This window comes from Magallana gigas, chromosome 10 (assembly GCF_963853765.1).
Source record: "Magallana gigas chromosome 10, xbMagGiga1.1, whole genome shotgun sequence".
NCBI classification, from domain to species: Eukaryota; Metazoa; Mollusca; class Bivalvia; order Ostreida; family Ostreidae; genus Magallana; species Magallana gigas.
The window spans coordinates 34,053,434-34,189,950 of record NC_088862.1 but is presented as its reverse complement, the minus strand read 5'-3'; the positions used below and the strand labels follow the sequence as shown (position 1 = coordinate 34,189,950).

General features: G+C 33.2%; 2 protein-coding genes across 2 annotated transcripts; both read right to left on the bottom strand.

Moving 5' to 3' along the window:
- Window positions 1–40,807: 40,807 nt before the first annotated feature.
- LOC105343548 (plasminogen) lies at window positions 40,808–53,670 on the bottom strand. The gene is made up of 5 exons (XM_011450945.4): window positions 53,311–53,670; window positions 44,166–44,265; window positions 43,128–43,328; window positions 42,747–42,874; window positions 40,808–41,443 (listed from the first exon to the last, which is right to left on the bottom strand). The coding sequence occupies exons 1-5, from the start codon at window positions 53,626–53,628 to the stop codon at window positions 41,345–41,347; spliced, it is 846 nt and encodes a 281-aa protein (XP_011449247.3). The 5' UTR covers window positions 53,629–53,670; the 3' UTR covers window positions 40,808–41,344.
- Window positions 53,671–71,741: 18,071 nt separating this feature from the next.
- On the bottom strand, window positions 71,742–128,412 carry LOC117683739 (uncharacterized). The gene is made up of 6 exons (XM_066073489.1): window positions 128,288–128,412; window positions 127,941–128,078; window positions 125,133–126,824; window positions 123,767–124,714; window positions 72,306–73,220; window positions 71,742–71,882 (listed from the first exon to the last, which is right to left on the bottom strand). Exons 3-6 carry the CDS (start codon window positions 126,790–126,792, stop codon window positions 71,815–71,817), a joined length of 3,591 nt encoding a protein of 1,196 aa, XP_065929561.1. The 5' UTR covers window positions 126,793–126,824; window positions 127,941–128,078; window positions 128,288–128,412; the 3' UTR covers window positions 71,742–71,814.
- Between the last annotated feature and the right edge of the window lie 8,105 nt (window positions 128,413–136,517).

The window sequence follows — 136,517 nt, the reverse complement described above, 5'->3', positions numbered from 1 at the left end:
TGATTACTCAGCAACCTGTTATCGAGTACAGCTGATTACGATTACTGATTATGATTACCCCATCCCTGCCTGGCTGATTAGTTTCTGAGAAGAAGATTTTTAAAAATTTACTCCATATACTCCTATGTTAAACTTCGACCCCCATTGTGGCCCAAACCTACCCTTGGGGGTCATGATTTTCACAACTTTGTATCTACACTACCTTAGGATGCTCCCACACAAGTGTCAGCTTTCCTGGCTGATTAGTTTCTGAGAAGAAGATTGTTAAAGATTTACTCTATATACTCCTATGTAAAATGTCGATCCCCCCCCCCCATCGTGGCCCCACCCTACCCCGGGGGTCATGATTTTCACAACATTACATCTACTCTACCTGAGGATGCTTCCACACAAGTTTCAGCTTTCCTGATGCTACGGTTCATGAGAAGAATATTTTTAAAGATTAACTTTGTATATTCCTATGTAAAAGTTCGACCCCCCCCCCCCATCGTGGCCCCGACCTACCCCCAGGGGTCTTGATTTTCACAACATTGAATTAATACTACCTGAGGATGCTTTCACACAAGTGTCAGCATTCCTGGCGGATTAGTTTCTGAGAAGAAGATTTTTAAAGATTAACTCTATATATTCATATGTTGAACTTCCACACACCCCCCCATTGTGGCCCCACCCTACCCCCGGGGGTCATGATTTTCACAACTTTAAATCTAAACTTCCTGAAAATGCTTCCACACAAGTTTCAGCTTTTCTGGCTGATTAGTTTCTGAGAAGAAGATTGTTAAAGATTTACTCTATGTATTTCTATGTTAAACTTCGACCCCCCATTGTGGCCCTACATTGTATCCTACCCCGGGAGGATATGATTTTCACAATATTGAATCTACACTACCTTCGGATGCTTCCACACAAGTTTCAGCTTTTCTGGCTGATTAGTTTCAGAGAAGAAGATTTTTAAAGATTTACTCTTTATATTCATGTGCTTAACTTCGACCCCCCCCCACCCCATTGTTGCCCCACCCTACCTCTCGGGGTCATGATTTTCATAACTTTGAATTTAAACTACGTGAGGATGCTTTCACAAAAGTTTCAGCTTTCCTAATCTTATGGTTCATGAGAAGAAGATTTTTGAAAATTTCTCGAAAATTTTCGTAAATTCCTAATTATTTCCCTTTGCAAACGGGCGTGGTCCTTAATTTTCACAACTTTGAATCCTGTTAGGCTAAGAGTGCTTTGTGCCAAGTTTGGTTGAAATTAGCCCAGTGGTTCTTGAGAGGATGTTGAAAATGTGAAAAGTTTACAAACAGACGGACAGACAGACGGACGACAGACAAATCATGAAAAGCTTAATACGGGGGTCGGGTGGAAGTGGGGGATGGGGTAGAGGATATATATAACTAAAAAAAATCCTACCAACCAAAAAGATTTATTCCTAAACCATGAAATTCCATATCGGGGGGGGGGGGGGCTAGTATACCTATGACTCAAATTTTCATTAGCACTATTAATTTTTCTATTTTTTAAGGTATGTTTAGGACTAATTATGTTTGCTGCGAGAAAAAGTGGGGGGGGGGGGGGCTGGCCCCTTCCTGATGTTATGTGCCTGACGGTTAGGTCTAACTTCTTTTACATGCACAAAACCTGTTGCATGCATTACAACATCTCAATTTAATATTAGCTTACACAAAAAAGGGGGAGTCTTCCACCCATTACATTTTTTTAAAAAATAGTCTTTTACCTTATATAAAGCTTTAAAACTGTTAATTATTTGATACTCCATTTTTATAACATTGAATTTGGTGTCCCCAAGTACTAAAAACAGCGTATATGTAAAAGAATATACATTACCTGAGAACTATTGAAAGGATGTAACATTAACATACCCGCGATCTGAAATACGTTGCAGGTTCAATAGGTCGCAGTCTATTGACCGGCGGTCCAATATATCGCAGTCTATTGACCGGCGGTCAAATAGATCGCAGTCTATTGACCGGCAGTCTAATAAATCGCAGTCTATTGACTGGCTGTTCAAAATAAACGCAAATATTTAATTTGTAATAAAACAACAAAATCCCTTTGATTAGGTAATAAATAAAAATGCCGTATGTTGGGGTGCAAGTGGGGTTTGCATAATTAAAATAAATGAAAACCACACAATTATGTCAATATCCTACTGTAATATTTAATCCTCAAAATTATATAAAAATAAGTAATACGGAATCATACTTGAATATTATGAGGTGATAATTTCTGTCAGAGCATGATCGAATCTATCATAAATATGGATTTGGCCACGCCCAGACCAAAATTGTCACTTCATAATTTAAATTTGATTGTAACTCCTCATTTGATTGGCTAAACAAATTCATGTATATCGTATAACATAACTTGCTTACGTCACAATACGACGCGCGTGCGAAATGTATTGATCCGCTTCACGTAACGTTTAAATTTTGTACAAATTCTAAACATCTTTGAACTAAGTAATGGGCTTTATTTTCTGAATTAAATTGTAAATAAGGGATCAATTTAATTTAGTATAATAACTTGGAACAGTTTACGCTTTCTTTTATAAACCGCTTTACGGTTTATAAAGCGTGAACTGCCCGAAGTTGTGTTGTATCGTATAGCATACTAATAGATAGAAATTAAATTTATTCCTTAGAAAATATTCAAATAATGATGCCTTATTTCTTGAAAATATTCCCTTAAATTCCGACTTAATTGAGCTACATGTGTATAGTGTCTGAATAAGGCCTTTTGTGTTTGCGCAAAATCGGATTCAGGTTAAAGTTAGCACAACGGGACATCGAACTAACACAATTTCGCACAACACGCCGTTGCGCTAACACACAGCGCGCCATCGCGCTAACGCAATTTTGCAAAATCCGCCGATATACTTACAGACATTGCGCTAACACAATTTTGCACTACACGCCCTTGTGCTAACACACAATACGCCATCGTTCCAACGCAACTTTGCACAGCACGCCGTCGCGCTAACACACAACACAGCGTCGCGCTAGCGCAACTTTGCGCAACACGCATGTATATTTTATATTCAGCTGAAAAACAATGAGTTTGGTTCAATGATAACTTCTATGATATTTAAAAAATATATATATATAAAATAATTTTCCTTTGAAAATAATTTTCGGTTTCCGTGGTTTTTTTTTAAGATTTTGATTTGCCCACTAATGTTTTTTTTCTGTAATTTGAAGATTGACCATAAAATCAATTTAATATTTAATATTTAATAACTTAGGAAACCCGCAATTACTTCTATATGGTTTTGAAGTTGCTAAGATTTGTCATTTTTATATGTGTTACCATGACAACAGTAGCCCTTATCAACAAATTTATTGTATCTTGCTAATTATTACATCAATATGTACCATTGAATGCAATATTATGAACATTGGTGACCATGAGTACGTCACGCTGTTGTGATGTGTAGGCGCAGCGGCATGTTTGTGTATGCGCGAGATGTGTTGTTTCTAACGTGCTGATACACTTTTGCTAGTTAGACAGGAAGTTTGCTATCAATTTGCAAACCGTAAAAAAAGTCATTAAAACAAAGTGATTGAATGACTGACAAACCGCGGTTAAGACTACAGCACACCTTAATCCCAATTTCACCAGTACGGGACCAATAATGCGCCAAATGGTGGCGAATTCGGTTCGAAATAGCTGACAAACAGCCATATAGACATGAGCACACCACCCCGCTCTCGGTTCCACCGTAAGGGACTAATAAGGCGCCAACTTGTGATGCGCGCATCGAACGAAGGGAGGTAACCCCAGCAACAATCTTGCAACACGTATGGTGTCCGCATAACAGAGTGGACTATTAGCTAAGCACTAAGTTTTGTCAAACAAAATTAACAATGAGGGGCTGGACATGCTTCGACAGATCTAAGTCAGTCCATAGGGAATGAGGATTTGACAAACATTATCTATAGTTGCGGGGGCCGGGGTTCCCTATGCTATGTTATTTTTCGAATTTGAATTCGATCGCCATGAAAGGGGGGGGGGGTCGTAACTTACACGTATCCCCTCTAGATCCACAGTTTTCTGCTTTAATCATTTTGTTGCATATTATTTTGGTAAATATTGTTTGTGTCCAAACTATTTTCATCCAATTGGGTGAAAAAATCCAGATTTTCTGTTTTGAAACGTCCCTTTACAACTTCAGATTTCAATACCTATCCAGAATTAGAAAGTCAAATGGGGATTTTACATTGCAAAAGACATTGAAAATATCCGGATGATAACGTTTAAAAGTTTTACATGTAAGAGGTGCCCCTAACCAAACACTCCTATCATATATTCATGGACCAGTGAACCTGTAAAACAAGTGTTAAAAACAAAAAAACAATCCTTTATTCTGAGCAGACAAGGATTCACATGATTAAATTTTGAACATGAAGTAAATATATCGAGGTCAAAAAATCTGGGAAAGACATGGATACCATTTGAATGATATTTTAGACTTGCAAGGAGAAAGGAAAAATCCGTAAATTATGACCTAAATTATTAGAAGATGATTTGTTAAGAAAATTTGATTGAATTCTTGTAGAGTCATAGTGCGACAATATTCCATATATTATTCAAACTAAGGAAAAGGGGTGGTATGGTTCAAGGTTCAAAGAGGATGTCTAAAGGTGATAATGGAAGTGATATATGTGACCCATAATGTGTCAAAATTAAGAAAAGGAGATACATTTAACTCTGTTAAAATTTCATTTGAGGCTTATCGGATAAGTATGTGGGTGATAAGATTTCGTGTTATAAATTTCGATTTACGTTGGAAATACACGTTTCAACATTTGTTTTCTTTTTTTTATTTGTACTGTTTGCTATTTGGACATCCAACTTTACGACGATATCTAATAATAAGGATCCAATGGTTAAGTATATTATAGAAGATATGGAGTTAAAAATTGGTACAAATCTGTATCTAGAACAACAGTTTCGTTAAAAGCAAATGCAACAAATCACTCCAGAGAAAACATGCAGACACATCAGTGTTTTGTACTACTGGCCTAGTAGTCCAATCTATATGAAATGAGTCTAGGATAATTCATAAAGTTCTTTCTACATGTGTTATTCTTTTAAAATTCTTTCTACATGTGCGATTATTCTTTTTATCCTACCGTCCCGTCCCTTTCGGATGTACTAACGTATATAATTTGCGTGTACGGTATTTGGTAGAAAAGTTGGCGTGGATTTAAATTAGCGTATTCCTGACTGTGACTATTCATATACATATATGCATTTCAGCCGCATTCTGCAAAAACGCCAAAAAGAAAACACAGCTAAATGTAATACGTTTACAGTATTCTTGTAAGTTGTGCATGAGCATGTTGACAACATGTTGACTGCAGTGTCATAAAGGATATTACTAATGTTATCAACCTCTTCAGCGAGGTTTACATTAACCCTATATATTTTAGAGTGCTAATATGTAAATGTAACTACGCTATTTTCTGATAAGAACATGTCCTTTAAAAAAAATGTTATATAAATAGTGCCTGTTTGGGAGGGTAGCAGTTGAAATTGACACTCTGAGAAAACCATTGTCAAACGACGCGAAGCGGGGGTTTACAATGGTTTTCGAGGGGTGTCAAATTCCAAACAGGCACTTTTTATTTTATTATACTGAATGCCTTAACTTTAAGGAAAACTAAGTTGCTTTAATGTAGAAATGACTTGAATTCTACGTCGAACCGTACGCGCATAATTTACGCGCATGTAACAATTCGTTGTGTAACCCGTTGCCAAGTCTGTTGCTAACGCTGAGGGTAATGAAAGGATTATCAACTGTGTCTTAACCAATCAGATTTCAGTATTTAACATGAAAGTATAACAATATGTAATACTGTGTTTTTTTCTGTATACAGACTCTTAATTAATTATACAATGTTTTATTATATACTCTTTTATTAAATATTTCAGATCAAAAGTTTGTATATTTTGTTATATCTGTATACAGACTCTCAATTAATTATATAATGTTTAATTATATACAATTATATTATAAATATATTATAACAATATATAATATTGCGTTGTATCTTTATACAGTCTCTTAAATAATTATACAATTTTTAATTATATACAATTATATTAAATATTTCAGATTAAACGTTTTTATATCGTGTTCTATCTATATACAAACTCTTAATTAATTATAAAATGTTTAATTATATACTATTATATTAAATATTTCAGATTAAAAGTTTGTATATTGTGTTTTATCTGTATACAGACTCTTAATTAATTATAACCTCTAAACTAATCAGATTTCAGTATTTAACATGAAAGTATATATAACAATATATAGTACTGTGATATATCTGTGTACAGAACTCTTTTTTTAGGAGACTGATAAAATCTAAGAAGGGCCAAAATCATCCAGCCCTCTTAAGTAACACAGAGTTGGTGTTCAACAGTAATTACAGACGTTTAGAGTTTTTGTTTGAAGATGGTAGTTTTTAAGCTAAAATATATTTTACATTTTAGCTAAAACATTTTTGAACAGAAATTATTGCATAACATTTTAACAGGTAGTGAAACTCCTCCTTAGTTGTCAACTGTAACGACCGATTCCAACTTAATACCCTTTCAAAATTAATGCGTTAAGTGTTTTGATGATAAAAAAAAATAATGTTGCATAACGCACTTTTTAAAGTACGTTTTTTTTTCAAATTCCATGGCAACCCCCACCCCCTACATTGGAATAGGAATTTGAAGATTGTTGGGTCAGCTTTGTTATTTTTTATTATCTTTATTTTTTGCTTGTCGGGATTTTGGGTAAGTTTTCCCCCTCCTCAACTTCCCAAAACTATGCTTTGTTCCTACAATTTCCGGACTGCTCAATGCATTTATACAATTATAAGAAGTAAAAGCAATAATTTAATAGAGTTTTTAAAAGACAAAACAAAATATGGACCTTATACTACATTTGCGGTGAAAAATAGGATCTTCAATGCAATACAGGGGTTTTGCATGAGGAATTTAAATCTTTTACATCAATCAAAACAGTCATTGAATTATATCAATTCAACTCTTGTCAATTACAAATAATTTGCATTGTCCTTCAATTAAACATGCACCATATATTCCGTATCATTAATGTCTTATCTTTAGCGATCACCTCCAGTACACAACACAGCTGATACTAAAATCAGTTTTTGAACAAGTTCTTATACGATCGCACAATATATGGGCCTTACACTTCATTATTTTTCCGGAATAAGCTTTGATCGTAAAGCAGAGGTTGAATTTAAATCTTTGACATCGTTCAAAACAGTCATTGTGTTCGTCAATTTAACTACCTCGGACATAACTGATTGGTATCGATAATGATTAGGACTAAGATGGTATCACATAAAAGGGGTGTCTTTTACTGAGAAGGAGTTCTGAAGCTAATTAAGAATGACGTGATAGGCATCATTTTAAACTGTCATTGTTTATTGGTTTGGTGACTTTAACTTCAGATTAGAAGTTGTTTAGATTAAGTACAAAGAATATTCAAATACATAATGAAATTCTTATTTTCTTTTATTATTAGTTTGTAACAAGCATACTCATATTGGTTTGTCCGATATTTCTGACACTGAGAAAAACATAAGTTTCAAACAGCAATATTGCATCAAATGAAACATATCGTTTGCATGTACATATAGTACAGTATAGTATTAGGTAATAAGAAAAAGAACATACCGATTTTCTAATGAAAATATTTTTGTCCATGGAACTCTGATTAAACATTAAAATAGCTGGTTATTTCTCGTTTGTACAAAGTTAGTTGACAAAATTAATGAGATATTTTATAGGGCCTTTGCACGTACAAAACCGCTGGTAGCTGGAAAAATTGAGTTGTTTGAATTATACACAAAATGATCTTCTTAATACTATTCCTTAAAAAAATTGCCGATACTATCGAGTGATTTAGATAAGGAATTGTAACTGATTCAGTCAATTAAGGATAATATCTGTAAATGTAATATATGGAAATACTTAAGGTATACGTTTACTCAGAATGAAAAAAAAATTCCACTGATGATAATGAAAAACCATTTATTGTGTGTTAAAGGCCTATCATGGTAGTGCTATTTTTCATTTTCAATAAAGTAGGTAAATGACCTACTTTTTGAGATAATGTTCATTGAATTTTTTTGAAAATATCAAAAAAGTCTCTAAATTTTTTAGAGTATGATTAAAGTTTTCTTAATTGTGAAAATAATACAAATTACTTAACTCTTTTAAAAATGAAATACAGTTAATGAATGGCAGTGACACTAAAGAGACACAAAACATTAAGTTTTCATTCACAATTTTTATGAATATTCCAGTCCGAATATCTTCTATCAGTTTTCAAATTCCTACCCTTTTTTGATTCAATTTTACAAAAAAACTGAATGATGATAATACGAAAACATTTATAGCATTAAACTAGGTATATTGACCTTACTTTGCAGGCATAAAAGTTATATGAGGTCAATGATCAAAATTTTGAGATATGGTGTCGTTTATTGTTTTTAAGCATTTTTCAATATTTTTGTAGCGTGTGCCATTCGAATATCTAAACGAAAAAGTGAGATAAAACCAACAGAAAATATGCAAAAGTATGTTGACTAACAGATACAGTCTTAACTTTGAATATTACAGTACTACCAAAAATATTTCAGTGAAAAACAAAATCTGAAAATTTTAATCCTGAATTTCCTCTGTTTTGCTTAAAGTCCGACTTTGTTTGAGCTTAATTCCATAATATAGTAAGACTATCGAAAGGTTTGTCAATAATAAATCATTTCATGAATACTTTTAGTGTTTAAAACAAATTTTACTCATGACATTGAACTTTGTAACAATCCGAATTTGAGAACTCGAACCCTGAGTAAACAACATCCTTAAGGAATTAGGAATCATTCTTTGGGTATTATGAGGTGTTAATTTTAGTCTATGAGTCGGGCTTTATAATAGATTTGACCACAGTCCGACCAAAATTATCACGTCATAGTATTAAAACAATGATTTCTTATTACCTATATTCATAATATTTCCAGTTTGTACGATTAAAAGATCATTACAAAACCACAATTTATTTTCATGTAGCACATGGTATGAATTTCTTGTCGTTTAAGAAGTTTTAAATTGGTTTTAATAGTTGATTTGGGAGAGGATTTAACATGAACCAAGCCTTATAGATTGATATGTAACGCTAATACAAAGGTCTGTGCTCAAAGCCAAGAAACTTGCTAACAGATATTTAGATAAAAAACAAATAATTTATTTTTAACCAAATTCATTATTTTTGTGTATTATTATAAGTTTGTTTGTATACTTTTTTATGTAAGACAAGATGTATGTTACTCAGGGTTATTTAATTTGAAAAGAAAACACAACTTCAATGAATACTCGACTACAGATCGAACCCCCCCCCGCCCCCCCCCTTCCGTAAAATGACTTGTATCTCCGTGTAAACCTGACATCCCTATAGATAAGTAAGAAAATAATCTACTATAGTGACATGTTTTGTCAAAAAGACTAGAGAACTTTATAAAGGTGATTTGCGTTCAATGGAGTGGGTAAGTGTTAACGCTATTGTTAACACAAGCCAATGTGGGGTGTGTGTGTGTGTGTGTGTGTGTGTGTGTGTGTGTGTGTGTGTGTGTGTGTGTGTGTGTGTGTGTGTGTGTGTGTGTGTGTGTGTGTGTGTGTGTGTGTGTGTTCTGGCTATGTTGACAATTAACAAAATATTAATTCCCTTTAGATAATTTATGCATTTTAACTTCAAACTGGTGGATAAACATCTATTAATCATTAATACTGTATATATCAAGTTTTCAAATCGTTCGCCAGGAAAGAAAAATAGTTCAGTCTGGTTAAATTTCTACCCATGGTTACACATGTAGTTACGGTACATTTTGACGACGTTTTAATCACAAAAAAATAAAATCTGTGAAAATCATATTTTTCTGTTTCTTTACGATTTTATAATCGAAACGAACTTCAACAATATACCATAACAGAAAAAAATGAAATATATATCTGATCCTGCACATTCACCGAAATGCTTAAGCTGCTTTGAACCCTTTCGCATTCAAATGTCAGCACGGGATTCACGGATATTCACTTTTGGACGTTTTTGAAGTGCAATAGAGACTGATATAAGCAAACTATAAACACATGAACATTTTTTGTTTGTTTGATGTAGTAAGAACAAAAAAAGAGGCAAAAATTATGATTTAAAAATAAAATAATGATTTGACCTATTGTAAAATAACTACATTTTAAGTCAAATCCGGTTCAATTCCTCCCCTCAACACCCTAACCCCCCCCCCCAAAAAAAATAACAACAAACGAAACAACTTGCTACCCCTGCTATGTTTTACTACGCGACGCAACCACTACTATTTTTCAGTTATCCTATAAGACCGTAATGCCATTTTTATAGCTCATCTTTTATGAATCATATATTGAGCTATAGGCTTCAAAATTTATTTACAATGTTTTCACAGACACAGAACATGGAAATATATTGTGTAATGACACCTTCACTAACTTTTCACATTGCTTATCTATTTTTTTTTACTTTGGTATATGTATTTTTTTTTAAACTTTTTTACGAATACTGCTAGTGACAAACATTATTTCTGACCGCTGATAAACTGGTAAATGTAAAGGGAATCGTTCTTACCATGCACCGTGTCTCTGGATCTGCTCTATCCCTCCAAATGATTTTTGCCTATTCATTTCTTGGATAATACTTATCTTCAACTTCCTGGGTGAAATGAACCATTTGTCTTTACACAGGTAAGTTACACATGAAACTTCGTTTAAAATCAAAACAAGTTGAACATTTATACCAGGCAGTTTATTTGCCATACAGATTTAAACTTGTATTCTATTGTTTTAATTGTACGTACCGTGGGCATGATTGACTGAATGATACCAAACTGGATTATAATGATGACGCAGTTGGTCTCTTTTGTTTGTAAGATCTGTTTTGTTAGTAAAGAATAATGAGATAGATGAGCTGATAAGGTGAGATAATGTGCACCCCCAATTCATTAGAATTGGGTCGTCCTAGCATAACAAATTCAAATATCAGAGCAACTTGATCTTCTATTTCAGGCAATTGTAGCGTAAGAATTTTAACCTTTATAAAATTGAGTTTCCAGTTTAATTAGTTTTCGTAAACTTAAATATTTGCATGACTACCTATTGACGATAATGTTCGACAATATGATTAATTTATACAAAGATATCGTTTAATTAACATAGGTTCTACAGGGACATAGTACACACTCCAAGTCTTTGCATCTAAATAAAGGAATCTTGTTATAAAAGCCAAGGAGCTGATTCTGCACCTGTTCATACATACATATATAAACATTTTTGATAGTTGTTGACGTTTCGCGTATACAAACGATAAACGTTTTATGTTAATTGTTTCCTAATTCATTATTATTGGTTTTAGTGATTATCTTGACGTTTATATTTTGTTGGTTTATTAACCTAGCCTGACGTTGACTGTTGTATGCGACATGCAACTGTCCGATTATATTATTCATATTGAGAATACCGTGCAATTGTGAGTATATTTTCATTTATTTCTCAAACATTTACAATCATTTTCACTTAACACCGAATCTAATGTTGTTATTTTACTTGTATTGATATGATATCTGATAATTACACACTGGCAGATATATATTCATGGTAACACATTTCCAAACATCATCTTTGTTATTAAAGGGGCATGGTCACCATTCTGTTAAAATTTATTTTTAGTTTCTATTATTTACAATGCTTTAGCAATGCATTTCTAACGATCAAATACAATTTGAGAGTCATTCGTTGAGATATAAGCAGGATACAGGGCTCACAATTCTTTTTCATGTAAACAAGGCTCGTGCCCTGTTTTTGTTTACATAGGCTCAATAAACCAGTAAAAATTCTTTTTCCAGCTTATTTGTCTATCTTTTTATTTATTTTAAGCATAGATAAACAGTTCCTAACGTTAAAAACATTCGATTTAGAATTAAAACTGAAATTATTACTTCAACGTTCAAAATGTAAACAAACGCTTTGTTTACATAGCGAAGAATTTCAAACTCTGTAACTCGCTTAAAACTTAACAAATAACAATCCGATTGTCTATTCAAAATGCCTTTCTGAAGCTTTGTAAATATTTAAAATCGGAAACATAATTTTTGACCGAAATTGTGACCATGCCCCTTTAAAAATATAAGTTCGGTAAAGTAACACCTCTTAATAACAGCACCGCTAAACAGCAGCGCCCCCTTAATATCGGTCGATTAAAAAAGTCACCGGCAGTTTTCTTAAAACCAATTTCACCTTAATGTTGGTTGATTTAAAATTTCCATCGAAATATGTTTGATATAAACCCTTAGAAAAACGTCGACCCCTGTTTAATGGACACCAGTCGTTTTCCAGTCGTTTAACCAACTAAAACCCGCTTTAAATGTCCAGTGAATCGGTGCTTCATAAGATGTAATATAAAGTGATTATTTATAAATCACATTTTTTTGTTCGTTAATATAAACATAATACTATACACTTAAGGACGTTGGATCCCGCTATCAAAAGTCTTTAAGTTTTTTTCTAAAGTAATTTTTTAACATCTGCACACATATCTAAACCAAAATTCAAAACAAAATTTTGGGGTATATATGCTCCTTTCGGTGCTACGGTGTATTTGATATGACCTTTCTGCACTGAAAGCGCAAATTGCACATAAATCGCTTTTTCCTCTATAATTTTTATTCGAGATGAACCATGGTATCAAATACAAATTTACATTATTTAGAATTAATAAAATTAAAATTATCAACATGAAAAAGTTTGCAATTTTTTCATCTTATTGATATGTTTACCATTTTGCACTGAAACCCCCCCCCCCCCCCCATTTTTATTCAAAAACGATTCAACATGCAATTATATTATTTGAAAGTCTCAAACTTTTTCTCAAATTATGACAGACTTGTCAAAAAAACTTAAATATTCAGAAAATAAAAGCAAAAGTATGGGTATATTATGTAAATTTTGAGATATGGCATGAAATAAGCCAATTTTAGTGGAAAATTGGAATTGATTTTTTCTTTACTTTTATAAAATATCACTTAAATATGCCAATATATGTCGATAAAAATATTGAAATATTGTTGAAATATGTTTTTTGGAACAACACAAATACATGTATATCCCAATGCATAAACTATTTAAAAATTTGGTCTGCACTGAAAAAAGAAAGCTAAAATTACGGTACTCTTAAACAACTAAATTATGAAAAATGTTTATTTTCTTCTTAAAAACCTTCCGCCACAAAATATAGTCCTTTACTACACTCTCAAAATTTGGAATTTTTCCTCCACTATTTTATTCAATATAGTTTATCTGGCATTGTAAAAAAAAAGAATTTACAAGTAAAATTCATATATGACACAGAATTTCAAGACTAGAGATGACCCAAAATGGCTACCCAAAATCAAAGGATCAAACCTCTTTAAGTGCAGTTTAATAAATATACCAGATCAATCAAGAAAAAAAGGAAAATATATATGCATAATGAAACCGTATAAAATTTCGGTTTCGGGGTTTACAATTACTAATCACACGTACATTTTATAAAAAAGAAGATATTTTTCTACTTGAGGGGTCCTATAATATAGAATTTATCATACTCATATGTTTGATTTTTCATTTTTCAATATGGTCGAAATGTAATATTTCGCATGCACTGTCCTTTCCTGTTTATACAAAATTAATTGACAAAATCAATGAGATCTTTTTTCAGGCGTAACACTTGTAATTGAATAATTACAATGTCTTACCACAATTTCACTCAGTGGAAGAAAACGTTCCTAATCTAAAATGTATATGCACGTAAACTCACCGAAAGACAAATGTTCACTTTATTTTTACTTTATTTTAAGTATATATTTATGTTTGATACGCAAAATGCTAGTTTTGAACACCGGCCCCTTCAGACCCGGGATAAAATATTAGTTATATAAAAAGGCAAGCGTTCTTATCATACACTGTATCTCTGGATCTTTTTTACCCCTCGCAATAATTTAAAAGAATAAATCTGTTTAACTCCCTGGATGAAATTAACCAATTGTCTTTACACTCGTAAGTTACGCATGGAACTCTGTTTAAATCACCAACACGAGTTAAACATTTATACCAGGCAGTTATTTTCTTGTAAGGATTTTAACTTGTTTTTATGGGCTTTAGATATTTTTTTTAAATGCACGTACCTTGGACAAGGGTGACTGAATAATACAAAACTGAATTATAATGATGCTACATGCAGACGGTCTCGTTTGATTGTAAGATTTTAAGGGAGATATTCTGATAGGGTCAGATAATGTGCACTACAACTTGTTAGAATTCGGTGGTCCTAGCATGAAAAATTCAAATTTAAGAGCATATTGATCTCAGATAGGGATTTAATTCTATCGTAAATCAGGTTCTCAATAATTTCTTTAATTTCATTTAGTGATACGTTGCTGTTGACGAGTATATGAGGCGACATAATTAATACACACAACGATATAGTTTAGTAACTATGGGTTCTGCAGGAATAGAGTACGCATTTAAAGTCTTTCCATCTAAGTAGAAGGGTCATAATCATTAAACTAAAAAGCTTATTATGCACAGTTTCATGTACACGTGTGTAAACTTTGTTCCGTATTATTGTGATATGTGTTGATGTCACGAGTATCCTGGCGGTAAAATTTTATGATAATAGTCCCTTTATTCATATTGAAAATATCCTGATTTTGTGAGTATCTTGACATTAATGTTTTTTGCATAGCTTTCCATCATTCATAGTGGAATAAATCGCGTATTTGTAGGCATCTTACTATCTATTTCTTAAACCTCTAACAAGCAGTTTACTTCAAACGTTTGGGGTTATACATACACGTCAAACACCAAATTTGATAGACGACATCGTTCACACAATGATGATATGGACATCGTAATCAACACTAATGAGTTAAATTATATCATCGAGAATGACAAATCTCAATGCTTTTATTTGTAAATATGTTTTCCCATATGAAATATGATTATTTCTGTAATGAGGTCACTATGAGTACTGCACGGGCTTATCGTTTGAAGGTTGCTCTATTGTTGACAAATTTTCACAGTATGCTTTTTTTTTTAATTTTTACTTTTCCACAACTTCTAAGCAGAGTGATTTTACGAAAGTGTTCATCTGAATGTAATTTTAATCTGCAGGTCACAAGTAAACTTAAAACCGTGACGTGGGAATTCATGTGTAATTTCTGTCTATATATAAACCCTGTTTGATCTGAATATTCGATGTAAACGGATACACCTAGACCTAGGCATTGGTATTTTTGATCTGAATATCCGATGCAAACGTATACACCTAGACCTAGGCATTGGTATCATCTGGTAGTTTGTGATACCAGTATATGTTTGTGCAGTGTAAAAACTCCCGTTTTCCAAGAAAAAAAACAACAACAACAAAAACAACAACAAAAAACAACCGTCAGGCTGATTGCTTTCATTCCAGGCCATCAAAGTGAAACAATATGTTTGGAAATGCAATCTTATGTACTGAGCATTGTGCTATACAAAGTAGACAAAGGTAGACACAAAGTATATACTGTATATCGGGTTAATTTCGGCCCTTGTATTGTTCGCTTTTTCTTCATGTGCTGCATAAAGTCTTAAATTCGCTATCTTTAAAGAGAGATAATTTGAGACGTTGGAATTCGCCCACTCTTACATTGATCTGCTGACAGCGAAGGCAAAAGAGGTTAAAATAAATCTAGGCGAATATTTCTCTGTATACAGTATATCATTAAATGACGAACTTTCAATATCGATAAAGCAGTAGCATATTATTAATGTTTTACTTCAACAGTTAACTTGTATAATAAAGAAAAGTATAACTTTTAAGTGCTATGAAATAGTGCATTTTAAATATGCATATAAAATACTAAAATGGCATTAGTTGAAATACACAAGTAAATAAAAATCTCTGCAATTTGAAACAAACAATTACAACTAATTATTTGCAAGATACTTGTACATGTTATTATTTGTAAGAACCAATGGACTCTCTAGAGGATACGTTAAATCGTTTAACTAAAATATTTGTATGGAATTGTGTATATTCTGAAAATATAAAACCCTTCAACTACAAGTCGACCAGAGCCTTGGACAAAATAAGGTAGGGATAACCTTAATTTCGGTAATCTTGATTAAATTCAAATAAAAAAAAATACTAGCATTAACTGTAATTATACCGTAACTATTTTGACCGAAGAAGGTAATAGCAAAGCCGGGGATTAGATTTATTTATCTAATTCAGTTATCTAGCGGTTTAGTCTTGATAAGGAAAAGAAAAGTCCATATCATACGATTATCACCCATTTTATAGAGTTGGGACCATACGAAATTATTTTCTTAAACCATAAAATTTCGACCCCGAGAATGTTGAGATGGGGAACCGGAAAATGTTGCACATACAGGGGCCTCCGGGTATAGCGAGCTCGGATAAAATGAGGTACCGCTTACAACGAGATGATTGTGTTGTCCAAATTATTTCTTCATTAAAGTCAGTTCAAGCATATCTTTTACGACATACACCATAGCATATCATAGCATTGAAATCGTAAAGCATAGCATTGAAATCTCATACCATAGCATATAATCTCATAGAATCTCATTCGTCATAGCATACCATAGCATAGCATACAACATGATTTTAACTCGGTTTTAAATGTTTTTATTTGGAGGAATAAATGCTCACAATGCGGATAAATGATTAACTTTCGCTTTTTATCATTTTACTTTCATATGTGTGAAACTCTTCTGTGTATGGAGGCGTTTTTGTTCAAATCTCATTGCATACCATACCATAGCATAGCATACCATAGCATTAGGCCCTTCATTTCAATTTCTCATAGCATAGCATACTTATCTCATGGGATTGATTTAAAATCTCATTATGATAGCATATCATTAAAATTGCATACCATAGCATAGCATTAAGTTGTAAAAAATATGCATGAAACGACTGTATTTCCTTTCAAAAATACAGGATACAACGAGATCGTTAATAACGAGACTCCGTATATTACGAATTAACAATATCTGCCCGTTAGTTGTACGCGTTATCGGATAAAGCGAGGTACTCTCTGCACGCTTGATTACACACGCTGGTTCCAAGTAACTAACGGTATGGCCATGTAATTTTCACAGGTATGTATACACAGGACAAACAAGAGGCCAATTGGCCTTAACGGTCACCTGAGTAGCATATATCCCATACACAAACTTGTCACGGAGTCTTATATATGCATCTAATTAATTAGGTTTCATACTTGGGTAGAAAAATTATAAATTTGTAATGACGACCACATTTCAAATAAAACCGTGCAACCTATAATTTTGGTGAAATACTAAAAGATCTGGTCTACAAAATCATGAATTCAGTTTTCCTTTCAGGTGTGTGGGCGTAAAGAAGATAATGTTTTAACATTATATGAATTACATCTATACATCCATTTTGGCTCTGCCCTATAGATTCAAAACCCATCCTTGAGGGGACATGAAAATTAAAATTTCAGTAGAGGATTCCTGGTAAACATAATTATTAGTCAGTTTTTTTTTATACAGATGTGTGAGAATAGAGAAGAAAATTTTTAAACATTTATTTATATGCATTAACAATATATTGCCATATTGCGCCCCCCCCCCCTTCATGTCCTGAACCCCTGACCAAGGGGTCATGAATTTCACAATTTAGGTAAAGGAGATTGTGGATATCATAACCATGAATTCAGTTTTCTGCCCACATGTGTGGGAGTAGAGAAGAAGATTTTTAAAGATTTAAAACAGTTTTTAAAACAGGGCCATTTTGGCCCCACCCTAGAGCATGAACACCTAATAAAGGGGTCACGAATTTCACAACTTTGGTTGAGAGCCTCATGGACATCATAATCATGCATTTAGTTTTTAACAAATAAAGATGGGAGTAGAGATGTAGATTTTCTAAGATTTAATACATTTTTACTATATGGCCATATTGGCCCCACCCTAGAGCCTGAACCCCTGACCAAGGGGCCATGGATTTCACAATTTAGGTTGAGGGCCTCATGGACATCATAATCATGCATTTAGTTTTTAAAAAATATATATGGGAGTAAAGAAGAAGATTTTGTAAGATTTAATATATTTTTACTATATGGCCATATTGGCCCCACCCTAGATCCTGAACCCCTTACCCAGGGGTCATGAATTTCACAATTTTTGTAGAGGGCTTCATGGGCATCATAATCATGCATTTAGGTTTTAAAAAACATATTTGGTAGAAAATAAGAAGATTTTCTAAGATTTAATACATTTTTACTATATGGCCATATTGGCGCCACCCTAGAGCCAGAACCCCTGACCCTGGGGCCACAAATTTCACAATTTTGGTAGACGGCTTCATGGACATCATAAACATGCAACCAGTCTTTTCCTTACATGCGTGGGAAAAGAGAAGATGATTTTTGAAAATTTGGCTTTTTTGGCATTTTTTTACCCCGCCTGTAGCACCCCAGGGGTGGTAGAGCCATGAATTTCACAATTTAGATTCTCCTTACCATAGACATGCTTCACACCAAAAATGGTAACAATTAGTTTGGTAGTTTTCAAGAAGAAGTTAAAAATGTAAAATTGTTAACGCACGACGCACGACGCACGACGACGGACGAAGACCAATTGCAATAGGTCACCTGAGTGACTCAGGTGACCTAAAAATAAAAAGTATTCAGTAATAATGATGAGTTGTTTTTATTGCAATGTTCACAGTCATGGCTTCGAAGTAAAAGAAAAGAAAAGTAATTTCGCTAGAAACAATAGGACTTTTTTAGATATAATTTGTGCTCATTAGTTGTAAACGCTATTGGATATAATAAGGTACCCCGGCAAAGGAAAGTAATTTCGCTAGAAACAATAAGACTTAGTTAACAATGAAATAAAAATTAAAGGTGAAATTGCAAAGAACTATGGATTAACTTCGAGTACATTTAGTACGATTTAAAAAAAACAAGATTCAGAAAGCTAGGAAGAGTTAGCGGACTTGTTGGGAAAAGCGCGCGACTCTAAAAATAGTGATACAGACATTAGGCCTTCCCATATTATGTAAGTTTTGATTCACTGGTTACGGTATTAAATTTCGACAGCGATACTAAGTTAGTGAAATTCGGAGTGAAATTAAAGAATTTGACACAAAAAAAGGTGGTGATGATTTCGGTGTGTCGGCAAAAACTTGAGAAAAATGCATTAAATGCGGTAACGATTTTTAAACCTTCTTCATGCAGAAAAAAGACATCGAAGATTCCACATTAACTGATTTTCAAAATTAAAACTGATTGACGTTATTGAATCTTACCAAAGAATTAATGAAAAAAAGCAACCAACAATCACATGGTTTTTGTCTCTCGTGAAGTGAAAGTATCTCGTTAAGATTGTACACCTAATTATTCCATGGTCATTTACATGAATACGCTGTAAGTATGCTACTCTTCAACAAAGTTTGAATAAATTATACGTATTTGTTTTATTATCACTTGTATATAAACGTTATTTGAAATGTAAAGAACAACGATCACGTGTCACCTGGGAAATTCCAACCTCAAATATAACGAGTAGATCGTTATATCGAGTATATACAGGAAATAAATCTATGTCCCCAGCATCTCGTTATACCCGACGGCCACTGTACTTAAAACTTTGGTACCACCCTTTCCTCTAAATCTAAAATGTAACACATATTATTTTCTGTGTTCTTTAATTTAGAATAAGAGGGCAAAATTGGCTTTTAAATTTGATGTTTTTGATAGCACCTAAACAAATTTATTCATTTATTTTCTTTTAGAGAATATATTTATACTACAAAAAATAAATAACCGATATTTACATATCAATACAAACAGGGGTACATCAGAGGTTGTTACCCTCCATCCCTTATAATAATTCCGAATTCATAATTCAAAAATGCCTTTTTAATTTCTTTCGAATTTTCATATTCTTCAAAATTGCTTTTTTAGAAATGCAATTTTCTAGTTTTAGCTTAAGCAGTCTTGATCTGTTTTTCGGTTATTTTACGTGTTTAAAACATCTGACATTTTACTCATGACGTCAAATACGGAAATATGGCAATTTTTGGTAAAATAATAACAACTAAAGAAAAAAAAGTAAAATATCTAGCAAGTGCACATATATTTTTTTACATATATATTTTTTAATCACTTTTTTTCTTTACGCACATAAACAATCTAAATTATATGAAAGATCATTGCAATTTCACAAAATAACTCCATCTCGAAAAATGCATTTTTCTATATATTTCATTAGAAAATGTAAAAACAGGACCATCAACAATAGCAAGTTCAAGGCGGTATTGCATAAAATAGCTTAAGCAAATTTGATAAAATAAATTATATTTTAAACTGTAGATTTTAAAAAAAAATTGACAAATTATGCTTTCATGTGAGAATTTTTATGGAATAAACCAGTGACCCACCTTAAATCTAAATACCAACAAAATACCTTGCTAGAAAAGCAAACGATAGCATAAAACGCTGAGTGTTAACATGAGCAGTTTTTGACATGAAGCTTTAGTCTCCTTTGTTGTCGCGTGCATCAGTCTTCGAAGATCATCTTTTCCGACCCCAAACCCAAGTCACATTTCCTAAATAAACAATATCAAAGACAAAATTAAATAGATACACTGCTAAGTTCTGAAAGCTTTAATTGTCGATTGAACCATTCTTCTAGGTTGCTTACTTTTTATTTAATATAACATGTATATTTTGATGATTTTTTAAACTAATTAATCAATTATACTTTGGCTTAATACTATGATTAACATTAACCATTGTTTCATAGAGACTTAACCGGACTTAAACACGCTTTGCAGCAAACATGTTTTAATAATACATTTCCATTTGGAGTATTTATACTCTTATGATAATTATATGTATTTTGAATGATTCCTGAAAATTGAAAAGTAAAATATTGAGATACAAGCAAGATAAGGAGTCCATTTTTCGTAAAAATTACATTTTTTAGTGTCCTTCCTTATGATAACTTAACGTATCGATTGTATACCATACAGTCCATTAAATTAAATATAAATGACGCATTATTTATATTTAAATATTAAATCGTAGAATTGCTGAATATATGAATATAAGTACTTATAGTAGTAGTTTCGGTCAAGGCTAATCAAATCTTAATCATGTCCGGGCCAAAAGTATTATTACCTCATGATACTCAAAGCAAAGATTGATTCCTTCTTCCTCAAATATATATTTGCAACCTCTTTATAGATGTACAATTAAAAATTTGAATAAAAATAGTATACGGATTGATACTTATTAAAAGAAAATTAATAATAGTACTAGTGACTAATGGTGAGTGTTTATAGTCAGTAAGTAAGGATATCGTTGAATGTTAACGTGATAGACGTCATAGCAATGAATTTGTAATCCAAGTACATTTTGTAACAGCGGACTTCATGATGTGTAACCTTATTGTTAAAGTTGATTTATACTCCACGAAAAAGGCTGGCATTAACACAAGAGGAGATATGTTTAAGAATCGGACATGAATCATTTGGATATTACTATACATTGTGTAAGTGTGTATTTGTGTTATCGAATATTTAGTGTGACCAGAGGTCACGTGTGAGTTTTTGACTGGTTCTTGGAACTGCTGAGAAAAAGCCGCATGTGAGTCCGCGTGTGATAAACGTTAGTCGTTGGAGCCAAGTGTGTCCGTCTGTCGGATATATCATCTTTGTCATACTCTGTATTTTCATCATTCTTTTCATTTAATACATATTTTGATATATATCTGGAGTTATTCTTGGATCCCAAGTCTTACAATTGTATATTGCCAAATATCACAAATTGATGGGAAAAGTAGCGGTCAGAAAATATTCGTTCAAAAGACTTATAAATAATGGACGTCACTGGTATATACAGGAAAGATAGAGACGCTGGTCGAAACATGAGTGGTACAGAAAGATAAACCGAGTTCCTCATCATCAGTTTGTCATCAGGAATTTGAAGTTAAGCAGATTTTGAAAAAAATACATATTAAAGCGCAAGTGAGGACCGTCATTCATTGACGTATAGAAATATATTGATAAACCATTTTGGCCAGCTAAAGATGAAAAATATGCAGTACCTTACTGTGCTAGGCTAGGGTATCTTAATTATTCAATATTCGGGCGGAAAGAATCTATTGAGATTAAATGTTAACATTTTGTGTACACAAACGATAAATAATGATATATAACTGCCTTTTGATTGTTTTCTTTCTTTTTGTTTTATTGAAACTATATTATAAGGGTACAATAATAACAAATATGTACATGCAAAATAAGATTGGAAGCTGACTATATGTTATCCCAGTTTATTCATAACATGATTTTCTGTTTATATTTTTTGTTGTTGATAAGATAGTTTTAGTACCAAATGGTGCACAATAGGAATAATCTCTCCCTTGAAAATACTGATATTTTATGAAAGTTTTTAAACAAAAAAAACCCAAGATAAAAACTAAAAGAAATAACCAAATTTATACCCAGCAGGAAAGTCGTTGGTTTGTTTGATTTATATAACAAACTTTGATAAGCAAAGGTCGATTAAATTATGTTTGTAACAAGGAATCAAGTTTAAAATTATTTTCACCTCAAAACACAAATACATTTACTTTAGGAATATATTTGTCCTTTTCCCCAGTTCAAAGCAGATTAAAAATATGCTACAGTAGCGATTTCCCTCAAATTGAAATATGGATAAGTAATATAATTGATTCTTTATAAGTAAAAAAAATACTAGTATTATAATTATAAACTTGTTCGAATCTTATTCAATATTTCGAATGTTACACTATGGAGAGCATTGTTTTGTGTGTAAAGATTTTAATGACTTTTTACTTTTTTTTTTCTTTTATATTACTTTATAAGTCATATTCCTACAAAGCTTTATGTTACCCCAAAATCATTAAAGCACATTGGTATACTGACCTACCTAATAACAGAATTATTCGTTATAAAGACAAGAGGTCCATGGGCCACATCGCTCACCTGAACAGCAGTTCCTTGTGACATTCTATTTCGTAGAGTATGGTTTTTGTATTTTAAACATTGAACCCCTTTCTGGGGCCCCAGTATTGGTCCAAGCTTTATAGTTGGCTTTAACAACATAAATAGTAACATAGGAATGAAAATGTGTAGCACTGCGGCGGGACCGCTTGTACAAAGCCTGAAAAACTGAACGTAGAAGAGTTCCACATCAAGAGGAATAACTCTAAGACTGTACAGAACAACATCAAAAGAGATAACTCTTGGTTCCACTACATAAGAGTTTACAGAATTTGAGGATCTTTGCATAGTAATCTCACAAACTGTAGCATTATAGTTCTCGAGAAAAAACATTTTCAATATATCTTTCTATGTTAATCTTTGAACCCCTCTTGGGGCCCCAGTATTAGTCCAGTGCCAAAGCTTTATTTATTTGGAATTTACATTATTTAAGGATGCTTGCATAGTAATCTCACAGGCTGAAGCATTATAGTTCCCTAGAAAAAGATTGTTTAACATTTTCCTCTATATTTCTATGCTAAACTTTGAACACCTCTTGGGACCCAGTATTAGATCAAGGGTCATGGCTTTTAAAATTTCAAATCTACACTATTTGAGAATGCTTACGTAGTTATCTGACAAATTGATGCATTATAGTTCTCGAGAAAAAAGATTTTTAAACATTTTCCATATATACTTCTGCTTTTAACTTTAATCCAGCTTGGGTCCCCAGTATTAGTCCAGGGGTCACTATTTTAAAACTATCAAACCTACATTATCCAAGATTGTATGCATGCTAGTAATCTAACAAATTGAAGCATTGTAATTCCAGAGAAGAAGATTTTTTAACATGTTACCTTTATATTTCTATAATAAACTTTGACCCCCTTTTGGGGCCCCAGTATCAGTCCGGGGGTCACGATTTTACCAATTAAGAATCAACATAAGCCAGGGATGCATGCATAGTAATTCCACAAACTATAACATTGGAGTTCTTGAAAAGAACAGTTTTAAACGTTTCCTTTATATTTTTTAAAATGTCAAATTTTGAACCCTTTTTGGTGCCCCATTATTTGTCCGGGAGTCACGATTTTTACAAATTAGAATCTACATTATTTAAGGGTGTACATGTATGCATAGTAATATCCCAAACTGTTGCATTATAGTTTTGAGAAGAAGATTTTAAAACAATTTCCTATATATCTTAAAATTAAAACCCCTCCTTGGGCCCCACTTTTTGTCCGGGGGTCATGACTTTTACAATTTAGAATCTTCACTATATATACAACCTTTTGTGTAATATTGGCAATTTTGGTGCAGTAGTTCTTGAGAAGAAAATTTTTCAACATTTTTCCTATGTAGTTCTATGTTAAACTTTGAACCCCGCCTGGGGTTCCAGTTTTGGTCTGAGGGTCACGATTTCTACAATTTAGAGTCCTCATTATACATACCAAAGGCATGAATGCCCACAAAGGCCTCGAGCTGACATCATTAATTTAAATTTCAGTACCAATAGTCGTATATCAAATAATATCATAATAAAAATATTTTGTTTACTATTTATTGCCATGCAGACAACATACAAATACACATAAACATGGGTTCATCAACAAGAGTTCACAATACCCTCGCCGTGCACCGGGACACATTCGTCCTCGACCAGGGTGCCCGCGGAGATCCGTGCAGGTGTCACTACAGTATTAAATTTTACTATATATTCTTACCAAAATTGCACAACTTTACATACAGATTAAAAATTCAAAACGAACTTCTAGTGGAGAAAATCCTCTTGACATCCTTTAAAACAACGCTTTATTTCCAATTTTCTAGCAAAATCCACACGTGCATTCAGTAAGGTGTTAGACTTTGTTTACCTCCAAGTTACACGTGTTTGAAAATCAAGCCTGGGCCTTTAACCCCCCCCCCCCTCCGGAAACAACACGCATCAAAAATTCAAATGACCTCGCATTATTACAAAACTGGGTTAGTTAGACCTCTTACACATTGTATTTCATCTCATCAAAAAATCAACTCCTGCCGCGTGCGGAAACTCCCCGAATTCAAAGGAAAACTCGGGAATTATTTTGCCTCAGCCATGTTTTGAATTACTGTTATGACACCTACACGCGCTGTCTGCGTTAGGTCGTACGTACAATTAGTACATAAATAATACAATATGCAACTATATTTTATATGCAATTTTAACATCACCATGTGATTGTATATTCAGTATATGTCCTTATAAAATACGTAGTAATGCATTTGTAATACAATGAATCATAACTCATCATGGTTACAAAAATCGAAGAAATTTCAAGGTTCATAAATAAATTATCTTCTTTCTGCTTTAAACACTCTTTGAACAAATCTTACGGGTTCATCATGTGTATACGAGGGTAACACAAAACAGTGTTTCCCTAATTATAATAAAACATACTTGTTTTTAAATTTAATTCCCGTGTGAAACAAGATTATCTATGGTATGGTTGTTTACAAATAAATCAACACCACGTGCGTTGATCTGTCGTATCTATCATGCTCAACCAAACTAGCTGCAATCTTGCAACAAAATCACAAGATAAATTTATCGCTTATATTTATCTTGGATACCGTGCCCGATAACAAATACATTTATATATTAATTTTTATTTTTATCGGGCACGGTATCCAAATTAAATTTAAGCGATAAACTAAAATAATGTTTAGTGAATTTTTACACCTTAGCGTATTCATCCGTAATTTCTTGAATAAACAACCTCATATACTTATGCAATGAGATGTCAATAATCAGGGAGACACAGTTAGGTTTTTGGTGCACAATTTAGTTGAATAAATGGAACAAAAATCATGTTTTTCCTATGTATTTCTATGTTAAACTTTGAACCCTGCCTAGGGCCCCAAATTTGGTCCGGGGGTCACGATTTATACAATTTAGAATCTTCACTACATATACAACCGTTTGTGTAAATAATGGCATTTCTGGTGCAGTGGTTCTTGAGAAGAAGATTTTTGAAGACACGCACCCTATACTCACTGTTTCGCAATTATCTCCCTTTTGAAAAGGGTTGTACCCTTTATTTTAACAATTTATAATCCCCTTTCCATAAGGATGCTTTGTACTAGATTTGGTTAAATTTGGCCTAGTGGGTTTTGAGAAGAAGTCAAAATGTGAACAGTTTACAGACGGACGGACGGACGGAAGGACGGACAACGGGTGATCAGAAAAGCTAACTTGAACCTTCGGTTCAGGTGAGCTAAATATGATCAACATATACGTTATTACGCTGAACCTCATTCAGTACGTAGTGTCAGGGAAGGTTACATCTCATCTAAATCAAAGTTTGAATGTCATGTATACAGATATCAGTCAATTCACCCAACTAATATCATTGTTGATAATGAGTGATTAGCTGAATAAATTACTGCTGTATCATAATAAAATAAAATTAATGTTCATACTATACCACAGTTATTAATGTTTTTCCAAAACTGGATCAGTTACTTCTACCTTGAATGAGGATGAAACACCTAAAAAGTAAACAACATATCATATGTATGTCATAAACATGAATGCATCGTTTGCTTTATATAAGTTCAAATTAGACTGTTAACTACATGTGAACTTTAAATAACACATCAGCCTTTCTATGGAACTTTAATCCTTTTTTTATTACATGTATTTGAAAACTTTGACTAATAAGTTGACAGAATTGTACAAACTACAAATGATTTGTTTGCAGCTATATTCCAGATTATCAGATCAAAACACATGTGAAACATGAATTTTAAATAAGGCCACAACATAGTATTCATTCAGGAAATGCTTAAAATGCTTTAAAAATGAATTTTACAACCAATTTAACAGTTTACATATGTTTATAAATATATGTCCATAGGGTATATTTATATAATTGTTGATTACATTAGACCCTTTCACGGTAACTGCGGTACGGCTCTTTTGCAGGGTCGATTGACATAGTGTAGTGAAATATGGCGTAATGTCAATACATCTGTTTTGAGATAGCCCCCTTTGACGTAGCTCTTCGCGCGCGGAGGTAAATTTTGTCTCGGAGTAAACCAGAAGGTGGGACATATTTGTTGATATTGTCAACTATGCCGGACTATCATTGCTGTGTGCCAGAATGCACATCTTCAACAAGAAAACTACAAGATTTGGATAAATATCCACACATGAAAGATATTACTTTTTATTCTTTGCCTAAAAAGTCAGACCAAAGGAGAAGAAACCAATGGATAAGGCTCATCAGACGATAGAAGTCTTGGGTGCCAAACAAATATACAAAAATTTGTTCTTGCCATTTTGAGCCCGGCTCAATTACTTCGACATTAAAATTTATTTCAATACAACAATTTCAAGAAATCGTCTTATACTAGGTATATCTGTTAATGAATAACTCATTATAAGATAATATGGACTGTTGAATATTGGCAAACTTATAATGAGCTAGCAGACGACAGTTCTTTCTTCCAAGCTCAGTGTTTATCCATAGAATGTGATGAGTATCATGAGTATAAATTCAGCTGTTTTCACGTCAAATGCTTAGGATTTTCTCTGACAGTTTGTTAATGTAAAAATTGTTTAACACTATCATTTAATTCTTGATTGTTAAAATATTAGCTATCCCTTTTCTAAAATGAAATTGATATAACAGGGAAACCAGCAACTTTATCCAGATGTCAGATGATATCAGTGATGAGGATGAAACTTCAACAGATAGTGGCATACATATGTACTTCTTCGTCATTATGAAGAAGACAACATCCCCTACGTTGCTGAGGAATATGAAATCAACACAAGTCATGATAGATCTGAGGGTAAACTAATTACTTATCAATCAAAAACATGCTTTCTTGCCTGTTATCATACATATTTCAACTGTTATTTAATTATTTAAATTGCAATACAAATGAGTACTAGGAAACAACTTCATATTTTTAAACCTTACTTTTGATATATTTATTAAACTCTGAATTTAAGCTTCGAGTTTCAAAGAATTAGAAAAAGTGTTACCATACCTGCTGTATTACTTTATTCATTCTCATAATAAAATTATATGTTTCCAGGTGTGAAGCATGTGAAGAGAGTGGAATGTGTTAGAATCCTCCCTTCCTCGATCATCGTTATGTTACTGGTACATCACCAGGTTCTACTGATGTGAACGTCCAGGATACAGCAGTGCAAACGGAAATGACCATGTATGATATCAACATAATGTCTGATCAAATCCACCAACTTCAAGCAAAACTTGATGACAAGACCACTCTTTTAAGAAAATGTTTTATTGAGACTGTTACCAACAAGAGGCCCATGGGGCCACATCGCTCACCTGAGCAACAATGGATTTATATGTGTGTTCATAGGATAGTGTGCCATAAGGCCCCTCGGTAGAAAAACTAAAAATAAATACCATGAAGTTTTCCAATTATTTACTCATTTTCCTACACTTAATCTTTGACAACTTAACTTAACTTAATCTTTGTACCTTTATGAAATACTATTCTTACCAAAAACAAGATCCTATGCAAGATTTAAAACTAAATTTTGGGTAGAGGTACACTGTTAACTTCAAATTCCCTTTATTTTCGGTAATATACCCTCTTCTTTTATAAACTATCAAATTGTATATGAGAGAATGCATATAGGTACATTTTCGTCTTCAACTACTACCTAGTTATTATAATTATTAAAAAAATTCCTATATGTGAAAAAAGGAAATTGTACCTCAATGTGCTCAAATTAAAAATATTCAAAAGTCTGATTGGTGTTCTTCATTATAAACGATTGTTGTTTACCAGGTGTGAACTCGTGTGACGTTTTATAACCTTACTCACTTGATCGATGAATACGCTTGAATGAAAAATCTTGTCATGTTATATGTTAAAGAACTATTATAATCCATGCATAGGCGTCGGAACCGGGTGTGCCCCCCAACCAACTTTTTTTTGCAAAGTTAGACATAGCCGTACTAAAAACCCTTTCCTTTTTTTTCGCTCGTCAAGATTTCTGATAAGGTCCAGCCCCATCTCAATTAGCTTCCAACTGCAATGTATTGACAGGCATATCACTCTATTTCACTAAGGCTCACCATTTATTTTCATCTTTATTCAAAATCAACAATAACAAATGTCTACAAATCAAGATGATTTTCTGCTGTAATATTTTTTTACGAATAGCGATAATACTTTTATTCCCGTAACAGTAATGTTTTAAACTGGTATAAAGAGGTCGTTTTTATTTATTTGTGTCTGAAAAACCATTAAATTGGCCAAGCGGTTTTAGAGAAGAAGTTCAAAATGTAAAAAAGTTTACAGACAGACGACAGACAAAATGTGATCAGAATAGCTCCCTTGAGCTTTCAGCTCACCAATGTCCTTTTAATAGTCCTGTACTTTAGGTATTAAACGTTTAGCAAGACATTTTTAGTGATCAATCAAAATTTCAGCGTCAATCGTAGAATTATAAGCAAGATACAGAGCTCACAATTCTTCTAGATTTGAGTCTATTTTTTGTTCACAATATTTTATTACATTAAACTTTTGATTTTCAAACTTGGTATTTCCTATTCAGCATTTAAAATGTAAATGAACAAAAGCATGGCCTCGGCTAATTCTGTGTGCAAAGCTCTGTATCTTGCTTTTAATTCGAAACTTGACACTCAAATATGGTTAGTAAAGAGAAAATTGTAATCAATTACAACAGAAGAAACATGCACTAAAACATAGAAAGAGCACAATGTTTTTTTTTTTCATAATATATATAAACTTATATATTTCTAGCAGCGAAAACAATCTCCGTTTATACTGAAAATGTTAACAAAACACGTTGTATTCATCAACCATTATGTAGAGATTCAGGAGTTCTTGAGAAGATTTTTTAAAAATGCACTCCCTTTTTTCTACAGTTTCAAGGTTGTCTCCGCTCGAAATAAAGATCGGTCTTTTATTTGTGCAATTTATATTTGCCTTCCCATAAGGATGCGTTGTGCCAAATTTGGTTTAAATTGGCCAAGCGGTTTAGGAGTAGACGTTCAAAATGTAAAAGAAGTTAACAGACGGACAGACAGACGGACGGACAGACGGACGACAGACAAAATGTGATCAGAATAGCTCACTTGAGCTTTCAGCTCAGGTGAGCTAAAAATAATGAGAATGTTAAGTTGTATACAGGGTTACCATCACTTGCTATGCTATTGGGTATTTTCAATATCTTAGCTGCCAAGTGTTCAGCATCAAAAAACTGGTCAGGTCCACCCAGTGCTCAGGAGAAAAATTACCAGAGGAACAGACATGGAAAACCTGGTCCATCAAGAAATTATCTTTTTATCAGAAATTTATTCTTTCACTTGTTCGCGTTTATGTGTATTTGAGTTTTGTATTGCTGATCTGTTTGGAGTATCTAAAAGTAGGGCTTCCCAGATTTTTATTACTTGGTAACTTTTATGTCGAATGCATTTGAGATTTTTTGAGATGGCCATCTCGGAGACAAGTAAAGAAGTATATGCCATTATCCTTTAGAAAGCAGTACCCTAATACATGTGCAATTATAATTTGTACTGAATTTTTTTTTACAACGACCAAGATCTCCAACTGCATGCTCAAGCAGCTACAAACATGTGTAGTACATATACGTCTAAAAACAAAGCTCGATGTTTGCTAGCTATTTTACCAGCAGGGAATTTTACTTTTGTTTCAAAACTTTATGGTGGTAATGTGTCTGATAGATTTATTACAGAAGATTCAGGGTTTTTGCATTTTGTGGAAGAGGGTGATGACATAAATAATGGTTGACAGAGGTTTTACAATAAGATATTTGCTCACTGATAAGAAAGCCACCCTAAATATTCCTCCTTTTACCAGAAAGTGTCCATGGGGGAAAAAGCAACGACTTAATGTTAAAACGAATACGCAAACAGAAAAACCAGCTTGTAATAGAACTGGTATATGGTATATTACTGGTATATTGAACCAATATAAACATAACTTTGTTTACATCACAAAAATTGTGTGCAGTGCTTATAAATACGTACTTGTACTTATAAATCTACGAAGGACACACCAATTTTGGTTAATTATTAGAAATGCATTACTAAAGCATTGTAAACAATAGAAATAGGAAAATTAGAATTGACGAAAATGATGACCATGCCCTATTAAGTATAAAACAAAAAGCACAAACAAATTTGATTTCGTTTTATGGATCATGTTCAGCTTTAGTTTGTACATTTTATTAAGAATTGATGTTTGTTAGCATGCAGGCGTGATTTGTTTGAATCGTAAATTTAAGTCAGCTGTATTGGTTGACTATTTTTGTAGAACGAATTCTTAATAATATTTGATGTTTATTTTGAATGTTTTTGGTTTCAAATTTATTTATTTTTTTTTTTATTTATTATTTTTTCATATGCATACAAACATTTTAATAATATAATTCAAAGCCATTTTTGATTCATCCACTCACACATTCATGCTCACATTCACCCAGATTTGGCAGTGGTTGCTTGTTTAATAATGATAATTAGTTAATATTAATAATAACCAAAGAAGAAACAAAAGATGAAAAATTATTGAATTGTATCAAATATATGTTTCCATACATGCCAGTTGTTGGTAAACTTTTGCATTTGAAATTTCTGACATGAAATATATTTTTCAACTTTGTATTTGTTATATAGATAAAACAACAGCCCTGATAAACTAGGCAGTATATCTTTTTTAAGACAACAAAATATATATTGTTTTGTACACAAAATTATAAAGTTTACAACTTTATTGTCTTTTGACAATGGGAGTTCACCCAGTAAAATATTAATAGCATTGAAACCAATGCGTATAGAAGTATATTGGTAAATATGCATGCTTAGGTTGCACCAAATTGTTGATATTTTTTCACAGCTTATAAAAACATGTTGGGTTGTCTCAACATCACATTCACAAAAGGAACATCAATTAGAAGATACAACATTGATTTTTTTCAAATAATAGTTTTACAGGAAGAATTTTATGAAGTAATCTGTATTGTAACCATTGAATAGATGAGTCATTGGTTGTCTTAAAACATACATTAAAAGCATCATAAACACAAATTTCTACTCCATATTGTACCAATTCTGAGTTCCACTTTGGTATTGCAGTTGGGGTTAATTTACAGGCAATAAGTTGTTTGTAGATAGGTTTTGTACATTTGTTTTGCAAAAGAAAAGGTTTGTAATATAATGGAATATATGGGGTAAAGGATCTCTTGAATAAACATTTGATATGTACCGGTAGAAAGGATTTTAGATATGTTGATATAGCACTAACTATACTGTTGTATTGCATTGTACAAATATGCAAATCAATTTTTTTTTCCAAAACTTACATGTGACAAAAAATTTCCATTATCATCTAGAAAGTCATTGATGACCTTTACACCTTTTTTGTACCAATTTTTTATAAACAATGTTTTCAAACCAACTCTAATATGACTATTATACCAAATAGGCATAAAAAAATGTTTTCTTCAGTATAATTATCATCAAAAGATTCTATAACATAGAGCATTGATTTAAATACATCTTTGCAAAAATTATTATTTTTGGGAATAACACATTCAGTAATAAATGCATCACCAAAATCAAGTAACCAGTTGACAAAGTCTTCACCATTAATGGCCTTCAATATAGAAGTCCATGAGCTATGTCAAACATCTTCTAATCCATGAACATTTTAATGACATAATAAACTTGTTAATATCCAACATTTTTAAACCTCCTTTTTGATTATCTTGAATAACTACTGCACGTTTTATTTTATCACATTTGGCATTCCAAAAAAATTCAAAAATATCTTTGTTCAATGTAGTGATTACCTCTTTAGAAGTAGGTAAAGACATAAATAAATGGTTGATTTTTGGAATAACTAGAAATTTTACTACCGTCACACGTCCAATTGGTGTAAGGTTTCTTCTTTTCCATTGTTGAAGCATGCTTTTAATTTTTGGAATCTGTGTAGAGTAATTTAACTCAGTATTTTTTTCAAGATCGACAGAAAAGTTAATACCCAATAAACTAAAAGTTGTTGAGCCCCAGTCTAGTTTCCATCTTGTGTGGTGAAAAACCTGATTTGAGATTTTTTTTGAGCCAATCCATATAATTTTTGTTTTTGAACTATTTTTTTTCAACCCAGAAATGTTTGAATAAAAGTCTAGAGTATCTAAAGATGCAAATAGTGAAGTAGGTGAACCATCCAAAATAAGAGATGTGTCATCTGCATATTGACTTATTTTATGTTCTTTGCTGCCTATTGTAATACCCTTTATTTTATGGTTTTGTTTAATAAGAATTGAAAGTTTTTTAGCACAAAGGAGGAATAAATAGGTTGCAATAGGGTCTCCCTGTCTACAACCTCTTTCGATAGAGAGGTATTTAGATAAAAAGACACTTTGCAACACTGAAGCCTTAAAATTTGTGTTTAATATTTTAACCCACTGGATTATATAATTACCAAAACCAAAAAGTTCAAGACTTTATAAGTAAATGACCAAGAAATAGAACCAAAAGCTTTTTCAAAATCAATTAGGACCAACAGTCCTGGAATTTTTTTATGTTCAGTATAGTGCATTAAGTCATAAATAATCCTTGTATTTTCTCCAATGAATCTTTCTTTTATAAAACCTGACTGGGTATCAGAGATAAGAATATCCAAAGTAGATCTTATTCTATAACTAAGACAACCTGAAATAAGTTTATAGATAACATTTAATAGTGTAATAGGCAGCCAGTGTTTTAAGTATTGTCTGGGTTTATCCCCTTTTGGTAGACATGAAATAATTCCTAAACGCTGAGATATAGGAAGTTCTTTCTTGGAGAAAATACATGTTATTGAGTTCAGTATAGTTTTTTTAGGTCTACCCAAAAGAACTTAAAAAAACTCAGCAGTATAATCATCACTACCAGGTGATTTATTATTTTTCATATTTTTTAAAACAACAAAAATTTCTTTTTCAGTTATCTCTTTGTCTAGCAACTCCGATAGACATTTGTCCAACTTTGGAACTTCATAATTTTGAATAATATCTTCAAGATCCAAATCTAAGAGTTCTGAATCTTTTTCTGTATATATACTTTGGTAAAAATTGTTTACTTCATCAAGTATAAGTGCCTGGTCATGGATCATACCAATTCTATCAATTTTCAACTTTTTAATTGTTTTATTTAAATAATTACGGTTTTCTAAATTACAGAAGTATCTAGTGGGTTTTTCCCCTTCTTCTACCCATTTATCCCTAGACCTAATCATATGTCCTTTCATCTTTTCTTTACGTATATTTTCTAATAATGACATTTTTCCTCAATTAAAGGTAAATTAATTTCTTCCTTAGATTCTAGTTTACATATTTCTTCAAGTAATGACTTTTCTCTCAAGTTTCTTTCCTTTTTCCTATGGGAGGAGTAAGAAATAGTGACACCCCTTATTTCCATTAGGAGAACTTCTAAAAATAAACTATCGTCTACTTCATCGGTATCACCTTGTAAGTGTTGTGTAGAGAAGTTCTGTGTGGTTTCTTTCACTGTTTGTACATATTTTTTATCAAGAAGTAAACTATTATTGAATTTCCAAAGCCCATGTCCCCTTTTAAAAGAGTACAATTTTAATTCTACAATGACAATGGAATGGTCTGATCTATAACCAGGTTTAATTGTGTATGACTCTACAGTGTTGGACAAACTTTCAGATATTAAAATATAATCTAAACGCCCTTGTTTTAAGGGTTTTTTTTACGCCATGTATATACATTTTTGTCAGGATTCAAAGTCCGGAAGTAGTCTAATAGACTTAGATCATCCATAATTTCAAGTAATTTTTCTCTTGCCTTGAGGTTATTTATTGTATTATAATTTTTTTGTATCAATAACAGGAGTTAACGCAAAATTTAAATCTCCAACAAGTATAAAAAATTCATTATCCAGTTCTAAAAAAATCTCACGAACATACTCGTAAAACTCAGGACTATCTGTGTTTGGACCATATATATCAATCAAAGTAACCATATTTCCCTCAATTGTTAGGTCCAATGCTATTAAATTTCCTGCTTTTTCCTTTCTTTCTTGGTGAACTTTAAATTCGAAGTTATTATTAAAAAATATAGAGACACCTCTTGCATTTGATTTGTAAGAGTTGAAGTAACATTTGTAGCCCCACATGGCTTCTATACATTGCTCAAATTCGGGAATAAAGTGTGTATCTTGCAAACATATGATAGAATAACCTTTGGTTTTATAAAAGTTTAAAACATCTTGACGTTTTGATAAAGTGGCCAACCCCTGACAATTAACTGTGGCAATCTTTATAGAATCAACCATTTTCAAACGGAGAAAGATAAACAAATGTCATATATAAATGATCAGAAAGGAAAAACTGTAAGCAACCACTTACCACTGCTATATGCATCCAGTTATATTGGAGTTTACTTGAAAAAGAAAATGAAAAGCACTCTCGCACCCAGACTCTCACCTTCCATACCAACTGTAAATAAACAAACATCAAACCCGAAGCGTGTATCGTTTTCCGATCCCGATCTCACAAAATGTTTTTGCGACTCCGCAATTGACAAAACATACACAAAATAAAAGTTAGCGCCGTTGCTTTAGTTTCTCGGTTATGTCATCCAGGATGTCGAAATTATGTCTATTTTCCTCGTTGTCCAACGCAAACACTTTGCCATTGTAATACCAGGTTGAATGTATCCTGGAATCATCCTTAAGGTCACGGATCAGCTTGGCATTCAGCGGAGTCAGATGATCATGCATGATGAAGTGTTTTTTTACTTTTTCGGCCGAGCAGTTCTTTATAATCCGGATCTTTGTATCGGTATCGCGGAATTAGCTGATTACTGGTCTGGGTGCGCCCCTACCCCCTCTATGATGCGGCACAGTATGTCCCGGAGATCTTCGTTCTGTGTTTCGTTCTATTGTAGAAATTTAATATTACTCTTCTGCGAGTATTGTTGTGTCTGGTTTGCCAAAGTTAAAGCATTACCTGCCATGTATTGAAGGGAGTTCAAGCTTTCCCTCATCTGTCTTATTGACTGTGCCTGAGCATTGAATTTTTCGCGTAAATTTTCTAGGTCAAGATTGAATACATCACACCTTTCTTTGATTTCTTTTTTGCATTCACTTGTTTCATTTCATTTTCAAAATGGTTTCAAATGTATTGATAAACGCAAATATTTGACTAGTTTTTTGGAATTTTTTAAGGTCTACCGTTTTCAACGGAAGACCTTGTACTGATTCTGTTGATAATTCTTTTTATTCTTTTTTTTCTTCTAGACGTTTTTTTAAACTCAAATATCCTGTTTGTTTGTTGTCCTATAAAGTTCAAATTTTCAGAGCTTATTGGTAGTTACTATTTCTCAATATCTACGGAAAATCGTTGAAATCAACACTTCCGGTACCGAGTTATTCCCCTTTTTCCGAAAAATATAGGAGTGGACAAGTAATCCGCGGTAGCTTCGTGTTCTTCTACATGTACTTTATCACACGTGCATGTTTATTGATATTTTGGACGATTCCAACTATTTGTTTTTTCGAGATTTTGACCGGTACATGTAAGATTGACTTCAATTTCAAGATTTTTTTATTTACCCACGAATATTTCCGCTAAATACTGCTGAGAGGTTTTATAGATATCGTAGAAAGTAGTTGACATCTTCATAAGGTTGCACATAAAATGAGAGAGAGAGAGAGAAAGAACCCAAAATTGGAAGCATTATTTAGCCGAATTTAGAAAATGAAACAGTCCCCAAGCGTTCAAGGCAGGATAAAAAAAAATCAAATATCAAATTAACACATGCGGTAGAGGCAATTGCAACTTCTCTGGCCTTTCCGGCAAGTTTGGAAAAACACCTCGATGTATTAACATCACCGGATGTTAGAATTTTATACAAAATGGAGTCGCTTCCCATTAGAATAAGTATCGGTAAGAAGTCTTGTATGTCGTTTCTGTGTTATATTTTATTGTATATTGATACCTTTAATGAAGTATAGCTTACATCTCAACAGATCATAAAATGTGTTGTAATTATATCAAGTTTTATAAAAAAGGGGGTTGTCATGGACGCCTAGGTAATACATTCGAAGTGTTTTTCCGAGCTTGCCGGAAAGGCCCGAAAAGTTGCGATGGGCGGTAGAGGCTGACACGATAAAAGAATTGTCCAGAATTGAGGGATTAAGTGATTATTTTTAGAATGTTCACATGAGTTTTTAAACACGATTTGTTTAGATTTTATCGGTTTCTTGATCACAGTGCAAGGGCTTTATTTTTTTCCAAATGTGGCGAAGACCTATTTTTGGCGACTACTTAACATGTGTACATTTTTCTCCTCAATGTATGTCACTTTCCCACCCGTGTGTTTATTCGGTCAGTCTATGCTAAGTCAATCCGCTCCACGTGCGACCGAAAATCTCGTGTCGCGTCAGCGCACATAGCTCAGAATATTGCCCCCGGGCTGCAGACCAGCAATTGATAAATAATTGAAGGATGCTTTCACTGCAGCGGTCAATTGTTAAACAATAAGTGTCTAAATATTCGATGTCAATCAACCTCACCTTAAAGGTGCGATATCGTAATCTGAGAATTAAGTTAACAGTTTTAAGTCAAAGATTAAATAAAATTTGTTCTCATGATTAGAAGTAATGATATACGACTACATTAAGCAATAAAGTCGGTCGATCGTCATTAAATCATCAGAGTACTGCAAGTGTCGACAGTTTCTTATTTCTTTGAAATAATTGGAGTAGTTCAATTGACTTGCAGACTATAATATAGCGACTTTTCTGCATTCCAAAAATGTATGCATTTAATTGCGATACATATTTGTTCTTGGGGATTTTACTTATTGTTATATGCAAATTGATAAAAAAAAATCATTGAAGTTGTGTAGTATGAGGTTGTAATGCAGATTAAGTGACCTAAAACTCAGCTGAATATTTTATTTTTAATCTAGCTTGTCAAAATGGGAGATTGTTAACTTGTAGCTTGTTAACTCTGAAAAAGTCTAGAACAAAAGAAATAAAGTCTTTATAGCTTTCGCTACATCTTCTTATTTATGGGTACGCGTACATAAAGCTATTTTAGATTTTTTTTTACTGTATAAAAAGTGTTGTTTTTCCTAACCTTAAATATAAATCTATAGAAATTCAATATCTACATGTAACATCTCAAAAGCTTTGATAGCTTACCGCTTGGAAATCATTTAGTGATGCAAATTGACAAATGCCCATGAAAAGACATTATTGGACCCCAAGGGTTTCTTATCCTTTCCGACGATGATGAGAAGAACTCAAATATGCATACAAATCATACATTTACATGTATATTTATATGTGATATGATAGAAATAATTGAAAAATATAGGTCTTTTTTTGTGCCGCACAAAACGGGCAAAAAGGATTTTTATACCCCACGAAAAAAAATTGAGGGGGGGGGGGTTAAATAAAAAACACCTTGTCCGTCCGTACGTCGTGTCCGGTCTATATCTTTCTGATGGAAAAACATTGGAAGTGTTCTTACTTCGTACAAATATTACTCATTACCTAACGAAGCATCATGAGCTAAACCCAAGGTCATTTGGACAAAGTAAAGGTTACTGGCAGGAAAAGTGCAAAATTTGTTTCCGGTCCACTTTGGAATTTCTTACTTCACACAAAGATTGCTTATGACCTGAGGGTGTGTAATGATTTGTCCCCAATTCATTTAAGGAGAAACATTGGGAGTTTCTATTTTATGTAAAGATTCCTGATGACCGATGATGTGTCATGAACTTGGCCCATGGTCAGTTGCGCAAGTTCAAAGTCATATTAAACATGTGTCATATCTTGTATTAATGAAAATGAGTAAAAGCTTAAGTTTGACATAAAGAATACTTGTGACCTGTAAATATACCCTGCCTTGTCTGACTCGCTAAAAAAAAAGAACCATCCACTATTCTCTAATAGAGAAATACGTGAGTAATGACTCCTTTCTTAGTGGGGATATCATTTGTGAGCTTGCTAACAGTACCTTTTAGATGGTCCAGTGGGAACAATGCCCCCCTTTCTCTCAACCAAAATTTCCCTTAAGTTAACGCTTAGAAAATTGATTTTTGGGTCATTTCCCCCACCGCCACATCCACACTTTTATTATACTTAAATTAATTATATACATGTACATAAATGATGTACTTTTTAAAGTTATCCTAAACTTGAAGTAAGTTAAACGAAGAACTTGCCTGGTATGAAAATAATACTTTGAAATTGAGTCTCGTTTTCGGTATCTTGAACTTACTATTATCATATTGATAATCCAGTATCATTAAAAACCATTTCCCTTCTCCTTACACTCGCAAGGTTCTGATAGACCTGTATCAATAACAGACTATCTCCACTTGACCTCCACATTTGCATACAATCTAAATAAACACCTACTTAGCAAAGATATGCCTTTATCTGTTTAAGGAGTGGTGCAATACTCAATTTAGAGGTTACATAGAAAACAGGCATGAATTTATCTTTTTTGTCTCCATTTGAAGAGTTCCAATCAATTTTCTAAAGCTCTAATTGGTAAGAAGAAATGGTCGTGTAAAGATGACCTTTTATCAATACAGGGTCTGTCAGGCTCTGACAAGTGTCAGGAGAAGGAGGTGTTTTAGTCAGACTGATGGACAATCCTTTCGCGACACGAAGTTGCGACGGAAGACCTACTCGTTGCTTTGCAACGAGCTCGGCTCTAGTTTTAGATTATTTGTTATATTTCAAATATTTGTGGACGTTCCCTGTTAATCAATATAAATGATTTTGTATTTTATCAATTTCTTTTTTTTCATTTGAAGGTTTAATCAATCCGTCAATGTATGACGCTGTTTTATATTTAAACCTCGATCGTAAACAAACCTCCCGAAATTTCTTAAGTTATTATAGCAAGAGCTCAACTAAAATATACATTTCAATATTGTTTTGTGCATTACTGGAGTCTCGTTGACGGAACTAAACATTTCCCTGTCGTGCTGATGGCGTCAATCTTCTTCATTTCCCATCCTGAAACTCTGGTTTCCTCTTACCAAGTGTCCCTGGCAAACAATTCTACGAATGATCTATTGAGTAAGTACTTCTGAGTGCCTCAATGTTCTGTTGGTTGTTAGTTTAAAGAAGTTTTTTTTCTTTGCATTTAGTTTCCAAAGTTAATTGTTTTATATGATAGATTTCATGATAAAAACAGTTTGTAAAAATGTTTTGAAAAATGACTTTATTTCAATTCAACAAGCACTCGTCAGTGCCTTTACTATGAATTAAATCATCCATCATATTGCTTTCTTTCTTTTTTTCTTTGGTGGATTATTTTTGCAATGCATACGTTTTGTAACATTCAGACTACGGTTGACTGCACGATGCAATAAATATTACAGCATAGATTTACCAAGAGAATTTTCTTGTCCGCACGATTAAGTAAATAATAACAGCATGGTTTTAGTGATTGTATTCCCCTGCCTCTACGATATATATACATATGTACATATAACAGCAGCAAATATAATGTAACAGTTTTACTGAAAGCCTTATAGAACAACATGGTTTTAGTTTTCCCTTTGTTCGTACGATGCAGTTCATATAACAACACCGTATGACTGTCTTCCCTTGTTTTTTCATATTGTAAAAATAACAGCATCGTTTTACTGATAGTCTTTCCTTTTCCACACAACACAGCATGATAATTAGTTTTATTAACAGTCTATTCCTGTATGTACGATAGAGTATATTTAAGAGCTAATGCCCCGACACAAATGTGCGTCTTTTTAAAGGTTGTTTTTGAAGAGTAACGGTGTAATTATATGATTCAAATTCTGAGAAAAAAAATTCAAACAACACAAAACATCAAAACAGGTAAAAAGTATACCCTTTCTATCTTTTTTTGAAAAATAAGGAGACGTTGGCTTATTGTCTCTAGATCTAGTCCTTAATATAAATACCGGATAATGCGAATAAAGACACGATACATTTTTAATTTGATAGTCAGAAATAACTATAAAATGTATTGAAATGAATAAATCAACTTAAAAAGTACGTCCTTATGTAAATTAAAAGCCTATGTGATGCCAAAACAAAGGTACATATTTTAAAGTACGCATTTTTGTCATTTTGTGCTGAATCAACACTTGGGGACGTCACAGTCCTCCCACCGACTGTCCGGGTCCATCGTGTAGCACCAGGTCCCGTTATGATTGCTCGGATTTCTACAGTAATTCTCCTAGAGAAAAAAATGAAATAAATTAAAGAAACAAGTCAATTGTGATTTAACTGACGTCGGCACTTTTAAAAAAAGATATGTGTATGTATATGAACTTATTAAGCGATGAATTAACTTTTTATACCTCAAAGCAAAAATCTAGGGGGAAAACTATAAGCATTTTCAGAATGATTATAGCTTGGTTTATCAAACATTTGATATACCGATTTCAAATAATCTCAATTTAGTTCTGCTGTATTCCACATTTTTTTTTAAATAGCACAGAGATATTTTGATCAATTGCCAATTGAAACAAGCAACCATTGATATTATTGTTTAATCGTTACATCTAACTCTATTCACATTTTTGTTTTAAACTGTAAATCATTAGGTAAGAATAGTATAGTGATCGGTTAAAAAAAAAGCATTTAGCCTGCTATACTAGTGGTCCCCCCCTTTTTAGAAGTATAATATCATATTAATACTGACGTACAAATGGATAATAATATACTCTTGTGTTCATGCACAGTATGAAATTATGTATGTGAACTTATGGAGAAAATCAGAAACGTCCATTTCTGTGTGAACGTTTTACGGGTCAAATGGTCATACTTTTTACATCATAAGGATCATCGCACGCCCTGATCGTTTGACGGTTGCTTTATTTTAAACATAAATACACGGTTATTCTAATAGTTCTAACAATTTACAGCTTTCAAACGTTTATATTAGTATTTAACAGCGATTTTAAAAATCCTACCGTGATAAAGATTTGGTTGGTACACAACCTAGTTCATATCTCGGTGATTTTTTTTTAAAACTACGCCGTTATTTTCTTTAAATACATTTCTATAGAACAGCAACCGATTGCTACTAGAAAAACAGTCTTAAATATCTGAAACAGCGGACCGGTAAATGGTTGAAAAAAGGAATACTATGCTTGTACGAACGTGGCCCTTTTAGACTATTTTAATAAAGTAAGATACAAAGAAACATCCACATTTTAAAGCTAAGTTATTTGGAAAGTTTTCTTCTCTATAAATGACTAAAAGTATTAAATCGAAATAATTGATGATGATCTTACTGATAATTTATTGGCCTTCCAGTCTCCTTAATTGCCATTGATAAGTCTAGGTTGGCAGGAATATTATGTATTTTCCCCACTCCATATATTTCAAAAGTTTCTGATGTTAATGTAATAACAAATCTTGGTTGCAATGAACCATTCATTCATAAAAACATAAGAAAGCTAAAACAATCTTTGAACAATACATTGGGATTTCTTCCTTTTATAAAGTGTTTATAACCATCATGTTGGACATACCGGATTGTTTGGGTAGGAATGACTATGCGGTGTCTGTAAGTCCCAGCGCTGACACGTTTTGCCGGTATACGTCACGTTTTTGCTCCCCCAGTAATTTTCTCCTTTAGGATCGGTCGACTCAATGCATACTGCAACGACATATTCGTGCAAAATCACGAACTACTTTAAGTATCATAGTATCTTAATAGAATATATAGATATATATATATATATATATATATATATATATATATATATATATATATATATATATATATATATATATATATATATATATATATATATACACTAGGGATGTAAGTACTGAATAAAAGAACTTACGCGTATTTAAGCCCCCCCCCCCCCCTTCCTAACAAAAAATCCAAACAAATTAAGATTTACCTTGGCATCTCGGCGTTTCCCACTGTCCGTTAGCGAGACACGTTATAGTCTCCTTGCCCAATGCAACTGTTCCTTGAGGGCATGTGAAGTTTCTACTCTCCCCAACGTTACCCGGTGTGTTATTTCCAGTGTAAGATGATACATCAACTGATATATTGGCACTGTATCCGATGTATGGTGGGGGTGTTGCCTCAACACATCCTGTTGATATTCGTTTAATTTATGAGATTGCAATATAATTATTGTATACAGGGAGATATTCGCCAACGTTTTATTTTCGCCTCTTTCGTCCTCGTTGTCATCGAGCAAATACAAGACCGGATGAATTGAAATTGAATAATTTTATTTTATCATTCAAGACGGGGCAAACCATTTTGCAAACATTACACGGGGTGAAAATAAGCCAGAATACAGTCATTCATTTACGTAGCGGTGATACACTACAATTGTATCTCAAAAATGGCTTGCAAATCGAATTATTTTAAAATTTCTAAATAAATGATCAATAAAGCTGGTGACTGTTTTTGTAGCCACAATGGACATCTCAACATATGAATGGTATCTACGGCGCATAGCTTAATAAAATATCATAAATAGCAGTTTATTGGAATGACCACAAAATGTCTATTGAACATGTTTTATAATAAAGACATGTAAAGTATAAGACCTTGCTGCCTCCTTTAGTGCAGAAATGGACATGGTGGATCAAGTTAGCATAACTAATGACTTTTGATTATTTTTTTAAAACCATATAACGTCTAATCTGACTTGACAAGACTTATATACCTGTAAGCCATTATAGACCAATGTTTGATACAGAAACAAGTAAAAAATTTAGATTCAATAAAAATTAATAATACCGTTGGGTATTTAAGCTTTTGGGTAAAATGGAAATTGCTGCTAAATCAAAAGTTCGAAGACACATCACGTACTTATTATAAAAATAGTCATTGAAAATGTAGAGTACTTGGCGCCAATATATTATAATACTTAAAAAATACTCAGTAGTGAGCATAAAAGGACTGTCATTCATCTCACGTGATATGAAGCAGGAAGATTTGTTAGTGGAATGCCAAACACGCATTTGTCCTCTCGGGCACGTCAAATTCCCGCCTTCTCCTTGTTGTGGTGTTAATTCCTAAACATAGGAAAGGGAATGGTATAACGTGTAATTTTATACTATTAGAGACACTGATTATTGACTGGACAGTAAATATAAAGAAATGAATGATTAAAGACAGATGCTGTGGACCGTCGTAAGAAGTTTTAACAAACTGCTCTTTGTAATAGCTAACACATAGACTATAAAGACACAATTTAATAGAAACAGTTTACATGTATATATATATACCAAATTTTAACTACAAAATCCTTTATTTTAACTAAAAGTGAGTTCTAGATCTTCCGTGTAACTCTAGAAATTTAAATCAAATTAAAGGGAATAGGAAACGGATTTTAAAAATACTGTGAGATTGACTGAATCTAAACATTTCATAAAAGACCATATTTTTGTTATATTTCTCAGCAAACACACGTTTATCCTGAGTACTGCCGGTAAAAGCAGTGGTTCCTTATATAACATTTTAATTGTGGAAAAGCCAAAAAAGTCGTTGAATTAAATTAGAAGAAAACTTTATTGGCTGGATTTCACAAAACTATCGTATGATCTATCATAAGACACATCATAAGATTGTCATAAGATCTACCATAAGACATATCTTATATTCTCCAAAGATCTGACCAATGATAATTATTAGATCTCTCACTTTCGGTCACAAAACTATTTTTAATGACTTTTTTTTGCAGTTCTATATGGTAAAAGTTTGTTTAAATTTTAATAAAATTTGATTCACTACTACATTTTTGTCTTTATACAAACAACAAATGCTCGAGTTATGAGCCAACAGCGTTAAGAACCCCTACCGTCGGATCATATAATTTAGTTTAAGCATTAAATAAATTTTAACTTTATATGACTGGTGTGGCCCGTGCTAGTTACAGAACCCCTACCCTGGTGGACATGAAATTTACAATTTTTGTAGAAAACTTCCTGGTCTTCATAATTATAAACTTTGGGGTTTTTTATGCATAATTTTCAGGGATTTCGTTGAACCCCTAACATTCACAAATTTAAATCCTATATGAAGAATGAAAAAAAAATATTCTTTCATCATACAGAAAGTACATGTATTACTGCATCATACAGGCAATTCCATGAAATTTCACCACTAAAAACCTGCAAAATATTGAAAATCACCAAAACTGGCCCTGCATAATCATTCCCGGTAAAGAAATTCAAATGTCTACAAATACATATTTCACTAATTGACAATCAATTACTTGTATCCCAACTATAACTTAGGTACGGAAGCGTATCGGGACCTTTGTGTTGTTATAACATACACTGTCATATTTTTTTATCGTCTTATCAACATATAAACTATTATGTCGTTTTATTTTTAAAAACATATTTTACATTATATTAAGGTGAGTTTACAAAATTTAGATCACCTTAATGTTATTGATCCGTTTTCCTGCTATCTTCTCTATGGATCTAACAAAATATGGGGTTAAGATAAGAATATATGAATGAGTTTTAGTTATAGCATGAAAGACATGTTGACATAAAACAAAAAGAATGTATACTTTATACATGTAGATGTATATCGGTATAAATATGTTTTTATTTCTTGGTAACATATTGCAAAATGATTGTTATCGAATGAATTTCGAGGGGCGGGAGTTCTGATGGAACGTTACCTCACTCTGAATCTAGCTCTAGGAAATACATGTAGACTGAAGTTTTGGAATCAATGACTTTCGTGTTGGCTCAATTTCAATGGATTTTGTTGATACTATCATCTATAAATTTCAATTTACAACAAATTATGAGTTATCATTATATTTACCATACATTAATTCCACGTAATGTTGTACTCATCAACCTATGCAAAATATCGATCTACGAATACTAGCCTTACGAAACTTAATCCACAATAAAAAAAAAAAAAGCTTTAAAAAATGAAACACTCGTTTTGGTCAGTTCATGCATTAAGGTGGTATGGGACACTTCCATGTTGTTACGTATTGTTTAACGAAATAAATGAAATGAAGTGTAATTATATTAGTAGTTTCTTTCCAAAAATGGTCACCTAACTCCGTAGCGCAGTGGGTTAGAGGGTGTACTACGAACCTGTAAGTCAAAAGTTCGAATCCCACTGGGGGTTTATAAATTTTACCTTTACAAATATTTTTAAAAGCTATTTTTTTTTTGGTTAAATATTGTAAAATTAGAAAATTCTAAACCGGTGAAAATATTTTCAATCATATAGTACATTAATCCACATTAATATCGACAGATGTCACCTTAAATTGTTTAAAAGCAAATACAATTAATTATTTATATAAATATTGTTTCAATGCCTTGGTGAATGTAAAAAAATGTTTTTGGAATAATATACCGGTATTACGTGTACTCAAGGATATGTGAACCTGACAAAAACAAGTTCATTGCGCAACGCGAACTGTCGTCTGGCGATGAGCTGTCGTATTTCCACAGCGACGGTTTATTTGCTTAATTTCAGGTTATACAGTTATAAAATGTGTGTAAGTTTATGAACTTGCATAACATTTCATTTATTTCAACATTTATATCAAAAGGTTTTACTTTTTTAATCATTTACAAACATAAAGTTAACGACATACTCGCTCCGATTTCCGGCCCCACCGCCACCAACATTTTTAAATCCCTCAGCTCAGTCCTCAACTCAAATCCTTAAAGGAAAAGTGCATGAATTTGAGTTAAAAACTCAGACTTGAGGCTGAGTAATGACTTAAGGAAAGTTGGTGGCGGCGGGGCCAGGTAATTCCCCAAATCTCGATGTAAACAAACAAGTTGGAATGACAAAAACTAATAGATATCATTAGTGTATGACTAATTTTGCGAATAAAAACCGATGTCGGATGTAATAAAAAGGGATTGAGAAAAAAAAGACGAGACCATACACCAGTTCCCTGTGATCTAAACCTGTCATTTGCAAGCAGTAAGCATGGTAGGGTATTACATGTATGTTAACGTTACAGATTAATATGTTTTACGGTGTAACCGTTTGGAGGGCGAAGCCAATATTAATGGGGTTATAGATCAGTAGATGCCCTTTCTCTGGCCTGTCATTTCATATATTGTTTTGTCTGGACTCTGATCTTATTAGTTGTTAAATTTGTTCAAGCCCCAATATGCTATAGACTATAGTCTGTCAAAAACTACTGTTTCCATCACATTTTGACGATTTTTATAGAAACATACACAGCTAAAAGAGATACAATTGAAATCCTTAATTAAAACGTCATCGTTTTTTTACTCAGAGATTTTCACAGGAACGAAGAACAGATTTCTTATGAAATTTATTATTTTTTTCATTTGGAAGTTTCTTGGAAAACCTAACACAATTTTCAAATGTTACCATTTAGATTATCCATAGATTCTTATTTAACAGCCGCTCTTTTTAGCCGAACAAGTCACAGAGAGAGAGAGAGAGAGAGAGAGAGAGAGAGAGAGAGAGAGAGAGAGAGAGAGAGAGAGAGAGAGAGAATATATATTATGATAATGCATATGCTATAAGAAATACAATTAATAGATATCAAAAGTAGTTTATACTGACCAAGTGCGCAGTACTGAAGTTTGTAATAGATATACTGTTCATGTGGAGAAACTGGTTTTTAAAATATATGTCTTATGTTTATAATTATGTTAAATTTTATGATTGCATAGTATATCAAATCATCATTTCTGTCTATCAGTGTCTGTCTGTCCATCCATTTATCTGTCTGAAGTCTGTTTTATTTTATAACCCTAATGAGGTTGTAGATCAAGTTGAGATCACCATTATGACACTTATATACATGTACAACAAGCCTCACAGAAAATATCAGTCCTCTTAAATGACAGAGTTTTTGACTGAGTTATGAATGTATGGTTGAGTAAAATATTTATTTTAAATATTTTTTGAAATGATTTTTGTGAATAAGAATATTTTTTTTTATATATACCGGTATAGATAACTTATCTATATTTTTATCATTTTTGCATGAAAAAACTATACATATCCTAGTTAGGCAACACCAATATGAGTTCTTGCTTGTCGGACATTAAGTGGAAAAGGGTACGAGCAGGCGAGCGATAAAATGATAAGATTATTATTTTTTGTAGCCGAAATATTTAGGCGGTCCATAATGATATGATTTGTAAAGTTTTATTTAAACACGAGCATGCAGGATCCGATGAAAAAGAAATTGAATTGGTGTGGCCTTCCACATTTTCTATTTTTTTAGTTCAATTTGAGGCTGAACCATTGTAATATATTACCCTGCATAATCATTCTGATAAAGTCTAAATCATACATTATGAATAGCATCAAGACCAATGTGGAGACCAAGGAAGGGTACACAGTTCAAAGTTCAGCATATACAGGAATTATAGGATTGCATACAATCATGTATATACATAAGGACAAATCATAAATCATTTCAGAATCTGCAGTGTTGTTTAGTCCAATCAGATGATATGATTTAAAGAATAATCATGATTAAGTATCAAATTTCATTTTATACCTGTAATCATTTGAAAGATTCTCCTATTTTCCAACACCCATTTAAATGCAACACCTTGCAAATTAGGCAAAACTTTTAAAGATTGATAGGGGAAATTCAAAATAATTACAGTCAGTATGTGATTTTTATGAAACCTGTGATTTTAAATCTTTCAACAAAGGCTTAATCAAGATTGTGTGTATTAAAGTTTTCATGCATGTTTTCTTTTTTGTGTACAGAGACCAAAGTTTCTTGATTATACCAGATGCACAACTATGGCACTCTGTTAATTACCATTAAAATAAACGTTTAATATACATTGGAAGTGAAAATAATTGTAAAATTAAAGAATCCTTTTCTCTTTATGTGATTGGTTTTTAGAAATACAATCATTCATGGCAGTATTGATTTTCATGTACCGCGCAGAGTGATATTTTTGTAAAAGTCAGATTAGAGGAAATTCGTATTTTCAGCCTTTTTTAATCAATTAATAGTAGTATTTGCAACACAACTCCATTAATTTTATTCTACAAGAACTCATGCAGGTTCACAGTATAACTGGTTGAAAGAAATTTCAATTTAAAACTGAATTATACGTCTTTTCTAACAGCATGTATGGTTTGTAGCATCTAATCCAATAGAGGTCAGAGGAAATTCAGACGTTATTATCCTCTTCTTTTCCAATTCACTAACATGCCAATTGTTTATTATAAATTTTTTGCTATTTATCATTTTTTCAAAACAACATTAAAAAAATAATAGTGTAATGATAGGAAATAGTATTTTTTTAATTTTTCTAGCTCTGGTCACGTGAAAAAAATGTCCATTTTTTAGTGATCAGAGGAAATTCAAACTAAAATAGCGGATTAAATAAAAGGAATTTTTATAATCCATTTTCAGATAAATAAGGTATTTTATTAACCTTTTTAATATTTTGGTGGGATCAGTTTTCTAGTGAATTGTAAATATGTCTTTTATGACATTTTTAATTTGCATTTAAGTTGTTTTTCTCGTTCTAATTTTTTGAACATTAGTAAGTTTGTAGGTCGTTGCCATGGAAACAAACTCATTTACATATGCTTAATATGTAAATGTGTACATATGCTTAAAATGTCTTTTGTTGACAAAAACGAATCGATTAGAGTCTGTTTAAACAATTTTTTCAATTATTCAATTTGTTTCATGTCGGGTTCAAATATCCTTAAAGCAGAAAGCAGTTGTTCTACCATTGGTCTCAAAACTCGTTTCCACGTTTACATGTTTACGGACAGTAACCCAAACATAGAATATTATTGCGAACTGTTAAAACGAAGATCATACTGCATCCATCTAGCTACGATATCAAATGCTAATATAACTTGCAATAAATATACATGTAATGTAATTACTGGGTTATTTTATTTATATCAAACTGTCAATGCCAGTCTACATGTGCCGTCTGGCTAGATTCACAGTGAGGTGACGAGAGGAACTTCTGCGAAGTTCGATCAAAAACAATATTTTTGAAAAGAAGATGTTCCCCAGAAATGAAACCATATTAATATCGACATGACCATAAATCTTTTTTTTTTTCAATTGTTCTTTGACTTTCTATTTCCGAATAATTAAATCGCATTCTTAAATCAACATTTCAAGCTTGAATTCGATAACGAAGATAGCAATTAAACTGATAAAAGTCAATAACTTAAGGTGATTTAAATTATATATAGAAATCACAAGATGCAATTCAATTAATTTGCATAAATAAGAGATCACAACACTTTATATGTTGACAGTACAATAAAAAGAAGGACAGTTTTATAGTTGAAACACAACAATAATTATTGTAGGCCCCGATAAGCGTCCGTATATATATAACAGCCTTTTGATGTTGCGTTGTCTAAAACACGATACGTTCTCATAAATAGATTGTCATATATGACTGTTTCAAAGTTTAGCAATTTAATTACGGCAAATATCTTCAGTGACTTCAATGAAGCTTTCTGACATGTTTCTGAAGACTGAAACACTTTAATCTTTCCAAGTCGAATTTCACAATGTCACAGTAAAATAATGCATGTAAACTATGCCGCTTTAAAACATAACATGAATGACGAATTCACGTAGGCGACTTGTCTATTTCAAAGAGAATTATTCACTTAGATTTGATCGAGAATTATTAGTTTTCTAGTGTTCGGTTAATCAAATATTGCAAAAGGATTCAGAATTTTATGTTTAGAAACTTTATATTTCATCTTTTTAAAAGCACTTCTAATGTAGAATCGTGATCATCAATTGTGTTCATTTAAACCTCTCCTCAAGTATACATCTAAACATGTCTGATTTTGAACTTTATTATGATCCACAAAAAAGTTCAATCAGTTTGTATCACAAATGTAATGAAAGCAATGTTGTAAATTGATTAAAATATTTACTTAATTAACCAAGAACTGTTTACGTCTTGGTTGTCTCATATATGTTTGTTTTGTTTTTGTTTTTGTTTTTTTGTTTTTTTTTTTTTTTTTTGGGGGGGGGGGGGTGACATTCGTTTATTTCCAATTTTACCAAAAAATATGCACGTCATGATGGGTCTGCATCTACGCTCCAGGCATCTGTCTTTTGAGCTCATGGAGCTTTGCAGATAGTTACTATGCGTACAGCTTTAAAATATTAGATGTATAACGACCACATTTTGTACCTAAGAAATGAATGGTCCGATATTCTTAATCATGATATCATTTTGAAGGTGTTATCAAATAAAAATACTCCACCAAAAGGAATTTTCAAAATTTTGATTATAGTCCAACCAATTACACCTTGAATTTTGCATTGAAGTCTATGGGCAACATATGTTTTATTAAAATATTGTAAAAAATAACTTATAATTTGTAAAACTCTTTTGGTTAATACATGCATAAACTGTCTCTTTATTCAAATATGAAATAAAATTAATCATTTATCGCAGATATTTTAAAGAAATTAAAATTTTCTCTTTTTCATCAAGTGGAGATAACTTTAAAAAAATTTAAGGTGCAAAATGACAAGCTCCTTATATGTTGTCTGTCACGTGAATTTGGTTCATTTTTTTTTCATAGTTATCTAGCAATACATATTTAACTACTTTAAAATTATTAAAAATCGTTCAATATCCCTTCATTATACATTGAATACCTTAATTATAATCATTTTGTCAAATAATGTAGTTACAATGTTGCTGAAACTTTAATAAGACGATAATCTTAAGTTGACATTCCATGTTAACAGACAAGAAGTCATCAAAATATGGGCGCGAAAGCCAAACAAATTGCATCGTTTTATCATAATTAATTCTCAATATATATCCCACGCATTTATTTTGCATTAATGCAAATCTATTGAAAACGCAAAACAATATAATGCGTTGATCAAAGTCACCAAACCTTGAATTGAGCGGTTGACTTATCCAAAATATTGCGGCTTGTTTATATAAAATTTTACATATCTTTGTACAAGTCGTCATACTTTTGACAAAATATAGATTTTATAGGAAGATGGCATTGATTTTGATGTGCCGTTTAGGGGTTTAACACAACATCAAGATTAACACAACATCAAGATTAACAAGATTAACACAACATTAAGATTAACACAACATCAAGATTAACACAACATCAGGTTTAACACAACATCAAGAGGCGGTTTTACGTTTCTGTACTGTACCCATAGGAAATACCTACAAAGTTCCCTGAGTGTAAAAGACAGGGACGTAGCTCATTGTTGGGTAAAAACATTCTTGAACGCTCTTATTAATTCTTAAACTTCAATTCAAAAGTAAAAAAGAAGGGTTGAATCCTAAGGTTACATTCGGAACCATTTTAACTGAGATTATTTTATGGAAACGAAACAGTAAAAAGCATCCCAAAAATATATTTTCTAAAATTTTAACAAAATAGTACTTAAAATATAAAATACATTGTATCTTTTTTGTTAAATCAAGATAATTTTAGTCGGTAAAGATGGTCATATCAATTAAGAGCTTTGATTGATCTAGGGTATACCCCACCTGTCAAAATAACGTCATTATATAGAGTTTGTTGTCCTTATTAAATTGCTAAATTTGAAACAATCATATATGACAATATATTTATATGAATACATGTATATTGTGTTCTAATGCCACAACACAGGGTGGTCATTTAACATTTCCGTAAAAAGAACATAACCCAGAACAACTGTTATCTTCTAAACAACTGCAGAATGAAAATGAAAGTCACAAGCAAAGTTCTGCGTACCTGACACACGCAACGTTCTGCGCACTCGATTCTGTACGAACTCGAAATTCTGTGTTGGAACAAAATATAAGCTGCGTCTGTGCTAAGTTTGGACTTAATGCATAAAATATCGGAATGTCCTAAGATCAAGACAAATCTAGACAACTATAGGACTTGACAGTTTTAAAATTGTAAGAGTAACACTTACCCCTTCTCCTCTCACACATACACGCAGACACGGATGTAAAAATTGAAGATTTTAAAATATGTATATATATATGTTTAAACTTGTTTTTAATAGTTTGGGTAAGTCTGTACCCTCACCCCTCCCACCCCCCCCCCCCCCAATCCAGTTAAAAACTCACGTTTGGGAAAGATGTTTTTGAGATATAAATAAAATCCTCTGTCTCTGCGATATTTTCCGTGACTTGGACAGTGTCCGCCTCGTGTTGTGAATTCAGCTCGCACTGCAGCCGATTTCTGCTGAAATTGACCGAAAGGCAATCTGCTTCACCGGTACACAGTTTCAAACACTGCTGAAGTCCTGTTGGACTCACAGTTTTGAAATTAAAACCAACCAGTCTTCTCCCAGTCTCGACGAAATTTATCACACGTAAAAGTAACAGAATTTTGAAACAGATCATTTCAGACACGTTGATTGTAAATCGTTCACTGTAGTACATGTATGATTAAATTTTAACTGCACTCAAACCCCCGAGTTATTTAACAATGAACCAAAAAGATCAATGCTTGCGCAAGCGCGAAAGTGATCGAAAATCGATTTGATTTCTCATCAAATTTGACAAGCACTTAATCTACTGAAAGGTGTAAACCGTAAAGATCTTGGGTTTATATACATACTAGATATATCAATTAATTAGTAATAGACCAAAGCGTTCGCATAGAGAGAGAGAGAGAGAGAGAGAGAGAGAGAGAGAGAGAGAGAGAGAGAGAGAGAGAGAGAGAGAGAGAGAGTGAGAGAGAGAGAGAGAGAGAGAGAGAGAGAGAGAGAGAGAGAGAGAGAGAGAGAGAGAGAGAGGGGCTTCATTTTGATTATTTTGTACTTTTATTTGAGTTAGATTCAGTTCAATGCAATCCACTAACACTGTCAATGAAACCATACTTGGGGTACATAGTTATATATGCATGAACATATGGTTTCATGCAGGCCCGTAGCTTATCGTTTTTGAAAAAAGGGGGAGGTACACGAAACATTGAAATAAAGCTGAAAAAATAAAGATAAACAAATCGTCAAAAGCATTATTTGTGTCTGTGTGTGTAATAGAGGAAATGGTTTCTCTTAGAACTCAAATATCATTTTTGTTAATTACTCTTTACTATTTTTATTGTTCCAAAAAAGGGGTAGCCCAGTTACCTCAAAATTTGACCTTCATTATAAAATGTGTAAACCTTATAATATATATAGATATGTAATTTGCGAGAAAAAAGGTATTGGGGTGCATGCCCAGCACTGTCACCCCCCCCCCCCCCCCAGCCTGGGTTTACAATTGTTGATAACACGTCAGAGGCAGGTCAAATATAACTTGAATAAATATCAAAAGTCAGACTACCGTATAATACTAACACATATAGATGGATATGCATTTCATTTTATGAAAGATGTTGCACATGTACCTATTGTAATATATATTAATCAAATATCAAATGAAGCGGTGTACATATATCGTCAATGTGTAGCCATAGACACTACAGTTCGAAGTAGAGTTTGTCCTTAAAATAGATCTAGTTGATGGCAAAGTTCTCTTCTGAAAACAGGTTTGTTCAGTTTTGGGCAGAAACAATCATATTCTTGCAATGTTTACATTTGGATCCTCAAATTTACAAGATGTCCGCAGATCCCATTTGAACATTTCATGTATACATACAGCTTATCGAAATCATTTAATTAAAATTCATAGTTTTTTGGGGTGTTTTTTTTTAGATTCGATACCGCTGCTCAAACGTTTGAGAAAATATATTGATTCATAAACTACGAATTTTAATAAAGGTCAAATCGATTGTCGACTGGTAAATACAAGACTGTACATTGCCTTATTTTGCTATTATGACCTAGATATTACTTTCTTTGTCCGCTCACATTTTTAGCTTTGTTAAATGCAAGCGTTGTATAAAACAGATATTGAATAATTCACGCCGATCCAGAGATAACTGATGGACCGTGTTTGTAATTCATTAAGGCTATTATATTCTTTAATTAATTGATGAAGGTTAACGTTGTGGTGTTGTTGTTTTTTTCTAATGGCCCTTTCGCGTCGTACCGTCTTTCTGTAAACAAAAATCATTTTCCAGTAGCACGTATTTCTACTTTTGAGTGTTTTTGCCTCAGGAAATATAAAAAAAAGGATTGTATTAATTTTTCATTGCACTCTGTCCCAAAATATCCTTGCAACACATTATGTTTAATTATTTAATATCTATAAAAAAAATTAGGTTCAAGCGTTGGTCATTTTATGCTATGACTAAACACTATATTTGTGTTACGTTTAAATTCACCGCTAAAAACAAGATAAATTTCATAAATATGCAACATTTAATTAGCCACCATTCTTTTAAAATCATTTCAAGTTTTTGCATTGTCGTAAATAGTAAAAAAAAAAAAACAAACAACAAAAACACGCGTGATTTTCATTGATAATGTTTGCTCCTAGTTAGTAGGTACATGACTTATATTTTTGATCTCTCTCTCTCTCTCTCTCTCTCTCTCTCTCTCTCTCTCTCTCTCAGCCACACACACACCACAGACAGACAGACAGACGGACGGACGGACGGACGAGCTTTTATACTCGATTAAATTAAACAGTAACAAAAACACAACACAATGGAATTTTTTTAAAGAGAAAAACTATTAATTGCCACAATTGATTATTGTACAAGTATTCAAATATATGGTACCATTTCTTGATTTTAATTACTTAATAATTGTGTGTAACTTAATGAGCAAATAATAAACCGCAATAATTAACGGTGAAATGATTAAACACTGTGCTGTTGGTTGGTAACATCCTTAAAGCATTGTATCGGTTAAACAAAATACTAGGCTCTTGTAATCTCATTACTTGCCGTTTAATCATGGCTTAAAATGTTTAGAATATCGTTTGTCTCATTTTATTTTTTTGCGCCCGGAAACTCAAATTTGTAAAGCATATATGTGCATTTATTCACTCCTTTTTTATCATTAGTAAGTTAATTAGTAAGTAATTTATTCATTAATTTATTTATAGTGACATGTGTATACATTTCCAAGTGTAATATCAACACAGTAAGCATACGGTAGATTTAACACCCGGCCCGTCGGGCCTATATGCCACTTTAAAAACATTACACAGGAAAAAAGAAAATAAAATAAGACAGCATCAAGTAGTAAACATATAATATAGGTAATAATATAGGTTGCAATATCGAGAAACTTCATACAGACTTCTGTAAACAAATTCTCGGAGTGAAGAAAAGTACAAATACTGCTTACTTATATGCTGAATTAGGCCGTGTGCCCCTTGTACATTATAGAATGTTTAACATTATTAAGTTTTGGAAAAATGTCTTAATTAGTGATAATTGTATAATTAGACATTGCTACGAAGTTATGTATATTAATTGTGAAGAACACGGTTATAAAAACTGGGTTTTCTATGTAAAGAAAATTCTCATTGACCTCGGTTTTTTTTATATATGGTCTAACCAAAAAATAAGCAATGGTATTTTACAACTTGTAAAACAAAGAATTTTTGATCAGGCAAAACAAGATATTTTTGCAAATGTTGAAAATTCAAAGAAATGTTCTTTTTACAAATATCTTATCGATGGTATACATCTTCAATACTATTTAAGAAAATCTATTCCCATTAAATTACAGAAATATATAACTAAATTACGACTATCGTCACATCGCCTGGCTATTGAAACTGGTAGATATAATAACACAAATAGAGAAAATAGATTTTGTCCACATTGCAAATCTAGTGTTGAAGATGAATTCCATTTTTTATTTGTTTGTCCTCTATACAGAACATTGCGCAGATTATACATGAAAGAATATTATTATAAGAAACCTTGTATGTTTAAATTAATTCAACTTTTTAATACTGACAATGTCAAAGATCTCTGTAATCTTGGCAAATTCATCTCAAAAAGTATGTTATTAAGGGACAACTGTATTACATAATTGTAGTCTTTTGTTTTCTCAACCTGTATATGTAACAGTAAATGTTATTATCTGTACGTGCACAAGTTCTCCTGTAAAAACACTACCACCTCATGTTATACATATGTCATACTGATAAGCTGTAAAGCTTAAAGAAATAAAGAATTGGAAGTAGTAAACAAAGACATGATTGAACATATACATGTATAAGTATAAAGCTTCCTTTAGAACCTCGAGTTTGAACAGTTCATTTGATACAGTATATGTTTATTTTCTGAACAATAAAGATTGTCTACGTGTAAAAGAGAAAATAATGATATACAAATGTAAGTACATGTAATTCGCAACCTGCCGAGGATAATTTGAAATAAGAACAATTAGTGCAACCGTATCTGACAATTCTAGTAATTGATTAAATTCAGTATTTCCGAAAAGGATTCTTTTATAATCGTTATATAAAAGACAATGTAATTAATAGTAAGTGAATTTCGATTTCTAACTTTTTGTTTTACAACAACAAGTACGAATTCGCTCCTCAACGGGTTAATTCACCGTGGTATCTACCCGTCTCAATTCTCGATGGTAAAATCCCACATCTAAACTGATCCAAAATTGATCGCAAATGTTCAGGCATGTCCAAAACAACACAATTGTCTCTACCGAACACTGTTTTAAAGAGTGCAGAGGTACGTAGGTTTGAATATTGATAATCTCACTGTTCCAGAAATTTGAATAGAAGAATTATATTTTTGATTGAACTATATTTGTGTCAACGAACATTCTAGACTCAAAATAGTAATCTTAATCTAAACAGCGAATGATTTCTTTTGAATCACTACACCAATTATTCCTACATCTGTTGTAATCAAATTCAAACACAATTCTTGTAACACGTTCATTGTCAAAGGACAAAACTCTATTCCAATATCTAATTACATTAATCCAACGTCTATATTGACTAGGTATCCGTCCAGTGTCTCCATTAATTGACAAAGTTGGCGCAAAACGATGAACTCCAAGAAAATAACGAATAGCTCTATTTTGAGCCTTATCTATCGATTGATATTTTTTGAAACCCAAGACACTGGATGCATAGTCCAAATTACTAGATTCTGTGATTAAGATTAATAATTTTTATCTCTTAAAATCACATGTACTTAACGTTACAGTGAAACGTTTTCAGATAATTATACATGTATGCATAATTTCATTCATAACATTTTCAAATGTTATAAATAAAAAATAAAAAATACAGTAAACCAACATTTATTCGCAGCGACCCTATTTCGCGATTTACTTCCAATAACTTGGTTCGCGACGACTCATGTTCGCGACCAAGCCTTACATGTATCCAGATCCGTATTTTGTTAAACCAACAATACGATAAAGACTGGTTCGCGGCGAGAAATATTTGCGACGACGAAGCTCTCGCGAACCTCGCGAAAATTTCTCGCACGCGAATAAAAGTTGGTTTACAGTATATCTGACATCGGTAGAAAAAGCATAACGTCTCATTTCCCCATATGTACATGTACATTTCATAACAACTACAAATAACTCCGCAAAATCTTTATTTGCGTTTGCAAGCCGCATGGAAGTACCCGGTTGATTATAGTATGTAAATAAATAATTCATTATAGTGACATGTGTATATTGCATAATTACAATATTCCTTTTACAAATATAACATCAATACACTCGGCTCATCGGACCTATACATGTAAGTCACTTTCAAACTGTTATAATGTGAATATTTTACATGTTTTTGGAGCAAGATGGCTTTGTCAAGTGTTTCTGTCTTAAATTGTATAATTCAGTAATAAAATAAGCGATTTGGCGGGGGTAGTTACATATTAGGGTCAACGAACAGAGTACTATCGTTTGTATTATTTTGACTTACAGTTAAATCATATCCAATTTTATAGAATAAATGACTACTCTGGTTATTAAAGAATTGACAGCGTAATAAAAAGTGCTTTTCAGTTTCGATTTCGTTAAGATCACATAGGTTACATATTCTATCCTCCACCGGTTCTCCTCTGTAGCGACCTCATCTAAACATCGCCAATTTTGATCTGATGGGTTTTGGGAGATCTAGCGTAACGTATTTTCGACTGTTTAGCCGGATCTAAAAAGGATTTATGTACGAAGTTTTGGTAAACTTTGGATATTGGTGTGTCATTCGGTTTCAAAATTTGTACGTATAACTTTTCCTCTGCATAGTGTAAATTACAGGGTGTAAAATTGATGTAAGTACTTTCTATGTTTATCATTGTATTTTTAACTTGGGAGCTCCAACTAGAACTATTGTTTTGCTCACAGTTCCAAAGAAACACACGCTTGGTGATGCGTTCATTTTCAAAGTAAATTAGTCGATTCCAGATTATAACATTTAAAATTTGTGCAAAGTGTTAGGTGACTTTCTAAGGATAAAAGATGTCAGATTTTCCCCATTATAAATCTGGGCGCCTGTAAAGTGCGAAACAAAATCGAAACGAAACGAAACCAAACCAAAAATCGAAACGAAACGAAACGGAATTTATCTCTATCTCTCTTTCTTTCTCCCTTTCTTCCAAACTTGCGTATATACTTTGCTATGTGATGTCGCTGATAGGTTTTAGGGCATCTCTCTTTCTATAAACGTCTGAATATCATTTAATGAAACAAATTAGAAACATTAATAGGTGTAGGAATGTACATCAGTTCTTTATTTAATTACATAATTATATTTTTTTTTTTCAAATTTCGGATAATCGGTTTAAAAATTTACAGCGGCAATCTGAAACATACAGGTAGTTATATTTTATGGTTCAAAAATTTATTTCAATGGATTTATTTTCACTTTTATGTAGTCAAAATTGATATTAGTTTTGTTTAAATTCCGTTTCGTTTCGATTTTTGGTTTTGTTTCGTTTCATTTTGATTGGTTTCGTTTCGTTTCGATTTCGTTTCGCACTTTACAGGCGCCCTATAAATCTTCACATATCTTTTGGTCAATTTCAATTCAATTGATATTGATAGTAGTTTTGTTTAAATTCCGTTTCGTTTCGTTTCGATTTTTGGTTTTGTTTCGTTTCATTTCGATTGGTTTTGTTTGATTCGCCGCATATTATTCACACAGTGGCACTGTGCTTGAGCCCGGTATGAAGGTAAAAAGACCATTGGCAAACATTGTACACGCATTTACAGCAAGCGCCAATGAATCTTTTAGTAGATATGCGGAGATCCTGGAAATTTTACAGGGGGGGGGGGGGGGGGTTGAAGAAAAATTTTGTTTTTCGAGAAGGGGAGCATGCGCGGATCAGAATTTTTTTCCGAGGTGGGGGTTGAGGGTCTGACGGTTATTTGAGTTTGTCAGGGGATGTCCGAGGCATATTTTTGGTAAGTTTATAATATACACGTAATTGAATTTTGCGGGGGGGGGGGGGGGGTCTGGAACCCTCCCGCTTCCCTTCTAGATCTGCGCATATAGAAGACCGATGCCGGTAATTTTACTGTAATTTTAACCATTTTTATTTGATTATTCATTTTCAAAATTATCGGAATGCCAATATTACCTTTCAAAGCAGTTAAAACTTAAGATACGAACCATTTAGTCTCAGTGAGTATTGCGTTCGCGTACGAAAGAAATGGCAATATTCAAGAAATTCGGATGGTCCTAGGTCGTCCATCCGATTCTTTTTCAGACTAAGAGCTACAGAACTGCAGTTAGAGATTGTCAAACTCTTATTGATTATGTCAATTTGTTTAGTCTCAAAGAATCGGGTTTTTTTAAATCAATAATGTTTACCTTAACAAAAGAATGAAACCGGGCCTATTTGCAATGTTAGCATTTTACAAGTTTATGGTCTAATAAGATTTCAAGAAACAACTCTTCATTGCTTTATCCGAAATATTGCACGGAAAAAAGATTTACATCGCATTTTTTTAAATTACAAAAGGATATACTAAATGAATTTAGATTAACCGCTAACAAACAGACATAAAGAGAGACTGAGAACTAATTAAGGTCTTCTTTTATCCCCAAACCGCAAATTTTTCGCTTTTTGACATTTGTACAGTTTATTTATCATTATATCATTTATTATCAAGAAATGTCCTGTTAATTTGAGTGACTTTTTCCAGGTGTTTTATTCCACCTTAATGTTTACAATGCTTCAGTAAGGCATTATTAATGAGCAACCAAAAATTTGAGTGTAATTTGTTGATTTATAAGCGAGTTTCTTTGCTACCGAAAAAGTTTTTGTTTACAATTTGAATGTTGAATTGAAAATTCCAATTTTAGACCTAGAATGAATGTGCTGAACATAAGAAATTGCTTATTTATGCATAGAATGAATACGAACATAGACATACCAGCTTGAAAAAGATTTTTACCAGTATATTGAACCCATGGAAGCAAAAACAAGGCACGCGCATTGTTTACATGACAAACAATTGTGAGCCCTGTATCTTTATTATAACTTTACGACCTACTTTCATATTTTATTTGATCATTAGAAATGCATTCCTAAAGCATTGTAAGAAATAAAAACAGAAAAAATAAATTTGACCAAAATCGTGACAATGCCCCTTTAATTGCCATGACAAACTCAGGATTGATTGTGACTGTTTGATAAACTTAACCTGACAGGAATTAATGTCATTTGCAAAGACATGGTTAGAAATAGGGCTTTAATAAAGAGAGTGTTCAAAATGAGTAGTGCAATACTATTCGTGTCTGTGTCTTTTTGTGTGTGTGTGTTTTTGTTTTTTTGTGATTTTTTTTGTACTTTCCTAATTATAGTCTAATACAATTTAATTTTCATGAAGATCAGTGGCTCTTTTATGTTGATGTATCTAACGTTTTAAGCAGTAGGTGAACAGTAAACAAAAATAAAATAATTGCAACTGTTTTTACGCATTGAAAAATTGATCCAGATTTTATGATTCAAAATAAAAAATGAATCTATAAGGTTTACGCACTTGACCTAACAATATCAAACACCTAAACAACAAAATATATGTCTATCCATATATGTATGTACTTAATAACGGAAATACGCTATATTTACGAATAAGCGTCCTTTGGAAAAAAATGTCAAAACAATTGAGAGAACTCTTGTTTATCTACAAATATATTTTACAAAAACATGCCCACATTACATCAATACTAGAACTATTTAATATCTGTTTTTATTCTACCACATCCAACTATTGACATATCCTCAACAATCGACTTTAATTTGCCATTCAGAAAAAAAAATGTTAAAGGTGGTATGAGACACCAGCATGTTTTGAAGTACAATTTATCGAAATAAACAATTTAAAATAATCAAACGTATTTATGTAAATAGTTTTTTTTTTCAAATATTGTCATTTAAGGTGGCTCTATACACCACTTTTTGATGACGCAGTACGCAAACAAGTAAATCTGAAAGCATGCAATTCCGGTACTGACTGATTTAAACTGAGGGGAATTGTGTGGGGGCTGCTCTTTAAATTTGACAAATGAATAGATTGAATTTCATAATTAGAAAATTCATTACTTACAACTAATGCGGTATGTGACACCTTCACATTGTGTCGTATAATTTATCGAAATAAACAATAAAATCAAATATAACATTTTAAATAGCTTCTTTCTTATCATCGACATATTACAGCGTAGCGCAGTTGATTAGTGGGTTCAGTACAAACCTGAAGGTCAAAGTTCGAATCCCGTTGAGGACGATAAAAATTTTAACTTTTCAAAATTTTCTAAAACGTATGTTTTTAGTTGAATACTGTGAAAGAAATAAACCGCTGAAAGTATTTCAATTATAATATACTTTAATCCAAATTATTATTGACAGATGTTTCTTACCACCTTAAAGGGATGTGAGGTGGCTCTAAAATTTCTCTCAGCTAGGTTGGTATACATAAATTAGTTAATTTTCCCCTTTATTTATTTGACTTAGTTTTGCATTAAAGCGAATATATTCACTTATATTATAGGCCTATAAAGAAATATGTATGTATTTATCATTCCAACATGATATTTTTTTTCATCTCAGAAATGAAAAGACCCCAAGGTGTTTGGGCCTTGGGACTTAGGAACGATAACTCTTACCTGAGGAACTTTCATACCAATTAAAATTTAAAACATTATTTGTGTTTATTTGCAATGATTTGCATTCAATTTTTTATGTCACATTTATTGAAATACAGTTTCTTATAACATCAAGCATCTTTTTCAAATGATTTTGGAACAGAGTAAGAAAATCTAAAAAATTATGTTTTGGGGAAATAAAAAAAAAATAGCATTAATAACATTTTTGAATGTTAAGAAGTGTTAATTTTTTTTAGATGTCCGAAGGAAGTATCCATCATCTGACAAAAAATGTCTCTCAATTTGTTAATAGTTAACTATTTAAAACTTATTTTACACAAACACAAAAAAAAATAAAAAAATTCTTTTAGAGTACTTATAGTATCCCTGTCATCATTTTAATATTTGTTAAGTATATGTTTTGTGGTCTTCTATTGAAAATTGGAATAAACTGCGGGTGTACAGAGCCACCTTAAGGTCAAAATTATTGGAAATTTAAACAATTAAGGTCAGACGACACGTTCATCGAGCATTCTTTTTGTATCTCCTCGTGGTGAAGAGTTGTAATAAAAATAATACTGATTTTACCAGAAATTGGTATCAAAAATCATATTTAATTATGCATCCCTCTGTGTTCTTAAATTCTACGATTGGAGATAAACTTGTGAAATCTAATACGATTATATAAAAATTGCATACTCTAGTATCTCGCACAAATGCCTAGTGAGGTAGCCTATTTTTTTTTTTACATGAAAGCTGGTCAAAGTAGTAGTAATTCAATAACAAATTCCTGGCAAAAGTTTTATATAAATTTGAGGAACGTGTCGTCTGACCTTAACAGCGTAGTGCATTAGGTTAGAGGTTTCTCTACAAATCCATAGATCATGCGTTCGAATCCTGCTGGGGATTTTAAAATTTTTACCATTCCAGATTTGTTGAATATTGTGATATTTGGAAATTCTTTTAGTTAAAATGTACTTTCATCCACATTAGTATAGACATATGTTTCATACTATCTTAAGCATTGAAAAGTTTTCACTGCACAAATAATAATTAAGTAGGAAAACATTGATAACTAATAGACTAATTGTTCTCGAACAATTAGATGTCTTTCTATCTTAATATTTTGAATGGCATGCTAGATTGCTCAATAAGAAAAAAAAACTATATACCTTTGATATATGCTGTACTATAAATGGAAAAACCACAAAGCCAAAAATGATTTTTATAGAGATTTTTTTTTTCATTTCAGGTCATTTCTTTAAGAATTATATGTTGTATATCGTAAACATCTATTGAATTACTTTTCTGAATTTTTTGTCAACTTACTCTGAGCAAAACTGAGCCTACTAAATATCATTTACACAAGCAACCTGACAATAGAAGAGAGTGTTCTATAGGCTAGCTGTGTACAAAATGAATGTTCCACTTAAGTAACCACAGGACTTGATGCGATACCTGGCTGACCCATTTGAATACCTTATTGCGCAATCCAGCAAACTATTGAACTTCTTACTATAATTCTGCATTTCAAAAAATATGAAAATTCATTAATTAATAGATTTCCAAATGACATTGACCTTTGACCTTTATTTATGTCATTTTGTTTGGCCAAGTAAGACGCTTCTTTTCCAAGTGGTCTGAAGTCTCTATGATAGATAGTAAAAAAGTTGGAAGTGATTTTATCGAAGTTTCAATACTTTCAGGGGCAATAACTGCTAGATGGGGACATCATATCCTTTTGGTATGAATAGATTGAAGAACCTTTTAAGTGTACTGAAGACATTGGTAAAAGTTGCAAGTCTCTATCTCTTATGGTTTCAGAGGGGTAGCGATAACAAGCAATTCTTACGATAGGAACAATAACTCTGTAGTTATTCAAAATTGTAAGCTAAGGGGCTATATTTCAAAATGTCCTAAGATGTCCTACTACATCCATGAAAAAGTTTCTCTCTAGCACCCTAAACAAAAGAGATTCAAAAACTCATTAATTAACAGATTTTCAAATTACCTTGACCTTTGACCATTATGTTCGGCCAAGGTAGATGCTTCCATCCCAATTGAATTGTTTGAACTCTTCTGGTGAGTACCGGAAGTGACGGTTGACAAAATAAAACCCGTTAAACACATCATCAACCAATTGTCTACCATTCATAAAAGTTCGTGTCTCAATCACCTACAGTGACTAAAATCTCGCGGGTATCAAATTTGTAAAAAGGATAGGTACCTAAGATATTTCATATAACTCACCGGAAGTTGAATATGTTTGCTTATTTAACATATATAAGATTGTGTAATGGTATACCGGTATTCATAACAAGAAAAAAAATATTTAAAGTGCTTCCGGTGACGACCGGAAGTGACGACCGGAAGTGACGACGCTTCAAACAAAATAATGTAAACACGGATACATACTTAGGGCTATCATCCCACAAAGTTTGGTTGTTCAAGCCATCACCGCTTTTGAGATCTCTTGGAGTCATTGTTTTTTTTTGTCTCTTGACAGGAAACGGACAAACGGAAATGCTCAGTGAAAATAAAAAGTTAGTATTTCTTGAACATTAGACACTTGTACATTATTGTATATCAATTCTTATAAAATTGTCAAAGAAAAACACTCAATTTTTTAAACAGCTTGATTTGTTTGAACCCCTCCGGTGAGGACCGGAAGTGACGGTTGACAAAATAAAAGCAGTTTAACGCATTTTGTATCAAATGTCTATATTAGTTTCGTGCATTGATCGCTTGACTTTCTGAGATCTCGTGGGTAAAACATTTATTTTAAAAACGCTTTCTGAGATATATGAAATATCTCACCGGAAGTAGAATTTTTTGTTTTTATTTAACATCGGATACATGATATATGTAAGGATTATTACTTATATTTCAATTCTATATGAAACAAATTAAAAGCACAAAAAAATTGAAGTGCTTATGGTGACGACCGGAAGTTATGACGAACAAAACGAAATAGTTTAAAGACATCAACCACTAAAGATCTATAGTCCTACAAACTCTAAATGCTCAAGTTTTTATCATTTTTAAAATCTCAATGTCCCAAGCTTTTTGTCGCGGGACAGGAAACGGACGACAGAAATGAACTTTGGAAAAAATGAAAAATGGATACTTGAGATATATAGTTTTTCTATCACTCTTGAAAATTTCAAGAAAATCCATCGAGCAATCTCTGAGAAATCGTGTGTACAAAAAAGGAGAACAAAATTCGTACCCAATTTTCGAGCCATAATGAGCTCTTAAGAATGGCACCACTGGCGTAAAACAAAAACAATAGGCACAACTTCAGACTATGGTCTACCTATCCTGAAAATTCCATATTCATATATATGATAGTTTCCGAGAAATCGCGTGCACAAAATTTGTGGAAAAAAAATAATAACTAGATACGATCTCGTTACGAGTGACGAGTAGGTCTTCCGTTCAAGTTTTAAAAGATACGATTTAAATATCAATGAAATTTCAGAATTTCCCCTCAACCACTCCCTTTCAGATAATGTATACGATTGTCAATATCCTTTAAAATGCTTAACTTAACGAAGTGTGTTTTGCTTTTTCACATATTTAAAATTTTAGTCCCCTTAAATCCCTAATTACGTCAAATTGGGTGAAGTAATGAGTTTTTCAAACTGATATTGTTATAATAAACAACTTTGTTTCTATAATGCATTACAAAATCTTGATCGTTTTCAAGGTATGTGTAAAAGACTTACTGAGTGTCTTGGGCCCCTATATTCAGGGGCCAGCCCTTTTTTGGGAGATCATTCGAAAGTTCTCACGAAAACTAACATTTTTTGTTCTTACACCTATCTTGTTGTTCTAATTTTTTTGGGGGAGGGGGAAACAAGTTAATGAATATTTTAGGGGCCAATCCTCTAGATCCTAATGGGGACATACAGTTGTGTTTTAATTAGTGGAATCAATTAGAATCAACACTACCTACATTTTCTTTTCTACAACGCTTAACAAAAAATGTCTCCTTCTTTAGATACACCCCTGCGAATGTGTTCGGAATGTTTTCTTTATCACTGCTAAGTATATAATAAATCCAGAGATGCTCGAATGAAAGTTCACGAGACTTCACCGAGATTTGTTCAGTTCCTGTGAAAAATCGAGCGGAAGTAAATGTGTTCGGATAATATTCTCAAAATACGTAAAAACTGAAAGTTTTTCACATCATATTAAACTTTGATTTTTTTAAAACATGAAACTCATTAAAAATGTATGTTTTATTTCACCATCTAGCAGTTTTTTTTATTAAACGATGATATCCAGTACAGACTTATCGTTCGTGTTCAACCACGTGTAGAGTGGTTGAAAATATAAACATTAAGTTGCTTTAAAAAATCATAACCATGTTTGATGCTTGCTGTGTGCAATACCAGGTTTTAAAAGAAATAATTGGTGTCTTTTTTGCATAAAAACTTAGTAATTCGAGCCATTTTTAAGGAACATTGTGCATTAAATAGTACAGTCTGTTTCACTATTGATGTAATTACTAGGTCAGGCGCGGATCGAAAATAAACTCCTCAGGGGGGATCTCTACTAAGCATGTTAAGGTGGCTCGATACACCAATGCATTATTTGATGGATCGATGAAGAATTCTCTTTGAGAAATGATTATTCAAAAATGACACCTATATCGCCCTCTGATTATTTTATATGAATTTTTTTGTATTTTTTTTATAGAAACCGGAAACATCGTTTTAGCTGCGAACAAGATATGTTAGAGCTAAAAATTTGTTATCAATTAAAGCACAATACAATTATCTATAAATACATATCAAAAACGGCCAGATAAACTTTGAAATATTTTTGTAAAAAAAATATTTATGAAAATGAAAAAGAAGGATTGTAGATATTTTTTAAATCTATGGATAAAAACTGCAGATAAACTGTTACTCGCATTTAACAATTGCTGTACAATCATATTTCAACAAGAAATTGAAACCAAATAGTGAAATTAAAGAATAAATGGAAAATTTTAAAATCGAACCGATCCCGATTGTAATTAAACTGATCCCGAACGAAATCACATAAAGTTAGAATAAATCAGAATTTTGCAAAAATTTCAGGTTGTTTAGCTGTAAAATGGTTTCGTCATTTACTAACTTTATAATTTATATCAATTACTTAGAAAAAAACTGCAGTTTATTTGTAAAATTTCAATTTTAAAATAATTCTGATCGGGATCAGTTTTTTTTCAATAGGGATCGGTTCAAATTTGATAAATAGCAATATTTCCAAAAATTTGCATTTTCATTTCAATTTCTTTGTAAAATATCATTGTTTAGTGAATATTTTATGTGACTATATGTTATTTTTAAAATTTTATCCATAGATTAAAAAGATATTAAAGAATTACAATTTTGATTTTCAGAAATATTTTTTTAATTAAAAAATTAAACACTTGACCAAACGATCTTTGGTATGAATTTATTTATAATTATATTACACATTAATTGACAACAAGTTTTGAGCTCTAGTATATTCTGTTTGTCTGCAAAACAGTTTTTCCTATTTCACTGAAAAAAATACAAAAAAATTCGTATAAAATAACCGAAAGCCGATATTGATCTCTGTTTTGTGGAATCATGTTTCAAAAGGATTCTCTATCGATCCATAAAATAAAGTTTTGGTGTGTCGAGGAACCTTAATTGTTGCAACAGCAGAAAAAAACCATTTTTTGGATTGTTACATTTATTTCTAGAACACATTTTATCCACCAATTCATGAAGATAAAGTTTAAAATCAATAAACGTTTAGATTTTATATTTGACTACCTGTACCTACATTCTATGAAATAAACTCCAAACACGAGGCACGATTTTAACTGCGAATCTCAAAGGGTCAACTATAACCACATAGTCTAAAATTTAAATGACACTAACATTTGCAGGGGTGAGATATATTGCGTCAAAGCTTAAGTACTTCGGCTCCTAAAAATCCCTACTTACGTACAAATGGGTGGGGGAATGATTTCACCTGATGGATATTGTTACGATCAACAACTTTGAGAAATTTTAATCATTCTTTATTATCCCCCCTTTCAAAAGGGAGTGGCCCTTCATTTGAACAAACTTTATTTCCCTTCACCCAGTGATGCCTTGTGCTAAGTTTGGTAGTGGTTCCAGAGAAGAAGATGAAAATGTAAAACGTTTACAACGACGCCAACGCCAACACCAACGACAAACAACGGACAAATTTTGATCAGAAAAGCTCACTTGAGCTTTCAGCTCAAGTGAGCTAAAAAGTATAGACATGCATGATTGAAGGAAAATTTGATATGATAGATTTAGGAGGAATTATGCCCCTTTTAATATCAAATCATTTGTTTATGAAATGCATATTGAGGGAGATACACAATGCTCAGAATTTTTTTTTGATCCATGATTGTTTTCTTGTTCTTTTGTTAACTGCCCGGAGTCTGATTAATAAACGGATATTACTAAATGGATAGTTTAATGTCTTTTATTCACTTTCATGTACATCAAATGTGAAACATAAGTGAGATTACTTGGGAAAAAAACAACATGCTGTTCTCAAATGTGTAGAGATATAAATTAACACACGGTCCGTTACATCACAGAAAAAGTTTGTGTAGAGCCTTAAACACATGGTCCGTTACATCATGAATAAGTTTGTGTAGAGCTATAAACACACGGTCCGTTACATCACTCAATAAGTTTGTGTGGAGCTATAAACACACAGTCCGTTACATCATTGAATAAGTGTGTGTAGAGCTATAAACATACGGTCCGTTACATCACTAAATAAGTCTGTGTAGAGCTATAAACACACGGTCCATTACATCATGGAATACGTTTGTGTGGAGCTATAAACACACGGTCCGTTACATCATTTAATAAGTTTGTGTAGAGCTATAAACAAACGGTCCGTTACATCACTGAATAAGTTTGTGTGGAGCTATAAACACGATCCGTTACATCACTGAATAAGTTTGTGTAGAGCTGTAAACACACGGTCCGTTACATCACTGAATAAGTCTGTGTAGAGCTATAAACACACGGTCCATTTACACACTGAGTAAGTTTGTGTAGAGCTCTGAACACACGGTCCGTTACATCACCGAATAAGTTTGTGTAGAGCTATTAACACACAGTCCGTTACATCATTGAATAAGTTTGTGTAGAGCTATAAACACACGATCCGTTACATCACTGTATAAGTTTGTATAGAGTTATAAACACATAGTCCGTTACATCACTGTATAAGTTTGTGTAGAGTTATAAAAACACGGTCCGTTACATCACTGAATAAGTTTGTGTAGAGCTATAAACACACGGTCCGTTACATCACAGAATAAGTTTGTGTAGAGCTATAAACACACGGTCCGTTACATCACTGAATAAGTTTGTGTAGAGCTATAAACACACAGTCCGTTGCATTACTCAATAAGTTTGTGTAGAGATATAAACACACGGTCCGTTACATCAGTGAATAAGTCTGTGTAGAGCTATAAACACACGGTCCGTTACATCACTGAATAAGTCTGTGTACAGCTATAAACACACGGTATGTTACATCACTGAATAAGTCTGTGTAGAGCTATAAACACACAGTCCATTACATCACTGAATAAGTTTGTGTGGAGCTATAAACACACGGTCCATTACATCATTGAATAGGTTTGTGTAGAGCTATAAACACACGGTCCGTTACATCATTCAATAAGTTTGCGTAGAGCTATAAACACACGGTCCGTTACATCACTGAATAAGTTTGTGTAGAGCTATAAACACACGGTGTGTGATATCAACGAATAATTTAATTCTGGTTGTAACGCGGCATTTTATTGGATAGAAAAATTTAGTTAAATTTGTATAACCTGGTTTGCACGTCACAAGACACGTCACAATGCACCAACGTACTAATTCACTTGACGTTACGTTTGAATTTTGAACAGATTTATATCATTTTTAAAAGTAAAACGGACTCAATTTGTACAGCAAATTCCAGAAAATTAAATTATAAGGAATGAACTCAATATCTACCCAAGTTATACTCGTATAACCTGGGTTGGAGCAGTTTACGCTTTTTTATAATCCGCTTCGCGGATTATAAAGCGTAAATTGCCCAAACCCAGGTTATACGAGAATAACTTGGGTAGACATTGAGTTCATTTCTTAAATAAGTTTGTGTAGCGCTATTAACACACAGTAAATTACATCAATGAATAAGATGCTGGTATCCGTCTCTTTAGGAAATATTTGGTCTGATTCCACCATAAACTGTGATGGAAACTTTAAAAAGAAAATCATGGACAGGAATCCACCATGTTTGTATTCAATAACATTCTTCATATTTAATGGTGAAAATAGACACAAGTATAAATCTAAACACTAAGTATTATTAATTATTATTATTAAATTTATCTCTGCAATCCATTTTCATTACATTCAATTTCATATAAAGCAACTGACAGCCATATTTTGATGATCACAAAGTGTGAAATAAACAACAGTCAGTATAACAGTCCATGTGAATTAAACACAGGTTAATTTCAGCTGCAGATGGAGAACAAAGTGACAAACAACAGGTGTGGTTATTGAGAGCAGTCTAGATTTGTACGGAAACATTTACAACCTGTCAATATCCAAGCTATCTCCATTCTACGGCTGATGTTGAGCTAAACATGGCCTCCTTATCAGGACGGGGTCTGTGCTCATCTACAACAAGTCATTAATTAGCTGTTAATTAATCTATATCATACAGAATATGTAACGATTTGTACGCAACTACAAACAGATTAAATAAAGACAGAGCTACATTTACAAATATGAATAACCTAATTACATTGACATATACTTTGATAGTTATGTAATGAATTAAATAAATTCTATCCATATGTACTTGTACCAAAACAAACCACAAATTAATTAACTAATTAGAACAACATCTGACTGTACATCTTATCATGAAATAATTTCTATTTATTTTAGATAATAAACAATTAATCCCAAAGATACAGCTAACCCTGTAACAATGATATGTTTATTTTGACAAACAATCACACAGATTAACATGTCTTACATGTATCTATACATGTTATCTATATCTAATTAATGTGAATGATAATGACTCAGACTTACCTGTCAGAGCGTGCTGTCTGGTGATATACCTGTAGACACGCACCTTGTTGTCCCCTGATCCGATCCAGAGACGGTGAGTGTTTACATCATAACTCAGGCTCCGTGGTTCATGCATCTCTTGTGATTTTGTCAGTAGATGTGACAGGAACTGACCGTCCTTATCCAACATCTGTACTGTGTCGGTTATTTCATCACACACCAGGATGTGTGACAGCGCGTCAGTACAGATTCCACGTGGACTTAGTCTTGATCCTGATGGTGGTCCTGTGTAGGAGAAACGATGTCTTCCTCCACGCGTTGTCACCACTAAAGCACTGTACAAGTCAGACACCACGACATCCCCATTGTTGTTCTCTGTTATATAGAGAGGTTGTCCATACAGTCCCCGTCCTGTGTTGTTGTGTTGTACGGTTTGTGTAAGTTGTCCACTCTGGTTGTACCGGGTTACCTTGCCTGTCGCTGTATACATATAACGCATCCCAACCAATAGATCTCCAGTGGACGGGGACCAGTACACACACCATGGTCTCCATGTAGAGTCTGTTGTCTCTATAAATGTGGTGGTTGTTTTCATATCCTTCGACAGTTTATTGATGTTATAATTCCTATCTATATAAATCAGTTCACTCTCACTGTTCACTGTGTGGAATCCTCTAAGACTACATGCATCCTTCACACGATGTAGAGGGATGCCTGTTGTGTCTGTGAAGATTAGATTGTTTCTATAATCACTGACCCAGACCCGGTCTGATGTCACACAGGAAATGTGTAAACAACGACCCACACCTGTCACTGTGAGAGAGGGAAGTAACTCGGGGGAAGACATCAGTTTCAGCAGACACTGGTTTCCTTGCTGTGGTTTTTCTGTCCCTGGGGTTGGAATTCCACTCAGTGACTCCATCACACGATTTTGATCTTCAAACATCAAGAGTTTTAATCCTGTATTGTTACATGAAGTAGATTAAGTTCATTCATTACTCTGAAGAAACAATTATCAGACTAGTTAACTACTTAAAATTAACTCCTATTGTATAACTTATTTTCATATATACCCATGATAATGTTTGCATCTTCTTGTTTAAATAAGTTTGAGGAATAAACTACATAGGTTTATTCCCACGTAGCTAAAATTCTGAAATTCTTATTCCCACCTAGCTAAAATTGTGATTTTCACACCTGAGTGAGCATTGGGTATAGTCTATTTGAGGTTTGAACTACCTGTATAAAAATCACTGGTGATACATGTATGTAGTCATATATTCTTGACAATATGGATTTTAGTGTAATAAAAATTTAGATTTAAGTTCTATCAATTATATAAAGGTTTAATATTTATAAATTGAATAAATAAAATAAAATTGAAAAATAGAAATAAATAAAATTTAAAAAAAAAAATAATAAACTAAATTTAATATAGTCTAGTCTTATTTGGTCGAAAAAAAACTTTTAACGGCAAATAATTATTATTTGGTCCAGCATGGTTTTTAAACATTATTAAAGTGTGCTGATTCCAAAAAATATGCTGGCCATCATGAAAATGGCGTTAAGAAGCTCAAAATGGCGATTCAAAATGGCGGACAACCAAATGTTATATTTTTTTCCTAAAGTCTTTTCATTATTAACAAACAATAACGAAATGATCCAGCTTAGTATGTTATTATATCTAAAGTGTTCTAAGTTTGAAAAAAATTGTTTGCCTTCCCCAAAAAGCGTTAATTAGGTTAACATGGCGATTCAAAATGGCAGATACCCAGATTTTATAATTTTTTCCTAAAAAATTTTAACTAAGGAAAACGCATAAAAACAATAATAATTCAGTCCAGCAAAGTTATTTTTGCATATTAATTAAGGCGTGCTTAGTCTGAAAAATATGCTTGCTATGACAATAATGGCGCTAATTCTATCAAAATAACGGTCAAAATGGTCGCCAGACAAATTCTATAATTTTCTTACATGTAAACATGTAAAATTGAGGTAACAAACGATTATAAATTTGTTCAGCATAGCAATTATCATAACTAAGGTGTGCTGATTTCAACAAAATATGTCGATCCCGATAAATAGTTTAAAATGGTGGACAGCCAGATTTCATAAATTTTCGTCTCACAGTCTCTTTAATGGAAAAAAATAACAATACAAAATCACAAATTGGTCTAGCAAACATATTTATCATAATTAGGTTGTGCCAAGTTTGATGAAATGTGTTGGTCTTCATGAAAATGACGTTAATTTTGTCAAAATGGCAATTCAAATTGGTGTATACTAGTAGCCAAATTTCATTAATCTCTATTTAGACTACTAAAGGCCTCTTAAATGGGGAAACAGTTTAAATATCATGATTTCAATACTAATGATGTAACTGACAATCAAATTTTAACACTTGTATTAATAGAAAAATCTCCACCAGCTTTTCATTTGGAAAAAAAATTCTGTCTTCCATTATTAAGCTACAGTATATAATTATGTTATTTATACAATCTTTTTTTTAAGATTGTGATTTGAAATTTGCAAATGTCTTTACCCCGGAAGAAGGCACTTTTACATTCACACATAAGGTTCTGCAACCTGTGGGGCAGTTGCAAGCTATCAAATCTAAGAAAGCTTTAGTTATAAGATCTTAAGGTCATTAGTTCCAGCAAACAACCATCACTTAATTTTTTTTATCAAATTTCGGCTGGGCAGGGTAATATGGGCATGCTTATATATGCCTGTCTCCCTATCATTACCTAGGTGTGGGTTTGTTTCATAAGTAACGTAAGGCAAACCCTAAGTTGGGACATATTCCAGGGCTTTGATTTTAGGAAGAAAGCAAATTAAACCGTGTCAGTGGGCAATGTGTCTTGGTTATCCATATAACTAAAGAACTTCTCGAACTCTTTGATTTTCTGGTCAGTTAATTCCCCTTTTCATGCTTGTTTCTGTTCCCTTATTATGTCGATTTTCTCGATATGCTGTAGAAATTAGAAGTTGTGTCACACCATTTCAGTGAATGAGATGAACCAAGTGCTAATTCAAAGTTCTATAAAAGGGGAACATTCTCTCTTCAACAACATTGACAGGGATGTTTATCTGCTTTAAAGAGGTTCATACATCCATCAGCAAACTTAAATGTGAGGATATGTTTACAAATTAACACTGGCATGGTCTAGCATAAAAAAGCCTCAACTTTTCCTCTGAATATGGACACACATTTCTGTACTTTCCTCAGCACATTTGGCCAAAGACATATTAACAATTTTGCAAGAGGTTCTTTTATCTTTAACGAAGACATAGACAGCTTGATTCCTTATACAATATATAAACTGTCCCTAGTAATGTTAAAAAGAGTAAATTCTTTGGGTTGCCCAAAACATATAGTGCATACTATTGCGTTTTCCTGTGTATATGATGACATATTAGTTAGATTTTTTTGCTGGAAAGGTATTAAAGGAAGAGACAGGCACACGCTATAATAGTTCTTCATGTCGTACACTGTTCCTAAGTACCTCATTGTATCTCATTGTTATCATAAGCTTATGACATCGATGTCATTGAAGCCTAAAAACACCAGTTTTATAGTGCAGATACATGTATATTTCTCCTTTCTCAAACTTTGCTTTTCAAGTATTAGTTGTATTTCACGAACTTGCAGGTCGAGGAAATCGGTACATAAAGTTTAATTTTAAAAAAACCCAGAAAGGTATAGGAACAAGACGGATATTGAAAAGCATGAACACAGAATGTTTAAATAAGGTACCGGTAAACGCCTTAATAAGACAAACAGAAAAAATCAACAATTTTTAGTAAAATATGGAACTGTTCTTTTTCTTTGTTAAGGTGTTCCAATCTAATTTTTCATTTGCATATTTGTATAATGTAATACTTACACGTTTCATCCCTGTAAACGGCTTAAAAGAGAATTATGAATTTTGGCTGTCTTCCATTTTGAAACGCCATTTTGACCCAAATAGCTGCATTTTTGTAAAAGTAAGCATATATCGTCAAACTCAGTTTAACCTTATTATGAATAAAAACTTTTTGTTGGACCGGACTATAATTGTTTTAATGCTTTGTTTCTTGTTAAAAAACTAAATAGAAAGTGATGAAATAAGGCAGTAGGCCATTTTAAATCGCCATTTTGACCAAATTTAGGAAATGTCCGTCATAGCTAGCATATTTCTTAAGACTCAGCATGCCTTAGTTATATTGATAAACTTTGCTGGACCATTTTGACATGAAAAGCATCGCTTTAGTGGAAACCAGCATGATTTCTTAGACTTAGCACGTCTCATTTATGATTTGGAAATTTATTTAAAAAATTATGATTTCACCATTTTTTCACCGCTTTTTCACCATTTAAGAAACTAAAGGGGAAAATATAAAATCTGTATGTCTACCGTTATGAATCGCCATTTTTTTTTCAGAAAATTTACGACAATTTCTTGAAAATGGCATATTATTCCTAACTACCCACACCTAAGTTATGATTAAAAGCTTAGCTGGACTGAATATTCATTGTTTGTCTCACGCTTTATCTCCATTTCAGAAATATAAGACGAATTACCAAAATTTGGTTATCCGCCATTTTAAATCGCAACTTTGACCTCATTTACGACATTTGTGGAAAGCCAGCATAATTTTTAAGACTCAGCACACAATGGATATGATGAAATACTATTTTGGATCAATTCATTAGGTTTTGTCATTATTTTTTCCAATTGAAGAGGCTATAAGAGAAAAATTTGAAGATTGGCTGTCCGCCATTTTGAATCGCCATTTTGAGCTACTTACCGCCATTTTCATGAAGGCCAGCATATTTTTTCAGACTCAGCATACTTAAATTATGATGAAAAACCATGCTGGACCAAATAATAATTATTTGCCGTTAAAACGTATTTCTAGAGCTCTTTTAAGAAATTAGGACTAGACTAATAGGCCTAGCAAGCAATTGCTTAAATAAACAACACACTGCAGAAATTGATGGCTTAATTAGATCATAGTTATTTTGTTTCACTTATAATTAAGATGATTTACCTATTAACAGATAGGAATATGAAACTTCAATCAAACTAATGCTCGATTTAATTGTCATTAATTTTCATTATATATGCTATACCATTAACTATCTTATACATGAACATCATATGTAGTTTATGTTGTGTTCTTCTGAGATGTAAAGGTTCCCAGCCCAGTCTATCATACAAACATGATCTAGATAATTTACTAGCAACTCCAAACCCAAAAGCAAAATGGATTTCTTTCTATGGCATGTTTCAGTAATCTAAGTACATCCGACATTTCAGCCTTTTCATGTATATTTGTTATATGATTAGTTCAAGTTCCATCAGCCTGAAAATGTAGTCCGAAATGTAAATGAGCATTTGATTTTTTTTATATCATCACCACCTTAGCCAAACTGTATGCTGTGATAATTCCACTGCTTTCGTAAAAATTAACGTTAATAGTTTTTCCCTCTATTAAAATCGACAGCCAAAAATTTGGACCATATAATTTTTATTTTTTTAAGATCCTCAATAAGGGACAGAGAAGGGGTAATAATGTCATTATCAACAATGGCGAACAGAGATGTATCATCAGCAAATAAACTAATGTTATCTAATATGTCATAAGCAATATTATTATTAAATATTAAAAACAAAAACTTTCATGCTAAAATATTTATGTACATGTATATGATATTCAAAATAAGTTATAATTGCTAAACAGAGTTTGTTGTTGACATTGATTGTATTTAAAATAAACTTGAATGCAACTATGTCTGATTTTTCTTCTCCTCAAAAGAATAAATAATGAGTACATAAATTAAATTTAGCTATGATCAATCATAGAAAAAACCCTTTTAAATTGTTAAAATTTACTTCTATTACAAGTATCTAATTAATTATTCTTTTCTATTTTAAACATTATCTTAAAAATTGCCTGCTATTTTTTATTTAATTAAAAATTCACTTAAGGTCAATAATTGAACAGACTATAATTCACCTGTAATTAAGTTCCTTTGTTCTTTGACACCCTTACCTGTGCACCATTCCCACTTAGCTAAAATCAGTCACCCATAAAAAATTCAGAATTTTAGCTAAGTGGGAAGACACCACTACATATTATGTTAACATGTACATACATGTAATAATTAATAACAATTACATGGATATATAACTGATAAATGAATTACAATGACAATGAAATAGATACATGTATAAACTGAATTAACAATTTAACATGACTTGTGTGATATAACAAAAATAACTAAGGTATACTTAGATCTCATTGAAACCTGTCTGATACCTAACACATATATACTACATCAATGATAATGATTCAGACTTACCTGTCAGAGCGTCCTGTCTGGTGATATACCTGTAGACACACACCATGTTGTTGTACCGTGATCCGACCCAGAGACGGTGAGTGTTGACATCATAACTCAGGCTCTGTGGTACACCCATCTCTTGTGATTTTGTCAGTAGATGTGACAGGAACTGACCGTCCTTATTCAACATCTGTACTGTTTGTGTTTCACCATTAAGCACCAGGATGTGTGATAGCACGTCAGTACAGATTCCACGTGGACTAAGTCTTGTTCCTGATAGAGGTCCTGTGTAGGAGAAACGATATCTTCCTCCACGCTCTGTCACCACTACAACACCAGACCCAAATCTATTGTCATCACTATAGTCAGACACCACCACATCCCCATTGTTGTTCTCTGTTATATAGAGAGGTACACTATACAGTATCCGTCCTGTGTTGTCGTTCTGTATGGTTTGGGTGAGTCGTCCGCTCTGGTTGTACCGGGTTACTTTGCCTATCCATGACATTGTGTTCTGTCTATTCATCCCGACCAGTAGATCCCCAGTGGACGGGGACCAGTACACACACTGTGGTCTCCATGTAGAGTATGTTCTCTCTATAAATGTGGTGGTTGTTTTCATATCCTTCGACAGTTTGTTGATGTTATAATTCCTATCTATATAAATCAGTTCACTCTCACTGTTCACTGTGTGTAATCCTCTATCATAACCACTACATGAATCCTCCACACGATGTAGAAGGACACCTCTTGTGTCTGTGAAGATGAGATTGTTTCTATCACTGACCCAGACCCGGTCTGGTGTCACACATGAAATGTGAAAACACTCAACAACACCTGTAACTGTGAGAGATTGATTGAGCTCAGGAGCAGACGTCAGTTTCAGCAAAGACTGGTTTCCTACGCGTCGGTTTCCTCTCTCTGTGATTTGGAGTGCACTCAGTGACTCCATCACATCCTCCTTGTTGAGTGACTCAGTCATGGAGAGCTGGCTGGTGTGGAGTATAGGATGTATCAGGGGGAGGGATGTCTTTATGGAGGAGAGGAATTGTAGCGGTCTGATTACTCTCCTCTGTTCATATATGTGTACATATCTCTGTAGGCTGACAATATGTATGATCATTTCTTTCTTCTGTTTTAAACATCTGTGTTTAAAATCAAAGTCACAGAACACATTACACATGAAATCGTTTTGTATATAGTCAATGAGATGCTTCAGTGTCTGGGCCTTTGTTAACATCTCTGATTGATACAGGGAGAATTCTGTGCGACAGGTTTTGAAATCAGCTTTGATTCGTGGCAGGAGAACAGGTCTGTAAAAGAGAGCCTCACTTCTGATGGTGTGAATGGTTCCTCTGTGTTGTTGTCGCTTTGTGTTATAGGATGTTGTAATAACTAATTGTCGGTGATTTCTATGCTTTCTGCAGTGGTAACAGACAGGAACTTGACAAGGTTCACAGTACCTTCTATAAACATGGCTAGGATGTCTCACACAGATCTCTTGTGTTGGGATGTAGTTGATTTTATCACGGTGTGACACAGCATCATGGTCTATTGTTTGGAGATCTTTTACATGGTTCTCTTTACACTGGGGACACAGATCACATGGACACGATACACAATAGTACTCTGTGTCCCCAGGACACTTAGAACACTGATGTACTTTACATGGAATGCTTGTTGTTTCCATTGTGTGGAGGGACTAGGTCTCCAAATCACAACCTGTTTAATAAAAAAAAAATAAAGTGTTTTAAATGAAGTCAACCACATTCTTTCCACATATAACTAGCACATTTTATATAAAATGTTTTCATTTAAAGTATGTTTCTTTAATGTAATAATATATTATTCCTACAAAGATAATAATGATTCATATATATAAAGATTCATCAATATGGCTCTGGGGCCCGTTTCACTAAAAGGCGTAAGATACGACGAAACTTAAGTTAGACCTTAGGGCGTACGCCAAAATTTAGTCCGGCGTAAACTGCGTTTTACTAAGAGGCGTACGCCTGGCCGTAAACACTAGTATCGGACTAAGTTAAGGCCAGAATTACGTCCTTGACAACGAGCTTATGCACATGCGCAGACAGATGATAAACAGTAAAAAGAAAGATAGATAGATAAATAGATATATAGATATATTTTCTATAGATAGATAAAAAGATAGAAACTTGTCAATCGTGCTTGCGTGTGTGAGAGAGAGAGAGAGAGAGAGAGAGAGAGAGAGAGAGAACTGTAAAGAATTCAAGTACATTAATCCTGTTAAGTGACAAAATCACACAGCAAAACTTGCTAAAATGTTTTATTTGAAAGATATATTTGATGAAGCATAAAGGATATTTTCATTAAAAATTAATAACTCAACAGACCGATTTTGTTATCGATATCTACGGTGATTTAACCTTGCTTCGAACATCCTTGGAATTTTTCTTTTTATCATGCGTCAGTTATTGCCCGAGTATAAATATTTTTTTATTAAAATTTCTGGTTTACTCCTGCTATATCATTGAAAAAAAAAATCAGTAAATTTGTTTTAAAATAGAAAATATAGCGAATTAATGCAGCATTGAGCTATTTAACCATGGATTGGACAATATCAAATATGCATCGAACAACCATACCACAGATACTAAAAATAACGAAATTTCAATAGGCCTATGTCATGCCAAAAAAAAAAAAAAGAAAAAAAAAACCGCAGAGGCTCGGAATGATATAAATATATACATTATTTTCATATTAAGATTTGTGTCAATGTAAAATGTGGAGCAAAAATGACAGGAAATAATTGATGAATTCCAAGTCTAATTTTTCTTTTTACACAATTTCTTTCCTTAGTTATTTTTTTTTCTTTTTATTTTAGTGAAAAGGTTACATACAAACCATAAGAACATGCACGTTTATTTGTGAATGTTTCACCAAAGATATCAGATCAAAATGTATGTGTCAGACATACATTGTATTGTGGACTCAATATTAACTACCCAAGTACATTTACATGTGTATTTAGTATATTGAACGAGGTTTCATATAACTTTGAAGTAAATAAAGAGTAGGTGTATGTAACCTACGAAATAAAATCTATTTAATCTGGAGTCAGTGATTGCATCGGTTGTATGATTAACACATTATCTAATATTAAAAAAATAGGGACTTTTGACGACTCTAAAACATAGTTGGAGCTTTCATCATATTTTGGTATTTACATTTTAACAATACTGTGAATACTTTTGTGATTAAACTACCTAGGATAACACCTTTTACTCACCACAAAATAAATTAAAAAAAAAGTAAAATGAATGTCAATAATTCACTTAAAGAGTTTTAAATTTCAACATATTCCGCTCACGCATATTTTGCGTGGAGGTTGGGGAGGGGTGATGAAATGCTTGTAATGCTAGACATTTCTTATACAAATATATCTTTGTACTACATGTGCATCATGTATGTATATTTTCTGCATTATTCATTGCCGAATTTACTCAAAAAATATGAAACGTAAATCAAATTATTGAATAAAAATAATCGAATGAAAACTATATATCGAAATATGTCATTTTAAAATGTAAACGGCAAGTGCAAAAAAAAGAATGTGCATAAAACATGGTAGGAAAGTTTCTATTCGAGAGTAGGTTCCACCTCTCAAAAGTTTTTATTTTCTTAATTTCATATGAAATTAATTAAATTTACATGACAAACTGTACAATTTACCATTACGGTCAGCACCGATATTCTCAGCAACAGAATTAGCAGTTAATTCCTGTTTACGACATAAGTTCGACTACCCTTGGCTAGGCGTATATTTTTGTCTTAACTTAAGGCGGGCGCAAAGTTACACCTTTTAGTGAAACGGACCTTAGTCCAAATATTTGACTTTAGTTCGGACTTACGACAGGCGTAAGGTTACGCCGGGCGTACTCCTTTTAGTGAAACAGGCCCCTGGTTACAGAAAGACTCAACTTGTTAAAGAAATGGCTCAAAAATAATATGATTGACATGAGAGAGAGAGAGAGAGAGAGAGAGAGAGAGAGAGAGAGAGGAGAGAGCGAGAGAGAGCAAGAGCGAGCACTCTCTCTCTCATTCTCTCTCTGATCTCTGTTAACTCTTGTTTTTTCTATCTCTCTATCTATCCTATTCTAACTCTCTAGATCATTTTCCAGACAAGAATTCTCTCTCTCTTTATATCCCTCAAAATTTTCTTGCTTAGCTTGAACTCATGTTTCTAATTCTTTCTTTCATTCTCTATCTCTTTTTCTTATATTTTATCTGCTTTTTACACAGTTGCTTTCTCTGAGAGAGAAAGAGAGTGTCATTGCTAAACTTATTCTCTCTTTCTCTTCTCTCTCTCTCCCTCTCAGTATATCTCTCAGACATTTCTTGCCTAGCTTGTTTCTAATTCCTTCTTTCATTCTTTATTCCTTTCTCAATATTTCTCTGCTTTCATACATGCTTGCTTTCTTTGCAAGAGAGAGAGAGAGAGAGAGAGAGAGAGTTAGCAGAGAACAAATGAGAAAAGGAATTGAGAGACTCTCTGCTAAACATTTACCCATTCTCTATGACTCCCAGTTTTTTTCTCTCTCTCTCACTCAGTGACTTTCTCTGATAAACATGTACTGGTTCTATTGTCTGTCCCTCTCTTCTCTCTCTCATTCTCTCTCTCTCTCACACATACATATTGCTGCTCTCTCTCCCTGAGATATAAATTCTTGCTCTATAAATCTCTCTTAAACTTCCTTTACCTCTTTCAGACTTTCTTCGCCAAACATATGTGTACTCTTGTTTCTCTCTCTCTCTCTCTCTCTCTCTCTCTCTCTCTCTCTCTCTCTCTCTCTCTCTCTCTCTCTCTCTCTCTCTCTTAAGATATATCTGTGTCTCTTTTCTTTCATTCTCTTTTTTTATCTCTCAGACTTTTCTTGCTTATATAAGGTTGTTTATCATTCCTTCTTTTATTCTATATCCCTTTCTCAATATCTCTCTGCTTTCATACATGTGAGAGAGAGAGACAGAGAGAGAGACAGAGAGAACCATTGGGAAAGGCATTGAAAAACTTTCTCTGCTTAACATGTACCCACTCTCTTTCTATGACACCGAGTTTCTCTCTCTCATGTGACAATGAATTTAAAAACAAAAGCTGCAACAAATGCTACAAATGTTCATAGTATATTTTATTTTATATTTTATTTCATTTAAGAATACCTATGAAAACCATTATTTATTATTTTCATAGGGTATGTTTTCTCCTGGAGAAAACGTACCCTATAAATTTGGTACGTTTTCTACTTGGTACGTTTTCTCCTGGGTACGTTTTCTCCAGCATTCTATACATGCATATATGTTGCTATGTACCCTAAGTATGGTTACATTGACAGTGTTAGTGAATTGAATTGAACTGAATCTAACTTAAAAAAAAAGTACATAAAGTAATGATCGAAATGAAAATATCTCTCTCTCTCTCTCTCTCTCTCTCTCTCTCTCTCTCTCATTAGGTCATTCCACCTTTCAGGTGAAATACCTTTTGTATTTCTTATTTTTAGGTCTTTCCACCTTTCAGGTGAAAGACCTTTTGTATTTCTTATGTTTTTTATTATTATTCTTATATTTTTTCTTCTCTTTTTTTCCAGGGACAGTTTTTTTTATTTCAAGAGATATTGAAACACATTTTTCTTTATGTTATTGGCCACTAAAAGTTATGGTACTAAACGACCCTTTGCTCGATAACTCCCAGAACTTACAAAGTTATTGCCCTTGTGTACAAAAAGCTTGTTATCGCTACTCCTCTGAAACTATAAGAGATAGAAATTTGGAACTTTTACCAATCTCTTCAGTACACTTAGAGGGTTTTTCAATCTATTCATACCGAAAGGATCAGAGCCCCCTTCAAGTAGTTATTGCCCCTGAAATTATTTACAAATCTTTAAAATCACTTCCAACTTTTTTATAATTTGTCATAGAAACTTCGGACCACTTGGGATAGAAGCGTCTATTTTGGCCAAACAAAATGACATAAAGGTCAAAGGTCAAGGTCATCTAAAAATCTGTCAATTATTGAGTTTTTAGATCTCTTTTGTTTAGAATGGTAGATAAAAACTTTTTCATGGATGTAATAGGACATCTTAAGTCATTTTAAAATATATCCCCTTGGCTCCCTCTTTAATAGTTACAGAGTTATTGCCCCTTTTAACTGAAAGGCTTGTTATCGCTACTCCTCTGAAACCATTAGAGATAGAAACTTAAAACTTTTACCAATGTCCTCAGTACACTTAGGTGGTTCTTCAATCTATTCATACCGAAAGGATCTGAGGCCCCCTTCTAGTAGTTATTGCCCCTGAAAGTATTTAAATTTCTATAAAATCACTTCCAACTTTTTTATTATTTATCATACAGACTTCGGACCACTTGGGATGGAAGTGTCTACCTTGGCCGAACAAAATAACATAAAGGTCAAAGGTCAAGGTCAGTTTGAAATTTCTTTATTAATGAGTTTTTGTATCTCTTTTGTTTAGGATGATAGAGAATAACTTTTTCATGGATGTAGTAGGACATCTTAAGACATTTCCAAATATAACCCTTTGACCCTTACCATGTAACAATTATAAAGTTATTGCCCCTATTGTACAAAATGTTTGTTATCACTACTCCTCATTAACCGTTAGAGATAGAGACTTGAAACTTTTATTAATGTATTCAGTAAACTTAGACGCTTCTTCAATGTATTCATACCGACAGGGTCCAAAGTCACTTTCTAGCGAACATTGAATAAAAAACATAAATAACTTTTGAATCAATAATCATAGATACATCGGACCACTTGGTATTGAAGCGTCAATGGTCAAGGTCAAGCAAAGAAAAATTGCAAACTTAATCGTTTGACACTTTTATTATGAAGTAACGCAGAAAAAAAACTCTATTCTATTGAAGCAATCTAATTTCAAACATAAAAAACAATGAGGTGGAAAGACCTCTAATTGTTCGAGAACAATTAGTCTACTAGTTTTTATTATTATTTTTTTTTTCTTCTCTTTTTTTCCAGGGACAGCTTTTTTATTTCAAGAGATATTGAACAATTTTTTTCTTTATGTTATTGGCCATTAAAAGTTATGGTAGCAAATGATCCTTTGCTCGATGACTCCCAGAACTTACAAAGTTATTGCCCTTGTGTACGAAAAGCTTGTTATCGCTACTCCTGTGAAACCATTAGAGATAGAAACTTGGAACTTTTACCAATGTCTTCAGTACACTTAGAGGGTTCTTCATTCTTTCATACTGAGAGGATCTGAGCCCCCCTTCTAGTAGTTATTGCCCCTGAAAGTATTTACATATCTATAAAATCACTTCCAACTTTTTTATTATTTGTCATAGAGACTTCGGACCACTTGGGATGGAAGCGTCTACCTTGGCCGAACAAAATGACATAAAGGTCAAAGGTCAATGTCATCTGAAAATCTCTTAATTAATGAGTTTTTAGATCTCTTTTGTGTAGTGTAGTAAAGAAAAACTTTTTCAAGGATGTAATAGGACATCTTAAAACATTTTAACAGTGCGTCTACGAGAGAGTCAGGCAGATTCCAAAAATGTCCATTTCTGGAGTTTTAATAATTGTTATCATTTGTCTCAAAAATCCAAGAGGGGTTGCCAACAATAAAGAAAATTGATATTAAAGTTTGTTTATTTGGTTTGTATTCTAAGGCCATGGTACCATAATTTCTTGATTTAAGGCGGCGTGAAATCTAATACAACTTAAATGGGTTCCATTTATGTGCCTAAGAATTTTGCCATAATTCAAAACATTACATAGATAACATATACATTTATTGATTACACTGTAATTAGGGGCCTAATTGATTGCAAAATATCAAAATTCCGATGTAATCTGTTGTCATGACAACCCAATAAATGTAACTGGCCAGAATTAATGTCTACCATTGCGAAAATAATCTCAATATAAAAAAGGGTTTTGACGCCCCATTTCAAATGTTCAATAAATATTTAGAAAAAATGATTGTTAAAAAATGTAGAATTAAAATTTTATGTTTGGGTTTTAAGGGATTATGAAATACTGCTAATTTTAGTGGAGGTGACAAGATAATTTTAAATATTTTAATACAAAAAATTATGTTAAAATTAGTTTTCTGAGATCTGAGATATTGTATTGCATAAATAGTTAAAAAAAATTAAAATAAACAATTACGTTGCTCAATGTCTTCTAAATTTCGTATCATATGGTGGAAAACAGAGTGTAGATTAATTTCCCTTTGCTTCACCTCTGGTTATCTCCCCTTTTATTGCTCTCCCCAAAGGAGGTAGACAATTTGTACCAGTGGAGGGAAATAATGGTTTCTTCTGGCAGGAGCTCAGGCAGCCCTTCTACTATCTGTGACTTTGCTAGGTCATACAGACATAGAACATGTGAAGGTTTGACAGAGAGTAGTTATTCCTTGACTGATGATGTATTTCAACACTTAAAACGATGTAAAGCATCAACACGACATCAGACAAGAATCCCAGAAGGACTTCTGATACTGTTTCGCAGTGGCATATTTGTTGTTTCAAAGGATGTTCTTCAATTGAATGTATGCAGAAGTCACAGGAATAGTCTTTGTACTCACTGGTACAAAGACTCTCGGTGCTGTATGCACCCTCTACATCCACCAAATCATAGGGAGAAGCCAGACAAAGGATTAACATGCACGATGGCTAAAGAAATATGGCTGCACGAGAGAGTTGTTGTGCCTGTTGGAGCTGGTAAGTCTTACAGTAAAATTAATAAAGTATCTTATCTTTTATTCTAAATTCATCAACAAAATGTGAATGGGAAAGGGGCGACATGTCATTAAATGTGTGACATACAGTTACCAGCTGGTTACAGGTCTATAACACGTCAAGTACAATCACTAGATTTAGCTACATAGCTTGATTTAGCTACATAGCTTTATTACTTTCCTGAAGTAAGATATTATTTAGCTACTTAATCATACTTGTCATAATTAAATGGGCATTTGTACTAAAAGTATCTGAAATCTGAAACAATTCATAAAAAACACTCTGACTTTAAAATGCAGTCAAGTTCTCAAAGTTTTGGAGCTGTATACATGTATGTACAACTCTTTATGTTTTACCAAACAGCTAGTTTTTAAATAGAATAACAACAGGTCTAGCACAATCTCCCGATTAAGCTATATAGCTTGAAAAAGCTATATAGCTTAAAAAAGCTATTCCGTATAGCTTGATTTAGCTATTTTGTCAAACAGTTTTCATAAATAAGGATTTTTTTTTAGCATGTGAACAAAATTGCACTTTAGTGCAGTGATAGTTTTCAAATTTGAACTGTTCTGTAAACAATGTATGTAAAGATAACCCATCAATTTGTGTCTCTTTTAGAGACTTTGCATTCAAAGGTCTGAAAGTTTTGGGGCAACTGATTCATGACCTGACAGTTACTTCTTGAGTGTATATATAAAGAAGGTATGGTAATCAAGATAATTGATTGGTATTAATTCAACATAATCTTACCTACGCCTCAAACACTAGAAATGCATGTTTTCCTTAAAACTGCTTAAGGTGGCTCACTACACCGTGAAATATTTTCTCAAATCAGCAGAAAATTACTTGATTATGATAAATATCATAATGGATAAGAAGATATTTAATTCAAATAGGCAAAAAGTGCAATTTTTGATGAAAAATTACATTTTCAAAAATTCAATTTAGTAAACATGAGCAAAAGCTCCAGGCGGATTTGAACTCATGATCTGCGGTTCAGAAGCCCATAACTTTAACTTCTGAGTTGAACTACCATGCTATACAACCCAATTGAATGATATAAACAGATTAACAAAACATTTAATTCGCCATCTTGTGACGTAGTGTCTTAAAAAGTACAAGTCTAGGTGTAGTGAGGTACCTTTTAAGCAGTGATGTTTTGACTATTTTTGCTCAGAGTTGCATTTATATAACTACAAAGTAAAGAAATAGGTTGACAGTTCCTTGGGACTTTTCGTCTGTTTTCTATAAAAAGCAAAATTGCATAAAGGTAGTTAAATAAACCTACTTCAGGTAGGTTAATAAAATTATGTACGTAAATCTAGCTACGTAGCTAAATCTAGTGATTGTACCGGACCTGAATAACTTTAAGAAAAAAAATCTGTATAACACTTAGAAAAAAAGAAATTATTATGTACATTAAGACAAATGACAGGATTTAATAGTTTAATTAAATGTATTTACAGTTTGAATTAAATGATTATAAGATATTTTTATTAATCTTTTAATGAAGTAATACATTGTACAGAACTAAACATCCCTTGTTTCCCTTGTACATTGGCTAAATATTTTTTTTTAATCTCAGTCTCATCTCCTCTACCATAGTACATGTATTATATATATGGACCTTTTGAATTTCTCAATAGAATATGTTCATTAATGATTTGTACACACAGTGCTTAGAAATAAATTCAATGATAAATACATCGGGATCGGCATACTTATTCTTAAAATACTTGAGCTTTGTAAATAATTAATGATGCATTAAGTATGGTATGCAGGTCTTGTTGTATTATGAGGTCTGTACAGCAGACTGAGCTCTCATGTGCACCTGCCAAATTTTGCATTGCACTTTTGCAGGTATGAGAATTTAGACGAGGGCTTGCGAGCACTTGACTTGTTCTGCTGATCATGCCACACGTTGCAATTTGTACATGTATTAAAAATTTGTTTTGAATGAAATTTAATAACGGATTAAAATTTTCAGGTATATGCAGAAGATGTTCAGAAAGGCACAAGACAACATATACTACCAAAGTAAACATTGAAAGTGATGTGGGTGAGTTCATTTTTTGAAAACTTTCCATGATAAAAAATTGGATAGCAGGTTTTATCTCCTTATATAACATTAATTTGTGCATATGTGCACCTAATATACAATGTATTAGCACTAATACTAATCATTGATTCATCTTTAGCATTGATACTGATTTGATTCATTTTAGGAGATTTTTTGAAGCTTGCTGCACATGTACAAGCTAGTGATGATGCAATTTTAAACAGTTTGCCTTGATATATGTATATCAGAAGCAGATGAAGTTACTGTTAGAGGTAAATTCTTTTGCCATAAACAGCTCTCAATAAAGTAGAATCAGCAGAATTGTCTAAATACAAAATATGATGGAACATGGTCTAGAGTCATTGTTCAAAATGTATGAGGTGGTTGAATTAAAAAGTGCTTATACATACTCTCTTATGAAGTTAGCCCTATCTTTTTAATTGCATTGCTCAATTGGGAAACTTTATAATCGCACCACATATAAAAACATCTTGTTTATTTTGTAGGTACAGGTAATGAAATACTGGATCAAGCATAACATGCTCAAGAAGACAATAGTTCTTTGCATGATATATCAGGTAATATTTGGTTTCGCATTAGCTACGTTTACAGCATTATGCATTGTCGGAATGAATTTTAACATAATTTAAGCCCCTTGAAGAATGGCAGGCATACTGTATGCAGGGTTATTTTCCACCCATTTTATTTCGCCCTTTTATACTTGTAAAAGAATTTGCCCAAATTTAGTTGTCTAAAAGAAATATATCTGAATTGTTTCAATTCACACAGTTTTGAATTTTGCTAACTGACAACAAGAGCAGAAGGGGCGAAAATAAAACGGGGGCGAATAGTTCTCTGTATACAGTATTCTTTGCTGTTGTTGGTCCATCGGTCTGTCTGTCTTTTCACTTTGCAGTTATTATCTCTGCAAAGGTTGCAAATACATGTTTTGAAATGAAATTTGATAACAAGATTTTTCAATTTTAGTTTCTGGTCATGATCTCTGCAAAGTTTGGTACAGTAAAACACGGTTATAGCGAACACGCTTATAATGAATTGACGCTTACAGTGAAGTGAATTTCATTCCCCAAGTCTCTATTTCATGTTGTAAACTTGACGGATATAACGAATTACGCTTTTAACGAAGTTAAATTGGCCGTCCCTGAGACTTCGTTATAAGCATGTTTTACTGTATACTGATTTACAATCAGACAATTTTTGACAGAGTCATGCCCATGTCCATGGACATGAGGGGAGGGGGCATAAATGTTTTATAAAGATCCCTTGTTTAAAAGTGTATGATGAATAGCATAACTTTGGGTACAAGTGTGACATGACATTATAGATGGTAAACTGTAAGATGGATTAAAAAATTACAAACTTGTAGATGAATGAAGAATATCTCTCTTTCTCTCTATCTCTCTCGTGAACTATTGTTTCTGATGTTGGCAAATTGGTATATATATATATATATATATATATATATATATATATATATATATATATATATATATATATATATATATATATATATATATATATATATAAATACTTTTCTGTTCTAAATGTATATGTGTTGACATGCATCTTCATAATGACCATTCATAACAGTAACAATATTACTTACAAGTATTTACTGATCATTTTTATTTAATTCTTACAAAACAATCTAGTCAGCTCTCAGAATTTTCGTCCACTCAGTCCTCTCATGGAACTGATAACTGGCTACCACCAACACACGATCGGGATAAGTTTAACAGAAGCATGGAAATTCTCTCTGAAGGCAAATTTATTCCAATGCGATTTATCTTAAACACACCATTGGAAGACGTTCAACAGTCTACAAAGGATTATGTGACTCGAAAAGCCAAAGAAGTAATTCACTATGCTTTAGAATGCATTGCACCACAGCAGGAGGAAGAATTAATGCAACTGGTGTGTAGAAAATACTTCAAGACGGAGTCAGATGGTATTGATATTAAACCTGATGCTTTAACAGAAGCTCTTCTCAAAGCCTACAAAGATGCTACCGGACATCTATGTCAAATCCAAATACTCTCCCTGTTTGTAAACAATTTTTCAAAGACTGAACTTTGTAAAATGGTGCATGGCCTAACAAAGTATAAAATAGACTGTGCAAATACAGCATTTTATTGAATTTTTGTACAGTCCATCACTTTGTCAAGTGGTTGGATATGGTTCCAAGACTCTTCATTTATCATCTGGATTACAAATAAAAATTCCAAAAATAATTCGAACAATGATTGCCTCAAGAAGTATCAATGCCTATGAAGTGCTCTGCACATACAATGAGATAAAAATGCCATCTATGGCAACGTTGTACAAGATCATAAAAGTATGCTCGGCCTCACAGAGGAAATCATTGAAAGGTCTTGACAGTTATACAACAGATGGAATGGAAGCGATGGATTTGCTCCACAAGATACTACACAGACTGCAAGAAAACGGACTTTCAAGAGACAAAACGAAAGACTTATCAGAAAAGCTGCTATATAAACCAGCACCTGAAATTTGATTTGAAAATGCATCTCGCACAGTCCAGTACTTGTATCGACCACCGCCTAACATATGCATTGTCTGATGAAAAGACAGCAGAATTTATATCGGATTGTGATCATCTCCACAATCAGAACTGCATAAACTGTAGAAGTATTCCCAAAATTATGGATGAAATTGCAAGTTGTTTATCAGTGGCTAATCTAGCAACTGATCTGCAGAAGGAATTTGCACATGATTTTGAACAGTCAAGAAAAAACATACATGAATGGAAGGCCCATATTGTACGAGCTGTGAACCAGGATATGAGTAAAAGCAACATCATTGAAAACTTTAAGAGTAACCAAGCACTGCTGATAATGGATTGGGCAATGAAATTCCAGCCTCAAAGTTTTCGGGAATCGCAGCAAAACTGGTTTGGGAAACAGGGTTTGAGTTGGCATGTTGCATGTGCAGTTTTTCTAGATCATAGTGCCAATATAGAGAATCAGGAGAACAAATTTCACCTCGTGTCATTTGCACACGTATTACAAGGAGGAAGTCAAGGTTGGATCTCAGTAGCTATGATTCTTCAAGATGTTCTAGAAAAACTAAAATGCCTTAATCAGCATCTTTCCGAAGTTTATTTAATATCCGACAATGCAGGATACTATCACAGCATGCCACTTATGTCCTACATTTGGAAGAATTATGACCTGCTACAGCTCAAAGTAAAAGAGTATAATTTCAGTGAAGTTCAGAGTGGCAAAGATCTGTGTGATTCAGGAACTGGTACATGTCGCATGCATATTTTAAAGTATGCAAATGAAGGTAACAATGTGGAAAATGCACATCAACTGAAAAAAGCCTTGGAGAGTTATGGGGGAGTTAAGAACACATTCATTTCACTGGTTGATATCAATACAGAAAATCCTCCTGTATGTCAGGAAACATTAAAAACTTCAAGATTAGTCAGATGAACAATTTTGTGTTTGAAGAAGAAGGCATCCGAGCGTTTAAAGCATATGGTGTGGTCATGGACACTTGATCCCCAAGAGCACTCTTGAAAAGATATGAAGAATGAAGGTATATACATGTAGTTTTAGACTGTGTATTATAACTTCTTTTGGTGCGTGTTAATTTGATGAAAGTTCAGTGATCATGAGCATTAAATTTGCCTAAATGAGAATACTAAGTAATTTAATTCTGGTTGTAATGTGACATTTTATTGGATAGAAAAATTTAGTTACATTTGTATAACCTGGCTTGCACGTCACAAGACTTTTCACAATACCCCAATTTCAAAACTGTACTAATCTGCTTGACGTAACGTTTGACTTTGAACAGATTAATATCATTTTTAAAAGTAAAAGGTACTCAATTTGTACATCAAATCACAGAAAATTGAATTACAAGGAATGAACTCAGTGTCCACCCAATTTATACTCGTATGAACTGGCATGGAGCAATTTACGCTTTTTATACCTACGCTTTTTATGTTAGTCTATGTTTCAGTGTTCCTATCAATATGCCTCTCTGACCACAATGACAAACTGAACAATAGAGCCACAATATGTTTACACCCACCAATATCTCTTAGACTCTTTATAAAAAGATTACAATTAAATTATTATAAAATTGTAGACATGTATCTCAAGGATGAATATGTTATGTTACAGTACATTATCCTGACTTTTAAATTGTCATATGAACTCAATGTTTTAAAAATGTTTCAGTATAAAAATGTTACATGTGTATCTATACTGACTGTTCAAAACTGGTGCCACATAATTTTAATTTTTTTTTAAAATTACCTCTAATGTATGTAGCCTTCAGTGGTATTTTAAATTATTTTGCATTTAAATAATTACTTTCTACCATGTTTGTAGTGCATGTGTATTAAGCAGTACGTCATTAAATTGTGGCAATTATAAATTGGTATCATGACTTCACTAATATAAACAGCAGAATAATTCAGAAATCTTTGAAAAGGATGAACGAGAGAGGAATTACAGAACACAAGCGGCGAAGTGGGGATAACAAAAAACAAACACCTCGAGATGAGCGAGTTTTATTTAGACGTGTGAAAGGCAACATACGACAAACATTAAAATATTTTAGAAGTAGGTTTAATAACATAACGGGGTGTAATATATCTGAAAGAACTGTAAGAAGAAGACTATGTGATGATGGATATAGGAGGCGTGTGGTTTCAAAGCGAATTACTATCTCGCACGTAAATTGAGAGTGACGGAAACGCTTTTGAAGACAGAAATTAATATGGACTGTCCGTGAAAATTGGTCTCGAGTCATCTTTAATAGTAAGACGAAAATTATGTTGGGTAACAACAATAAAATATAGGTCTGGAAGAAGCCTGACTAGCGTCTACGACCCGATCGCCTGGGTGAATTCGGAGACAGGGAGCGCACCTGCCGGGCATCTGTTATGTTTTGGGGGTGTATATCATACCATGGCGTAGGAACCCTTTCACCAGTTGACGGCAACATGAACACTGATAAATATATTGCTATCTTTGATGATCATTTATGACCTGTGATCGCACAACATTTCCCGAACTGACCCTGTATTTTCCAGGAAGACAACGCCCCTTGTTATGTGTCTGCTAGGGCCAATGCTTGGAAAATCACCATCAATATAAGCACATTACCATGGCCAGCCCAGAGTCCAGATCTGAACATAATTGAAAACGTTTGGAAAACCTTGAAAACTTGCATACAGCGACGGATGTCTGAAATTAAAAACACCGAAGACTTGAAACGCATAACGCTGGAAACGTGGACCGCATTGCCTCTTCACTACATTCGCAGCTTGTATGACAGCATTCCACGCAGAATAAGAAGTGTAATACGCACAAAAGGGCAGGTAACTAAATACTAAACAAGAATGTAAGTGATTTATAATTTTAAGATCAAATATCGCAGTTTGATTTTAGCAGACGAAGTTTGTTAACATCGACGCCGCCGCCATTTTGCGAACTCATCCATGGCCAACTACTGTACATGCATATGTAACTATGTATCTCAAGTATGGTTACAATGACAGTGTTAGTTAATTGAATTGAACTGAATCTAACTCAAATAAAAGTACATAAAGTAATGATCAAAATGAAGCTCTCTCTCTCTCTCTCTCTCTCTCTCTCTCTCTCTCTCTCTCTCTCTCTCTCTCTCTCCTCTGAATTCTATTAGTAGGGACAGGTCAAATTTAAGATTCGCAATAGAAACTTGTGCGTCCCGAGTTTCATTCCTGGTCAGATATTTCTTCTATTAAATATTTGCTCTAGATCCTTCTACTTCTCAACGAAGTATGCCTGTAAAATATAATATGTTTTACGGTGCTACCGTTCTGGCGAGCGCAGCAAGAATTACACATACCTTGCATCATTGTCAACTGATAGTTTTATTTAGGTATCAACGAACGTCAAAATTTTTTGAGAGTATTGCTCTACAATGAGTATGCCAAAGGTACTAATTTTAATGGTCATGATACATAGCGCAACCCCCTACCCAAAGAGAGAGAGAGAGAGAGAGAGAGAGAGAGAGAGAGAGAGAGAGAGAGAGAGAGAGAGAGAGACCGTTACCTGTTTGTAGGTGTGTAATTTCCCACTTTTAAATTTAATGGTCTGACTATATGCAATATCTACATAATTTTATTTTACCTGTTAATTGTTTCATTTTATTCCTTTTTATTTAGTTCAAAATGTCCTATTGTTTATTTCCTCCCTACTCACATACTTACCTGCCTACTATGCATGCACAATTGGCTTTTATATAAAAAATGGATCGATATGACAGTAAAGTATGGCTCTTGCTAGTATATATATATATATATGTAACAAACGAGTATGGTATAGATGTACTTCGTTTATTGTTGATATTATTATTATTATGGTGACGTTCCTACAAAACATAATACACATATAAACTTCACAATCATAAAGCATCACAATTGATTCAATTACTATAATGACACATATGTTCAATTACGAAATATTGTTTTTTCTAATTATCTTATATTTAATAAATGATGGTCATAAAAAGAAATAACCCTATTACAATATTGAATATGCAATGTTGCAGATTAAAAATATACTCTGACAATATGTAAATGCCATAGTCAATAATTTCTCAAGTACACATGTACCTACCCTAAATAAGGGTGAAAGGAACTGTATTACATGTACTGGTAGATAATATCTGAAACAAACCATTTAGACATGTAACTATGCAAAATATGCATGTTTATAATTGTATAAAAATATATGTAAAATCAATATCACTGTACCCTTTTCAAACATTAGTCTGTATTCAAATCATGAGTACAATTCACTGTGAAACCTTTAAACTTTGTAAACTTTCTTGATAATTTCAACATATACTCTCATCTGTGATACAATGATTACTTTGATATAATTACTGATAAAAAAACTAACTTTACTTCAATACAATATAGTAGCAGTACAATTATTTTACTTACAAAAGTTTTCTCAACTCACAACTGGCCTCAGCAATGGTCACAAACAAAATGGCTATTGTCCGAAATTTATAATCTCTATGATAATTGAAAATCTAACAAAATCAATTTCTTTATAAAATTGCTTTCAAGAAAAACTATTAATATCCATACACTATATGAAAAGTACCTTACATTATCATTATCAAAATAATACTAATTCACATATGTGTTCAAAATGTTCAAACCATTTTCCTATAGATTAACTAACAATATTATGATGTAATAAAAAAACACATCTTGTTACATAAGCGTCCGTGGCCTACTGGATAAGACAGTGGTCATCACTTCCAGCGGCCAGGGTTCAATCCCCAGTTGAACCTCTATTTTTTTTATTTGAATTTTTAAACTTATATATAAAATATGTATTAAAAAAATATAAGATATACAATTCTTCATCTCACATATTCCCCCACTTTGTTATTGCTGCCCTCAGCAATGGAACAATTTTTGTTATAAAACAGTCATAAAAAAATTCGTTCATATGAACAGTTTATACAGCATGAAAGTAATACACAATTAATACTGTTTCCACGCTTCATTCAACTTTGTTGCCAATGCAGTTCCTAAGTTAACAACTGCATCACTAAGTTCTTGAAAGTTTTTGTTTTGAATCACAGTCCTTTGTACAGACACAATAGATTTAGGAAGACGATTCGGATTTGAATGTTTTCCAGCGGTAGCTCGCGTGGAACGTCTTGGCAGAACAGTTGGCTGTTCTGTATCACTTGCTGTATTTACTGTTTCTTCTTCGATATCTTCATTTTGGTCGCAATGCATCACCTTGAAATAGGAATCTTCCTCATCGGAGTCATCAGAATTTGTAACTGGAATTTCCACATCTGGTTCCTCTGTAATAATTTCACCGGTGTTAAGAATTTCTCTTCTGTTCACATTTTTCACTGGTCCTGAACCATCTGCTAACTGAATAGAATATACGTTATCACTTAATGCACTAATGACTTTATAAGGAGTGGGGTCCCACACATCTTGAATCTTATTCCTTCCTTGCACACGATTTCGGATTAAAACTCGGGTTCCTACAGGAATAACACTTTCTTTTGCACTTTTGTTATAATGTTCTTGTCTTCTCTCTGCGTTTTCCTCTAAATTTTTCCGTGCGTGATTAAATGCAATTCCAAGTTTCTCTTTATGGTTGGAAAGGTACTTATCGATGCTGTCTGGGTCTGGAGTAGATATTCCTAACAAATGGTCAATGGGTAACACTGGTTCACGACCGAACATGAGAAAATATGGCGTATATCCAGTTGACGAATGAATCGTTGAATTGTAAATGTACACTAATTCTGGTAGATGTTCTGTCCATTTCCGTTTCTGTTCTGGTGATAAGGTCTTTAACAAATTATGCATAGTTCTGTTATATCTTTCAACTTGTCCGTTTCCTTCCGGATGATATGGGGTGGTTCTACTTTTGGAAACATGATACATATCACAAAGTTCTTTGACGATGGAACTCTCAAAGTTTCTCCCTTGATCACTGTGAATTCTCCTTGGTATGCCATAATGGAAAAACCACTCTTTGATAAGAACTTTTGCCACTGTCAGTGCTTTTTGGTCTTTCGTCGGAACAGCTTGTGTGAACTTACTAAAAATGTCTGTCATGACAAGCACATTCTCTCTGCCATCAGATGAAGGTTCCATTATAGTAAAATCTATCGCTAAAATGTCCTGTGGCTGATATGCTAGTAAACTAGTTATCGGTGTTCGTATAGATGGAATAGGAGCTTTGGCTACCATGCATCTTTCACAGCTTTTACAATACAGTTCTACATCTTTCACCATGGTTGGCCAGTAGCACCGTTTCTGAATTAACGATAGTGTTCTTTCACATCCCTGATGTCCTGCATGGTTATGGAGAGATTCTAACACATGATCCTTCAATATGGTTGGAAGCACAAGTTGAGTTATTAATCCAGTTTCCATTTCTATGGTTCGATACAAGATATCTTCTTCAAACTTTAATTTGTCTCTTTGTTTCAGAAGTTTCCTAACGTCTTTGTTTTCTTGCTTCAACTGTACTGTAGTCGGTTTGGTAGAGGACCTCAACCAGTAAATAACACGGCTAATCAATGAATCATTCTGTTGTAATGACGCTATTTCTGCTGTTTCATATCCTGGTAACGTTGATGTAGCATCTATTCTTGATTCTGCATGTATGGCGTTAACAGAAGTAGGCGTAACAGATATTTCCTTCGATAAATCCATCAATGGGGAACTACACACGATACTCTGAACTGCAGTTTCAGAATGACATGTCACAGTCCTAACTTTTGGAATAGGTTTTCGACTTAATGCGTCAGCATTTCGATTCGATTTTCCAGATCGGAATTTCACCTCAAAGTTGAACTGTGCTAATTGGCTAGCCCATCTCATTTCCGTAGCTCCTAACTTTGCAGTCTGAAGATAACTCAATGGATTGTTGTCCGTATAAACTATGAATCGAGATCCAAGTAAATAATCACGAAACTTCTCTGTTACGGCCCATTTCAGAGCAAGTAGCTCTAACTTCATGGAACTGTAGTTGTTCATGTTTCGTTCTTGCGGTCGAAGTGTTCTTGATGCATAGGCAATAACAACTTTGCCATTTTCCTGTTGTTGTGATAACACGGCACCAAGACCATCCATACTTGCATCAGTTTCTACGATGAATTCACGTTTAAAATCAGGATATCCAAGTACTGGCGAAGATGTAAGTTTCTGTTTTAGAGTTTCGAATGCATCATCACATTCTTTTGTCCACGACTCTGGAATGGAAATCCGTTTCACTTTCTTTTTCTTTGTCGACTTCTTTCCACCAGATGTAAGTTCATGTAAAGGTCTTGCGATTTTGGAAAAGTCTTTCACAAAGCGGCGGTAATAACCAGCCATTCCCAAGAAAGATCTCAATTCTTTTTCTGTAGTTGGTTTAGCCCACGATTTCACAGCTGCTGTTTTATCTGGGTCAGTAGAAATTCCCTCAGATGATACAATATGTCCTAAATATTTAACAGATTTTTGGAAAAACCAGCATTTTGAAGGTTTCATTTTGAGTCCATGCTGTTTAAGTTTAGAAAACACAATATCGAGTCTAGCAAAATGTTCTTCGATAGATTTTGAGAAAACTAAAATGTCATCAAGATATAATAACAGAATTTCAAAATTTTCTTCACTAAAGCAAGCCTCCATCAGTCGCTGGAAAGTGGCTGGACTGTTGCACAGGCCAAAAGGCATGCGAAGGTATTCATAGAGTCCTCCAGTTCCAACTCTGAATGCTGTCTTGGGAATTGATTCCTCATCCATCTCCACTTGATAGTATCCTTGTGCCAAATCTATGGAACTAAAGTACTTAGCACCATGTAACATTTCAAGAGTCTCTTCTATCCTCGGGAGGGGGTATGCATCTTTGATGGTCTTCTTGTTCAATTGTCTATAGTCGACACATAGCCTTATACTTCCATCCTTCTTGCGGACAATAACAATGGCTGATGCGAAAGGACTGTTACTTTTTCTAATAATTCCTTGATCCAACAGCTTACTCAAATGTTGTTTCACTTCCTCCAATTGATTGGGTGGAATTCTTCTATGTGGTACACGAATGGGTATTTCGTCAGTTAATTTGATCGAATGTTTAACAAGAGATGAATGTCCCAAATCAGAATCATTTTGACAAAATGCATTGGAATGTTTCTTTAATAGGGCGTCAAACTGTGCTTTCTGTTTTTCAGTAAAGTCTACATCACCAATGTGGAATTCTACATCAGATTTCACATTTATATTGTCTTCTGCTTTTTCATCGATATCACAATGATCCTCTGTTGACTTTACTATTTCTACTTTATGCAAAGTTCCAATTCTGCTTTTGGGTTTTAGCCAAATATCTTCGTTTCCTAAATTTAAGACACGAACAGGAATCTTTCCATTCTTTACCTCACTTAGTGTGTCTATTACAGAAATATTTCGTGGTAATGATCCAGTTGCTCCTTGAATCGCTTGAACAGCTGCTACCATTTCTTCTCCTCTCCGATTTCGACGCGTTGAACCAATGACGACTTTCATTGAACAAGCTGGAATTAAAATGTCTTCTTTTCCTGCCACTTTCACAAATGATAACCGATCACAGTTCTCTGTTAAATCAAACACTGTTGATATTCTGTTCCAGTTTTCTTCTTCTTCTCTGTTAATGTACGCAGGTGTAGTGTTATCAGTTTTCAAAACACGGTTAACATATTTCAGAATATTGCATCCCAGAATTCCTTGGACAGAACTGGAATTAGTATTTTTGGATACAAGAAATCCAACACTATGAAATACACAACCAAAAAGTTCAATGTCAAGTTCTACATAGCCTAGGTATGGAATGACAGTATTATTTGCAGCAACTAGTTTCAGGAGTCTTTGAGTATCTCTAAGTTCAACGTTTGGAAAGAATTTTCTATATACAGTTTCACTCAATGTAGAGACTTCTGATCCCGTGTCTAATAAAAATGTTACATTAACTAGTCCATTCAGTTTTACTTTTGTTGTAGGACACTTTGAAATACTGATTTCACTTTGAATGCTTTGGTGTTGTAAATCTGTTTCAGAGTCTTTCCTGAGTGGCCCCTCATCAGTTAGACTCCCCACTGAGAGGGTGTGCCTTTTGGGTGATTCATTGGTCCTTATTCTTTTCCACGATTATAATATCCTCTTCCGCTATTATAATATCCTCTTCCATGTCCTCTTCTGTTAGAATAACCTCGGTAGTTTTGGCCCCTGTATCTTGGAGAATAGTTTGGTTTCTATTTTGTCATGGACATCAGCATATCTATTTGTTTCTGTTGGTGTTCTAACATGTTTTGTTGACATTTCACAAGTTCTAACAGATCTTCGCTGATCGGAGTTTCAGTTGATACTTTGTTGACTTTAACTGATGGTGTATCATCAACCCACTGTAGCATCCTCTGTCTGAATTCAATAAACGGTAATTTAGGGTTTTCAAATGCAAATCGACGCACTTCTCTCTTGATCTGTGAATCCATGATACCATCTATGAATTTATCTGTCACAACTTTGTCCATGGTTTTCATATCACAACCCTCTTTCTTCGCAATCAATGACGCTAATTTCATGAGAGCCAGAGAATATGTTTCTAATGTTTCACCATCGTTCTGTTTTCTCTCGTAAAATTTATGACGAAGTTGAGTTACAGTATCTTGCACTTTATAAGTGTCTTCAATGATTTTAAGAATATCCTCTGGAGTTTTCTTCAGTTCTGCTGGTCTTAGACGAACTTCTGTTTTAGCAGATCCAATGAGGTGGTCATTGATGAATTCAATTTTTCCTTCTGTTGATGGAATACTCAGTATATGTTCTCTCATATCCATTAGCCAATCGTCCACATCCGGATCACTGTCATTTTCAGGTCTTCCTGCAAACTTACTCAGTTTTCGTTCAGATTTGATGTATACGGTAGGCTGTTTCTGCTTCAGTTGACTTTGGACAAGCTCCATAAGTGTAAACTTCTCTTTCATTTTCTTAAACTCGGCCTCAATTGCAGGATCCATCGCTGATTTCACATACACTATAAACTATAGTAACGAAATGTTCCTCGACGTCACCAAATCTCTATCCTGATTCGATGTCCCAGCTCTTCATAAAATGTTGTAAGTTCCTCTCCTCAACATCAGTGAAGAAGTCTGGTGAGCCATCATCGAAATCCCACTTCTGACACCATTGTAACAAACGAGTATGGTATAGATGTACTTCGTTTATTGTTGATATTATTATTATTATGGTGACGTTCCTACAAAACATAATACACATATAAACTTCACAATCATAAAGCATCACAATTGATTCAATTACTATAATGACACATATGTTCAATTACGAAATATTGTTTTTTCTAATTATCTTATATTTAATAAATGATGGTCATAAAAAGAAATAACCCTATTACAATATTGAATATGCAATGTTGCAGATTAAAAATATACTCTGACAATATGTAAATGCCATAGTCAATAATTTCTCAAGTACACATGTACCTACCCTAAATAAGGGTGAAAGGAACTGTATTACATGTACTGGTAGATAATATCTGAAACAAACCATTTAGACATGTAACTATGCAAAATATGCATGTCTATAATTGTATAAAAATATATGTAAAATCAATATCACTGTACCCTTTTCAAACATTAGTCTGTATTCAAATCATGAGTACAATTCACTGTGAAACCTTTAAACTTTGTAAACTTTCTTGATAATTTCAACATATACTCTCATCTGTGATACAATGATTACTTTGATATAATTACTGATAAAAAAACTAACTTTACTTCAATACAATATAGTAGCAGTACAATTATTTTACTTACAAAAGTTTTCTCAACTCACAACTGGCCTCAGCAATGGTCACAAACAAAATGGCTATTGTCCGAAATTTATAATCTCTATGATAATTGAAAATCTAACAAAATCAATTTCTTTATAAAATTGCTTTCAAGAAAAACTATTAATATCCATACACTATATGAAAAGTACCTTACATTATCATTATCAAAATAATACTAATTCACATATGTGTTCAAAATGTTCAAACCATTTTCCTATAGATTAACTAACAATATTATGATGTAATAAAAAAACACATCTTGTTACATAAGCGTCCGTGGCCTACTGGATAAGACAGTGGTCATCACTTCCAGCGGCCAGGGTTCAATCCCCAGTTGAACCTCTATTTTTTTTATTTGAATTTTTAAACTTATATATAAAATATGTATTAAAAAAATATAAGATATACAATTCTTCATCTCACATATATATATATATATATATATATATATATATATATATATATATATATATATATATATATATATATATATATAACATCTCTATATTTTAAAAAAGATTTAATCATATGTCAAGGAGGCAGGTATCGCAGACTATACTGAAATAGCCAGTACACTCATTACAGATGTTTGATCCACCTCTAAATTTATCGCGGGAAATATGGCGCGAGTGCACTGTGACGTCATCCATGACTTTGTTCGTCTTTGTTTACGTTTCTCGACTCAATACGAAGGTATGGAAGCATGTTACAAATCTTTTGAGTCTCGCCAAAGCATATGCGGTACTCAAAACGTGTCTTCAAACTTTAAGTCACCGTAAATTACGAGTTCAAAGTCGGTCATTTTTGGCATAGCACCACGGGTGAAAACATTAGAGAGCATTATGGGACGTAGACAAAAAATTTTGTTTGATGAACTGTAGCTTTAGCTCGTTCTTTTTCCCGCGCACACTGGTTCTTAGAGCTCGCTTCGCTAGCCGGCGCTGCGCGCCGGCGAGCTGCGCTCGCTATTATGAAAAGGAAATTCGAGACATTCCGTTCCTTGGACACTCCGACGTGGCTTAAACAGAGAAATACACCACATTGTACAATATAATAAAATATGTATCCCTGAACAATTCACAAGAAAAATGCACCACATTGTACGATATAATGTAAGAGAGAATTAAAGGATTTTTAGAATTTTGATTTAGAATTGTATTTTGGGTTTTGATTCCACTTATAGAGATTCTATGATTTGGGCTGCTTTTAATTGTTTTAACTTTAACTATACGATCACGCCTTAGTAAAATCGCTTGTGAAAGAACTACTGGACTTAGTCATTACTAAGTTTGAGCTGACCATCAAGTAGATCCATAAGACGGAAGGCTTACACAATTCAACATTTTATATTTCATAACTTACGCGGATAGGTTAAGGCAACTCCGAGTTTAATGACCGTCAAAATTATGATCAATTTAAAAACTGGTTTTTTTTTTAGAAAACAGTGCGGAATATTAATACCAAGGGAATGTGTTCACCAACATATTATTTTTCTACTTCTGAATCGACTCGATCTTTGAAGCTGCCGTGCCATGGTATCACGTGACAGTTAAAAATAGATCACTTTTTTACCTTTACAAAAAATCAAAAAGTGTAACATTACCCCGAAGTTTATTTGTATGTTTGCTACAATAATTCGATCGGCAATTAGTTTATGTTTATTAGTATTACTGCTAGAATCCTATTGTTAATAGCATAAACTTCTATAATTATATTGTAAATACTACGTATTTTTTATTTAAAACAACGAAGCACAGGATTCTAGCAGCACGTTTCAGGTAGTTTAGGTCATACACCGTTGATATTTACCAAAGTCATCTTTCATACTATCGGGTAGTGTTACACTTTTGCCATTTTTTGTACATACTGACATAGGAAAGGCTGGTCAAGCCATATAAATGTCGATCGGCTTACCTTATAACACTCGCTGATTTAACAAAATATCCATGCCTGTATTATCCTGATTATATTCTAACTGACACTCATCTAAATATTAGGTATCTGTATTAAATAAGTCTTATTTCGGCATTGTTTACACTGCATTCCGATGATTTGTCTCCCGACATGATCTTCGCTATTAGACATGCTTGTTACGTCATCAATGATAATTATACGTAATAGAGAGAAATCGAAGATATATGTAGTTAAAAGAGTTCTTAGTGTTATTTTATGCCTGTAGTTTTTATATTTTAAACCAAAGATAAAGTTAAAATCGACATGTTTCTGCGTTAAATATGACATCATGCTGCTTATTGTGATGTCATATCGATCAGAGGAATTTGATCGCTAAGAGTTGCCTTATCATACCCGCGTAGATAAGCTGCAATTTCTTTCTATATGATTTTGAAATTGCTAAGATTTGTCATTTTTATATCGTTGGTCTACGTTACCCTGGCAAACAGTAGCCCTTATCAACAAATTTGTTGCATCTTGCTACTTTTTACATCAATATCTATCATGGTATACAATATTATGAACATTATGGTGACTATGAGTACGTCACGCCGTTATGTTGTGATGTGTTGGCACAACGGCATGTTGTGTGTATGCACGACGGCGAGATGTGTCAACTCAAAGTCGTGTAAAGTTGTTAAGTGCGAAGTCGTGTCGTAAACAACGTGCAAGCGCATTGTCATTAACGCAATAGCGCGTTGTTATTTAAGAAATAAACAACGTTATTTAGTGAACATGGTGTTATGAATAGCAATTGCTCTGCTGGCATATTCCATGATGCGCGCTAGGAAGAGTTATATTTCCTTATACGTTGAATTTTGTACATGAAAATATAAAAACCAAACACTTTCGTTTTAATTAGGCACATTTTTATTATACAATAATAAATAACCTTTGTAATTGATTAAAATGATATATGAATAAAACTGAAATACCTTGTATTTTATTTTAAACTTTAGATAATTTATATTAAACACCACATATTTTTTTTATTAGAAATAATTATATGATTAAGAATCATAACATATTTGAGAATTTGATGCCTGGAAGTCTATGGGGGCTATTTGCATACAGACAGAGCAATTGCGATTATAGAGTAACGAATGCAGCTCCTCCGTATGGGCTTACAGTGGAAAAGAACAATGGATATGCAAATATTAACGCGCAAAGTGCATCTTCACTTCGTCCTAGCGCGTTTTTACTTAACGTCAAACTATTGCGTTGTTATAAACGCATTACTTAAGAAATGAAGATAATAATTTTTCTATTGATCGACGTATCAAAGAAAAAATTGACCGGAAAACTTCATCAATGCGCGTAGCGCATTGATGAAAAAGTTTTCCGGTCAATTTTTTCTTTGATACGTCGATCAATAGAAAAATTATTATCTTCATTTCTTATCATTTAATAAAACATTTTCAAATAAAAAAATGTGAAGTGTCATTGATCAAAAATATAAATAATGTAAATGAAGCGGCGCGTATGAATACAAAACAACAACAGCAACAATATTCAAAATGGATGCGCCTTCAGCTGATGCAGAGCTATTGAGCTGAATGAAAGGATTAAACACAAATAGTGAGTTAAAATCTGAACTGGCTGAATTGAAAACGAAAGGAAAATACATGCGATAGCTTGTGATATTATTCACTGTGCAGAAAAACTCGTAATAAAACTAGTTTTCATGTGAGATCGCTGGAGCTGGAATATGCAACTGGACATAACCATCAAAGGAAAGGCGATCGTGGATGAAAATAACTGATATGTCGACAGAGAATAGTATGTATAAGCGACTTTTGTAAACGTTGTGGTAACTAGATAGCCAGTGATGTACTTGAATGGTATATCAGCCGCTTGGAATGCGCAGAAGGAGTTGATGCATCACTCATAGCTTTTCTTTACGACGCTTATTCTGATGACCGATCATGCATGTACGTGTGTAAATTTAAAAATTATCGTTACCAAACTTGAACAGCAGTGTTTACCGTGAAAGTTTATAGGCCTATATGTTCGTTATAATATTCCTGGAAAAGGAACAGCCAGCCTCGCCGCGCTGTAAATGTTGATTGATCTCAAGCAGACGAAATCGTGAGAAGACGCTTAATTTTCTATTTCGTGATCAAATAATCAAATAATGTGTTTTGTTTATTTTTGAAGGTTAAACTTTCAATTTTTTATATTCACAAGGTTGCATTTTGTTTGCTGACAATAAAACAGACACAACTTTACATTTTCTTGGCAGTGTTTATCTTGGAAATTCCCGTTCTATAAATAGTGTTAGATCAGAACAGTTGAGAAAAGTAGATCCGGCAAAAATGTTATTGATGCAGGTATCAAAGAAATTTTTCGACCAATCAGAAGCGCCGATATCTCATCAAATGAATAAATATTAAATGATTGCGTAATCACTCTGCGTTAGCGCATTGTTTCTAACGTTGCACTTGCGCGTTGTTATAAATGCGTTAGAGTTGTCACTTCGCTAGCACGTTGTCTCTAACGTGCTGATACACATTTACAAATGGTCCTATCGGGAAACCATGTTTCTTGCCCATCAAGTTCAGCGGTTTACATTTGAAAGCTCAATAAACCTTCAGATTTGTATGTAAAACCATGTTTCTTGCCCATCGAGTTCGGCGGTATACATTTGAAAGCGGTAGCTACCAAAAACTTAGCTCAATCAACCTTCAGATTTGTATGTAAACAGATAACCCTTCACGGTAACTGTGGTACTGCTCTTGTGCAGGGCAAAGTGACATAGTTTGTTGAAATATGACGTAACGTCAATTGTTTCACTTACATCATTTAATTATCTACATACTAAAACTTTTGCAAAGTATATCAATTTGCACTACAAGAGCGTAGTACCGCATTTATCAAGGGGTCTATATATGATCAATTCAAACTATTATTGGAAGAATAGAGTGGGATCAAGTAAATAAAATGCGATTAGAAATGATCAACGTTACCGCGCCAAACCCGATTCAGTAGTGTCCAAGAGGGTTATCTCTTATCTAAATCAAAGTTTGAATGTACCAGTAATGTATACAGATTGCAATCAATTCATACAACTTATATCATTGATGATAATATAATAAGAGATTAGCGGAAACAAATTAATATTGTATCATTACTAAATAAAACTACATAAATGTTTCTATTATACCACAGTTATTAATGTTTTTCCAAAACTGGATAAGTTACCTTGACTTTGAATCAGGATAAAATTAAACAAAATATCAAATGTATGTCACAAACATCAATGCTTTGTTTGCTTTATAAGTTCATGTTAGACTGTTAACTACATTTAAACTTTTAAAAGCACATCATCCTATCTATAGATATCCTATCTTTTTTTTTTATTTGAAAATTTTGACAAACGAGTTGACAGAATTGGGAAAAATAACAAATGATTTGTTTTCAAATATATTCCAGATCATCAGATTATATTAAAACAGATGTTAATCATGAACTTTGAATTAAGACATGACAAAGTATTCATAAATCTAATAAATAAACTTCATATTATTTATATGTTTCTAGGTCTTTTCCAAGCTAATGCTTCACAAATCAGGAAATGCTTAAAAATGGCATTTTAAATTGGAATAGGGAGCCAATATTGGCCCGCGAGAATGTCAATGTATATAAGGTTCATAATAAATAACTTCTTATTTTCCTTCTTTATTAATTAACGTTTGATATCCTAGTGATTTATGATATTTTGGTCTTAATTAAGTAAAATCAGTTGATTATGTTTCCCCATAAACCTAACGTTTGCAAAACTGGTATCTGTAACATTTTAGAATTATCACATTTACGGAAATGTGTTTATAAATGTAAAGAGGTATAGTTTAACTTTAGCAAGGTAATTCCTCTTTAAAAAAAAAAATTGCGTTCAGCCGGTTGTAACCCATTTGGACGATTTGTCCCGAAATTTTTTAAGGTGGTATATGACATATATCGGATGAAATTATATTGCAATCAAGATGCCTTCATCGTTTTAAAATTTTCAAATTCTCAAAATATGACTAAAATAGGTTTGAATTTTTTTTGGAAAGGTTAAAATTACAAAATACCAGGGTTTCAGCTCATGTCTTACAGATTTGTTTTAAACACTCTAATTTAAAGTGTTACTAGTACTCAAATTGGGGAAAGAAAACAAACTATAATATTGTTTTTATTTTACTTTTTAAAGTAAAATACTGTTCGTTAGGAAGTATGTCCAATACTGTACCGCCCTTACCATCCCAAAACATAAGCAGATTTTACGGGAAGAGAAAATAGGGGAGGGTGTGTAATCACAAGCGCTCTACAGCTAATTTTGTAAATGACAAACGATGTTTATTTATAAATGGATAGCCGTTATACTATGAAATCACTTTCCGCAAATCTCGTGACGCTCTAATATGTTTATGTGTCGATGAGAGATTTGAACAAAATTCCACTCAAGAGAAATAAACAAATAAAGGTAAAATTACCAAAACAACAAAAATATTATATTTTGACCAAAGTAAAATTGTTTCCCCTCTTACGCATTTAAAATCTTCTTGGTTTTCTGTGGCAAGCTATAGATTCCGACAACGGGTAAGGGTTACTTAATTGCATCTCCGCACACATTTGAATACTTGTATTATCAAACTATATATATTTCCAAAAACTGATGACGGGGTTGTACTTTTCTATAGTTCACTACATCTCCGCACACATTTAATTGTATAACTTTATCTCCAAAATATGTTTTGGAAAAATGATGAAATCAATCACTGGGTACATATCCTATTACATTGTTATATACACCTATCATAAAAATGGCATTTCATTGTGTCCATTACAACACGAAAATGACTGACCGTAAATATGATCTTAGTGAAGTATACTAAACTATATTAAAAATCGTAGTAGTTAATATTTTCAAATAAAGGTTAGTAAGCCTACCTGTTTTGTCCAGCAGGACATTTTAAGCTGTGTGTCAGCATCCAACTGTCTGATCACCACAAATGTGACAAAATCGCTGTTCTACATATGACTTGTTTGTATTTGATAGTTCGGCATAGCGTAAATTAATCTAAAATGGCGCAAAAAGAACCAGTACTTAAAACTTTACATTTTATACCGTTATCAGTTTGTGCATGTGTACACATGTTACCGAATTCTTTTATTGAAAACCTGCAGATTTACCAGGTCGTGGTCTGATCAATAACGTTCTTTCCATTACATTCTATACGAAAAAACACTCAAAGGTAAAATGATTCATGATTGTTGTTATCTATGCTGACACAGTGTTTATAGTTAAAATAAAATTCTTTCTCGTCAAAGCATTGGTCGTGTGATCAACATGAGTCAGTGTTAAGAGCGAACAATCAGTATGTTTCTTTAAACATAATAAGATGGTATTTTTTGTTTATAATTTCATATTTACGAAGCAGTTTTGAAATGCTTGGTTTATAAAAAAAAAAGGTGTCAATAAATGCTTTGTATCATCGCCATATGTAATTAACATCACATCTGTCAATCGTTGTCAGTTTGTAGAGAATGAAAAAAATGTTATAATGATCTATACTTGAACTTTCAAACATGTTTCTATTTGATATCATTATTGATAACATACAATCGCTGCTTTTCTGTTTTGTTTCTTCGAAAAATGCTGGGACAATATACGAAACAGCGTAATGAAAACCTGCGAGTTTTAGAGACCGTGGGTGTGTTTTTAAGATATATTAAAATTAAGATCTACATATACATGTAAATATTAGAGGGGAAATATAGAAAACGTATTATGTATTCTATGTATGTTACATAAGCCATGTATGATTTTGGAAGGGCGGGGGTGTTGAATTTAAATGAAATGAAATAACATAGTAAAATTACTGAAAATGGGTTTCGCCCGCTTTTGAAACAAGAAAATTTTAATGTTATCAAATATTATCCCTCCACCCCCCCCCCCTCCCCTCTCCAGAAAAAGAAAATCGCCCGTAAACATTTCCGTAAATAATTCATACATTTATTGTTTATATTGTATATAATAGTCTGTCCCAAGATATTTATGCTGCATATTTGAACGATTTTTAATAAAAATACACTTACCTGTGACATAAGTGCAATTAAAATCGATGAAAGGAAAAATTCCCAAAATAACTTCATTCACACATTATCATTTTTCCTTATAATAATCAACAGGAACGAAAACAGATTTCCTGCGGAGATTTATAATGGGGAAAGTTGACATATTGTCTCCATTCAGAAGTACTCAGGACACCTTGCACAATTTTTCAACGTTATCATCTGGGCGTCTTCATATCCTTGGCAATGGAAAAACGTTCTAGACTTTTTATTTTTAGCCGTGTATTGATACCAGATAAGCTAGAAGTGGCGTGTCATTAGGGAAATCTTGGGATTTTTTCATACTATTGGATGAACATCGTCAAGAGGTATTTATAAATATTGAATAATTTAAGGAAATATGCGGCAAAAATATCTTGTGATAGACTTAAGACTAGGGGAAAAAAGTGAGTATTTCATTGAATTTATTTTTTTATACATATTATAACATGAATACACAGGTACATGTACACACAATTGTCTAAATTTGCCTTGGTAAGACATGCATGAAATTAGTACAGTTTCAATATATCAGATTTACGCTAGCCGCCCGCTTACCGTTCATGTGGAAGAGTAGGACGTATCATGGACTCCATTAGCATCAGAATTGAACATAAAAGCATTTTAATGAAGTATAACATGCACCCATATTGTAAGTATGTCGTCATAGAATGAATGGTACCAAGGCTTCCCTGGTGTTGAGGTAAACCCAAAACATGAAGCGGTAAAACCTGCACTGAAGAGTAACTAAAATATACATGTTAATTTACATTTTGAATACCTCCTCAAAAAGAACGTAATAACTCTAAGGAATCTGGGAAAATTTGTTAAACATCATATATCAAATTGTTTCGTTGTGGAATCAAATCATCAGGCAGAGATACATGTACCGTGATTTGTATAATATATATCAGAAAAATACAATCGATTTGACAATTTTTGTTTAGCAGGTACTGATGCATCCCAGAGTTAGAACTCCTGAGCAGTGTATTACAAACTTCAATATAAATAGTGTCTTAAAATGGCGTCAGCTGTGTTTTAAAATCGTGATACCAAGATTGGATGTAATAACAAAGAAGATTTGCAGATAAAAAAGGTAAAATGCTTCTGAAAGTATTAGAAAAATATTGAGAAATTAAAACGTGTTCCCATTAAATAATCCTTTAAGAATGACTTTTAATTGATGCATACCGGATAGTGAAGCTGACATCAATTTTTTTACCCTACATATTCAATTTTTGGTGCATTTTATTGAAAATGCAGTATATTCCTACCAAAATCTTTAAAAAAGTGTCTTTTCCAGACTGCAAATATAACGCGTGAATTTTATTCTACGTTTTTGTTGTAGTCAAATTGATGTTTAATCAAAATAGATTAAATCAACAAGTTTGAGTAATGACCCACTTGGCATTAGAAATATCATTTTGTACCCTAGCAATTGAACGTTGTAGAAATGTAATAGGTGTCTGTGAAGTCGTAGTCAAAGTCGCAAATGTATAGGATTTAATAAACCGAATTGTTGTGACTGAAATAAATGAAGAAAAAAGGACTCAATACAACCATATTTTTAGGAGCTAGAATTTTTTTTTATTTTGCACAGTGTTGCGTTTTTTTTAATTTGACTATCTTTTAATATTGTGCTTTGCAAAACTGCATTGATATGAACATAATTTTCCAAAATTTATCTTTATGTAATTGTGTAACTTATGTAATTGTGTAACTTCCTGTAATTGTGTAACTTTATGTAATTGTATAACTTTATGGATGTCCTCCTGCCAACCTATTTTGCAGTTTGAACTTAGGGACGTTGGTAGGAAGAATTAATATATGAACACAGTTTAAAACAAAATTAAATAAAAAAAATTACCTTGATGGGTCAGTTTCGATGTTATTTTGACTCGTACTAATCAATTACAAAAGGTTTCATCCATACTTACCATGCATTAAATCAACTGTCTTACATTTATTATCTCTATAATAAGCAGGTAAAATATACATTTTTTACCATTTTTTAGACCGTTATTACACGCCACGGAAAATAAAATCTACTCCAGAAAACCTAGGAAAGACAGTTATATATGCATCAATAGTATAAATGTACATATATATATGCGTTGACTTTGACAGCTTACAGAAAAATGATTTCCGCCGCCTACAGATTAAGTATATATACATGTACTGGGGTACTGGGGGTACCAAGTGGCCTTTAGCGCATACATGCTCTCGATAGATGTGAACTTTACATGTATCAAATGCTTCAGAGGGTCCAGGACCGCCAAAACGTAAATTATAGCACTCAGAACAATGACCAACATGAAGTTTTACTATCGCTTTTTTCCGTGCGATATACTATTATTCTGGAAATACTTGCTGTAAATAAAACAAAAGCCATAACCTGCCTTGGCAGACGCCAAGGCGAATACAATTATGTTTTAAATTTATTAGAAGTTGGTCATGCAGAAAAAAATCACTTTTGCGTTGTTTGTTGCGTTTTCTAAAAAAAATAACATCTCACCTATTTCAAATTTTGAGTGGTATAAGTTACACCCTCGATTTTTTCTTTCGACATTTTTTGCCCTTTAAACTTATGGATGGTGGTAGGAAACATTTAGCAACAGAATCATTTTAGCAGGAGTCTAGACTTTGGATTACTGTATTAAACAGCAATGTGACGTAAGCCTGTTTATTTTATTGTGTGCCACTCAGCCATTGCTCTTTGAAATCAACAAGATTTGTCAGGCTTTTAAACTTAGACTAAGCGTTCCATGAATGTTTCATTTGAAACCAGCGTCATTTTTAACTTGTTTTATGCTAAAAGAGATAGATACACCCTAGTGAAAGTCCCAGGTCAGGTTAAAATGGTTTCACTCGCATAAAGCTTTTTGATTGAAGTCATCACTATTTTTTATTCAGTTTTAATTACGTTGAAACACATTGACATTAAAACCAGATTTTTTTTTCAAATTTCACCCGATCTTTCAAAACATCACTTTAATTAAGTATTTACCAACTTTTGTGCATTTACCCTCTCCCCTTCCAAACCCAACAAAACTTCTTATCTTTTTTTTTTTTGGGGGGGGGGGATTGATACACGAAACAAGCACATGTAAAATGCTATATAGAATCATATATATATATATATATATTATATATATATATATATATATATATATATATATATATATATATATATATATATATATATATATAAATATATATATATATATATATATATATAATAAAAAATAACAGAAAGCCGATTCAAAACTCTACCGGTTTCATTATAATCTTCAGGAGTTTTGAACAATCACCATAGATACATAAGATACATACATTTCAAATGATCATTGTGACGTCATATAACATCAAGTATATGTTGCGCTTTTCAGAGTTCATTATGACGTCATAGTATAAGCGTTTTATAATAGTACGGGAAAAACATGTAATATATTCAAATATTCTATAATTGTACAAGAAAAACATAAAATATATTCAAACATTCATAATTATAATGCATTCAGTTTTGGTTTATATAATGAAATGAAATGTTTTTCTTTTGTTTCACGCTCTTTTTCGGTTGTTGCTTTATAAAATTTATAGATAGGACACACTGTAAAGTTCGGAAAAATGTTCTTGGCACAGTTTCTGAGATGTCCGCTAACAGCCGTGCACTGGTATTTTGTTTCACGAATTTGTTGTCGGTGGACGGTCATTCGATATCTGAGGGTATCCCCGGTTTGACCAATATAGTTTTCTCCACATCCTGCACATGTTACAACGTAGATTAGATTGGAACTTACACATGTAATAGAGGAATGTATATTAAAATTTCTGCCGTTTTTGAACTTGAATTGGTGGCCTTCGTGTAGGTAAGGGCAGGTTGCACATCTTGGCTTCTGGCATTTACGGACATCTGGTGTTTCTTCGACAACCGACAACAAATTCGTGAAACAAAATACCAGTGCACGGCTGTTAGCGGACATCTCAGAAACTGTGCCAAGAACATTTTTCCGAACTTTACAGTGTGTCCTATCTATAAATTTTATAAAGCAACAACCGAAAAAGAGCGTGAAACAAAAGAAAAACATTTCATTTAAGTATTGAATTCTTATTTTTGGAAAGATATAGTCTCATAACTGCAACGGTGTGTGCATACAAATTGAATAACGCGCGTTAGCGCGTTATGAAAATTTGTTTGCACACACCGTTGCAGTTATGAGACTATATCTTTCAAAAAATAAGGATTTAATACTTATATTTACATTTTTTTACCTTCTTGCCTTGGACGCAAATGCGAATTATACCTCAAATTACTGTATTATCCTATGGGTAAGTTCAAATTAATGGAAGAGCCACAGTAACAGCCACAAGCGTGATATTTAATTTTCGCTTGTGACGTTGTATTTATCAGCGTTCAACGTTTGTGACGTCACAATTAAAACTCGTGATTTAACCTTTTAGTACCCTGTCTGTGTTACGGTGCTACATGCAAAATATATGTGAAATGTAAATATTTCATTATATAAAGCAAAACTGAATGCATTATAATTATGAATGTTTGAATATATTTTATGTTTTTCTTGTACAATTATAGAATATTTGAATATATTATATGTTTTTCCCGTACTATTACAAAACGCTTATACTATGACGTCATAATGAACTCTGAAAAGCGCAACATATACTTGATGTTATATGACGTCACAATGATCATTTGAAATGTATGTATCTTATGTATCTATGGTGATTGTTCAAAACTCCTGAAGATTATAATGAAACCGGTAGAGTTTTGAATCGGCTTTCTGTTATTTTTTATTATTTATTACTTGTGTGGATTAACTTTACTCATTTTGGATTATATATATATATATATATATATATATATATATATATATATATATATATATATATATATATATATATATATATATATATATATATATATATATATCCAAATCACAAAAGAATTTTCTCAGTGTCCGGTAAAAATATAATAAAAGAAAAAAAGCAACACTAACTGCAAAACATAAGCGCTTTCATTGTTAAAAATCTTCAGACGTTTTACAGTCGTTAAAACTATGACGTAATTAAAATAACGTCATAGTTTTAACGACTGTAAAACGTCTGAAGATTTTTAACAATGAAAGCGCTTATGTTTTGCAGTTAGTGTTGCTTTTTTTCTTTTATTATATATATATATATATATATATATATATATATATATATACTTCAATAAATAAAACAGAATGCGACAGTCCAAATTAAATAAATTGTTTACTGTTAGCGCTTTCAGCCATGTCGGCTCTTCAGACAGTTATACAAAATTAAAAACGTTGTTTGTAACGTTGTCAATGACGTCGTGTTTTTAAAGTTCATAATGACGTCACAATGTACATCAAGGTAGCGATGGCGTGAACTTTATCAACGCCGTTAAGCAATGCATAGACATATAATACAATACATATAAAAAATTATATATATGATAAATCTATTTTCGATTAAGTTTCGGGTTAAATATTTTAATAAAATAGTCCTCTTTTGTGGTTCGGGCGATTTCATTTGAAGTCCTCATTTTGTAAAACGGAAATATTTTAAATGTTCCCTTTCCGCACTTTGCAAAATGTTCCGAACATGGAGTGTTTCTCACTGTTTCGTCCTTTATTTGTTGTTTGTGGACTCTCACTCGGGCGTTGAGCTGGTTAGTCTGGCCAATATAATTTTCTCCACATGTTGGACAAGTCGCACAATATATCAAATTAGACGATTTGCAGTTCATTGGGGCATTAGGTTTTAAAATTTGGCCGCTTTTTAATATTATTCCTTCTCCCTCCTGTATAAGGTCACATGTTCCACATCGGGGGTCGCCGCACTTTTTGATGGAAATAGTATTGCTGGACGAGAACTTTGCTTTGGAGAGAATTTTCCTCAGATTCGGCGCTTGTCTTCTGCTGTTTATGATAGATGATTGGTTTAACAGTTTTTTCATATTTTCTGATTGTTCTAATAGTGGAAAAAAACGTTTTGCTGATTTAAAAATATTATGGTTACACGGATTATGTGTAGTTACAAACGGAATTTTCTCATCTTGTTTCTCCTCCTTAAGGCGGGTCCTTCTAAGTTGTGCTAAAGGAATATCCATAGCCCGGTTAATTCCGTCATTAATAAGTTCCACGGGGTAATTCTGTCGTCTAAGGTGTTGTTTTAACTCTTGAAGCCTTTGTAGGCGAAGAGAAGGGTGAGTCACAATAGTACATACACGCCGTGCCATGTTGTATGGAATATTCCTTTTTGTGTGAGACGGATGACATGAGAAAATCCAAGTATTGATGGGAATCTGTTTCTTTGCTAAATAAATCGGTAATGATATTCTCGCCGTCTTTGATAATAAGAATATCTAAGAATGGGAGTTTCTTTATTACATGTAAACCAAAGAAACAGACCACCAGTCCGTAGACACATGTATCATGTATACAGAATAATTTTAACACAACAGGAATGAATGACACTTCGATTTCTCGCATTTCCTTATTGCGCAAGAGTGGAAGTTGCAAGGGCAAAGTTGCGACGGCGAAGGAGCAAACGTGCAAAGATGCGACTGCGAAGCGCAACGATGCGAAGGCGAAAAAGCAAAAGTGCGAAGATGCAACGGCGAAGCGCGAAGTTGCGAAGGCGAAAGTGCGAGGGCGAAGAAGCTAAAGGCCTACTACTTTCGCTTTCTCGCCTTCGCACCTTCGCCTTTTTATGTTTCTGGACTTCTCTATCGTTTAAAGATAATTTTAACTGTATAAAATGAATATGCGGCAGAGGACAAACTTTTCAGATTTTTTTTCAACAGCCTGCATGTGCAGTTCCATAATTTTTTCGAGGGAAGGGGTCCGAGGGCTAATTGTATTTGCTGTGGGAAAGGGGAGGCATATTTTTTGTTAAATTTACAATGTGTGAAATTATAATACTAAATTTCCCAGGGGGAGGGGGGGGGGGGTCCTGACCCCCGCTCCTCCTTTACTGTTTGAAATTAATAATAATGAATTTACGGGCGCTGGGGGAGGGGGTGCGGACCACATTCCATCCTTTAAATCCTTGAATGAACAAGGAAGATCGCATACAGAAATTAAAATGTTACAGTGGATTTTATCATAAATATGCATAACCAGCACTAGTAAATGTATACCAGGTCTGTCACCAAGTAAAGATAAATAAGTATCCATAATAAGCATGATTTTCTAACGTATGCGTACCAACAAGATCCGATAGTGTTCCGTAAATCTCGGGCGAGACTACGTTACCTGCATCAATTTTTATGTAATCGTGAATTGCTGAATGCAATAAAAATACCGTATAACGGGTAATTTTTACTGCTGTATTTTTTTACGAATTTGTCATAAAATAGGGTGATTTGAATTTTTACGCGTTATTTTTTTACGAATTGGACATGTCCGTAAAAATCAAAATCATCTGTGGTAAAATGGGGAAATTTCACAGTGACTTTGTTACAGTTGACACATACATATACAAATCAGAAAATCGTTTTTCTGTTAACGATTCCTTATATTTATAGCTAGGGATGTCAAATTGGTCAATTTTTAGTCCTCGGTTACTCGGACGTTTTTCAGATCGAGTACCCGGGTACTCGGTAAGGGTGTAAATAATTATGAACAAGTATATTGATAACTGTAAAAACTTGGCCACTTTTGTAGAAATTCCTTCTTCTGTTTAAGACAAATGTGATTTAACATGTTTGTTGTTCCCCCGTACAGAATAAGCTAGTTTACTCGCACAGCTGATATTTTACGTTTTTTGAATCTTCAGTTCTTTTAAAATATTTCCAGACCTTTGAAGGTCAGGTCTGTTCAATTTCTCTACTGTGTGCTATCTGATTTATATAATAGACTATATAAACGACGATGTCCAGTGAAAACAAATCATTAAAGTAAGCCAAAAAATAAGGGTCGAAGACAGCCAAAGGTCATGAGAAAAGCTAGGTAACAGGTGCTTGGTCACGATAATTACTATATAAACACTGCCACAGGCGATAACGGTCATTTAGCATATTTAGAGGCGTAGGAAATCCTAATAACTGTATGTACAAGTGGAATGGACGTTTTAAGTTTTAAAACCGATGTTTTAATGCATTATTAAATAAACTTAGAAATATTAAAAAATATACATCCGAGTAACTGATTTTAGTATTCAATACTCTGACGTTCGATCGAGTACCCGGTTAACCGGGTACTCGTTGACATCCTTACTTTATACATTTACCTTTATTTCATATGTGATATACACTTTACTTATTCCTATTTATCTGGGTATCATCATTGATGTACACCATGTGCTCGTCTCAGTTCGATTTACCGGGGAAAAAAAGACAACTCCATTTCAAATTTTTTTCTCTCTCTTTCTTTCTCTCCCAACCAAAAAAGACATCTAGCTACTAACGTGGATTTATACGTAGTTTTAAAAAATACTCAAGACTGACTGAAATATCTGAACTTTTATCACAACCTGACCAAAAACGCCCAAATATACCTACATGTACATGTACAGCCGTCAAGGACTAAGCTGAAGGTCATGAACATTACTCATGTAGAAATTTACGATGTAAAATGTACGATGTAGAAATTTAAGTGCGGTGTTTTTTTTACCTCTGTGAAAATTTACGCGTTTAATTTTTACGGATTTATATAACTCGTAAAAATAAGCAGCACGTAAAAAATACCCGTTATACGGTATGTTAAAGCGAAAGTGCGAAGTTTCTATGTTATCAACCAAAACTTGTTATGCAATCAAAAAAGGCGAATGTGAAAGTGTGAAGTTGCGAAGGCGAGGAAGCGATAGTAGTATCACTTCTTCGCCTTCGCAACTTCGCACTTTCACCTTTGCATCTTCGCGCTTCGTCGTCGCATATTCGCACTTTCGCTCCTTCGCCTTCGCAACTTTGTGCTTTTGCCTTCGCATCTTCGCACTCTTCATCCTAAAGGCGAAAGTGCGAAGGTCCGAGTGGCCCCATTTGAACACCATATTTTACAACGGCACAAAAGAGTTTGTAATTTATTTACTGTAAAATTGATTACAATGAATATCTTTTAGAACGTAACATATCATCTTCGATTCGAAAATCTTAGCACGAAAAGACTGTATTCAAATATTTCTTTAATTTGTTGTAGAATCCAAACTTTAAAAAAATCAATATATTCAAAAGTTTTTGAGATTGTCTGTTCCTCACGAACATAATGATCTAGCTTTGTTTACTATTACGATTTCACCGTTTGTATACTGGTTTATGTAAATATGTTTATATGACTTGTAATCATTGTACTATTTATTAGGATTGGGTAAATAGATTAACTGATTTCAAAGATAGCTGGTTTATAGGAACAACTCGATACCGCCTCAAGTCCAAGTTTCAAACTTGTGTATTTTCTTAAAGGATTTGATCTGAGAACCGAGTGTTGGGGATGTTAAAATGGTTGTATTGTTGATGACTGCCACCAAAAATGTGCGTTTTAAAATAAAATTGATTTGAACATATTTTATTGTGTAAGTAACACAAAAGGATCGGAAACAAGTTCTTACAACTTACAAGTTCCTCTCCTAATGATAATACATACAATATATACAATTGTCATAGTACATGTAATATTACATGTTACTTATAGTTACTTGACTTTATAATAATTAAATTCATGGACATACATTTACAAAGTAATTGCAAATATATAGTAGATAACGTTAATGTACAGAATAGAAAGCAAAAGCAAAAAGGAATTTAATTATTAAATCTTCCAGACTCATTAATGAACTTTTGAACTGCTGAAAAAATAAAGCAGTTTGTATTGTAAGACAAATTGTCACTACCCCAAAGAAGCAAATGTGAGTTAATTAAAATTGTTTCATCAAGCCTATTAAAAAGTAATTCAAAAAGATTGTTTCTTGCATTTACATAATTCTTGCATACAAAGAAAAAGTGATAAATATCCTCCTTTTGACCACAAATACAATTGGATGATTCAATAATGTTTCTTCTATACAGATCATAATTCAAAATACAGTTGTGTCTCAACTTGGTATGTAAAATATTAATAGTGCGTTTACCAAATGAAAAATATTTTGGAGGTTGAGGAATACTTTCAGTAATGTTTTTCTTGAATATGTTGAGAGACGTTGCTTCCCTAACTTCTAATTTGAGAGAATTCCATTTCCGAATGGTGTCAGGTACAAAAGATTTTTTGTAAAGTTCTAATCTGCTGATTGGAACACTATAATTTTCGCTATTTCTTGTGTGATATTTTGAGACATTTTTTGTTACGGGAGGAATAATATTGCTCAAGTACTCAGGTACTTGATTTGTATGAATTTTAAACATGGTTATTAATTTAGCCTTATTTCGTCGACTGACCAGAGATTCCCAGCCAGTTTCTGTGTAGAGAGAATCTGTAGATGCTAAAATGGGTAAACCAGTAACAATCCTTGCAGCACTTAATTGAACTTTTTCTAATCTCTCCATGTCAAACATATTGCAACCGTCCCATACTACAGAAGCATATTCAAGAACTGGTCTAATAAACGTGATATACATTTTTGATAAATTAGTTCTACCTAGAGTAAACTTAAGTTTTTTCAAAAGTCCTAATTTTTTGTATGCACTGTTTACTATATTATTAATATATTGAGACCAACTTAAATCATTAGAAAAAAGTAAACCAAGATGTCTGTGGGTTGAAACATAGTCCAGTTGACACCCTTGAAAAAATAACTTAGGAAATTCTTCTACATGTTTCTTAGTGAAAAAAACAGCTTTTGTTTTAGATTATATAAAATTAATAAAATTATACCCCAACATGGTGAAAACAATCTTTAATACAACAACTGTTTAATAATTATACACTTTCTTTTCAGGAAATCCGCATTACGACTTAAAACGACGAACGAAGGCAAGGTACAGTAGGGGAAAGTTCATGTAAAAACCAGGCGAGTGTAGCGGGCACCAGGGCCCCCACCCAGAGCGGCTGTGACGTCTCCGTTAAGGACCGTGGTGGACTAAAGCATGACGATATTGAGAATTCTCGTCAGACAATTCCCTTTTTAAAGCAAAATTCCTCTAGATCTTAAACTGCTATATGGAATTCCGAAAAACTTTGTAGGTGTTAAAAAAACAATGTGAATATGTTAATATAACCACAAACATTCGACTTCATTAATCTATACTGAATATATAGTACTTAATGAACAATTTCTAAGCGCAATTCCTAGCAAACCGCTTCACTGAGTTACGTTAAGCCTTGTAGGTTTTAGGACATAATCTGTAAATGTGCATAATACCAGTACTAGTAATTACAAATTCCAATATTTTTTGTGAGTTCTTGCGCATTTCAGTTTTTTATTCTATTGTTGTTAAAAAAAAGTATAGACATGAATGATTGCAGGAAAATCGATAAGATAGATTTAGGAGGAGTTATGCCCTTTTTAATATCAAATCATTCTGTTTATAAAATGCATATTTAGGGAGATAAACAATGCTAAGGAAATTATTTTGATCCATTATTGCTTTCTTGTTCTTTTGTTAACTGCACAGAGTCTGACTAATAAAAAGATATAATTATTAACTAAATATATAGTTAGATGTATTTTATTCACTTTCATATACAGCAAATGTGAATCATAAGTGAGATTACTTAGGAGAAAACATCACATAAATTGCAAAAATGTGTAAAGCTATAAAAACATGATCCGTTATATCATTGAATAAGTTTGTGTAGAGCTATAAACACACGGTCCGTTACATCACTGAATAAGTCTGTGTAGAGCTATAAACACATGGTCTGTTACATCACTGAATAAGTTTGTGTGTAGTTATAACTGAATAAGTTTGTGTGTAGTTATAAACACACGGTCCGTTACATCACTGAATAAGATACTGGTATCCGTCTCTTTAGGAAATATTTTGTTTGATTCCACCATAAACCGTGTTGGATACTTTAAATAGAAAACCATGGTCAGGATTCCAAAATGTTTGTATTCATTAGCAGTCTTCATATCTAATGGTGAATAAAGAAACAATAATATAACCTAAAGACTAAATAATATTAATTAATTATTATTTAATTTATCTCTGCAATCCATTTTCATCACATTCAATTTCATATAAAGCAACAGACAGCCATATTTTGATGATCACAAAGTGTGAAATAAACAGGAGTCAGTATTATAGTCCATGTGAATTATACACAGGTCAATTTCAGCTGCAGATGTTGAACAAAGGGACAAACAACATGTTAGGTTTTGAGAGCAGACTAGATTTGTATAGAAAAATTTACAACCTGTCAATATCCAAGCTATCTCCATTCTACGGCTGGTGTTGAGCTAAACATGGCCTCCCCATCAGGACGGGGTCTGTGTTCATCTACAACAAGTCATTAATTAGCTGTTAATTACTCTATATCATACAGAATATGTAACGATTTGTACGCAACTACAAACAAATTAAAGACAGAGCTACATTTACAAATATGAATAATCTAATTACATTGACATTTATATACTTTGATAGTTATGTAATGAATTAAATTCATTCTATCCATATGTACTCGTAACAAAACAAATCATAAATTAAGTAACTAATAAGAAGAACATCTGACTGCACATCTTATCATGAAATACATTTATGACAAGGATAATTTCTATTTATTTTAGATAATAAACAATGAATCCCAATAACTGGTAGATACAGCTAACCCTGTAACAATGAGCTGTTTATATTGACAAACAATCACACAGATAAACATGTCTTACATGTATCTTATTGACTGATAATTAACACGGACTGTGTGTCTTAGTTATCTATATCTAATTAACATGAATGATAATGACTCAGACTTACCTGTCAGAGCGTCCTGTCTGGTGATATACCTGTAGACACACACCTTGTTGTTGTCCCATGATCCGACCAACAGACGGTGAGTGTTGACATCATAACTCAGGCTCCATGGTTCACCCATCTCTTGTGATTTTGTCAGTAGATGTGACAGGAACTGACCGTCCTTATCCAACATCTGTACTGTGTTGGTTCTACCATCACACACAAGGATGTGTGACAGCGCGTCAGTACAGATTCCACGTGGCTGTAGCCCTGATCCTGATGGATGTCCTGTGTAGGAGAAACGATGTCTTCCTCCATGCTCTGTCACCACTACACCAGACCCATAATCAGACACCACGACATCCCCATTGTTGTTCTCTGTTATATAGTTAGGTGATCTATACAGTCCCCGTCCTGTGTTGTCGTGTTGTATGGTTTGTGTGAGTTGTCCGCTCTGGTTGAATCGGGTTACCTTGCCTGTCCGTGTATGTATATAAAACATCGTATGTATATACCAAATCCCGACCAGTAGATCCCCAGTGGACGGGGACCAGTAAACACACCATGGTATCCATGTAGAGTCTGTTTTCTCTATAAATGTGGTGGTTGTTTTCATATCCTTTGACAGTTTGTTAATGTTATAATTCCTATCTATATAAATCAGTTCACTCTCACTGTTCACTGTATGTAATCCATTACCATTATTAAAACCACTACATGAATCCTCCACACGATGTAGAGAGACACCTGTTGTGTCTGTCAACATGAGATTGTTTTTTCCATCACTGACCCTGATACGGTCTGATGTCACACAAGAAATGTGTAAACAACGATCAACACCTGTCAGTGTGAGAGAGTGAAGTAACTCGGGGGGAGACATCAGTTTCAGCAGACACTGGTTTCCTTGCTGTGGTTTTTCTGTCCCTGGGGTTGGGATTCCACTCAGTGACTCCATCACACGACTTTGATCTACAAGCATCAAACATAGAGTTCTAATCCTGTATTGTTACAAGGAGTAGATTAAGTTCATTCATTACTCTGAAGAAACAATTATCAAACTATTTAACTACTTAAAATTAATTCCTCTTGTATAACTTATTTTCATATATATCCATGATAATGTTTGCATCTTCTTTTAAATAAGTTTGAGCAATAAACTACATATTATGTTAACATGTACATACATGTAATAATGAATAACAAATTACATGGATATATAACTAATATATGAATTACAATCACAATGAAATAGATATAAAGTGAATTAACAATTTAATATGACTTGTGTGATATAATAAAAAATAATTAAAGTATACTTAGATCTCATTGAAACCTGTATGATACCTAACACATATATACTACATCAATGATAATGACTCAGACTTACCTGTCAGAGCGTCCTGTCTGGTGATATACCTGTAGACACACACCTTGTTGTTGTCCCATGATCCGACCCACATACGGTGAGTGTTGACATCATAACTCAGGCCCCATGGTTCACCCATCTCTTGTGATTTTGTCAGTAGATGTGACAAGAACTGACCGTCCTTGTCCAACATCTGTACTGTTTTGGTTTTACAATCACACACCAGGATGTGTGACAGCGTGTCAGTACAGATTCCACATGGCTTTAGTCCTGATCCTGATGGATGTCCTGTGTAGGAGAAACGATGTCTTCCTCCACGCTCTTTCACCACTACAGCACCAGACTCATACCAGTAGTCATAGTCAGACACCACGACATCCCCATTGTTGTTCTCTGTTATATAGTGAGGTGATCTATACTGTCCCCGTCCTGTGTTGTCGTGTTGTATGGTTTGTGTCAGTTGTCCACTCTGGTTGTACCGGGTTACCTTGCTTGTGTCTGTATGTATATAATACATCCCGACTAGTAGATCCCCAGTGGACGGGGACCAATACACACACTGTGGTTCCCATGTAGAGTCTGTTCTCTCTATAAATGTGGTGGTTGTTTTCATATCCTTTGAAAGTTTGTTGATGTTGTAATTCCTATCTATATAAATCAGTTCACTCTCACTGTTCACTGTGTTTGATCCTCTATTTAAATCACTACATGAATCCTCCACATGATGTAGAGGGACACCTGTTGTGTCTGTCAAGATGAGTTTGTTTCTAACACTGACCCAGACCCGGTCTGATGTCAAACAGGAAATGTGAAAACAATACTTAACACCTGTCACTGTGAGAGATTGATGGAGCTCAGGAGCAGACGTCAGTTTCAGCAGACACTGGTTTCCTACGCATCGGTTTCCTCTCTCTGTGATTTGGATTGCACTCAGTGACTCCATCACATCCTCCTTGTTGAGTGACTCAGTCATGGAGAGCTGGCTGGTGTGGAGTGTAGGATGTATCTGGGGGAGGGCTGTCTTTGTGGAGGAGAGGAATTGTAGTGGTCTGATTACTCTCCTCTGTTCATATATGTGTACATATCTCTGTAGGCTGACAATATGTATGATCATTTCTTTCTTCTGTTTTAAACATCTGTGTTTGAAATCAAAGTCACAGAACACATTACACATGAAATCTTTCTGTATATAGTCAATGAGATGCTTCAGTGTCTGGGCCTTTCTTAACATCTCTGATTGATAGAGGGAGAATTCTGTGTGACAGGTTTTGAAATCAGTTTTGATTCGCAGCAGAAGAACAGGTCTGTAAAATAGAGCCTCACTTCTGATGGTGTGAATGGTTCCTCTGTGTTGTTGTCGCTTTGTGTTATAGGATGTTGTAATAGCTAATTGTCGGTGATTTCTATGCTGTGTGCAATGGTAACAGACAGGAACTTGACAAGGTTCACAGTACCTTCTATAAACATGGCTAGGATGTCTCACACAGATCTCTTGTGTTGGGATGTAGTTGAGTTTATCACGGTGTGACACAACATCGTGGTCTATTGTTTGGAGATCTTTTACATGGTTCTCTTTACACTTGGGACACAGATCACATAGACACGATACACAATAGTACTCTGTGTCCCCCAGACACTTAGAACACTGATGTACTTTACATGGAATGCTTGCTGTTTCCATTGTGTGGAGGGACTACGTCTCAAAATCACAACCTGTTCATTAAAAAAATAAAGTGTTTTAAATGAAGTCAACCATATTCTTTCCACATATAACTATCAATTTTTATAAAATGTTTTCATTTAAAGTATGTTTCTTTAATGTAATAATATATTATTCCTACAAAGATAATAATGATTCATATAGATAATGATTCATATAGATAATGATTCATATAGATAATGATTCATCAATATACACTCAACTTGTTAAAGAAATAGCCCAACAATAATATGATTGAGAGAGAGAGAGAGAGAGAGAGAGAGAGAGAGAGAGAGAGAGGGAGCAAGAGCACTCTCTCTCTCATTCTCTCTCTGACCTCTGTTAACTCTTGTTTTTTCTATCTCTCTATCTATCCTTTTCTCACTCTCTAGAACATTTTCCAGACAAGTATTCTCTCTTTCTGTATATGTCTCAGAATGTTCTTGCTGAGCTTGATCTCATGTTTCTTATTCTTTCCTTCATTCTCTATCTCTCTTTCTTATAATTTCTCTGCTTTTTACACAGTTGCTTTCTCTGAGAGAGAAAGAGAGTTGCATTGCTAAACTTATTCTCTTCTCTCTCTCTCTCTCTCTCTGACTTAACAAATATCCTGGTCTCTTTTCTTTTACTCTCTCTCTTGCCAGTTGATGTTCTGCGGTCTTAGGCAGTACGTCATTTATATGTGGCAATAATCAATTGGTATCATGATTCTGAACACAAAAGGTTACTTTCTTCTGTAGTATCAGTGGACTGGTTATTATGATTGTGTGAAGAATTATTCATATTTATAAAATTAAACACAAGTGCAATCACAGCCAGCAGATGTACAACTACCATCAACACGATTTAGCAGGCACCAGGTCCGGACACAAATAATGAATTTGACAATTTGTATATCTGTATTTTTTTTAGCTTGATTTCAACGTTTCGTGTAACCCCCCCTCCCCTTTTTTTTAAAAAACGATGAGCTACGGGCCTGCATGAAACCATATATATATACATGCATATGTAACTATGTACCCCATGTATGGTTACATTGACAGTGTTAGTGAATTGAATTGAACTGAATCTAACTCAAATAAATGTACATAAAGTAATGATCAAAATGAAGCCCTCTCTCTCTCTCTTACCTGAATTCTATTATAGTAGGGACAGGTCAAATTAAAGATTCGCAATAGAAACTTGTGCGTCCCGAGTTTCATTCCTGGTCAGATATTTCTTCCATTAAATATTTGCTCTAGATCTTTCTCCTTCTCAACGACGTCTGCCTGTAAAATATATCATGAAAAAGTTCATTGATATTTGTAAACTTTGTTCAGAGGAAATTCGAGACATTCCGTTCCTTGGACCATAGACATATAACGTTATATGTCTAAGCTTGGACACTCCGGCAGTGGCATAAAAAGAAAAATACACCACATTATACAATATAATAGAATTTGTAACCCTGAACAATCTATAACATTTCATTTCTTACACGATGAACAGTTAGCCATCCAATTGAATATCTCTCAAATTCCTCTTTCTACATCTTTTTATCGTTCACAGGGGCTTGTTTAGAGAAAAAAAACATCGATAAAAAAAGGGGATTTCCTCTACTAGGCCTAGTAATGTACACACGTCATGATGACATTTTGTTGTCTCGGTATCTAATAATTTCGTCCTCGAGTCATTTCGGCCCAAGATATTTATAACTTATTTAGTTTAAATTATCGTCTTTATGCATTATGTGTTTGTGTAATAACAAATCAATATTCTTAATCTAGACAGCACTTTCCAGCGGCTACCTCTAGTACAGCATTCCTAGTCGATGTATATTTAGCAGTGTGTGTGTGTGTGTGGGGGGGGGGGGGGGGGGGGTCTGATCATCAGAAATCTTGGGGATGGTGTAAAAGTAGTCCCGGACATATGTCCCGCGATGTCCCAATTTTCTATTTCGCGTCTAACTTATTTTCCAGTTACTTTTTTCAAAAACCGTTAATCGGATATCAAATGGCATCTTAATCTAAGTCGATGGTATTCTTTCTGCTTCTTAAAAAACACTTATAAGTTAAAAATCGCCAATTTTCCTTCGTCGAAAGTGTAAATGTAGTCCCGAGAAATCGACAATGTCTTAAACGGAGACAGCCGAGCGTTTGGTTGACAAATAATATAAATATTTCGACTACTGATACTACTTGCCATGCAAAATCACATATCGTTGATTTTGAATAAATGATAATCGATAAAATCAACTCCCGTCAGTACTTCAGTTTTGATATTTTCAGTGTATTTGTCTACACTACGAATCAATTTTGTATAGAACAGTCTAATAAATTAAAATATGCCGTATTTTGGGGCGCAAGTGGGGATTGCATAATTAAAAGAAATGGGAACCACACAAACATGTCAATATTCTAATATTTAGTCCTGAAAATTATATAAAAATAAGTAATACGGAATCATTCTTTGAATATTATGAGGTGATAATTTATGTCGGAGCATGATCGAATCTATCACAAATATGGATTTGACCACGCCCAGACCAAAATTATTACTTTATAATTTAATTCTGATTGTAACTCCTCATTTGATTGGCTAAACAAATTCATATAATTACATTCTACTGTGTTTTTTCATTAAATTCGGTGATCTTTAAATGCCTCTAAATGCAACAAGTAGTCAAAGGTTAAAATGATAAGTTTTATTATGACGTCACAAACGTTGAACGCTGTAAACTGCAACGTCACAAGCGAAAATCAAAGTTTACGCTTGTGGCTGTTACTGTGGCTCTTCCATTAAATTTTGTACAAATTTTAAACATATTTTAACTACATTATGGGCTTTTTTCTGATTTTTGTAGTAGAAAATTATATTATAAGGAATCAATTTAGTATAATAACTTGGAACAGTTTACGGTATTTTTTATAAACCGCTTTGCGCTTAATAAAGCGCTGCCCCAAGTTGTGTTTATAGCATACTAGTAGATAGAAATTGAATTAATTCCTTAAATAATATTCAAATAACGATTCCTTATCTCTTGAATATATTCCCTTAAACGTGCCGTCGCGCTAGCACACATCGGGCCATCGCACTAACACAATTTTGTACTACACGTCCTTTCGCTAACACACAAAACGCCACACAACACACCGTCGCGCTAACACAACTTTGCGCAACACGCCGTCGCGTGCAACAAACATTCTGGACAGAATCACTGTGGGTTTTTTTTCTTTTTATTAAGATTTTGATTTGCCCACCAATGATTTTTTCTGAAATTTGAAAATTGACCATAAAATCAATTGTAAACAGATAGCCATGCTATGACCTTGAATCGCTAGTATTACATATTGGTCACTATGATACTTATGTATACTTAGGTACTGCGCACTGAATGGTGCTAAGGATAATTAATAGAATGAACTCTGTGAATCTTGTAGCACTGCGTAGTATTCCTAAATGATATAATGAAACCAGGTGCATAATATGGGCATAATAATATCCAAATTGAGAGTTTATAATAAGTGTCATATTTGGCGATTCTGCAGTCGACATAATTTGAACAATATATTGATTTCATAGGAAGATGGCATTGATTTTAATGTGCCATTAAGAGGTTTAACACAACATCAAGATTAACACAACATCAAGATTAACACAACATCAAGATTAACACAACATCATGAGGTGGTTTTACGTTTCTGTACTGTACCCATAGGAAATACCTAGAAAGTTCCCTGAGTGTTAAAGACAGGGACGTAGCTCATTGTTTGGTAAAACATTCTTAAATGCTCATATTAATTCTTAAACTTCAATTCAAAAGTAAAAAAGAAAGGTTGAACCTTAAGGTTATATTCCGAACCATTTTTAACTTTAATTATTTTATGGAAGCGAAACAGTAAAAAGGATCCCAAAGAATATATTTTCTGAAATTCTAACAGAATAGTACTTAAAATATAAAATATTGTTTTGTTAAATTAAGATAATTCTAGTCGGTAAAGATGGTACTGTCACGTCTTGCTTGTTGTCCTTAATAACGTGATCTGAATTCACTATAAATTTGGGGAAATTTAACTTTAATTTGAACACTCGCTTGCTGTGATGAACTAAATTTAACTCGCGGATGTAATTTCTTATTGGTGTCAGCTCTACTGACGTTGTTATATGTTGAACACAATCTGTCGTGGCTGCAATCCAAATAAGAAAAATGATGATAAATTATGAATACAAGTTTATTGAATGGAGCGTCGCATGGAAGTGCCATAAACAACAGTCACCAGTTACAAAAGTTTAAGTTCATTTACGTATAATATTTTAAAACTCTGGTGACCGTAACAGAGGTATAAACAAGATGTAATAAAAATATAACCTCTGTATTATTAATTAACAATATGAAAAATAATAAAATCCAATGTAAACAATATAAAGAATATAAACAAAGACTTAACGTCGAGGAAATTCGAACTAAAACTTGACAACGCGTATGTGAATTAGAACCAAAAGCGATTACAAAGATCTTAAACGATGAATGATTTGAAAGCCTTTATGGTATAATTTTTTCTAATTTAACTGTCAATATTTACTGAGAACTTACAATTTGATCTAAACATGGTTCCCGTATATTTGTTTCCCGAACTAACTTTAAATTACCTCCTTTTACTAAAGAGTCTCTTTAACTTAGAAATGGCGCTAAATTCAAATTCTAATTTACCACGCATCAATGCAACAAACATAAGTATTTTATTTACTTGTCTATTCTACGACTATCAAAAATAAAACTATTTACTAAAAAAAATACATGTGTTAACGGCAAAACTTAGACGGATGAAAAAGCAATTATTCTGTCTCCTAGCCGATAGGTTAATAATGAATTATTTCATAAACGACAAAGCTCAAATTTAGAAACTTATTCCTTTAAAATCATAACTTATTTAAATACCAAAATTAAAAAATAAACGTTTAAGCAAATTATTAATTTCTTAAAATCAAACTTTTATGAACTTTGAAACAATAGAAAATAAAATAGAGAGCAACATACCTGCAATCCAAATAAGAAAAATGATGATAAATTATGAATACAAGTTTATTGAATGGAGCGTCGCATGGAAGTGACCGAGTTAGGCCAAATTTCCAGCGACGTCCCCACGCGCTTGGATTGCAGGTCATTGACCAATCAAAATTCAGTATTAGATGATCGGAAATATCAAAAGTGTGAAAATTTACCATTTTAAGAAAAAACCTATAAGTGATAAATCACGTGACCCGTACAGTTTATCCGTTTAATTGACATAACTCAGCGCAGCTGTACATAGCCGTGGGTCATTTGCAAAAAGAAAAAAAGTACAATAAAAATGAAACTTGATTATGTAATTGATTAAGCCTATTTCGGACTAGGCCGGATATCAAAGACTGATAAGTAAACTATTTACACACAATACAATGGATGGTCCATTAAGTGGACATGCTAGGGATTACTCAATTTACACCTTCTTACATTTTGTAAAAAAAAAACTATTTACCAAATCAACAACACAATGTCCAGAGGAATTGCTGTCATGTGTTTGAACATTTGACATTTGAATGAATAAAAGAGAAATTGACAATGAACTGTTAAAATTCAGTAAACAATTAAGTTATCTAATTCTTTAAATATTGCATATTCGTTCATGTAGTGAAAAGTTAAAAATATAAAGATAATGATACAATTTCTAATGAATCTTTTCCGTTAAATCTATCTGTCCTTCCAAAATTCATTTAAAAATTAAATTTGTTGTTATGACTATTTTCCTCCCTACTTCAATTACTTTCGACCTCGAAAGCTCAAATTTAGAAAAAAAATTGAGGGTGTAACCTTTGAGGACAAAAATCATGAAATAAAATATATACAGATGCTACAAAAGGAGACCAACAACAAAATATCAAAATTGAACATGAAAGGTATGACCATATCATTGATGAATATCCACTATAATAGAGGATATATCTTTTGAAACAATAAATCAATTATGTAGGTGGAGAAATTTGTCCACAAAACAGAAAAAATTGATTATACAAAAAAACTTATATATATATACATAAAAATACAACAATGGATGTCTTGTGATTCCAATGAAATAAAAAAATGAACCTGATCAATTGTAGAGACAGCTGATTCCGAATATCAAAAATTCATTTCATAAAATATGATTACAGATTGTTTGAAAAATTGTGTTGATAAATACTCTTAGGATGTGTGCTGCCATAAGTGAAATTGAAAAATTCTTAACTCAGAGATGGAAAACATAATTTTGATGGACCAAGACAACATATGCACTGAAAGGTTGTTTCAAAATGTTTTTAAGTTTATGACCAATGTAACAGCTGATCTGAATAGACTTGGGAACAGAGATTGTTTTGTCAGTGCGCTTGTCTGTTACAATAAAGTTTGACCAATTTGCATATAATTTGGTATAGGGGAAATCCGAAATTGAAATAGTGCCAATATTTGGTTTTTGAATGTCATAATAAGAAGGACACAATGACAATTGCATGATTGGAAGCAATACACATTGACCACCGGTTGTTAACTCTAGTGCCAAAAATGTGTGTTTTCTAGATTTTCTGTGATAAAGCCAAGCAAATAGAATGACGACTAGAATAAATGATAAAGTTCCAATGATGATGTAAGCATGTAACAATGAAAATTCCTCCATTAACCAAGTTTGGGAATCTGAGGGTGGTGCAGTGGTTAAAGCTTTATAGATGAATGAAGGGACTTCCTGAGATTTGGCCATGTGAATATTTTGCATTAACATAAGTGCAATGTGCATTTTTCTAACCTTGAAGAACAACAAAATACAACATGCAAGTGCAATGGCAGCAATACTAATTGAAACAATTGTTAATATATCATTAGTACTAGGCCAAGGTGGGGTTAATTCAATCTGTCCATCTATCAGAGGTTCTGCTAGATGTTGAAAAATTTTCTTTTCTTTCTTAGTTGCTTCTACCATTTTCTTTAAATTAATTAAGATGACTTTTCAGATCGTTAGCCAAAAATTGATTGAAAGTATGATTGTACATCTGAAATTGAGGGATGGAAAAGGAAACTGGTTTTGAAAAAGTTGAATTTGCAGAGATATGAGATACTTGAGTGTCATCAAAGAATTCCTGCAATAAAGCCAAATTTACAGGATGAACTGTTGAATATTGCTTTGATTGATTGTAACAATTGACTAATCTTGGGGCAAAATAAAGATTGCTTGTTGATAATGAGCACCTACAAGGAATATCTATAATGCAAAAATGACAACCTGGTAGAATTTTCTGTTCGGCTGGACAGTTTAGGGAAAGTTGAGAACTATGGTAAACTAAAACTGAAGTGGAGGTTATTTCAAGAATGTTAGTTTGGGGTTTGTAGTTTTGAAGATAACGAAAATTGCATAATTTGTGAACTACTTTAACATTGTTAGTGTACAGAGACAATACACAAGAGTTAGTAGTGAAGGGAGTTAATGCATAGTTAGTGTCGCAAACAACTGTGTCACCATGATTGCAGTTAATCAAATCTTTTGCTTTCAGTTGTACATAGTTATCATGATGTTGGGAGACTGCTAAATATTCCGGGATAGACAAAAGTTGGGTTGCTTGGCCTGAAGTGTTCGAAATAGGGACTGGCATAGAAATGACTTTAAACAATTTCATACTGGAAGGTTGAGATGAGATGGGGAATTTTAAAGTAATGTACAAATCTGATCGATGTCTGGCATACAAAAATTTGCCTTGTGCATAGAACAATGAGGGATCAGTGTGGACTAAATGAAACCCATGATATGATTTTCTTAACAAGCCAGTAATTTGATGAAGAGTATGACCAATGGTAGATTTTGAAATCAAAAAGGGGGACAACTTGCCTTCAATAAGAGTTTGGACAGCTGATTAAACTAACCTATTCATTTTGTTTTTGTACACAGTTACCTTGATGACTTTATTTAACAAAACTTCAGAAATATTTACAAAAGATGATTCTAACTCACTAACATTAGCCAACTTTGTTGCTAAAAGTGAAATTGCAAAAGCATTGTTTTTGATACCATTCTTCAAATTGTTCATACGAGAATCAGTCAATTTCATGAAAGAAGATAAATGATCGCTGTGTTGTACCAATAAGTTTGCCATTTGATTAGTGTGCCTTGTCAACATATTAATGTGAGACACAAGTATGTTTACATCGTCCATTGTGGCAGTTCCAAAAAAACTTTTTGACAACGAACCCACAAATGGTAACAGTGCCCTTGTCTGTCTCCTACGTGGAACTCTATTGAGGTCTACACTTGGAAGTAATACTTGAATAGATTTCATGGTGTCATTGAAATGAGTTGCTGCTTGCATATGTAGATTATGAACAAAATGACTCAAACTGTTCAAAGTAGAGCATCCTTGTTTATTTCCTGTACACTTTTCAACTTTTGGTATGGCAAACCTTTTTGGAAGGGGAATTCTGAATGTATGCATCCAATATTCTTGGGCTAGGATGATATTAGGTTCCTCCTTAAAGACAACACCGTAATTTATGCGTTGAATTAAACCGTTGCTTGTTTCAATTGGACTTGGGGATGCGGGGTGCAGGACTAGTATGGCCACCAATAGGAACATAAAGTTATGCAGGGTCCTCAATAATGGTCCTACAAAACACCCAATTAAAAAAATAAGGTTGATGTTGGAAAAGAGAATTCGTCAACATTAGTTTGAGTCGTCACTCATACTAATTAGCACTAACTAACTGTAACATACCAAAGTACTTACAAATTTGGACTCATTAAAATTCCCAACATCAAAAATTTAGATTTAAAGGGTAGAAGACAAATAAAAAATAATCTGATTGTGCACAGTATACCTGCATGCATGAGTATACAAACTTATTGAGGATCTCAGACTCTATGTAGCTAAATTAGTGTTATACCTCAAAAGGTTTCTGCCCTAGAACAAACACACCTGCTGTATTTTGTAATAAATAAAGCAACATTTGTTTAGTTTTATTTTATTTGATTTGTTTTATATAAGTTCATTACACATTTATGTCTATTTTGGGGGGAAGGGGGTATTTGGGAGAGAATTTTTTTTTTGTTTATACTTTTTTTTAAGTTTTACGTTTAAAGCACGTTTTACGTCGCGTTCCGATTTTCGTGAACTTTCGATTAATTTCTTCTAGAACTTTACCATCAAAACAATGGTCTGGTTCCCAGGTTTTGGTTCCATCGTCCCATTCAACTCTAATTTCTCGTCGTCCATTTCTAAACCTGCCAGCCAAGAAACCTTTCAATTTCCATTGTTTGTTTGGATCATGTGGCGGGATTGCTGGCACAGGTTGATCTGGTTGCTGTGACCCATCATCTCTCAGTGGATCATCGGTATCTGTGTCATCAGCTGTCTGTTGCTGATCCTCAGGAGGTTGGTCCTGGTTGTCTGTCTGATCATCACGATGTTGGTCGGCGGCATTAGACTGATCATGGAGTTGTTGCTGTTGTTGTTGTTGTTGCTGTTGCTGTGGTGGTGGCCTATTGTCTTCATCTAAGTGTCCCCTGTGCTCTTCTGGATCATGGTAGAGTTTGAGATTGGTTGCGTTTATCATTGATTGATGAATTTTGTTGTCTGAACATCTCTGCAATTTATAGGTGAAGTTGGGACCCAGTCGAATGATTTCATAGGGACCATCTGCTTTATCATGAAGTTTGCTTGACAGACCTTTA

Coding starts and splice junctions, on each gene's coding strand:
- LOC105343548 (XM_011450945.4), bottom strand. CDS start 53,628: ATGTACTACAGTGAACGATTTACAATCAACGTGTCTGAAATGATCTGT. Junction 43,329..44,165: donor ATCTTCCTGCTTCATATCAC/GTGAGATGAATG, acceptor GAATATCAACAG/GATGTGTTGAGGCAACACCC. Junction 42,875..43,127: donor GGAAACGCCGAGATGCCAAG/GTAAATCTTAAT, acceptor ATGTCGTTGCAG/TATGCATTGAGTCGACCGAT.
- LOC117683739 (XM_066073489.1), bottom strand. CDS start 126,792: ATGGAAACAGCAAGCATTCCATGTAAAGTACATCAGTGTTCTAAGTGT. Junction 124,715..125,132: donor CAGACAGGACGCTCTGACAG/GTAAGTCTGAGT, acceptor TGATGCTTGTAG/ATCAAAGTCGTGTGATGGAG. Junction 71,883..72,305: donor CAGACAGCACGCTCTGACAG/GTAAGTCTGAGT, acceptor GACTTGTTGTAG/ATGAGCACAGACCCCGTCCT.